The sequence below is a fragment of the Urocitellus parryii genome, chromosome 5, assembly GCF_045843805.1.
Source record: "Urocitellus parryii isolate mUroPar1 chromosome 5, mUroPar1.hap1, whole genome shotgun sequence".
NCBI classification, from domain to species: Eukaryota; Metazoa; Chordata; class Mammalia; order Rodentia; family Sciuridae; genus Urocitellus; species Urocitellus parryii.
The window spans coordinates 18,957,819-19,085,684 of record NC_135535.1 but is presented as its reverse complement, the minus strand read 5'-3'; the positions used below and the strand labels follow the sequence as shown (position 1 = coordinate 19,085,684).

Below are 127,866 nucleotides of genomic sequence, written 5' to 3'. Positions count from 1 at the left end.
GAAAGTGGAGAATGTCCTGGTAGATGCCAGAGGCAGCATCAAACACATTGATTTTGGCCTGAACACCAGGTTCATGGTTGGGCACAAGCTGAACAATTTCTGGGGCACACTCCCAATACCTTGCCCCTAAAGTCATCCAGAGGGAAAAATAAAAGGGCCCCTGGGTTTCATTCCATATTTGTTGGTGACAAGGAGATGCCCTTTATGGGGACTAATGATAAGCAGTTGAAGGAGTCAGTAGTACATGCCAGGTACAACATGCCCTTGCATGTTTCTGAGAAAGCATGGAGCCTCACCAATCAAATACTGAGGCCCACAGTGGAGCAAATCATGGGGCACCCATGGCTGGGCCAGGGTGAAGAATATTTCCTAGTCATTCTAGTGAGTCACTCCCCAAACACCAGGACCTCACAATTGTGACAGTCATGACATATAATACTGGAGTGCCCATGGCAAAATAAAATTATGATGAGAGGAGGGCTACACACCTGACACTCCAGCACCAGAGAATCTGGGGGTGGGTTGCATGTTCTTGGTGAAGTCTAAGTGTCAGGGACTTGGACCTTGCCCAGGCCTCAAGAATCCTTCCAATGTCCCCCTAAAGAGGAATGTCAGTGAGCCTGCCCTTCCCACCTTCCCCTTGCCCGGTGAGCAGCAGCTGCCTAAGGAGGCCAAGCAGCCAGGGCAGAAGGGCAGTGGAAGAGCAAGCAAGCCTGCCATTCATCTCCACTTCCTGCATGTGAGGACCCTTACGCCCCTCAAAGCCTCCCAGCATGACCTTGTGCCCCATGTGTCCAACCTCTTGAGTCTCCTCAGTAGGTGGGTCACTGGACACAACAGCAGTTCCTCCTGAGGTACCTCCACAGGACAAACCCATGACAATAGCAAGGGCTGGAAGGGGGTGACTAGGAGGATCACCACCTGTATTCAACAACTGTGTTCAATTCAGGCTGGCATTCAGAAAAAAAAAGGGGCTCCAATTAAAGGTGGACAGAACTGTCCTAGATTCAGAAACAAACAAAACCAATGGACAGCCAGAAGACTCTCAGCTCTGTGGATCCTGATGTCACGGCTTGGGCATTGGTCAGGTATGGACTCAGACACAGGAGTGAGCAAACTGGCTTAGGCTTTTCCACATGGATCCCAGACAGGAGTGCATCTGGATCCAACAGGAATCTCCTCTGCCTCCGAATTCAAGAGACATCAGAGACTTGTCCCAGGGACACATCTCCCTGTCCTACTCTTCTCTGTCCTTTCTCCCTTTATTCTGGAATAGTGGAGATGGCTCTTAATAAATTTCTGTTTCTCAAAAATTGTATAATAAAATTGATGTCCCAAAGGTTTTTAAAAATAAGCATATTTTAAAAAATAAGAAAAGAAGGAGGCTTCAGGGCAAGGGCAGGAGACCGGGGCTGTCCTCTCCAAGGGCTAGACCACTATGCCTCCCTTTTCTGTTCAGTGAGCCCATGTAGATGAGGACTCAGTTTCACTGAGCTAGTAGAGATGGAGATTCTCCCCTGGAGCCAGTGTAGATTTGATACACTTTGAGCTGGTTGCTTTGGCCAGAGGAATCCCTTTCCTATCTTCAGGCACCTCCTGAAGATAGCTGGGTTCCCGGTTGCTCCTGCTGGCTGCTTCTCCCACCACTCATCTCCAAGATCCTCTGCCATCTCCAAACCGGACTCAATGTGAACAGACCATCAGGGGAAGGCGGCCATTGGCAGGGAATCCTGCTGCAGGGGAGCTGGGGCCCTGTCCTTTTCATCTTCAATCCCTAGAACTTGTCACTGTTAATAATTTCATCCTTCCATATTTAAAATTTGAAGCATCCATGGTATGGCCATTTCCTCCCATCTTCCTAACTCACTCTTTTGACAGTTCTTTGAGCCTTCAGAAGTGTACCTTTTCAGTGTTCCTTGATTCCCTCAAGCTCTTACTTCCCTTCTTATCCAGTGAAGATCATGTGCTTCCTTATAATCTCTCCATAAACCTGGCTCTGCCTTCCTTCGTCATTCCTGGCAAAGCCTAGTTAATGTTCTGTTTTTTCTGTAATGGCTATCAGTAGTATACAACCCATGTTGCCTGGCCCTATCCAGACCTCCTTTCATTTTAAATCATGTTCTCTTAAGGTTAGATCTTGCACATGCTTCCACTTACGGGTCTTTTTCTTACCCACATCAGAGTCTTTACACCTTGTCTTCCTTCGACTACTATGCATACACTGTCTTACTCTTAGCTAAGCCCGGGGTCCTCTACCTATGCTCTAGATACCACTTCAGTGATTGTTTCCACTCCCCCCTGCATCAACATTTCCTTTTTGTTGAATAATTCCCAGCAAAATACAAACATATTATTTCCCCTATTTTCATCAGATAAATATCTTGACTATACTCCCTTCTTTCAGAATTCTTCAAAAGATTGTACACCCTCACTTTCTTCAATTTCTTTCTATTTGCTGAATTTCCCTAATAAGTCCCCCTACTGTATGCCATGACAGCATGGCCAAATCTAAGAAACCAGTAAGGGGCAAAGGGGGATTAAGAAAGACAAACAATCACTAATAGAGAGAAAGTGGGGACTAGCTGGGACACTGTCCTCTGATGAAGGAACAATGACCCAGCATTAGTACAGCACATCTATTATATAGATTTTATCATCAAAAGGTTATTTGTGGAAAAGTTTTTGCAAAGCAGGCAGTCTTAAAGGTCACAGCGCTTGTGAGACATTGTGATTATCTTTTCTTTGGCAGGGCAGGGGAGAAGAGTACTGGGGATTGAACTCAGAGGCACTTGACCACTGAGCCACATTCCCAGCCTTATTTTGTATTTTTATTTAGAGACAGGTTCTCACTGAGTTGCTTAGCAACTTGCTAAATTGCTGATGCTAGCTTTGAACTTGAGATCCTTCTGCCTTTGCCTTCTGAACCACTGGGGTTACAGGCATGTGCACCTGGCTATGGTTATCTTATTATGTTCAGAGCTCTCTATGCTCGCAGCTGGTGTCTGAGCTCAAGGTCAAGACTGATGTAGCTCCATGCCTTTGCACAGAGCTTGCTTAGGCAGGGCATCACCATAGCGATTGGGCAATCTTGTCCTGAATCACTGCACAGAAAGTTCCTAGAGCAACGCAGCCACAGCCATGAGGCAGTGAGAGACCATGACCCAAGTCACTGCTCTCCAAAACTGTATATACAAATTGGTGATTTCCAGGCCACCACTGACCTCCATGATGCTAAATCCATTGGTCAATTCTTACTTTTCCACCTTGACCTTTAAGTAACATTTAATAAAGTTGATTACATTCTCCTGTTTGGACTATCAAAATTCATCTTTCTGGAAAGCAAATCTTTCATGATTTAATTTTTCCTATGCTGGACACCACTTCTCAGTTTCTTTTTTTTTTTCTTTCTTTTTTTTTTTAAAGAGAGAGTGAGAGAGGAGAGAGAGAGAGAGAGAGAGAGAATTTTTAATATTTATTTTTTTTTAGTTCTCGGCAGACACAACATCTTTGTTGGTATGTGGTGCTGAGGATCGAACCCAGGCCGCACGCATGCCAGGCGAGTGCGCTACCGCTTGAGCCACGTCCCCAGCCCCCCACTTCTCAGTTTCATTTGCTGGTTCTCCCTCATTTTCCCAATATCTAGTTTCCCATATTTATGTATCTAGTACAGATATTTTATTTAGAAGCCAGATGCAGAAAGATCAAGGTGGAACTTTGATATTTAAAAGTTATGTGGGATCTTGTTCACACAGAACTTTGTATGCTGTTGTAAGGACTTTGGTTGTCACACTGTGTGAGATGGGATGCCATGGAAGATCTGGAGTGATACACAATGGGAGCCATTGAAGAATTTTAAGCACTTTGGAGCACTATGAAAATTCTCTCTCCTTACTAAAATCATCTCCTCCACTTTTACTTTCTCAGGAATCTTGAGGTTGGAAGATAGGCCTCAGTAATTTATTTTTGTGATTGAGGTCCCTGTGGACCCAGCTCTGTCCCACCAGTTAATACTATTGGCCAGGTCTCCTAGTGCCTGAGGCTTGCCTTTCCACCGTCTTGCACCCAGACCAGGCTCTTCTGCCTGGGTATGGCAATGCTCAGTCTCTCCTCACCTATGTCCCTCCAGACATAGACATTTTTATGGAATTTATTTCCCTGAAGTTATAAAACATCTGATGATTTCAACAGCTCCATGGAAAAGTAAAGTTTTGTTTCATCTGGTTATTTCTTGTTATTATCACTGATTTGAAAGGCTCACATCTTTCTAGACCCTAACCAATAGTATAAGTTTTATTGCCTTATTCTAGAGCTTTCCCTGACTCACCAAAAATAGTTTACTTGTTCTTCTAAGTATATGTATCCACAGCATGCTCTGCTTAACCTTATCTTGGCACACATTCCACTAGCCTGTTGACTAGAATGCCCACAGATTGTTAATTTAGGGCAGAGATTCTGTGTTCACTAAATCCTAGCCCAATGTCTGTTCTATAATAAACCCTCAGATAAATATCTGTTCAATAATGTTTGGGTCTAAGGACTCATGTACTTCCACACCTTATTTTATCTTCCATGAACCTTGATTTAGGCAGGACTTACAACTCTGGGTACTCAATCAGCCTTCTTGAGAAGACTCTTCAACTGGTCAGCCTAATCTTCCTCTCCAGACCCAAGAGAGGCTCCCAGCTACGGAAATGGAAATTGGGGAGGGAGTCCCTGGTTCTGAATAAGTAGCATATAAATATATTTAGTAGTATACATAAATTTCTCTATATATCATAGGACTATAGAAATATGAACTTCTCAGTTGGTCAAAAGACAAAAAATTTTTAAAAAGTGGTTTGGCATCTTAAAAAAAGAATTCTAATATAAGATGTGAAGAGTGGCAATTTCTCTCTGCCTCCTAGGAGCCTCAATGATTACTGTTCATCAATCATCCATAGCTCTTGACAACTGTGCCACATTTTAATAACTGAATTTCCAGATCTATTAAAAACTATAGGCTTTGGCCATCTGCCAGAATTCCTCTGAAATATGTACTCTTTCCTTTAGACTTTCTCTTGCTGGTAAAAACTAAAATGCATCACTGGATTGCCAGATTTCACTTACTGCTATGAATATTGGAGGCAAAACAAGTAGTAATGAATATTGATTTCAAAGGACAGAGATTATATAAGCCACATACATCTATTCATTCAATTAAAAAAAATCTCTTAATTTTTTTCCATTATCTTCAATTGTTACATTGTTTTCATGGCACATTACTAGAAAATTACTGTTATTTAATTTTATCATAGGTAAATTCTTACTTAGGGGAAAGGATGAGAAATGGGTCCCTAGTATTTCTTTTGTGTTTCTCCCTACTCTGCTTTCAGGATGGAACCCCCTTAGAGGGGCAGGGTGTTGGTTCATATTAATGGGGAAGTAAAATTAAACATTCCTCACTCCTATCCCCTTCCCCACTTCCCAAATCTTAGGAGTAATGTAAATTGTCTGTTGAGACTTGGTTAAGTGAAGGAATTCTAGCCAGTTTAGTTCAATGTATTAATAATTCACTATTTCAACTAAAAGGGGATCAGAAGAGTAAAGGGACCAGGGGGATCGAGGAGGAGAGGGAAAGGGGAAATATTGGGGAATGATATTGGGAAAATTATATTATTATACTGTATGCATGTATACATATGACAACAAATCTCACAATTTGGACAACAAATGATAACAAATCCCACAATTTTTTACTGGTGCATTATAGTTGCACTATGAATGCACCAGTAAAAAATGAAAAAAAAATTCAGTTTCAGGCAACTCCTTTTAAGTGTCCTGACTTTCCTAACTTCACTCACAAAGTTGGGTTGTAAGCTTATATTCTGTAGGCAGAAGACTACATTCTTCTCTGGAAAACCAAATGACTCAAAATAAGAAATCTAAAGACATTCACAGTCAGGAAGCCCCCAATAAAATGATAGAGAGCCCAATAATTATTCTTTGAGAAGGTTCAAAAAAGGTCTATCTCAGTTGTACTCACGGGACTCATCATGTACTCAGTTGTACTCATCATGCCATGCAGAGGCACAGGGAAGCACAGATTGTGGATGGAAGTCAGAAGACAGAGCAAGGGGATGTCTAGGCCTAGGAGTCTTTGTTGAAAAGGCAGGGCAGGCTAACAGTTTAGGATTGACTAGTTTGAATAATTCTGATAAGTTGCGGAATATAGGAGCTGTCTCTAGTTGTCTAGTACCTGGACCTACATTGATTTAGTGCAGGAGAAATATTGGCTTGGTGTATAAGATAAGGGGTGCTTTTGGGATCTGGGCTCAGGATTGATTGGTTTGCACACCAAAGACATGCTATGAAGTAAGCAGGTTACTATCTTTAGGAATTAGCAAGTTTTCGAACAGACAATCTGCCTTGGTTCTATAAGGCCACAAGTGCTAGGATACCAAGGATACAGAGAAAAGAATATAGTTTCTATAATTGGCCTAATAGATAAAACATGGTATTTAAGAAAACATGGAACTGTAATCTTTCTGTTGTATATAAGCTTAATTTAGGTCATTCTGTTGGTTTCAGCAAGGCATCTCACTCCTGAGTTCGGGATCTCATTGATTTGATTTCTCAAGAAGTGACCAGAAGGGTAGGAGTGGCTGCTGTCTGGCTTTGCAAGCCAGTGGGGAAGGCATTTGCAGAGTGGAGTCTAAGCATTCCTGACCCAGTCTCTGTTTCAGCAACCCTGAAACACTCCTCCCCTCTCTTCAGAGGAACTGGTGCTCCAAGTTCCTCAGTAAGGATATGCTATAGAAACCCAAGTGTCTGAACTTCCCTGCTTTAGAAGGTGAAAACCATGAAGCTACTTTGTTTTTTAATCATTATACCCACAATACCCATAATACCTGGCACATTCTACCTTCATCTTTTCATGACCATGGGGTGTTCCAACCTCTTTATAATCTCTTTGAGGTCAGTAGCATTGTTACCTATTATACATGAACACAATATACGATATAATTTGGACAATATAATTCCCTAGTATTTCCCCTTTCTCTCCCCTCCTCCCTCTCCAGTCCTTTTCTTCTACTCTCCTGATCTCCCTATGATTTTCATGAGATTCCCCCTACTGTTTTTCCCCTCTCTAGCTTCCACATGAAAGAAAACATCCATATCTTTTTGTTTTGAATCACAACCATGTAAAATAATTTTTGTTTATATTCTCTTACAACCATGACAGAGCCAGTTAATATCTGCTTATTTTTAAGTTAAGCAATTATTATAAAAGTGGTGTTAGGCTGAGGATGCAGCTCAGTGATGAGCACTTATCTAGCATGCATGAGGCCCTGAGTTCAATCCCCCATACTGGAAAAAAAAAAGTGATATATTTATCATGGAAAACTTAGAAGTAAACTAAATGCATTGGAGAGGGAAATGTCATCCACATCACTCATCTTAATACTAATTTTACCATTTTTAAAAAATAGGGCCTTGATTATCTTGAGTTCACTATTTCATTTTTTTTTCTTTTCCGCTAGTGGGATTAAAAATGAAGTGGCTTTTAGTCATGAGTCTTTCTTAGCTTTGCACACGTATAGCACTGGGTCCTCTTCAAAGAATAACCCTATTATTTAAAAAAAGGCAGCAAATGATGCCACTATCAGCTGCTTCTAATTAACCCCTCCTGGCTGTTTTAGTAAATGACTCAGCACCTGGCCTTCTTAAAGCAGTCAGGTTGTTTTGAATCACAACCATGTAAAATCATTAAAAGTACTCTACATGTTCAACATCAACATTTCTTCCTAAAGTCTTGTTTCTGGAGTCCAAATAGTTTGAGTCTTGGTATTACCTTTTGAAAAAGGACAACAGAAATTTTGAACCTCAGTCTAGGAAAGTGGTTCATAATATTTTGCAGAATCCTTTATTTATTTTGCAATCCTAGGGATTAAACCCAGGACACTGCATATGCTGTACCAGAGTTCCATCCTCAGTGTAAGAAGCCCCTTTAAAAAAATGTATATATTTTTTTATTTTGAGACAGTTTGGCTAGGTTGCTGAGGTTGACCTCAAACTTGCAATCCTCTTGCTTGACCCTCTAGTTATTGGGATTATGGGTGTGTACCACCACAAAGAAGCCCGTTTATATGTAAGAACACAGGGCAATTATGGCTGGACATCTAGTATTCATTGAGTAAACACATATACATTGTTGAGGGAGAGTTAACATAAGAGTTTTAAATGAAAATTGGTGAGCTATATTGGGAATTTGTCTTTAAAATCCCTATTTTCATTCAAATATGACTCTCCCTTTTATTTTCCAGCTAGATTCAATTAATTTCCCTAATACATCCTGCCTTAGAAAGTCTTACCTTATATATCATAGGTAGGATATATAAGGTTCAAGTATTCTGGCTTTCACCTGAATTCCATAGCCAAACCTGGAATAACATAATACAAGATGACAGACCTAACTCAATATATTGGGAACTTCTCAACTCCCTTGATTTCTGACTGAAATCTCAAAGCCACTATGGGAGTGAAGGGTCCATTGGCAGGCTCATTTCCCCTTCTACCTCTTAAGGTGTTAACGAAAGAAAGAGGCAGATGTCAGGATGGCTGAAGTCAATGTCTGTTGGAAATATGTAAGCAAGTTTGATCTTGGGGTGTCTTATCTTAGGACTATAGGAAATCATGTTTTCTAAGGAAAAGGATTTTGACAGTGGTAGTATGAATAATTTTGAGAAACCCGTGCAATAATTTCATATTCTCCCAGGTATTTGCCCTTAGTAGGTTGGGTTTTTGTAAAGATCATATATGTAATATGTGAACACAGTTAATGTGTCAATTGGATGGAATCATGACACAAGTAATATGTCAAAAATACAGAATTCCAGAATTACTCTTCAGGCCCTCTAGAGTTTAATGTGTTTGTGATGTGAATTCAGGATGGAGTGAGAGCTCTGAGATGGGGCGCTCTCTCTCTCTCTCTCTCTCTCTCTCTCTCTCTCTCTCTCTCTCTCTATATATATATATATATATATATATATATATGAATGACCAGGTCCTCTACTTGCTCAAAATTAAGTACTAGGGAAATGTTATTAAATAAGTCTAATATTTGAGATCTATAGATTGCAGGTGAGGGACATTCCTATGGATGTTCTCCTGAAACATGCAAGTTGGAGAGAAATGCATAATTAGTTCTTTACAACACAGCTTGAAGCACTAGTGTCCAACACCCAGGAGAATCAGTCCTAAGGAACTTTTGGCAAAGTATTTAAAATTCTGGTGTCTAAATCTTAAAAGAAAAAGATTTTTTTGAGGGGATAGTGATAGGCTAGCTAGACACTAAAATAGTCTATTACACAATAATTATAATAAAATATTATTCTAGCTTATTTAATACCTAGTTTTCATTGGAATTTGTGGAAGAAACATTAAGATGGCAGCAGTTCATTAAAAAACAACTTCTAATGGTCTGATTTAAATTTCATGTGAAAGAAGAAAATAATTTCTTATGATTACAGTCTAAGTAAAAATGAACTCATTTGGTTAGAGTTTCCATCCTCCTTATCACTACAATATAATTTATCATTAGTCGCTTCTGGCTTGCTTTAGAGGTTAGCAGTCTAGCACTTATTTCCTTTGTACACTGTCTCAAAAACAGAGATTTCCTAAAACAGTATTAGAAAGTTCTTACTTGAGATGGCTACAAAGATTAACCTTAATTTTGGCCAGAGTCTAATCTCATCTGGATTTGGCTCAATAATAGGACAACAGCTGTGTTTACAGAAAGATCAAAGTTTTGTACTTAACCACCATTAGAACAGAGACCAGCAGCATTATTGTCTTTTACTACAAAGAAATAGACACTCAACTCAATACAGCATTATAAATGGTAGAGAAGTAAGCATTTCACAATTCTTTAAAATCTATTGAGTTCCTCCAATTGTTTTCAAAAGCTGAGAAAACTCCTCTTTTACTATTATTCATATGGATTTTATAAGCTTATATAAACAAGAAAGTCCTAAGGTGGAGTTCCAGTTAAAAATTAGTTGAGAAGGCAAATAACTTTATAAAAAAGACATAAGTTAAACAGAAATAAACTGATCCAAAGAATTTCCAGACCAATGTCACTTGATCCTACATAAGGGTAACAATTGTTTTTACTAAAGTAGTTCAAAGAACAGCTGTAAAGGTAAAAAAAATAGATTAAATGCTTTTGCTTTCCTATGAAGTCTGTGTGTGTGTATGTAAAACAAACTGCTTATGTTGAATTTGAGTATGATACATCATAAAAAGGATGTATTTTTTCTTTTTGTGAAATGAGATCTTCAAAGTTGATATCCTAATTATTTTCTTTTTACTGTACTAGGTAACAAATGGTTATTATAAACGGAAATCATGTTAATAGCAAATTAAAACATCTACTTATTTTTAAAGGTATTATTTCTTTAAATGTATGATTAGAAATGCATGCTGTTTTGAATCAACAAGGTGTTAAGATGAGAGAACAGAGTGTTCTCTCCTGTCCTTATTACTGAGCACAGAGACAGCTTGATAAAGATATACTGGAACAGCGTGCTGTGTCTGAGGACTTGACCAAGCTCTTATGAGGAATGTGTGGAAATGAATCTCCAAAATGGTCCTGTGCACTCTGCAAATTTTCTGTAAACTTGTAAAGGCTACTGGTATGGTATAAAGGTGGGTTAAACTGAGTTAATGTTTTGAGCAATAGAGAACCATGAAGAGAGTCTGGAGCAACTCTTTCTTCAAAATTATTAAATTAGTCTGGGCCATAATACTATCTCATAACTCCCCAATCAGCATTTCTGGGATAATGTCAGATTTTGAACAACTGCAAAAAACCAGACACAAATGTGCAAACCAGATTTCAATTTCTTGTCCACTGACATGAGATTTAAAACAGCCACAGGAACATTTCTAGGTCAATGTCAATATGTAGTCACAAATTACCAAAGTAAGAAACAAATTAGAGTCCATGGGTGTGTGATTTTGTGTTCTGGCATGGGAGAGACACTGAAATATTCATAACATATAAGCCAAATCATAAAAAATAAAATGAGACTTATGATCCCATCATTTTGAAAGAGTAGGATTTAGCTTTGACATCTTGCAGATTTGTGATATCCTGACATTTGCTTCAACAGTCTTAAATAATACAAGTTTTAGAACATGACTTTTTTGTTTTTCTTTCAACAATGTTTGCAAGTGAAGCAATTCCGAAGAAAACTTAATCTCAACAGAAGAAAAACCCTTTTGGACATACCCATAAACAAATGTGGAAAACTAAAACTGGAAACAATATCAGAACTCGTTTGTTACTTATCAAGAAGTAGAAGTGATGACCAATAACTAATTCTCCATGAACATTTCCTCATGTCTTAGTCTAATGGAAACATATTTCAAAAAACAAAGTTTACTAAGGTAAAAGAATACCATTACACCACGTTTCTTAGTAAGAATGATGAAGATCCATAAAAGAGGGAAGGGTGTTCAAGGTATAAATCACAAGTCATTTTTTCTGGTGAATTTTATCCCTTACACCAGATATTTTAAGAGCGCCAAGTCCAGACCAAAGCTTCTGCACACAGGGCAGGGTAACATAATCAGTCACAGTTTGAAGAAATTGAAAACCTTTTTAAAAAATATTAAATTGACTAACAATCTTTAATAAATAATGAGGAAGTTTAACATCCCTAAACATATAGATTGCTAACAAAAATATGTACACACTTTCGGAGTACATGGAAATATCTTATTCTCCTTTTGTAAATGTTTGACCCTGAGAATTAGGAAAAGGGCATATACTTAATATAGAAGACAAAACACCCTTGGAACAGTACTTTGATAAATCAAAATTATTTTTCCCATCATCTCTTCTCTGGAGCTGAGCTGCTAAGTTAATTATATAGTCTTACACGATGATTTTAAAAAATATAGAGTAAGAAAATAATTTTTCAAATCATCAATATTTTATTTAACAAAAGCAATAACTGAGACATTTCTAGAATTTACAGAATATCTGATATAAAAATAAGGAGTTTCCAAAATATGTACTAAAAATACAAAGTTTAAGAATCTAAAGTACAGAGAAAATTTATTTTATATTTCAGTCACCCAAAACAACAGCTTGTGGTCTCCTCCAATTGCACACAGTGGGAGAGTTCTATGCCAGGAAAGGCCAGATCCAACGGCTACAGAACCAGTGAGGACAGGCTATAAAATATGAGAAGAATTAAAGAAGCAAAATAAATGCCCAAAGCTCATAAATGAAAACCAAAAATAATAAATGCACTGATAAATTATCTTCGTTAAGAGCAGAAATACTAAAAATATGCTTCATCAAAGGTGAAATGCAAATTATCTATTTGTAACCAGTTTGAATGAAGGCTACAATCCATTTATGAATAACTGATATTGCCCTGACTCAAGAATTTTTGCAGTTGGCATCAACCAAACAAGCCAAATTTGATTAATATGTTTAGATGGAAGAGAAAATACAGAAGCAACAGAAGAACTATGCTTCTTACATGGATTCTGGCAAAAAAAGAAAATCCGTTGTCACTGGTGATTTAAACATCGAAAATGCTTTCTCTTTCAATTTAAGCAGATAAAAGACATAAGTGTCTTTAGTTACAAGTTACAAATTTGTGAAAAAATCAAATCACAAATTTAAAAAAACAGATATTCCATGACATTACCTGAGTGTGTCCTAGATGATGAATCTGCAACTGGCTTGTCATTTTGCCCGGATAACCAGTGGTTGCAAACAAGTTTTCACTAATTGTGGACCATCTAAGAAATGAGAAAGCATAAGAATTAAGCACAACTTACTACGGATAACTATGAGGTTTTCTGAAATGAGTTCTCCCCCACCTCGCACAAAAGCAAAATTTTCTAATTCTAAATCTGGTAATGTGGTTTTACATTTAGACTGGAAATAATTATAGTTAGCTATTAATATGTTTTCATTTTGTGAATATTGTTTTCTTTTTTCCTTTTTTTGGTTGTTGTTATACATGGACAGAACACCTTTATTTTATTTGTTTGATTTTTGTGTGGTGCTAAGGATTGAGCCCAGTGCCTCACACATGCTAGATAAGCGCTCTGCCCTGAGCTACAGTCCCAGTGCCATATTTATTGTTATTATGTCATTGTATTAAGCTCCAAGGTTACACAAGGTTAGCATAGTCCTTTTCTTCTACCCAAGGGGCAAACAGTGTAGTCAGAAATACAAGGCACAAATAAGACAACAGACAGATATAAAAATCTCATAGTACAATACATTTAGTAAATAAATTTAATGTTATTAACATTTCTTATAAAATTAGCAATACATTTATATGTTTAAATCCTTTGGGATGATATAAATGTCTAGAATATTTAAATATTTAAGCTTCAAGGCATCTTGGACATTGCGGTTCACCACATCAGTGTTGCTGGAATTCTGACAACACGCCTAGCTAGCGTAATAAATGGTGTGTGTGGGGCGGCGGCTGGGATTGTGGCTCAGCGGTAGAGCGGTCGCCTAGCACAGGCGGGACCTGGGTTTGATTTAAAAACATGGCTAGTTTTGTACATTCTTAGTTGCCTACCAACAGTTATTCTGCCCCCTTTTTAGGCTAATTGAACCCCAACTTTTTCTGGCACAGTATGTCCAACCCCAGGAGATAAGACATAACTAGCTTAAGGCAGTCATGGCAATCCCCAATGAAAGGAGAGTGCTCTTGGTTCTCCTCTGACATTAGACAATCTGGCATGAGGCTAGATGCCTGCAACTCTGGTAGCCATCTTAGAGCTTTGAATCAACTAGCCTCAAGCCTGACCATTGAGGATGGCAAAGGAAAGAATGAAAAGTGTCTGAGCTCTTTATTAACACTGGAGAGCTGCTAAACCAACACCCACACAGTTTCTTAAGTACCACAGATCATTGGTTTAAAAATATTTGTTTGCTACCAGCTCTGAAGTCAGGATGCAGCTTATATTTATGGCATTCTTACATTACTTAAATATATTTTATTCTCATTAATGGTGTCCTAAGTCCTACAATTTTGGGGGGATATCTTAAGATTTGATGAAAAATAACATATTAAAAATGTTCTATTGATTGTAGTATCTGTTATTTGGTTTGCCTGTTGTTTAAAACTGAAAGCAGCTAACTGATTACACTTTACAATGGAATAGTATGAAAAATGAAATGAATGAAAAAGATCAAGGCGGGCTGGAGATGTGGCTCAGCGGTAGCGCGCTCGCCCGGCGTGCGTGCGGCCCGGGTTCGATCCTCAGCACCACATACCAACAAAGATGTTGTGTCCGCCGAGAACTAAAAAATAAATATTAAAAATTCTCTCTCTCTCTCTCCCCTCTCTCACTCTCTCTTTAAAAAAAAAAAAAAAAAAAAAGAAAAAGATCAAGGCATGTCAATTTAAGTAAAAATGAAAGCCATCATGTCAAAGATGAGGAAATATACTATTTGGCATGTTCTCATTTAAAACACAACAATGAGCTTTTTATAAAGTAAACATAGGTAAGTACATTTACATCTTTATCAGTGCAGAACAATAAGGAAGCATAATATATATTTCAAATGTTGAGTGATACTGACAGAGTGGCAACATGTATTTTTGTGAGTTATAAAATTTTTCAAAGAAAATATCTGGAAAAACCCCCACTAGTAGGTTAGACCAAAAGACAAAACCTCCAACAAAAATGGTTCATTACCTGAATAGGTAGGCTCGATCCATGTGCACAGGTCTTGTCTCTTGAGGATAACTAAAAAAGGATTTTGCATTGTGTGATTTTAATGTGTTAGACTCAAGTAGATGAAATGAAATTAAGGTTTTAATGATGTTTTCTCTTTAAAAGCCCAATATATTTAAGTTGTAACAAAATTCCAAGTAAGCACCTAGTTAAAATAGATAAACTATGACAAGACTTAGAATCATTCATTATAGGGCACATCTTTCAACAGGATCAGAGTTATTCTTCTTTTCTAACATAAGTAAACATAGCTCAGATCAAAGATTTCCTCCTCTGCGTTGTCCTTTCTGGGTTACTCCCAAAGTAAACCTGCAAAGCATGAATATGTTATGTGAAACCCAGAGCTCCAGCCCTTCTACAGGAGACACTTATTTTCATTCTACTTGGAGGTCCAGATTATAAGCATAGCCCAGTAGATCATTTAGTGATTGTTACTGGCTTTTTGGTAAGCAAGAGACAAACATGCTAAGGAAGTACCTGGACCGAGTGATATCCCAAATTATCCAATCATTTCCTGCAACAGCTCCAACTTTGAAGGTGTTTTTTAAGCACCAGTGTGCTGACATTAATGGTATCTGTTCTGATTCAAGAGACAAAATAGCCTGTTGGGCCAACAGATCATAAAATCGGATTGTTCCATTCTTCTCTGCAACCATCAGCTGCAAGTGAGAAAAAGAAAAGAACACTTAACCACTGATCTCACTAGCTACCCTTGAGAAACAAGCAGAGATTCAATGCTATACTACTAAAAGTAAACATATGCTTATGTTTAAAAAGAGATAAAACACAAAGGAAATAAGAAAGCTATGCAAAAATGTCTATAAAATATGGGGAAAAAAGAAACAAAAACTTCAGTTAAAGATTCAAGAAATTTTTTTTTAAAAATACTTTTTAGTGTTGATGGACCTATATTTTATTCATTTATTTACATGTGGTGCTGAGAATTGAACCCAGTGCCTCACATATGTGAGGCAAGCACTCTACCACTGAGCCACGACCCCAGCCCACCCTCCCCCAACAAAAAAACAATTTTAAATGATGATGCTAGGCAGAAGAGATCAACCTAAACATTCATTCTGAGAAAAGTTAACCTTTTATGTTAGCTTTATTGTCTGGCAAGGATAGCCAAGTATATATCCTGTATTATACATCCTTATGCAATTTGTTTCCAGAGTGGAAGGCAGCATTGGAACAGTTGAAGAGCTCAGGTAGTTCTGAGTAGCAAGGTTGCTTCCTCCAGTTAAAAACTGATCAACTCCAACATATGATCAACAGCTCTCTCATTTCTAAACTGGAAATTGGAGGATGAGGATAGCTAATGGGTTGTTGCAATGATTAAATGAGTAGCCTCACACTCAATATTCCCTTTTTTCTAAGATGCCACTGATTTAAGATATTCAATAATCAGTGTTTTTAATCTGTGACTTATCAAATGCACAAATTAAGAGAGTGCTGTGTCTATCTAAGTATATGAGCTGTTGATGCCCAAAGAAAGTGCTCTATAAAATTCTCTGTGAAGTTCTTTCTTTTTAAGAATGCTGTTTAAATTCTGATTATATTAAGATAAAAACATCACTGAAGGTGTGAACTAACAGTGGTAGACTGGAAAGAATGTGGAAACTGGCATGAAAACTCTGCCACAATCTGATGAAAGACCTGAAATTTACTTCTTTCTCACCCATAAAATGGGGGATAATTATATCAGACTCAAAAAATTACCATATGGCTAAAATGTGATTGGACTTGTATCACAAAATAGCATAAAATGTTGTTACTACTTCTAACAAGATAGGCCATCTCTAGCTCAGGGGTTTTGGCAGACATTCCATTACTCTTCTAACAGTCCTCCACTGATCATCTACTTTATTTATATATACAGTTGACTCTCATTACTTGTGGGAGTTAGGTGCTCTAAAGTGGCTGCAAACACTGAATTAGCAAATTTTGAACAACTGTTCCTAGGGTAAATATAGGGTTAGATTCTTGGAAGCTCCCAAGATCATTTTTCATAACTGGTCAATGCACACATACCTTTGTGTTTCTGTTTAAAGACACCTTATGTAACATATATTGATTCATTAACATAGACTTCATAAGCAAAACCACTATAACTTATTCCTGAAAACAGCTTATCTACACATATATTTTCTCTATAAGCTCTATAAGGCATAGCACTGCCTTGTACTTAGGAACACGATATAGCATTTCAGTACTGTGTTTTGGGGCCATTTTACACAGTAAAATTAACAACAAAAAGTACAAAGATGTAAAAAATGTGCCACTGGCAGACCATGGAAAATACATGTATTTATTTTACGAGGACTAAGACAAGAAGGCAGTGCTGCCTTGTCTGACCTTATGTGGGAATGTGCACATTAGATGTTTCAATGTTTTTGCTGCTCTGCACATGTCTGTGATTTCAAAAGTGCTAAGAATACTGATTTTGTGGTTACAAATACATTTTAATAAGTAGATTAATTTATAAATTCAAAATCTGTGAATAATGAGGATCAACTTTATACAAATATACATGTAAACACTGTTAATTTCAACAGAAGTCAAAGATAAAAGACATGAGCCTCAATCTCAAGAAAATTTCCATTTTACTATATGTATTTTGTGATTTCCAGATTATATGGCTCCTTTATGCAGTTTATATCCCATGTGATTTTTTTCTAAGAATTCTATGAGACAGGTAATCAGAGACCCAACCCTCTTCTCTTTTGTTTTTTCCATCAAGATCAAGCATAAGAGCATAAAAATTCTGTGTTTGATCTGACATGGTAGGCCACTGAAAAGCACTGGATTGTTGTAGTTGTAAAAAATACCTTCAACATCTGATTGCTTACTATGTACTTTCAAAAGGATTTTAGAAATGTTAACTCATTTAGTGATGCTATAAAAAAGTATCTATTTTATAAGTTGAGGAAATGAAGGCAGTAAATGAGAGAGTTTAAACAACTACTGAGTGGTAAACTTGAACTTAACTTCAGGCAGTTAACACAAGAGTCCACACTCTAAACCAATTCTCTGTGACACTTTTCTGTATTCTAAGCTTCTATGTTTAGGAGTGATATGTGAATCTGTTATTTTAAGAATATTAACCAAAAAGGAAGAAGGATTTTCAAAGAGTGGAGAGTCAGAGACCTCAGAAACAATCAATGCCTGATGGAAGCTAACTAAGAGAACAGGAAAAGGAAGATGCATCTTAAGGAAGAAAGGAACAAGAAGAGTTAGTGACATGAAGGAACAAGTAGAGTTAGGACACGAAGGCATGGAAATGCTTGTTGAGGGAAGGAAAGAATTAGATATGACTTTAGGTTTGTGAGTTAATGTGATTTGGAGCAGGGACTTCCAAACATTAGGAAATCATAGAAACATTAAATATAAAAGGAATTTTAATGATCTTTAGAAGAAAAATAAAGCATATGGAAGAAAGTGATCTGAAATATTAACAAATTCAGCATTAATTTACATGTTTGGAGATAGATGTTGTAATAAATTTTCTTACTTCTCATCTAGGTCATTTATTAAAAAAGTAGTTTATTGTAGTTAAACATAGCAGTATTAACATTTTGGTAGAATCTTTGTTTTAAGTAGATTCACGGCTCTAGGGGAGAAATCTAGGTATAAAACAAAATTTAGGACCTGGATTCAGAAATAACACTTAAGCTTCTAACATGAATAAATTAGAACATTTTGTTCATACAGAGCATAATTCTCATAAAAAGATCTAATAGGCCTGAAACAAATTTCCAAGGAATCCCAGGGTCAAAGAACACACCGACAGTCTGGGGCTTACCTCTTCTGTGAAAGCTGTGAGAAGATTTGATTATTTGTCCTTTATGTTAGTAGTCATACTAAGTAGATTTTTAAAAATTCTAATACTTATTATCTGTGATGCTGTATTTACATGTATTTCTTCCTTAAAAGTCAGAGTATAACTTAAAGAAGGAAACTTATTCCTTTTATTACGCCCTATTACAAGAGGGTATAGTATCAGTAGAAACTAATCCTTGGGACAACTCACAAATACATAGGGAAAAAAAAAAAGATAACGGTATAAAAAGAAAAAGATACATGCAAAGTTACTCAAGAGGACTAGGGTAGTGCAGCTAGGGCTTTCAAGACAGAGGTGCTCCATGGTGGAAAAAGCTGCCTTGGGATTAAGAATTAAGGAAAAGGACATTTTATGTGTTGAAAATATCAGTGGTAATTTCTAAAAGAAGTGGCACTGAATGAGACAGTGGTTGGACCAAGAGACGGGAAAACAGAACCCAAGTTAAAAGTTATGGGCAATAGATTCAAATGTTTAGAAATAAAAGGTGTAAAAGTTTAAAATTTAAAGGAAATATGGAAGACTGCAATCATCAACAGCAAAAACTATTGAGTTGAGTTGCTTAGGTTCAAATGCCAATTCTTTCACTTACCAGTGATATGACTCTGGGCAAGTTTATTTAACTTCTCTGAACCTTGGTTTCCTTATCTGTGAAATGGAGATCATCTGAGACTCATAAGAGTACCATGAAAAGTAAATGAAATGCTAGCTGAGGGCCCAGTGCGCTTGAGCATTATTTGTTTGCCATGGTCAGTCAAATTTATCATTTTGTGCAAACTTAAGGACATTACAGAATGAATAAAGTGTATAAAGACATTAGAGGGCTGTGAAAATAGGATGCCTAAGGGACAGGAATGAACCCCAGAGAACAGCTGAAAGATTACTTTTAAGAAAGCTGAAACTTCTTAGATTCTACTCAGATATAATAAATGTAGTGATGTTAAATAGAAAATATTGGCCAACAACATAACTTTTTTTTTTGGTGCTGGGGATTGAACCTAGGGGTGCTTAACCATTGAGCTATACCCTTAGCCCCTTTTTATATCTTATTTAGAGACAGGGTCTCACTGAGTTGCTTAGGGCCTCAGTGAGGCTGGCTTTCAAATCACTATCCTCCTGCCTCAGCCTCCTGAACTGCTGAAATGACAGGCATGAGCCATCAATAACAACTCTTACTGAATGGCTCCTGTTTTCCCAGTGAAATGAGAGTTAAGACCAATTGATAATCAGACCTCTTAGTGTACCTTTAGTATTTTTAGGAAGCTCTACTCCGAATAGAAATTGAACATCACTGTAACCAGGGAAAATCTGCCTTAAGTCACTGATGCTTCCTGTTTATATGTTATGGCTCACAAGCTTGGATGTGCCTTTTTTTATCTTTTTCTTTATTTTTGGTATTGGGGATTGAACTAGGGTTGCTTTACCACTGAGTTATATAACCAGCCCTTTTTATTGTTTATTTTGAGACAGGGCCTCTCTGAGTTGCTGTGGGCCTTACTAAATTACTGAGGCTGGCTCAAACTCACAATCCTGCCTCAGCCTTTGGAGATGCTGGGATTATGGGCAGGTGCCACTGTGCCTGTCCTTTTTCCTTTATTAACTTCACAATGCTACTAGATCATCTGGGTATAAGTTTTTAGACTAAATCTGCTAAATGTCAGGAAAAGTATACTCTGAATAAATGCCACTTGTGGATGATGGCTGTCAAATTAAAACTAACAATTTTAGATAAACTTTTAAAGTACAGATATCTAGACTAATCCAAATGTACTCATGCCAATTAGTGTTTCTGAGATGGGAAGCCATTGATTTTTCTCTTCTATGGGTATATGTATTGTATCTTATATGTCTTTTCAGCTGATTAAAGAAAGCTAAGTTATAAATAATAACCTTAAAATTTTCTTCAGGATGCCAGCACACACTCATTCCAGGGGAATGAAGAACAAAATGAGCTGTTTGTGCTCCTTCCAAGTTCCAAATCCTAATAAAAGAATAAGAGTATAATGTTAAATATTCTTGATAAATTACTAGTAAAATCAAATTTCTATAAATTTATTCAAAGCTCTTATTACAAATTATGATAAACACTTGTAATTACTTTAAAAGACAATTAACACTGCTATTAGAAAGTATGAAAAGTGGTATGAAGAATTTAGTTTTACTAAAATCATGAAACAAAGAGACACACATTTTTTAATTAATATAAGATAGCAACACAATAATTTGTTTTTCAATTATACTCTTTACCTTATGGCAAGATCTTGAAGCTTCTAGGTAAATTATCAGAGTACATTTTCACCTAGTAGTCACTTCAATTAACCAGGAATGCTTAACCCCCCACCCACTACCTAGCATTTTCATTTAAAAAATAACATATAAAGAAGCTAATATGAAGTGGTGATGTAAATTTAGAGGCATAATCATTTTCCACAGATGGAATTGCTTATGCCATGTACCTTTGGGTTTCCAACCCAGAGGATACTTCCTATGTTATACAGTTTCCAATCTGGCTCACTTCTTCAGTGTTTTCTCCCAAAGGTAGCTGGACTTGATAGCTACTAGATTAAAGTATGTTGAAGACGGGGCACTTGGTACCTCATACTCTTTTTGTCCTCATTAGTTACAAATCCATGGTAACAAGGACCAGGTTACTCAGACATGGATCTCCCATGCATTCCCACCTACAGTGGGGAATTAAGACTCCATACTCTCAGGTATGGTACTTTGTTCTGAGAACTGCTATTCCCCACCCAGACTTTTTATGTCAACTTAAGTCTTCTTACTCAGCTACTATTATATGGTACTGGAAGAGATTAGCATGCAAAGATAGAAATTAGTAGGTGGCTGGCAAAGTGCCCACAGAATTATGGTCTTTGAGAACTGAACACTTCAGGGACTGGGGCATAGACCAGTGGATTCTGTGCTTAGCATGCTTAAGACCCTGGGTTCGTGGGTTCATTTTCTTCTGGTTTTTATAGTTTATCTCTCTTTAGGATGAAAACAATTTCAAAAAATTTCAGGAATATATCCTATGCATAGAGTTAAATTTTATTTCAAAGAATGTAGATATATTTATTAGACAATGCTACTCTGTGTTAAATGACATTATTTCAAATATTTTTCTTCCTTGTAGAAATTACAGAGTATCATAGTTGCACATAAACTAACATGTTTTATGATTAACTTCTTGATTAAATATTTGAAGCATACACTTTTCTTTTGCTAAATCAACACTTTTCATCTGCATTTACTACACAGGGGAGACAATTACAATTTAATCGAAGAGGGGAATCTCATTTACCAATGGTTTATACAATTGAGTTTCACTTCCCACAGTGAATGAGATTATTAATTACGAAAATTGAATATTTCTTTCTTCTCTATTTTCATTTGCATAATATAGCATGGGGCTTGCATATATTTTGCCACTACTGAAACAGCATAAATTTTTCTTCCAAATTCAGTGAATCCCATGAGAAGATGGTTTAAAACATCCATTCTTTTGATCTTATTCTAATATATATGATTTTTTTGTTGGTTACTATATAAATTGAGGAAATACATACCAGATATTTTTATGATTTTTTTCAACATTTTCAAATGAAGGAGAGAAAAGGAATAGAAAATCTAGGTTGAGATATTATATAAAATTGTCAACTAATTAAGTATATTCCAATAAGCCAAAATTTAAAACAGTATTTTATCCTGAATAGAACCTAATTTTTTTGAAAAACTGACTTGAACACAAGGAAGGTTTAAAGAGAGTGATCCAGATTAATTTTGGGGGGACTAGGATAAAATGATTTATGGTTCATATTTATATGCTTATTCAATAATTCTCAGTGGTTGCAAACTTAAGTAACTAAGTATGCAAAATACAACAAATTGGGCTGAAATAAGTTATCCTAACCAAATTAGCTACAGATGGTATAATTTAGGTTGTTAAGGCCTATTTCCTTTTTTGATAAATTATAAAATTAAGCCCTTCTCAAATCCTTTTATGGAACTCAACTCATTTTTCTTTGTCTTTACTACATGGTTCATATAGTTCACATTAGTTTCATCAGATAAAGTCACATTGCTTTTTAAAAAAATATATCATGCGTAATAAAAGTATACAAATCTTAGGTATATAATTAAAACTGAATACACTCAATGAGAACAGAACCCAAATCCACAGAGTATTTCCAGAATTCCAAAAGTTGCCTTGTGTTCCCATCACATTTCCTTGCTTTTTCACAGAAGAGCTGACTACTAACTGCTATCCTAACTTCTACTAACACCATGCTTACTTCTGTCTGTATTTTACCATCATATGTTACATATTTTTTTGGTCATTAGGTTTTATGAGATTTGCAAACTTTGTTGCATGTTGTAATCTCTTCATTCTCATCTATCAAAAAGAGAAATAAGACTTAACAACTCAATTATACAGTATTCCATGATTTAAATATACCACAGCATATTTATTCATTGTACTGCTGACAGATATTTCGTTTGTTTCCAATTTTTGGTATTACCAAAAATGCCACTATAAACCTTTTGTACACGGTCCAATTTTATTGAGTATAGATATACATATACCACCCCCATTACATACACATACCTGCTAGGTACATACCTAGGCACGGAATTGCTGGACCATAGTTTACAAATATGTTCTTCAGATATCACTGAACAGTTTTCCAAATTAGCTGTACCTCATACTTTCTTTCATTGTTCGTTTTTAATTACCAATGGAAAAAAGCTAAAACTTTCTCTTATTTCTGATTAAATACTGTCAGAATGGCAAAAGGCACAGCTTTTCAGTTGGCCTTATTTTGTAATTCTTGCATTTTATATTGTTCTTTTTATATATCTATGTATGTATATATTTATGTAAGTTTTAAAATGTAGTGAATACAATATACAGAAGCTCTATAAATGGTTTCCTTGTGACAGATTCTTCCTTTCTCCCTCTGTAGAAATGAAGAGAAAGAGAAAGCAATTTCTTAATGTTCCCACTTATGTATTTCTTGTATGCTTACCAAGAGGGAATATGGGTTTTTTTCCCCCAGCAAACCATTGTTTATATATATGATATAAAGTCTTATTGTTGTAATTATATAATTGTTATTATATAAATGGATAAAACATGAAAATGACAGAGCTCTTTTGATGAAGTTATTGGCAACTAAGGCTATTTCTAAAAGGGAAAAAAGACCCTCTTAAATTAGGTATGTGAGACAGTTACAAAAACTTAAATAACAACAAAAAAATCTTCAAAATTCAGATGTATTCTGAATTAAGACTACTTTTGTAAGTGTTGTATCCATTGTAGACATTGTATTATGGTTGTTGCTCATGTAGAACAAGAATCCAATGCCAATCAATGACTCATAACCTAAGAAAAAAGCTGGGGCCCAATACAAAAAGATTGGCAAATTTTTTTCATATATATGTTGTATATCTGAATAAGATAGGTAGGCAAACTTTCAAAATGATTTCCTGAGTTTACTGACTTTTTGGTTTTCTAAGAACTACTGGTCTAGATCATTAAAGGAAAAAAAAAAAAAAAGGGCTTCTACCATAACAGGAAAACAAATTTAAAATTTGGAAATTCAGGTTTTAGTATTGTCAAATTTATTTAGCAAGAAATTTTTTATAATAATAAAATTACTAAAAAAATTAATTTTAAGGGCTCATTGTCTTCTTAATAAACAAATATATGAAACGACAATGGACTACTTATAGAAGTATGGCATAAATGTTACCAGGTTAAATTACCTGGGCCAGAAAGGTAGGAGCTATATAAAATACACATGTATACATATTTAACTGTTTGCAAAGGAAAAGCTTCTAAGGTAAAGGTCATCTGCTAATACATTAAGAAGTCAGACCCAGTGAATCAAAAGGCACTGGTACAGTATTACTCTCAAGTGAAATAAACTACAGTTTTGACCCAATTTGAACTGTAATTATAACAAACATCTTCCCTCTCACCATTACTGTAGTCCTAAATAGAACTGTTCTTGTTAATCATAAAAAGGATGGATGAAGAGTTAACTGAGTCTAAGATTATGAATTATACTTACTTTACTTTTAGTAGTTTATTGCTAAAATTATTTCCTCATTTCAGACCCAGTGCTTTTCAGCAGAACTTCTTTAGGTATCCCTATCATGTAGTACCCAAATACAATTATCCCATTTAATTAATAAAAAGGTACTATAAATTTGGTGTTGGCATATTGGGATATCTTAGATATTCTCAAAAGACTTTTAAATGGACAATTAGCAGAGGTTGATATTCTGTTTGAGAATTCAAAAGGAAATTTCCTGGGTAATAACTCTGTTCTTTTTGTTCTCCATTTTTAATTGGCAGCTCATTGTCTCCTAGGGAGTTCATTGTAGAAGGAAGTTTCTGCTACCAAATGTTTTTGACAGCACAGACAAAAGAAGGAATGGATGAGATTAAATGACACATCTGTATCCATTTGGCCCTCTGTAAAGGGTAAAGCAAAGAATACACCACAATCTTTCTAAAAGACATGACTAGATCATATGAATCAGTGAACTGAATAATTAAATTAGAAAACAAGAACAAAAGTAATACTACAGAGATGTAGTTATAAGGATGAAGAGGCACTTTACAATATCCCTGAGTGCAAGAATGGGACCTCCTGTGTATCCTAAACAAGAAACACATTTTTCACTGAGTTTGTGATAGCAAATTGAGGATTTTCTCTCTCATTTCCAAGTAATCAGATACTTGTGATGTAGATGATTGAAAAAAAAAAAGTTAAGCCATGGCATATTTCTTTAGTAAGTAAACACACAACTAGAAAGGTAAATAAAGCAAGTAATAAATAATTTATTGCTGAAATAACTGTTTAGGCACAAAAGAAGTTCAAAGGTAGGGAATCTTCTAACTAAAGGCCCCAATCCAGGGATTAGATTGACAAATCTTGATAGTGGGTTTGGTAGGTTAGAATGGTGAATAAACTTTGTTAGTAATGGCTCAGACTCTGAAGAACATTGAAAGATAAGTTTTAAAAGGGAGCAAAACCAAAATGGCATGATAGCTTGAAGTAGGAGTTTTATAAAAGATACTTTAGTAAAGTATCTTCAAATATATTTAGAAAATAAGACTAACTGACTCCTATTGTTTTTAAGTACTCAAGTCTACTGAGCTAGTAGTAGTGACAGTTTGCTAGCAGCATTAATAGATTATTTTACTAACTTCTGAATAAGAACTAAAAAGAGAAATTAATTAAATTAATTTAAGCAGAAATTACAAGTTTAATATCCCAGAAGTGAGAAACGGAAGATACCCCATAGCAGAATTAACATCTCATTTAAAAACTTAATAGGTAGATTTTTCAAGGAAGGGAATTGTGATAAATTTTGTCACATTCATCAGAATTAAACTCAACTGCAAAGAAATACCATATGGTAGTTTTCAAACAGATCATATATAATTTCATCTTTAAGGAGTTCAGAGTAGGACTTGTAAGTTCTTTAACTGACACAATCCTTAATACATATACCCTTTATACTATCTAGGAAATATGAGAATTTCATGATGTCCAACAAAAGTTTCGATAAAACTTTACAATTTAAAATTTGACTACATGCTAAATATGAAAACTATAGATAAGGCAAAGTAGTCCTCATTATGCACATTAAAGGATTTCAAAGTAAACCTGAAAAGTATTTGTACATGACTCCCATTTATATAATTCACTTAATGTAACCACATGAGGGCCACATAAGGCAAGCTGAAATTACTGTAATCACTGGTTTGGTAAAAGACTTTAATAAATACTGGTTTTGTATTTCATCTAGAAGGGCACATGAGAAAGAACAAAGTGTTGAATATCACAGAGTGGTGTTAGCAGTACATCATCATGCAACATTTTAGAAAATTCTTTAATCACTTTATTGATTTTTAGGATATAATAATCTTTCATTAACATTTGGTTTTATTCATTGAATAAAAAGGTCTGAAACTATGATCACAAGGTTTTATTATTTTCAGACAGTATTTTTTTTATACACAGAATCCTTAACTTCTATTTATTGAGAGTATTATCAAACAACACAAACTATCAATTTTACTCCATTCTCAAAGCTCTGCTAAACTTATACAACAATTACTCTTGATTAAACATATTCTAGAAATTAGAGGGAATTTTAGAAGATAAGCAGCGAACTTTATTTCCTCACTTAACCATAACCTTATAATGAGTAATAGGAATTTATCCTGATTTCACTTCATATCTGGAATTATTTAGGCATGGTTTATGTGCTCCTAAACACGGATTACCTCCTAAGAATAGTTCATTGGCCTATCTTCAGAAGGTTCTCAGTCCCCTTTTGTCTGCTTCCCACTAGGACTGTTTTTAAATATATCACATATTTTGTGATCCCAACTGGGGTGGGGGAGAAAGACTACTGCACTCTAATTAGAGATCTTACAAGACTCTCAAATGTATCAAGACAAAGGTGATATGGCAAGAACTCACCATGTGGTACACAAAAGACATTTGATAAACATTGTTTTCCCTCTTCTAACATTTTTCCTCTTGTAACCCTATACTACTGGCTTAGTGACTAGCTTAGGTAATTTAGTATTCCCTTATCCGATAGTGTGATTATATTCCTAAAAACAAAACAAAACAAAGTTATTCTTTATTTCTTATATCCTGTCCCTTCTCCCATTCTTTAAAAAAAAAAAAATGATCCTAGCTAGAACATGACATTTACAATTATTTCATGTTTTACAGACGAAGGGAATGGTACCTTATGTGTCTCTAATTCATTAGTCTTATAGTCAATTTTCCTTTGCCATAAATTTTTAATCTAATATCTTAAAAAATTATTGAAGGGTAAGGAGGAATAGAAAATGGATTTACTTCTGACATCCTTTGTAGATACAGTGAGTACTGGGTTGTATGTTTCTTTTGTATCCCCCAAAGTACTAAATGTTGATTCTACTGAATGTGTTTACTAAATACTTGTTGATCTGACTTGTTCTTACAGAATGGTACTGTTTCTGATATAAAAGAACATCTGCTATTTGGCATTAACTGGGAATGAGATGTTCTGTGAGTTTTTTAAATAATAAGCTTAACCCATTAAAATATTTAAATACCACTTTTACCTTCTTTTGGAGGCAGAAGACAATAAATCTATCTAAATGAATATGTACTTTTTTTACCTCTAAAACATTGTAATGATTTTTACTTCCTTTTGATGATACTGGGTCATAACTATGAATGTCAGTATTTATGTCTTCCTGTACAATTGCATAGAAGAGCACATATAATACACACAGATCAAACCAGTAATCATACGACCCAATGTATGTACACATACATATTTGTGTGTATATATGTTCATACAAGATACTGAATGGCTAGTAATCCCACAATTTATTGGGGAATTTCTTTTGTTAAACACATCTGTTAGATGCTTTTTTTTTTTTTGTAATAACACTTTTATAAAGATACTGTGACACATACATAGTTGTATTCATTCCTACCCAGATTCACTGATTTATGATTTTGTAGCATTATTTTAAATGCTCAAAATACTGCCATAAAAATAATATATCAGTGGTTCTCAACAAGTAAGTGGCATTTTTGGTTGTCCTAATGATTGGGGTGCCACAGGGCAGGCAGTGGCTAAGAGTCACCAATACTAATAATTATATAACTTTCAAATGACAGACTAAGCTTTAGAAACTCATAAAAGGTGGGAACATTTCAAGAAAGAAGATAAGTTTTCTGTAATGTTTTTCAATACTTTGTTCCTTGGCAAAACACTGAATTATTTGATACTATACATATACAAACTGGATGATTTGCAATATTTTCCTTCTGTTTTTCAACTTAACATCCTATAGATTGTTTTGCTATATTATTTCCTCTTTCTCTTAAGCCTATTTAACTTGTTCTATTATGATTAACACAAGCCTTTATTGTAATACTGTAGTTTGCTCAGGGCTATGATGCTGTAGAACTCCAGATGGCACTATTTACACTGTACTCTATGCCAATAATATACGTGGACCATGCACTTGGTAGTCTTGCCTTTGCCTTAAAATTTCCTGTTATTTTCTGATATGCAATCCAATTCATTATAAAGAGGAAAAAAGACTATTTCAGTATGCAGACATATGTAGTTTTAACACTATTATTCTATAAACATGTGTTTATTTATTCTATAAAAATATAATATAATTAAGGCACTTTAATTTTTTTGTAACTATATATTGTTCTCAATAGGCTAAACTGAGATCTCAGTTTTCATAAATATTGCACAGATCATAGATTAAAACTAGAAGGAATCTGATAAAAACTTAACCAATCTTCTACCATAATAATATTTCATATTATCAGTAGCACCTTAGTTCACAGTGTGAATCTTTATTCTGTGTGATTCAGAATGCCAATTTTCAAACAAAATACATGTATTTCATAAATCTACTGAGGAAATAGGCTGTTTTAGAATGGTGTTACTAAGGCCACCAATCTACTAACTAATTATAGTATTATCTCTCTCTTAGAAATGTCAAAATCAAACATTAGAAAATGTGCATAGATCAAAATAGTGAAGTAATTTCAAAAATTACTTTTTAAAAGAGACACTGGAGCAGCCTGCAGCAGGGCCCCGGAGATCCAGGCCAACTGATTCGCGTGGCCTGCCCTGCGGCTACAGAAGGCGTGGCGCCTCAGTGAAGCCATTAATTAGCAAGCAGGGAGGTTAGGGAAGGCCATTAGGTGGAATCCCACCAGCCAAGCCCACACGGACCCTTGGGCCGAGCACGGGATCTCAGAAGGGGAAGGAAGCGGTACAGTCCCATCCCCCACAGCGGACACTCCACCGAGGCAGTCAGCGGCCACCATCCGGGAAAGCTGAAGGATACACCGCCACTCTCCTTCAGAGTGCAACATCAAAACAGCGGACACTCCATCCAGGCAGTCAGCGGCCACCATCCGGGAAAGCTGAAGAATACACCACCACTCTCCAACAGCTTGCAACATCAAAACAGCCAGCAGCAGGACCCCGGAGATCCAGGCCAACTGATTCGCGGCCTGCCCCGCAGCTACAGAAGGCGTGGCGCCTCAGAGAAGCCATTAATTAGCAAGCAGGGAGGTTAGGGACTGCCATTAGGTGGAATCCCGCCAGCCAAGCCCACCGCCCACGCCCGGAACAGGCCCAGCGACCTGCCAGCATTGTAGTCACGACACCCCAATTGGAATAGGGACAGAGCAGAGCCGCCTTCCACTCCCGGAACAGGCCCAGAGAGCCGCCAGCGTTGTAGACACGTCACCCCAATTGGAATAGGGGCACAGCCGCCGCCCGCACCTGCAAGGGAGACTTTTCAAGTATACAAGAGCAACATAAATAAATAGGGGGTAAATTTCAAAACACAACAGTTGCACCAAGCAGAAAGACACGCGAGCAGTATGAAAAGACAAGGAAAGAAAGGACCACAAGCAATGCAGGTCAACTCAACTTTAGAAGAGGTAATAGCTGCAACAGATGGAATATCAGATAAAGAGTTCAGGATATATATGCTTCAGATGATCTGGAGTCTCAAGGAAGACATGAGACAGCAAAATCAGACAATGAAAGATCACATTGACAAACAAATCCAGGAAGTAAAAGATCAATTTCACAGGGAGATAGAGGTAATAAAAAACAAACAAATTGAAATTCTAGAAATGCAGGAAACAATAAACCAACTTAAAAACTCAATTGAGAATACTACCAGCAGAGTAGATCACTTAGAAGAGAGAACATCAGACAATGAGGACAAAGTATTTCAACTGGAAAAGAACATAGACAGCTCAGCAAGTCTGCTAAGAAACCATGAGCAGAACATCCAAGAATTATGGGACAATATCAAAAGACCAAATTTAAGAGTCATTGGGATACAGGAAGGCACAGAGCTCCATTCCAAAGGAATAAACAGTCTATTCAGTGAAATAATACGAGAAAACTTCCCAGAATTGAAGATTGAGACAGAATCCCAAATCCTAGAAGCCTACAGGACGCCGAATGTGCAAAATCATAAGAGATCCACACCTAGACACATTATAATGAAGATGTCCAACATACAGAACAAGGAGAGAATTTTAAAAGCTGCAAGAGAAAGAAAGCAGATTACATTTAGGGGTAAACCAATCAGGATAACAGCTGATCTCTCAACACAGACTCTGAAAGCTAGAAAATCCTGGAATAACATATTTCAAACACTGAAAGACAATGGGCTCCAACCAAGAATCGTGTATCCGGCGAAATTAAGCTTCAGGTTAGAAGATGAAATTAAAACCTTCCACAATAAACAAAAGTTAAAAGAATTCGCAGCTAGAAAACCATCTCTTCAAAAAATCCTTGGCAAAACATTACAGGAAGAGGAAATGGAAAATAACATTGAAAACCAACAATGGGAGGTAGGACAGTAAAGGGGGGAAAGTAGTCAAAAAGGATAACAAATCAGGTTTAGTAACATCAATAAACAAATATGGATAGAAGAACAAACCATATCTCAATAATAACCCTAAATGTTAATGGCTTAAACTCACCAATTAAGAGACACAGGCTAGTAGAATGGATCAAAAAACAAGACCCAACAATATGCTGTCTACAGGAGACGCATTTGATAGGAAAAGATATACATAGACTGAAGGTGAAAGGTTGGGAAAAATCATATCACTCATATGGACCGCGGAAACAAGCAGGAGTGTCCATACTCATATCTAATAAAATAGATTTCAAGCCAAAGCTAATCAAAAGGGATATAGAAGGACACTTCATACTGCTCAAGGGAACCATACACCAACAAGACATAACAATCATAAATATATATGCCCCAAATAATGGTGCTGCTGTGTTCATCAAGCAAACTCTTCTCAAGTTCAAGAGTCTAATAGACCAACATACAATAATCATGGGAGACTTCAACACACCTCTCTCACCACTGGATAGATCTTCCAAACAAAAGTTAAATAAGGAAACTATAGAACTCAATAACACAATTAACAACCTAGACTTAATTGACATATATAGACTTTACCACCCAACATCAAGTAGCTACACTTTTTTCTCAGCAGCACATGGAACCTTCTCAAAAATAGACCATATACTATGTCACAGGGCAACTCTTAGACAATACAAAGGGGTAGAGATAATACCATGCATCTTATCTGATCATAATGGAATGAAACTGAAAATCAATGATAAAAGAAGAAAGGAAAAAGCAAGCATCACCTGGAGAATGAACAATAGGTTGCTGAGTGATCAATGGGTTTTAGAAGACATCAAGGAGGAAATTAAAAAATTCCTAGAGTTAAATGAAAACACAGACACAACATATCGGAATCTATGGGACACATTGAAAGCAGTTCTAAGAGGAAAATTCATTGCTTGGAGTTCATTCCTCAAAAAAAGAAAAAACCAACAAATAAATGATCTCATACTTCATCTCAAAATCCTAGAAAAAGAAGAGCAAAACAACAGCAAAAGAAGTAGAAGGCAAGAAATAATTAAAATCAGAGCTGAAATTAATGAAATTGAAACAAAAGAAACAATTGAAAAAATTGACAAAACTAAAAGCTGGTTCTTTGAAAAAATAAATAAAATTGACAGACCCTTAGCCATGCTAACGAAGAGAAGAAGAGAGAGAACCCAAATTACTAGCATACGGGATGAAAAAGGCAATATCACAACAGACACTTCAGAAATACAGAAGATAATCAGAAATTACTTTGAATCCTTATACTCCAATAAAATAGAAGATAGTGAAGGCATAGATAAATTCCTTGAGTCCTATGATCTGCCCAGATTGAGCCAGGAGGATATAGACAACCTAAACAGACCAATAACAATAGAGGAAATAGAAGAAACCATCAAAAGACTACCAACTAAGAAAAGCCCAGGACCGGATGGGTATACAGCAGAGTTTTACAAAACCTTTAAAGAGGAACTAACACCAATACTTTTCAAGCTATTTCAGGAAATAGAAAAAGAGGGAGAACTTCCAAATTCATTCTACGAGGCCAAAATCACCCTGATTCCGAAACCAGACAAAGACACATCAAAGAAGGAAAACTACAGACCAATATCTCTAATGAACCTTGACGCAAAAATCCTCAATAAAATTCTGGCGAATCGGATTCAAATACATATCAAAAAAATTATACATCATGATCAAGTAGGATTCATCCCTGGGATGCAAGGCTGGTTTAATATACGGAAATCAATAAATGTTATTCACCACATCAATAGACTTAAAAATAAGAACCATATGATCATCTCAATAGATGCAGAAAAAGCATTCGACAAAGTACAGCATCCCTTTATGTTCAAAACGCTAGAAAAATTAGGGATAACAGGATCATACCTCAACATTGTAAAAGCAATCTATGATAAGCCACAGGCCAGCATCATTCTGAATGGAGAAAAATTGAAGGCATTCCCTCTAAGATCTGGTACAAGACAGGGATGCCCTCTCTCACCACTTCTGTTCAACATAGTCCTCGAAACACTGGCCAGAGCAATTAGACAGTCAAAAGAAATTAAAGGCATAAAAATAGGAAAAGAAGAACTTAAATTATCACTATTTGCAGATGATATGATTCTATACCTAGCAGACCCAAAAGGGTCTACAAAGAAGCTATTAGAGCTAATAAATGAATTCAGCAAAGTGGCAGGATATAAGATCAACACGCATAAATCAAAGGCATTCCTGTATATCAGCGACAAATCCTCTGAAACGGAAATGAGGACAACTACTCCATTCACAATATCCCCCCCAAAAATAAAATACTTGGGAATCAACCTAACAAAAGAGGTGAAAGATTTATACAATGAAAATTACAGAACCCTAAAGAAAGACATAGAAGAAGACCTTAGAAGATGGAAAAACATACCCTGCTCATGGATAGGCAGAACTAACATCATCAAAATGGCGATATTACCAAAAGTTCTCTATAAGTTCAATGCAATGCCAATCAAAATCCCAACAGCATATCTTGTAGAAATAGATAAAAGAATTATGAAATTCATATGGAATAATAAAAGACCCAGAATAGCAAAAACAATACTAAGCAGGAAGTGTGAATCAGGCGGTATAGCGATACCAGACTTCAAACTATACTACAGAGCAATAGTAACAAAAACAGCATGGTACTGGTACCAAAACAGGCGGGTGGACCAATGGTACAGAATAGAGGACACAGTAACCAATCCACAAAACTACAACTATCTTATATTTGATAAAGGGGCTAAAAGCATGCAATGGAGGAAGGATAGCATCTTCAACAAATGGTGCTGGGAAAACTGGAAATCCATTTGCACCAAAATGAATCTGAATCCCTATCTCTCTCCGTGCACAAAAGTTAACTCAAAATGGATCAAGGAGCTTGATATTAAATCAGAGACACGGCATCTGATAGAAGAAAAAGTTGGTTATGATCTACACGCTGTGGGATCGGGCTCCAAATTCCTCAATAGGACACCCATAGCGCTAGAGTTAACAAATAGAATCAACAAATGGGACTTACTCAAACTAAAAAGTTTTTTCTCAGCAAAAGAAACAATAAGAGAGATAAATAGGGAGCCTACATCCTGGGAACAAATCTTTACTCCACACACTTCAGATAGAGCCCTAATAACCAGAATATACAAAGAACTCAAAAAATTAGACAATAAGATAACAAATAACCCAATCAATAAATGGGCCAAGGACCTGAACAGACACTTCTCAGAGGAGGACATACAATCAATCAACAAGTACATGAAAAAATGCTCACCATCGCTAGCAGTCAGAGAAATGCAAATCAAAACTACCCTAAGATACCATCTCACTCCAGTAAGACTGGCAGCCATTAGGAAGTCAAACAACAATAAGTGCTGGAGAGGATGCAGGGAAAAGGGCACTCTTGTTCATTGCTGGTGGGACTGCAAATTGGTGCAGCCAATTTGGAAAGCAGTATGGAGATTTCTCGGAAAGCTGGGAATGGAACCACCATTTGACCCAGCTATTCCCCTTCTCGGTCTATTCCCTAAAGCCCTAACAAGAGCATGCTACAGGGACACTGCTACATCGATGTTCATAGCAGCTCAATTCACGATAGCAAGACTGTGGAACCAGCCTAGATGCCCTTCAATAGATGAATGGATAAAAAAAATGTGGCAGTTATACACTATGGAGTATTACTCTGCATTAAAAAATGACAAAATCTTAGAATTTGGAGGGAAATGGATGGCATTAGAGCAGATTATGCTAAGTGAAGCTAGTCAATCTTTAAAAAACAAATACCAAATGACTCCTTTGATATAAGGGGTGTAAACAAGGACAGGGTAGGGACGAAGAGCTTGAGAAGAATATTTACAGTAAACAGGGATGAGAGGAGGGAGGGAAAGGCAGTGAGAAGGGAAATTGCATGGAAATGGAAGGCGATCCTCAGGGTTATACAAAATGTCATATAAGAGGAAAGGAGGGGCAAGACAAGATAATACAAATGGAAGAAATGATTTACAGTAGAAGGGGTAGAGAGAGAAAAGGGGAGGGGAGGGGAGGGGAGGGGAGGGGGGATAGTAGACAATAGGACAGACAGCAGAATACATCAGACACTAGAAAGGCAATATGTCAATCAATGGAAGGGTAACTGATGTGATACAGCAATTTGTATACGGGGTAAAAGCGGGAGTTCATAATCCACTTGAATCAAACCGTGTAATATGATGTATTAAGAACTATGTAATGTTATGAACGACCAATAAAAAAAAAAAAAGAGAATAAATTTCTATAGTTTAAAAAAAAAAAAAAGAGACACTGGGTCAGAGACATTTTTTCTCTGCCCTTTATAGTACAGATGTTAAGACTATATCGTAAGACTGTGCTATGCTGTAGTCTCTTTTGTTGTATATGTGCAACAATAAAATATTCTTTCGATGAAGCTATAATATTTTACATATTAAAGCCTAGCATTAAAAAATGTGATGTACTACAAAATTCACATTTTTAAAATACATAACACAAGGGCACTTGGTACATTTACAGTGTTGTCTACTATGTAGTTCCACAACATATTCATTATCCCAATAGAATCACAGAAAATGTGGCCTTTTTGTCTCGATTATTTCAGTTAATATAATATTTCTAAGGTTCATTCAAGTTGTAGCATGTATCAATACTTCATTCCTTTCATGAAGAATATTCCGGTATATGGATATACCACATTTTGTTTATCCATTTATCCACTGATAAATCCACACATTTGAGCTATTTTCTTCTTTTGAGAATAGCATTGACAGAAATATTCCTTTACAAATTTTTATTTGAACACATTTCCGGAATTCTTTTGGGTATATACTTAGGGGTAGAATTGCTGGGACACATGATAATTCAACACTTAACTTTTTGAGAAACTGCAAAATTATCCTCTATAATGGTTGCACTGTACCATTTTATAATGATTCCAGTGAAGTATTAGGGTTCCAATTCCTTCACGTTTTCCTAAACACCTGTTATTGTCCCATTTTTAAATCATAGCTATTTTAGTGAATGTCTGTGGTTTTGATTTGCATTTCCCTAATAATAATGACATTTAGCACTTTTTCATGTACTGAATAACATTTGTATAACTTCTTTGTATAACTGTCTATTCAAGTAATTTCTCCACATTTAAACTGGGTTGTCTTTTCATTGTTGAATTATTATAAGAGTTTTCATGTATTTGAATACAACACTCTTACTAGATTTATGATTTACACATATTTTCTCCTACCCTGTAAGTTATCTCTTCACCCTTCTAACAGCCTCTTTTGATGCCCAAAGGTTTTAAATTTTGATTAAGTTGAATTTATGCATTTTTTCTTTTGTTTTATATGTTTTTTGGTGTTGTATTTAAGAAACCATTGTCAACTCCAAGGTCTTTAAGATTTGTCCTTATATTTTCTTCTAAGAAATTTTCCTCACTTTAGCTAGACATTGGTGAGGATTTTGCATGTATATTTATAATGGATACTGGTCTGTATTTTCTTTTCTTTCTTAAGGGTTATTGATATCTGAGTAATGCTGGCCTCACAGAATAAGTTAAAATGTTTTCCCTCCTGGTTTCCTGAAAGTCTCTGAGATAGATTGGTGTTAATTTTTTAAATGTTTGGTGGAAATTACAAGTGAGGCATTATGTCCTCTGTTGGGAGTTTTAGTTTTTTTTTACAGATTCAAACTCCTTTGTTTGTTATAGGTCTAATCAGATTTTCCTTCTTCTTGAGGCAGTTGTGGCAGTTTTGTATTTCTGGGAATGTGTCCATTTCATTTAGATTATCTAATTTGTTGGTAATAATTGTTCATATTTTTTAAGAACAAAAGCAATATCCTCATTTTTTTCTGATTATATTTATTGGGTATACTTTCTCTCTTTTCTTCTGTTTAGTCAACAGCTTGTTAATTCTGTTGAATTTTTTTGGAGAACCAACTTTTTGGTTCTCTATCCTCTGATCTTTATTTTCTTCCTTCTGTTAGCTGTGGTGCTAGTTTGTCCTTTTTTTTTAGTTCTAAGGTATAAAGTTAGGTTGCTGATTTGACACCTTCTTTTCTAATGTAGGTTCACACAACAAACTTCCTTCCCAGCACTGTTTTTGCTGCATCTCATAAGTTTTATACACTGTACTTTGTTGTTATTCATCTCAAAATATTTTGCATTGTATTTCCTTCTTTGACCCACTAGATGTTTGAGTGCCACATTTAATAAACATGAATTTGTAGATTCTTACAGTATTCCTTAATTTCTAGTTTTATTTCATTGCAGTCTAATATGATTTACATTTTTCTCAGTTTACTGATGATTGTCTTAAGGCCTAACATATGGTTTATTCTTGAAAAAACTCCATGTGCACTTGAGAAGAATGTGTATTATGCTAATGGTGGAAATGTTTCGAGTGTTTTAGTGTACGTCTGTTACATCTAGTTTTATGTTGTTGAAGTCCTTTGTTTCTTTATTGATCTTCTATATGGATTTAGCACAGGTTTTTTTTTTTTCATTTTTAATTTATTTTATGCCTGGTATCATCTGTTCCCAAGGTGATAAAGGCTTTGACTAAGATCAGACAAGGATTTCAATAATGTACCTTTACCACCAACATGAAGGCCCAGAGTGGCATTACTTTAGACAGTGTGAAAAGTCATACCCATGATGTAAATGGCTCTTCCCTCTGTCCAAATTACACACTTTCCATGTGCTAGTGTCCTTATTTGTACTTTGGCAAGTCTATCCTTTGAGTTAATGAAGATGGTGGTACTGAAATGTATTTCTATTACTGGGTATCCCTTTAGAATTTCTCTCCTTTACAACTGTGAGAGTATGAATGATACTATTCTTTTAACTTCTTGTTTTACATAGTTGCATCTTCTGGTGGTTGTATTTTTTTTTAATATAATTCTGTCCATACTGTTTAGTTTTATTAGCCAGTCAGAGTTGTTGTTTACTTCTGGTTAGTGAACTAAACTGACAAATTCTAAATTTAGCTACCCAGCTACTACTGTAATGATGATGTGTACCAACTTCAAAATATCAGAGGCTTACAAAAATAAGCACAATTTTTTCCTCATGGGTCTATGGGAAGCTGTTTCATAATGCCAGATGGTTCCATATCTGTTCTAGTCTTTCTCATTCTGGGGCCATTAGCTATCTAGGACATGCTCACCTTACCGCAGATGATAGAGCACAAGAGGTCAAGTCAAACCAGGTAAAACATTTAAAGCTTCTGCTGGTGTCACACTTGCTAACATCACACTGGCCTAAATGAGTCACAAAGTTAAGCCCAATGGGATAGGAAAATCTCCCTCCATTAGAGGGGGTAAGGAGTATGAATACCTGCTACACAGTAACACCATCAACCATAATCTAGCAAAATCAGACACTCAGGCACAATGTAAATAGTTTTTCAAAAAGATAAATTTATTTAAAGGACCTACTCTGTAGCTAAGCCCTTTATTTTATAAAGGAATTATGTCCTTTCTTTTATGAAATGATGATAATGAAAGGTGATAACACTTAAAATTCTTATTGTTTAATAAAAGAAAGCTTGAAATCACCAAGATTTTTGGAGAAATTTACTAGTCTATAAAAAACTTCAAACGTCTACTACAAGAAAAAAAAAATCATAGACCTCTGAGTATTCCTATATCTCCCTGGCTGTTATTCACCATTCACAGGTTATTCCTTGGCTTGCAAATACTCCCATTTCCTCCCTTTTCAAGTTTTATTATTCCAAATGCTTGTGATTTGAAATATGTTTTAGAGAACTGAAATGCCAATATTTATATCTAGTGATTTATTACCTTGAAAATGAGCCATTTTAAGGTCTCTATACAAACTTGGTTTTGTAAATACTTGGGGACCTAAAATTTTAATGTCATATAAATCTTTCATCTCCCTGACATAAAAATTTTAACAGGCAGTGCATACATAAAGAATAATGGCCTATAATTCTGAAACTTTAAAAAGGTGAGCTCTATAAAGATAAAAAATTATAAAAAAGTAGCCAGCAATTTTACTATTATATCACTATTAATTACATCACTATTAATGATATTTAATAGTTTTAAAATATGTATATAATAATTAATAAATATTAATGATTTTGACAAAGCTTTTTCAATTATTTAAAACTATGCAAAATAGCAGAGCAGTGTCTTTTGATCACAGTATTGATAAAGCCAATGAAGAAATTGGTACTCCTCTAATGACTGATTATCTCATTTCACTCCTGACTTCTCAGTTTATTTCCACCTCCTACTCTTGCTCTTCAGCTTGTTTTTGTGATATTCTCCAGCTTTAGGAACTATTAAAATGTTATAGTTACATCATCCATTCTAGACTAGGGGGTAGGATGGAAGAACATGATACTGAAATGTATTTGCAGAAAACCTTATATAAAGACTTTTGAATTTGTCAAAATACCAAATTTTCCATGAGTCTCATGAAACAAGTTGAGATTTGCAGTTCATCATTATACATTATACATTTATTTAAGCATGATCTGTGACATAACTTCATAATATGATAATGGTCTTTTATTGTTCTATTGATCTTGCCCAATATTGGATCTAATGTATATTTAAATTTTACAAAAGTGTACATCTAAAATAAGAGGCAGAAAGATATTCACAAAGTTAATGAAAGTTTCCATTAACTGGGATGAAAACTGACTTCACTGATTTTGAAAATCACATTGGTGCCAAATCTCTGATTTAAATAGAATGTTTCTTTTATAATAATTTGTGCAATTTATATAAATGTTGAACTTTATTAAAACTTCACATCTGCATGTACATTTTTTTAAGTTGTAGATGGATATAATAATTTTTAACTATTTATTTTTATGTGGGCTGAGGAGCGAACCCAATGCCTCACACTTGCTAGGTAAGCACTCCACCACAGAGCTACAACCCTAGTCCCTATCTAATTTTTAAAATATGTATTCTCATTAAAATAAAAGGAAAATTTATAAATGTGGTTATAACATAAGCCACATACCTGCAGGTATGATCATCACTCACACTTGCGATTTCTCGACCTTCTTTGGGATCAAATGCCAAACCATTAATGAAATCTGAATGACCCTCTAATACCTGACAAAATGGGAAATTTAATAAGAAAACAGGAAAATAATCTACAATATTCCTATCAAATATATTTACTTCTCTGCGCCAAGAGATTTCAATGCATGTTTCTTTTTTCTATAAATATTTCTTTGGCAAGCTGCTATTTTTAAAGCATGATTTATACACCCACTTTTTGGGAAGGTTTGTCTTGGAAAGAAGTTAGTCATTTAACACACTGCTTATTAGCTTAGTCTAACTTTTCTTGTATGCATTTCTTCCAAAAACATGCATACTTTTTTACTGTACCTGTCCTTGTCTCACCTCCTTTCTCATTTATCACATGCTCAAAAACCTTTTAGGGGTACTGGGATTGAGTCCCTCTAAGCTTTTTACCTTGTTATCTAGTGCTTTTCACACTTATTGCTTAATATACATAATATGAACTTCACCTTCAAATGTTTTCCTTCTCTTGCTCAATGTAACTGCCAGCACTGGAGACAGTATTATAAGCCCAAAGTCACAATCAACACAGTAATCCCCTTCTGACCATAGAAGGAACAAATGGGAAGTTGTAAGCTGGAGGACAATGTGAACAGGCAAGATTCCATTTGTCAAAATCTTTATAGTTGAAGTCCCAAATAAGCCTGCCAGATATTTGAATATCTCAATGGATTTTCTTCCTTCCTCTCTCCTTTCCTTCCAAAAACTTGAATTTGATCTGTTCACTATATAGAAATGCATGATAAAAAAGGGGGAAAAAAAAGCATTTCCGTGTAATATTAATAAACCCAACTCCTCCAAATAATTCTCCAATGATTCTCCTCTGTTCTGAGACAAATTAACATTAAATGTTTAATATTTATCATAATGAGCATATTAACTTTCAATAGGTAAAAATTTTATGTGCTATTTATACATTTAGTTATTCATGGTAGAGCCTTAGATTAATCAATATGTACAATACATTATCCCTATTGCACACAGCTTAAAGCATAATTTTCACTACTCTCTAAATGATTGGAAAGGTTTAACTTTGCTTTATAACATATTTTTAATTTGCTAGAAAGTCAAGAAGGCAATACCATTCTTATAAGAAAATGTGATAACAATTTCAACCCATCCTGAGGGCTATTACATTACCAGAAAATGTAATATATATAACCCTATATAAACGTATATAGGGTTATTATGTATTAAGTACCATTCTGTTTTACATGAATGAGTTCAAGCGATGCTCATAATTCTATGAGGGAGATGCTATGATTACCTTTTTCCCTAGAGATTAGGGTAAGAGTTTACAGAGATTAGATTACTTGACTAAGGTTACACCATTACTAAACTAAGGTTATACCATTACTAAACTGTAGAGCTGGGCTTCAAATGCAGGGGTGTTGGCTCCTGTGTCTGAGCTCTTAACCACTTTAGAAGCCTGTCTGGGCTATCCTGCCCTTACCATTTGTTCCCTTGAGTTCAACTCTTACTCCAAGTATGTTTGCATCCATTTTATTTTTACTATACCCGACTATGATTGACATTTTCTTATTTACTGTTTCTACCTCATATTTTACTACTAAATGATATCAGATTTAGAATCTTCAGTCATTACTAAGAACCTAGTTACTACCGTATATAACAGAATAAATGAGTCCCTAAATCACAAACTCTGAAGATGACCATAAAAACTCATTTCAAATTAGGATAAATAACTTAAAAGAAAAATAATAACATGTTTTCAAGTAAATTCTGAATATTTATGAATTATACTTGTCAACATACCTTATATTCATTTTTATCTTGAAGATCTGAAGTAAATAATCTAATTTTCATATCAATAGCTGAAGTACAAAATCTGGAAGCAAAAAAACCCAAACAAATCCATTTTTAGCCTCTGTAAGTAAAGTCTTCCCTTCCTATTGTCCCTCCCTCCAATTTTCACTGGAATGTTTTATAATTCATAATCATGCTTTTCCTGAGGATGGGAAGGAGAATGTTGTAGCTCTGTTGTAGGAAATATTATATGCCCATTAAAGCACATAGGAGGCAAATTAAATATTTTATTTTGAAAACACATAAAATGTTACAACATTCTGGATTTGTCTCTTCAATTATAAATCAGTACATGAATGCCTGGTGTTGCTCCACTTTTCTTTGAATCTCTTCTACTTCAGGAGCATTTAATCCATCTCTTAATTAAATCAGAAACCTCAGAGAAGTAAAGTAAGGTGAACAATTTATTTTCTAGCCACTATGAAAGGAAAGCAAGCAAATGGAACACGAAAAAGAAAACGTCTAAAGAGAAAGAAAATAAACTCAAGATAATAATATGCTAAAGAGAATCCATCAAGAAGAGCTGCTTTTTTTAAAAAATATTTTTAAGTTGCAGATGGGACACAATATCTTATTTACTTATTTTTTACTATGGTGCATTAGGATTGAACCCAGTGCCTCACATGTGCAAGGCAAATGCTCTACCGCTGAGCTATAATCCCTGTCCAAGAAGAACTTCTTTTTAAATGTAAGCTAAATGTTAATGATGGTTAAGAGCGATGCCAAGTCACACCTTACTTGCTATGTAGTTATGAATGTACTTATTTTGGAACACTATGAAAAAAATATAAAGTAAAGAAGGCTACTTTAAGTTTAATCACAATTGCCCACAATTATGTATAAAACAGTGAACTGGAAGTATAAATGGATTCTTTCTTTTCATATTACTGCATTTCCTAAATTTTTAATGTGTTATTTTTCACAAGAGAACTATGTAATTTATTTGGAAAGGACAAAGTTATGTCATTAGGTTGCTGTGAAGATATTCTTTAACTTTTTGGCAGTATGGGGACTGAAACCAGGGCATGCTGCACAAGTGTTCTAGCACTGGGCTATACCTCCAGTCCCAAAATATTAACTTTAAAATTAACGGCTGGTTAATATTTTCTGTATTACTTTCATTTGTATAGTTCCAAAAAGGATTTGAATAGCTTATCATAAATAAACAAAAAAACCCCAAAGTGATGAATTGCAGCAAATTCATTAAAAGGAGGCAAACATGCACTGAGCAACGAAGGGAATGATCACAAGATATAAGCCCTTGTATAGACGGCTTCAGCAGGCATTACTGTCTCAACTAAATTTAGTTTTTCAGAAAGTTGGATTTTCAGTAATTAAGGTGGCAAAATAAGAGAAGAATCTGTGAAGACTTCAAATTACTCATATGAATTTCAGGTAAAGATCTTTGTAGTTTGGACCAAACACATGGTCAAGTCATCATTGCCATGACTGCATATTTAAATCACAAATAAATATGATAATCCTAATTTAATAATAGCAATGTCAAAATATGGAATCATCTAGAGTCATGGAAAATGGGCACGGAGGAAACAGTCTCTACAATCAGACTTGTCATCATTTAACATAATCAGAGAACATTATTAAATACTGCATTTGAAACTTTAAACTTACTTGATTACTGTAGGCAATGAATCAAGTCTAGTCTCTGGGCTCCAAGCTATGCCATCAACCCTGATTCCATGGTGAAATGTTCGAAGAGTTTTATATTGAATTCCTTCAATGTCTGCTTCCTCCTCCTAAGCACATACAATAACACGTTTGGAGGACAAATAAAACAAATATTCTGAATTTCATTATAATAAAAAATTTATCAGGAGGCCATGTAAATATTTTGGAGACTGAAATTAAACTAATTTATAGATTAAGCCATAACAAAACCAAAGTTGTTTAGGCCTTACAAAATAAATTCCTAACACAACTAAAATCAAGCAGTAAATGTGTTATGGTTTATTCTAGGAAACATTTTACTTTTAATAGTAAACATATCTTATAACAAGTTCAAGAAAAAAGTTACATTTTTCAAAATCAGAACATTCTAAATAAATGAATGATTATACATGGACTATCAACTTGATGATATAAAAATGTACATAAAGTTTGGATTAGATATTTTGGGGCCTTAAAATGCTTCAAAGTCATTATAGTGAATGTCAGTGATTTTCATGTGGTATGTAAAATGTGCCATAATAGGGCTGGGGTTGTGGCTCAGTGGAAGGAAGAGCGCTTGCCTAGCATGTTCGAGGCACTGGGTTCGATCCTTAGCCACCACATAAAAATAAACAAAATTGTGTCCAATTAAAAAATAAATATTTTTTAAAAAAAGATGTACCATAATAGTTCATGAAAAGCAAATATGCAAATAATATTCAAATTAATTTACTTTTAAGATTCTTAAAAAAATTTTTTTTGGTATCAAGGATTAAACACTGGAGCACTTAACCACTGAGCCACATCTCCAACCCCTTTTCATGTTTTGAGACAGGGTCTCATTAAGTTGCTTAAGGTCTTGCTAAGTTCTTGAGGCTGGTCATGAACTTGGGAGCCTCAGTCACCCAACTTTCTGTGATTATAGGTGTGTGCCCCTTTGCCTGGTGCTCTTAGATATTTGATTCTGGGTATATATGCTCAGTAAAGTCAGCTTACTTACCTAGCTCTGTCTTACTAAAATGACTTCAGTTTATTATCTTGGGAAGGTAAGAAGAAACTGAATTTTAAAAGTCAAGCCACCTATCTCTAATAATGTGGACAATAACTTAAGAACCTCTTCCATTATAGAATTAATGAAAAAAGACAAATCCAGAGAAGCAACTGTGTAGCAAAGTGTGCAGAGTCAGAAGGTCTCATTTGCCCACATCAAATGACTTAAAGCTTCTGTTTGCAAGGAATAGGAGACAAAGCTCAGTACCACACAAGGAAGGACATCATATCAAAGATCTCTACATAGACTGAAGGCCCTTAAGGGGGAAGAAGAAAAATAAACAAAAAAAGAAATACCATGCAAAATACCCAACATGAGTTGAAGCCAGGAGAAAGAAAAAGCAACTTTAGAGCAAAATCAAGTTAATAATCTATGTTTAATCATGAGTCTGGGACTTGAATTCACACTAAATATGCAGTCCAAAAAAAATGACAACATATTTCAAAGTGGTCATATGTTGGTAGTGGCCTCAAGCACCTGACAGAAACAAAGGCAATTTTCTCTTGGATGAGCAACTCTACCCAGGCCTCAAAAAGTTCCTGAAGATATAGTCCAATCAAACACAATTTTGTATATACATGCACTTTACATATGCAAATAAAGTACTACAAACAAAAACAATAAAACAGCAGACTTGAACCTACAAAGACATCAGATTAAAAATAATTATTGCAGCAGAATGTGGTAGCATGTCTGTAATTCTAGTGATAGACAGAAGGATTGCAAGTTCTAGGCCTTTGCAATTAATTTGGTAAGGCTCTGTCTCAAAAAAATAAAAGGGCGGGAGATACAGCTCAGTGATAGAGTGCCCCTGGAATTATTCAATCCCCAGTACTTCAAATAAATAAAGAATAATCACAGTGGTACATGCCTATAATTACAACTACTTGGCTAGAAAGATGGCAAGTTCAAGGATAGTCTGGGCAACTTGGTGACACTGACTCAAAATAAACTAAATAGACCTATAATCAAATCAGCATGATATTAGCATAAAAACAAACACACTGACCAATGGAACAGGATTCAAAAATCCTGAAATAACAAATTAATCCATGCATTTACAGACAATTGACTTTTTTAAATAAAGGTCTGAAAAACATGCAATGGGTTAAGGACGAATAAAGACGAATATCCACAAGCAGAAGCATGAAATCAAATTGTTATTTCATACCTTATATATACATCAACTCAGATTAAAGAGTTAGATGTACAACTTGAAACTGTAAAACGGCCAGAAGAAAACATGAAGGAAAAGCCCCACAATACTAGTCTGGGCAATATTTTGAATATGAACCCAAAAAAGCTTTTACAAAGCAAAGGAAACAAGTGTGAAGAGAACCTATAAAACGGGCAAAAATATTTATAAACTATAAATCTGATGAGATCAATATCCTAAGTATATGAGAAACTCAAGAGCAAAAAAATAAAAAGCCCAATCAAAAAATGGGTAAAGGACCTAAATGACACACAATGGCCAAAAGGTATATAAAGAATGCCCAGTAGGCAAACTAAAATCACAATGAGATAGCACCTCACATCTGATAGAATGGCCATATCAAAAAGAAAACAGTGTTGAAAAGGATATAGAGAAAAAGTAGACCTTGTATTTTGTTGGTAGAAATGAAAATTATGCCAACTATTATAAAAAACAATATGGAGGTTCCTCAAAATATCAAAAATTAAAAATATATTAAAAATTGAACTACCCTATGATACAGCAATCAAATTTCTGGGAATATAGCCAAAGGAATTGAAAATAGTATATAGAATTGATATCTGCATATCTGTATTCACTGCAGCATTATCACCGATAGCCAAGGTATGGAATAAACCTAAGTGTCCACTAGTGGATAAATGGATAAAGAATGGAATGGATAAAGTATCTGTTCATACGGGAAACACTGAAAAAGAAAATCTAATAGAAATAGGAAGTAGAATATTGGTTTCCAGAAATCGAAGGAGGAGGGGTGACGTTGGACAGAGGATACAAAAATTCAGTTTGATAATTGTTTTTGAGATCTACTTTAGGGCATGGTGACCACAGCTCATAATAATGTAGTACATTTTTCAAAATGGTTAATAAAAAAAAATTACAAGTCTCATTACAAAAAATGAGGTGATGAACATAATGTTATCTTGATTCAACCATTCCACATTTTACATGTATACCAAAATATCATATTATACCCCATAAATATAAAACTGTTTCAATGAAAAATAATAAAAAACAGAACTTTGAGATGAAGATACACTTGAAATTTAAAAATTCAATGCTTAGATGCAGCTGTAAGATGGATTTATAAAAACTGCTCAGAATTCATCCAAGAGAAGACAAAAAGAGAGGTTTGGAGACAGAGAGCATTTTAATGGAAAGTTCCATCGTTTATCTAATCTGAGTTGTATGAGAAGAGAATAGGAAGGAGGCAGTATTTGAAGAGACAATGGTGAAGGATTCTCCATATTAGATGACACCCACCAGTAGCCACATTTGTTTCAGGCAGCTAAAAACAAATCCATAGCTAGAAATAATGTAGGGAAACTTCAGAAAACACACACCTACAGGAGGGGGTGAGGAGGGAGGGAGATAAAGAAAGAGGAAGAGAGAGGGAGCTAGAGATATTAATCTTAGCAACTGAAGCTAGAAAGAAAAGTCTTCTAAAATACATTTTCTAAAACAGAATATTAGACCAACAACCAACTTCTCAGCAGAAACAATAGCAGGAAGACAGTAGAATTAATGTCTTCAAAATGCTGAAAGAAATAAAATTTTAGACACAACAAACCTGATTTCAAGAATGTGGTTGTGTTAAATAAATTTTCAGAAAAACAAAACCCCAAAGTTTGCATCAATTAAAGGATCTGGGACTGGCAAACTATAATTCAAGGGCCAAATCTGGCCCATGGCCTGTTTTACAAGTTTCATGAGCTGAGAATCATTTTTACATTTTTAAGGTGTTGTGAAAAGAAAATCAAAAAACAAAGAGTAACATTGTTAACAGAGTCCTGAGAGCTTGGCAAAGCATAAAATATTTACTATCTGTCCCTTTAATGAAAACATTTGCCAACTCTTGAAGCAAAGAATATGCTTTGGGAGAAGAAGAGTGATCTCAGAAAGCTTGAAATGAAAGGAACAAGGAGTAAAAAACTGAAGGCTAACAGGTGGGTAAATACAAACAAATATTAGTTATGTAAAACAGCAATATCTAATTTGTGAGTTAAAACAAGAGGAAAAAGGAAGGAAAACTAAAATACTGAACAAAAATCTGGAGCAGTGAGGAGGACAGTTAAATGTGAAAGGATTTGTCTTCTTCAGAATGAAGGTAAAGATATTAATTTTGACTCAATTAAATATTGGTGTTCAAATGTCTTTGGTAATCATTATGAAATAGAGAAATACCATATAAAACTTCTAAACAACTAAAGTGGAAAAAATGAAAAGGAATGTGTATGTATGTGTGTGTAAAATGTAAACTGAAAACATGATAAGAACATGCATATTGACAATTGTTCTACACCAGAAAATGAAAAGTAACCCAACAGTATAGGAATAAATAAATTGTCATGTTATATCATACAATGCTGAAAATAAAGGAACTTCAACTTGGAGGAATCTAATAAATACACTGTTAAACAAGAACAACAAAGTTTAAAAGATTGAAATAAAATTTAAAACATGAAAACATAGTGATTTGGAATATACATACATAAAAATGCTATAAAGAAAAATAAGGAAGCAACAATACAAAATTTCAAACATGGTTACCCCTTAGTGTGAGACAGAATGGAAGTAGTGGGATATTCACAGGTCTTCAAAGGAATTGCTAATATCCCTTTCCTAGGCTAGGTAGTAGGGAGTATACAGGGATCCACTTTATTACTTTTCATTATAACTTATCTAGATAATAACTATTTTTAAATACATATTTTTATGAGCATAAAATACTAAAATTTAAAAATAAATCATTCTTCCATTTAAACCATTACCTGAACCAAATTTTCTAAAGATTAAGGCAAACAATTTTACAAATTTGCCAAACGAATGTTCAGTACTAAGTAATGCTAGTCATCTTTTATAGAACTATGGGATTATAAAATATCAGAGAAAAATCCAGAGCAGGTGATACTTGATATATAATGGAATATATGTCTGTATAAACAGGATTACCTGAAGGCCAGTTTTAAGAATTCCCTTCAACTTCAACTAAATGTAATATTTCATAAATGTACTCTACTTGCATCCAAGTAGATGTGTTGATTTTCCCCACGGCAGGCTTCGGGATCTTAGCCAAGACATACTACACATTATCTTTTATCTTCACAGACATACTACACATTATCTTTCTCTACATAATTCAGATATCCTTTGAAAATGACTTTAAATATCAGATGAATTTAGAGTTAATAGCAAAAGCTTTTCTGTAAATGAAAGGGGAAAACAGAAATACACCTATCAAGGAAAGAAACACTCTGCCAAATTTTAGTGCTTTACAACGTGTGTGTATAATAGCTATATAGCTAACAGTCAGATATGCCAAGATAGCAACCACTAAGCAATTTTAAAATAAGTTTAGGAGACTAATCACAGCTGACTTCATAGTTTGGATTACATTTACTTTTCCACACCTGACAAAACAATCTTCTCAAAATAGAGTTTTCAAATAAAAATGCACATTATTTTGTCCCTATAACAATAGTAGTGAAAAATCAGGTCCTTTATTTGTTGAAAATTATACATGGAATCATTAGGTGGTCATGGGCTCAATCTCAGGGATTGTATATAGCTTGAGTATTATGAATTACCAGTGAAACTTTTTTTTTTCCCCTGGCAGCACTGTCTGTCATTGAGCCAACAAAAAGGATAGAGTGCATGTGTGGTATAGGCAGAGATGAATGCTATTTTGGGATCAATCTGAGGTGCAGGCAGTATTGTATAGTCAGGAAATTAACAGACTCTGGAAAACTTGCTATAATAGAAATGATTATACAAGGCTCCAAAAATTTGAGGTTGAGACATCAGCCATGTTGATGAAAGGGCTCTTCTAAGGGTTTAAAATGCATTAGCACACACCTATTTAATGCCAAACACAGAATTTCAGTTAGACAAGACTGTGAAGTTTATCTAGTTTGTTTCTTTAATGCTTTAATCTCTAGCAGAACATCTGAAAAAGTTTGCACTCCCATGAGTTTAAACTTACACTGAAATTTGTCTTCAAATATATTATCTTCTCTGAATCATAATATATTGCTGAGAACTGAAGGTTATGGTTATAAATATTACTGTCAACTTACAGAGGAAGATAAGAGAACTGTGCTATCTGATATTGTAGCCACTAGCCACATGACCTAAAGCATTTGAAATGTGGCTAGTTCAATTTGAGATGTACACTTTATAAGGTGTAAAACATACTAGATGATTTAAAAGATTATGAAAATAATATATCATTAAAAACTTTCTACTTTTTTTCAAACAGATCTCCCTATATTGCCCAAGGTAACCTCAAACTCGTCATCCTCCTGCCCTAACTTCCCCAGTAGCTGTGATTACAGGTACATGCCACCATGTTCAGCCAGCCATTAATTTCTGCACTGATTACATGTGTAATATTCTAGATATAGTGGGTAAAAAATGTTAAAGTTTAATTTCACCTGTTTTTGAAGTTTTTAGATGACTACAATATTTAAATTGATATTTGTGCTCATATTATATTCCTATTGGACAGTACTGAATTAGCTCCCTTTGGCAGTACTGATTCATGGTGAACACACAGATGACTAAAAACTCTTAAGTCACAATTCTCTCTTTCAGATATAACAGTCTATCATTTTAAGACTTTATATTCAATTTTAGCTTGCTCAACTGAGCCCATAAATCCAATCTATTAAATAACATTTGGATCTAAACACAACCTGACATATAACAGGTGCTCAATAAATGAAGTCTATTATCCACAGCATTAAGGTATCCTTCTCAGCTTCATGTGCCACATAAAAACAATGTGCTTGCCTAAATCAATGTTCTCATTCAAGTCCAACTAGATATCTTAATTCTTTAATGAAGACTCTCTGAATAGACTTAGAAACTTTCATGCTTCTTTTGTCCTTTATACATAGGGCTTCTATTGCACTGCTTTAGATTTACATATCTCCTTGAGGGCAGGGTTTTTGCTTTTGTATTTTCCTGGCAACTACCATGCACTTAATGAATATTTGACAATTGCATGACATCAGTCAATAGTACTATATCATTCCACTCACATTTCTATCATACTCAAAATGACAGCTTTAGGTTCTGAAAACTGTTCCACTGAAATTCAAAATCAGTATTTTCCTAACAGTCTTATAATAAGAATTGCCTTTCTGATAGGAATGTCAAAATCTCTCAATGCAATATACTTTGCATAGTTTTCTCTTAAGAGTTCATATCCCATTTGAATCAAATGTATGATATGTCAGGATCATTGTACTGTCTTGAGCAACTTAAAAAAAAAAAAAAAAGTCAAGAGGCATGAAACTTGAGTGCTATTAAACCTGAAGGTTCTAGGATGAGAGACTAGGAATGTTTAGTAGGTTTAACTAGATTAAAAAAATAACTTCAAAGAGATTAACTTATTCTGAATCCTCAAGGCCAAACTAATGGAACTCAGCTCTTTCAGAACTGTTTTATCTACCTTCTTGAACAGAAGCACAGGAAAAGAAAAAAAAAGTATAAGCATAGGGTCTAGATCCTATTTTTTTCATTTCCTAATCATGCAAATCCCTGAACTTTTCTGAAGCAGAATATAAATTCTGAAAGAAAAGGAACTGTTTTGTTTAACTGCATTTGTAATGCCTGGCTTAGAATATGATGTGATCACTATATGCTAAAATAATACAAAATCTAATTTTTCCCTAGGTAATTTGGAGATAAGATCTACATAGCCAACTCCCAGGTCTGAGAATCATTCAAGACAATGCATGTCACTACAAACCATAATGGAATAATACAAATGCTTTCACTTGTTCTCTTTTCTCACTGAGTCATTTTCCCCACTTCTATCCATTATCTCTGTCTTTCCTTTTTCCTAATTTGTTCTCCCTTCTTGACTTTCTCCCAAAACATGTTTTAACTGATCATAAGCTAGAGATAAACATTTTTCAAAGTCTGTGTTTACATTTACCAATGTTAAAATAATGAAGCAGAAAGTTTGTTTCACCTGTAGGGGGCTGTTTTATTCTATTACTGGACTACATGAGAGAAATTATTTCTCCTTGGTCTTTCTCAAAAGTATGTTACATTATCTTAATTATATGACTTTTTATCATCCTAATCTAGCATTCCAGCTGAAATTAGGTCAAGGGGCAAATGTAGGCTAAAAGTTACAAACTCCTACCCCTACCTAATAAGACAATGTGGGGTAGCCTAAGAGTTCTCATGTTTTACTCAAATAACAACAAACTAAAACCTTAAATATATACTTCCCTTTAGGATAAATATGAATGCATCCTAATTTTGTATAACTTTACACATTTATTGTACTATAAAATGCTAAATTGCATTCTGATGACAAAACTGTTCAAGATATGAAACTTGTCTCTTAAGTGAAAGAGGAAATAATGTTTATAACATCACTTTAATAATAGTTATTTTAAACCTTTGAAAATTGGGGACTGCCAAACTACCTCATTGATTAATTCTAATTTGAGAAATATAGTTCTATGAATAATATCCCAATCAACAAAGGATTAGCCATAGATTCCAGATGGTTAAAGCTTTAATTATTTAGGCTCTTACATGTAGTAGCTTTCCTGTAAGAAAACACTGTGTGTGCTCACCACAAAGCAATCTTACTCTGGTGTTAAATATGGGGCTACAACTATCACAACTACCATTATCAATGATAATTAAAACATATACAGATTGCAATGTACCAGATGGCATCTAGAAATTTTATACACACTAACTCATCATATCCTCAAAAAGTCCTTTTGAGCATTATATTCTAATGATTATAGGAGAGGATAAGTACTTGCTCAAGACTGTGCAGTTGTTCAGAGGTACAGCCAAGCAGAAGTAAAATACCCAGGTATTCTGGCTCCAGAATTTATGCTCTTAAGGGCTATGCTGACCTGCCTGCTCACTTAAACACGATCCCATATCTCATATACTTTAGATATATATTTTAAATGTAAAAAGTGAGAACAAATTAATAAGAAAACTGAATATCATGAAAGTTGTAAATTCTCCTGGAAGACTTTTTAAGCTCTCAATATGACCTTATTTCCTATGTAAAAGCAGAATATAGAAAAACTGCAATTAACTGGATTTGAACTTTTTCTGTGCATACCAATATTCAGTTACTCGTAGCCTTTAATTACCACAATATTTCATTTCTACTCATAGGCAAAAAAGGAACTTCATACTCTACGTTTTCATTTATATAATGTTTGCACAAATCTCAAGCATATATTACTGGGAATATCCTTCTCTGTGGGTCTTCATATTTTTTTTGCACTAAAATTCAATATACTTTCAAAGTTTAACTTTGTATAAATTTCTTATCAGTGAAATATTTTCACTATCATTCACTGTAGTTTGTGCACTAACCTGAAATGTACATGTGCCAATAACCACATAATTATTGCCACCATATGCAATTAGATTTCCTGAATCCCCACTGTCAAAGGGATTAAATTCTACCACATGTACATAATCGTCACAATCCACAGTGTAGGCAGCATTTCTTGTGGGATCTTGCTTCATCTTGTATGTCAAAACCGGAGCAGTTGTAGAAATAGAATATCTCCACTGCACAATGTCGAGAAACTGTGGATGATAGCACAGACATATTTAGAAGTGGTCAGTGTTAGTCATTTAACAGATGATTCAAAATAAGGTTTGGTATTGCATTGTCAAAGGCAGATCCCCAAAAGCATTTAGAGTACTTATCAAGGGACAGAAGATACAGGGAAAAAACCCTTCACTTTAACTATTTATAATTAAGCACTGTTCTGCAGCTTTCCTCTTTACCACATTCATGATACCCTTGTATATAACATCATAAAATTGTGTCTAGATTAATTAAAAGATACACTGAGTACTTAAAGATGGAATCATCTTTTTTTTTAATATATATTGTGGAAATATTTTAATTAAAATTATAAGACAACATTTTTATTTCTATTGCAAAATGATAATGCTATGACTATGAATAAATAACATTTTAAGTTCTGTGGTAGGTGCTTTATGTACAATATCTCATTTAAACCCCATAGCAACCTTCAAACAAATGCTATTAGTTGAAAACACTGTTTTATCTTGAAAAAGTACTAAATGTTTATGAACATGATATTGTTGGCATTATTATTAAGGCCTAGAATATGAATAAATATAATTTAATGAAAAATTAATAAAAGAATAAGGATGGAATCATCTTATGGCTTGGGGATATAGCTCAGTTGGTAGAGTGCTTGCCTCATATGCACAAGGCCCTGGGTTGGATTAAAAAAAAAAAAAGGAATCATTTTAAAAGAAAGTATATTCATAAGAAATTAATAATAGTTAAAAATTTATGAAACAGTATTTGTAGGTACCTGTTTAGCATTTTACTGGCATACCCCTAATATTCGCACTAACCTAAAAACAGGTAATACCTGTTGATCCCATTTTAAAAACCAAGGCATCAAGGCTTTAGGTGGTTAATTTGTTAAGCTCATAAACAAAAGCCAGGACTTGAAAGATTTTATTGTGTTGGGCACTGGTGCTAGAGGAAACAAAACAAACAAAAGATGGCCTCTTTCCTTGAAGGAAATCACCAACAAGGATAGTTATGACTAGGTGTGAAAAGTGCCATAACATAAGCTGATATAAAATACAGATCCTGGAGGATCTAGAGGGCCAACATGTGTGACTGATTTACAAAACTGGGCACAAAACCTCAACTAACCTGTCAGGACTTAGAGTGCACTCTGAAAATAGCATTCCTGCATGAGAATTATGAATTTTAAAGAGCAAAAATATATACATTTTAAAAAACATCAGAAGAGCTGGAGTTGCAGCTCAGTGGCAGAGCACTTGCCTAGCACGTATGAGACACTGGGTTTGATCCTCAACACCACATAAAAATAAATAAAAATATTATGTCCATCTACAACACACACACACACACACACACACACACACACACACACACACGAACTGTTCTGAAAACAGCTGGACTCGGCAATGAAAACAAATATCTGGGGGCCAGGGTTGTGGCTCAGTGGTACAGTGCTTTAGCATCCGTGAGGCACTGGGTTCGATCCCCAGCACTACGCTAAAAAAAAATAATAAAATAATAATAATAAAGGCATTGTGTCCATCTACAACTAAAAAAAAAAAAATTAAAAAAAAACAAATGAAAAAACAAGTGTCTGAGTCTGTACTGAGAATGAGATAAGTCTTACCCCTCAGGGAGCTTATATACTAATAACCTTAATGAATGCGCATCCAGGACTGGACACGTGTTAAGGGTAACCAGCAGGTGAGAAGTCCTCCAATGCAGAGAGAGATGCAAGTGCCAGAGTTTGGAGATCGAGACTCGGTACCTCACCTATTGCTCTTGAAAGCCTGGTGCCAATACACTCACAGGGCTTCACTGTACCCGGAGAGCTGGGACTTGCCCACTCAAGTCACAGAGTGGAAAGGCAGATGAAGAGGGAAGGAACAAGATAACTCCCAAGCCTCTCCCAGAGCCAGGTGCGTCCCGTGACAACCCGCCTCCCTGAGACCGAGATCAAAGGGAAGAGCTCCTGGGGGACAGGGTTAGAGTGGACCCGCAGCGACCGGCGAAGGCCCCCTGGATCGCCCGCACGCTACGCACCGGAGAAGGCGGGGAAGCGACCTGGAGGGAGCTGGTCTCTGCTGCGGGCTGCAGCGGCGAGCGTGCCTCTGCTTCCGGGTCGAAGGGCAAGCGCAGCGATTGGTTCCCGAGCCCTCCCGCGATATTTGAAATGTAACCCGCAGCTACTTGAACAGCGGTCAATCTGTAGTCGTGAGGGGCCTTACCTCCCTGAGATTTGCACCTCCTGGGTCTTCTCTGAGCTAAGTGAGTCTCGCTTTCTCCTTGCCCGCCATTCCTACTTTGCGTGACGATTCAAAATGCGGCTTGTCTGAGCGTTTCGGTGACAGCACAGTGCTAAGTGACCATCTGGGGTTTTGTGTAGTGGCTTTCTCTAAAGACTATTGGGTCAGCAGGCATTGGACAGAGTTCACAGTATTTTGTGCTGGAGCTGAAAGATCCCGAGGGATCCTGCAGATTGGAAGATTGAGGTTCATGGAGGCTTGCTTAAAGTCCATTAGAAAGGCAGGAAATCAGGATTCTAGTTCTACGATGTAGGCGGACTCCAATTCCACAATTCCCCTCTTCCTTTGTTATGATTTGCACCCAAGGAATATTTAGGACCTGGCTTCTGATAATAACAGCATCAACTGCCATTTTTATTTAGTACCTACTAAATGCTCAGCATTAAGTGGGTTGTATAATTTTTTCATTAATGCCTCATCATTTTATTAGGTAGAAATTATCTTACCCTTTCTGCAGATGCTCATAAAAGATTTTAAATACCCCAAAGCGTAGAACTAACCAATAAGGGGTCTGAGTGTGAATTCGGCTGTATCTGAATCCAAAGTATATTTCTATCAACCATCTCACTTTGCCCCCCAGTGAGAATTTTCTGTTTCATATGTATATATATTTTTTGCTCCAGTGCACCTTGGAGTAGAGTTTTTAAAAATAAGTGTTTATTACTAAGGCCACATTTTAAGGCTCTTTTTGTACAGTGTAGCCTGCAAAGTGCTTGCACATAAAGTCTCTCATTGATTCCTCTCATTGACAACTGGCTGGAAGGTAAGTTGAAAAATTAGATTTTCAGTGTTCTGATACCTCTACTGGGCAGCCAGGTGTAAAGCTTATTAACTAGGTTCACACAGCCACTGGAAGAGCTACTAGAAGAACAGGAACTAGATTAGAGGTTGGCAAACCATTTGCACTTCCTGTTCTTGTACAGTTGGCTTCTGAACTAACAGTGGACTTTACATGTTTAAATAGTTGGGAGAAAAAAAATGAAGAATATTTTGTGACGTGCAAATTATATGAAAACACAAATTTCAGTGTCCATAAATAAAATTTTATTGGATCACAGCTATGCTCATTTGTTTATATTTTGTCCACGACTATTTTCATACTATAAGGTAAAGTAGTTATGACACAGATGATATGGCCTGCTTGTCTCAAATGTTTGCTATTTGTTCTCTCCAAAAAATTTGCTGACCCCTAGATGAGACTCTTGGTTGGTGTTTAGTCACCATTAGTGTTTCCCCCGCCTTCTTCTTATCCTTCTCTCTTTTGGTATTTTGGAACTGAGAATTTAGCCTAGTGATGCTTCCAGCTCTTATCCTTATTTTGCGACAGTCTTGCTAAATTTGCGGAGGCTGGCCTTGAACTTGCAATCCTTCTACCTTAGCCTCAGGAGTTTCTGGAATTGCAGGTGTATACCACTGTGCCCGATGTAATGTTGTTTCAATTTTAACTCAAAATAATCTACAGCCAGGCAGGGTGGCACATGCCTATCATCCCAGCAGTTCCAGAGGCTGAGGCAGGAAGATTGCAAGTTCAAGGACTGGAAATGGAGCTCAGTGGTAAAGTTCCCCTGGTTTCAATCCCCAGTACCAAAAACAAAAACAAGCAAAAATGACTTAGAATCTCATAATGTGTGATAATAGGTTATGTGCTTTTTTATGTGCCAAGCACTGTTCCAAAAGCTTTGTATGTATTTATGTCATTTTCTCATTACTCTCACAAAACCCTACACATAGGAACTATTTTTATTTTCAGTTCAAGGAAACTAAGGCAGGACAAGTGATATAAGTTGGCCAAGATCCCATAACTAGTAAGTAGTTGGAGCCAGGATTCAGAATGATCTAATTCTAGATGAGTTTTCACTTACAGGAATCTCAACTCATAGTATCTTTAAAAAAAATACCAGTAAGGAATCTGCTGAAATTTTATTTCAAGTAAACTGGTAATATCACTGGTGCTGATGCTTTACTTCTTCATGTTCTTCTTTTTAAGAGATGGAGGTGGTATTTTGAAGAGAAATATAACTTAGCTATGTATGGTCTGCTACCTGTGTTTTTAAATTGTATTACAGATTATGTCTGTAATTTAAATTATTATTTTGCAGATGGCATATACCCTTTTTCTTCATTGTACAAACCTTAGGTACCTAGTAAACATCTGGGATTCTGTTTATGCTTCATAAGAACAAAAGGATAACTGAGGAGTCAGTAAATAGGATGTGTATGGAAAATACCACATGTGAAGAATGTGTTGGAGACTTGGGTAGTTAAAAGAAAATGGGAAAAAATCTTAGCAGGCATATTTGTAAACTCAGAGAAAGGAATTGGCTGCCTTGTGTATATAAAACATTGGCACAACATCAGGTTATTTTGAAGGGCTTTTGTCAGCATGAGAAGAAGTTATGAAATATAGTGATTTAAGAGTCCAGCTTATGGACTTAGAAATCTATATTTATGCCTGTTTGGCCATTTACTAGCTGAGTGACATGTGCATTATTTTCTTCAGGTGTGAAATGAGGATAATAATAGGCTTTACCTTGATATGGTACTTTTAGGAGTTGAGTGGGGTAATCAATATTAAGCTTTTGAAAAGTATCTGACACCACATAATTCCTAAATGTTAGCTCTTTCATTGGTTGTCTATTGCTGTGGCAACAAACCACCTCAAAATTTGTGACTGTAAAATAACAACCTTTTTTTTAATGGTTCTGTAGGTCAGCAGTTTGGTACTGTACTCAGCTAGGTCATTGTCCTGCTGGTCTTGCCTGAGATCACTCATGTTGCTGACATTCATCTGGCAGGTTGACTGAGGCTAGGTAGTGTAAGGTCACCTCCCTCATTCACCTGTGAGTTGGTATAAGTTTCACATGGAGTGCTGTGGTTCTCTGTCATGTGTCCATTTCAGGAGGCTAGCATGAACTTTTTAATACAGCAGTCTCAGGGCCACAATATAGTGAGAGGTCCTCAAAACCCAGAATGGATGATTTGTTAGGAGGATTCAAAGTACTCCGCATATAGTCATAGTCATGGATATAATTTATTACAGCAAAAGGATACAAAACAACAGTGCAAAGGAAAAAGGAATATGGGGCAAAGTCCAAGGAGACCAGGTATAAGCTTCTAAAGGTCCTCTTCCTCAGGAATCAACCAGAAACAGGTGACAATACACATGAAATGTATCTATTGGGGAAGACTTAGTAGAGACTTAGTGCCAGGTTTTGTTTTGTTGTTGTTGTTGTTGTTGTTGTTTTGTTATTTTGTTTTTTTAACTGGGGGCTGAGCACATAGGTGTGCTCTGTCTGGCATTTACCAAAATTCCAGACTCAGAAGGAGACCAAATGTTCGTCATAAACTGTATTATTTGTACAAATAGTTTAGCACAGTGAATTACTTTTATTGGAAACCCTCCTGAAATCTAAGTTCCCAGAATCTAGCTGCCAATGTTAGCAGTCATTCTTGATGCATTAACTCTTCTGCACCTCCTAAGGCCTTGTCTTCAAATTCCCATATGACATTCTCATCACATGATATTGGTAAAATTAAGTCACAAGACTGGCCCAGATTCAAAGGGTTGAAAAATAGACCACCACTTTTGGAACAATATAGAGATGGGAGGAAATTGGCTTTTCCCACCCTTAAACTACCATCTATCTCAAAATAAATATTTTAAAAATACAGCTTTAATTAGTTATGTCTGCGTCTTTAATTATAAGTTTGCAGAATTCATGTTTTTTTGTGAATTTTCAGAATTGAAGGTTGAATTTTGTTATTTCAAAAGATTTGGCTTAAGAAAACTAAAGTAGAGGAAAATATGATTGAGCAAAAATTGTATTATTCTGTTTTCCTGAATTTAATTAACAACAATCTTGGTAAATATGAAATACTCTCTCATTTACTACTTCCCCCCCTCCTTCTAACTGTGCTTGCTTACACATGTTAAATGTTAATTTCCAATTAAAATAAGGCACTTTAACATTGTATTCTGTCCTACTTTAAGGGAATGGCTGTGCTTAACCAGAAGTCTGTCTTGGACATGATTAAAGCATTTAGAAGGAACTGGCATGTTCTTTGTGATTCTGAAAGAACTACTCTGTGTGGCGCAGACTCCATGCTCTTGGCATTGCAGCTTTCCATGGCAGAGAACAATAAACAGGTTAGTAAACTATATTTAGGTTTACTCTTCTATTTTTTCTAAATAAAAATAAGGCCTTTTATTTGCTGCCCATTTAAATATATATATATATATATATATATATATATATATATATATACACACACACACACACACACACACACACACACATATTTTAGTCATAGACACAATACCTCTATTTATTTACTTTTATGTGGTGCTGAGGATAGATAGAATCCAGTGTTTCACATGTGCTAGGCAAGTGCTCTACCACTGAGCTACAACCCCAGCCCAGTTGCTGCCTATCTGAATAAACTTAAGCTTATGTCCATCAATTTCTTTGCAACGTTTGCCCCTTCTATGATGGTATCATACATTAAAAAGGCTGCTGCATATCTGTGTCAAAATATTTCAATTGCTTTTGAAATAATTTTTTTCAAAATTGAGACCTTCATATGTACAATTTGACATAGGACATGCACATTTAATATTTCATGGGAGGTCTTCAGATAAACATGCAACTATTATGATTATTATGGTTAAATTTATTCCTGTTTAATAAGTGTTCCTTGGTTCCCTAAAAGAAGTTCTAGATGACACATATACTTTTTATTTAAACATAATTATAGTTTCAAACTCTGTGGTATGGATTATTATTCCAAAAACAGATTGTGAAGACTAATAATTTGTGAAGACTTTCAAACAATACTGACCTTTTGTGCTCTAATCCTATAAATTCAGATTATCCTAATCTGCATTGAAGCGCTGGAAAACTGCCTTTTAAAATCTCCCTTAAATGATTTTTTTTATAGACAGCTTGGGTCAAACTAAGGGGCTGGAGGTGTTCATAGGCTAGAAGGAATAATGTAGGCTAGAGCAGTTAAGGAAAAACTTCTTGATTTTAGGTAGATTTTGGAAAAAGGAAGGGAAGGTTTTAGAGGAAGGATGTATTTCATAGCATAATAATTTTTAATAATGAAATAAACTAGAAATAATCTAAATGTACATTGTTTGTAGGTTCTTTTTATGTAGGTTTATAAACCACTAATGGAATGCTATGCAATCATTAAAAAGCTTGGGTAGATATACATTTATTGGGTTGGAAAAAAATATATATATATTGCTAATAAAACAGGTAGCATGGAGTTATAGTTAAGAATAAGGGCTCTGGGAGTCAGTCTTGGTTCACAGTCCATTTTTAGCCTTTTGATAGGCCTTAAGCATATCTCAATTAAAAAAAAATTAAAAAAAAATTTTTTAGTTGTTGATAGACCTTTATTTTACTTATTTTTATGTGGTGCTGAGGATTGAACCCAGTGGCTCACACGTGCTAGGCAAGCGCTCTACCACTGTGCTACAACTCTAGCCCTTAAAAATTATATATATTTATCCTGAATAATATATTGTTTTAAAAGATATATACATTATAAAATGATTAAATACAGGCTTATCATTTTTGTGATAATATTTAAAATCTGTTATTTTATTAATTTTCAGGGATACAAAGTATTCTCAGTCAGCATGTTATACAGTTGATCTCTTAAGCTTGTTCTTCCTATCTAACTGACATTTTGTATCCTTTCACCAATATCTCTCTAATTCAGTTCCCATCTGACTCCTGCTAACTCTCGTTCTACTCTCTACTTCTATAAGTTCAAGTTTGTTACATTCCATAAATAAGTGAATCTTTGCAGAATTTGTCTTTCTGTGCTTAGTTTACTTCATTAGGATAGTATCCTCCAGATTCGACCTGTTGTCACAAATGACAGGAATTCCATCTTTTGAAAGATTGATGGTATTTTATTGTGAATATATACAAAATTTTCTTTTTCTATTCATCCATTGATGGACATTTAAGTTGATTTCATACTTTAGCTATTGTGGGTAATGTTTCAAGGGAACACAAGAGTGCAGTTATCTATTTTACAAACTGAATTCAGTTCCTTTGGTTACACACCCAGTGAAGGGATTGCTAGATCATATGGTAGTTCTAATTTTAATATTTTGAGGAACCTCCATACTATTTTCCATAATGACAGTACTAATTTACACTCCGAGCAACAGAGCCTTAGGGTTCCCCTTTGTCCACATCTTCTCAAACGCTTTTTATATGTCATCTTTTTAATAGTAGCCATTCTGATACTGTGAGGTGATACCTCATTGTGGGTTTAATTTGTAATTCTCTAATAATTTACTCATTCTGAGCATATTTTGATTTTTCTTGGACATTTATATATCTTCTTTTGAAAAGTGTCTATTCAGATTCTTTAATTATTTTTAATGGAATTATGTTTTATAAAATTGAATTGTTTGAGTTCCTTATGTAGATATTAACTCATTATTAATGTTTGTTTTGCAAACATTTTCTTCCATTCTGTTTTTTTTTTTTTAAACTCTGTTGTTACATTATCCCTGCAGAAGTTTTTTAGTTTGAAGTAGTCTCATTTGCCTATTTTTGCTTTTGTTGCTTGTATGTTTAGGTTCTTACAAAAAAAGTCATTGCCCACACCAGGTGATGGAGCTTTTCCTTGTGTTTTTTTTCTAGTTGTTTTACATTTCAGGTCTTACATGTAAATCTTCAACCCATTTTGAGTTGATTTTTTAAAATGATCTGAGATGAAGGTCTGTTTTCAGTCTTCTGCATGTGAATATTTAATTTTCCCAACACTGTTTATTTATTCTTTCCCTGTCATGTGTTCTTGGCATCATTGCTGAAAGGCAAATTGACTATAAATGTGTGGATTTATTTCTGGGTGCTTGCTCTGTTCTCTTGCATTATCATGTGTCTGTTTTTAAACCAATACCATATTGTTTTGATTACTATACCTTTGTAGTATATTTTGAAATTAGATAGCATGATGCCTCCAACTTTGTTCTTTTTGTTTAAAGATTGCTTTGGCATGGCATATAAGAGGAAAGGAGGGGTAAGACAAGATAATACAAATGGAAGAAATGATTTACAGTAGAAGGGGTAGAGAGAGAAAAGGGGAGGGGAGGGGAGGGGAGGGGAGGGGGGATAGTAGAGAATAGGACAGACAGCAGAATACATCAGACACTAGAAAGGCAATATGTCTATCAATGGAAGGGTAACTGATGTGATACAGCAATCTGTATACGGGGTAAAAGTGGGAGTTCATAACCCACTTGAATCAAACCGTGTAATATGATGTATTAAGAACTATGTAGTGTTTTGAACGACCAATAAAAAAAAAAAAGATTGCTTTGGCTATTCAGAGTCTTTTGTAGTTATATATATATATATATATATATATATATATATATATATATATATATTTTAATATTTTCTCTGTTTTTGTGAAAAATGCCATAGAATTTGATAGGGATTGCATTGAATGTGCAGGTTAATTTGAGTAGTATGCACATTTTTAATAATATTCTAATTCATGGACATGGGATTATTTTCCATTTATTTCTATCTTCAGTTTCTTTTATCAACATTTTATAGTTTCAATGAACAGATATTTAATAAATTAACTTCTAAGTATTTTTATTATTTTTGTAGCCATTTTCTTTATTTTCGGATAGTGCACTGTTAGTATACAGATTACATTACAGATTTTTGTACATTTTTTAAATTTTATATTCTTCTACCTTACTGAATTCATTTATTAATTCTGACAATTTTTTGTGGAGTCTTCAGGGTTTTCTGTATATTAGATTATGTCATCTCCAATCAGAGACAATTTAACATTTTCCTTTGTAATTTTTTTTTAAATTTTTATTGTTGGTTGTTCAAAGCATTACATAGTTCTTGATGTATCATATTTCACACTTTGATTCAAGTGGGTTATGAACTCCCATTTTTACCCCATATACAGATTGCAGAATCACATCGGTTATACATCCATTGATTTACATATTGCCATACTAGTGTCTGTTGTATTCTGCTGCCTATCCTATCCTGTACTATCCCCCCTTCCCTCCCCTCCCCTCCCCTCTTCTCTCTCTACCCTATCTACTGTAATTCATTTCTCCCCCTTGTTTTATTTTTCCCTTTCCCCTCACTTCCTCTTGTATGTAATTTTGTATAACCCTGAGGGTCTCCTTCCATTTCCATGCAATTTCCCTTCTCTCTCCCTTTCCCTCCCACCTCTCATCCCTGTTTAATGTTAATCTTCTTCTCATGCTCTTCCTCCCTACTCTGTTCTTAGTTACTCTCCTTATATCAAAGAAGACATTTGGCATTTGTTTTTTAGGGATTGGCTAGCTTCACTTAGCATAATCTGCTCTAATGCCATCAATTTCCCTGCAAATTCTATGATTTTGTCATTTTTTAATGCAGAGTAATACTCCATTGTGTATAAATGCCACATTTTTTTTATCCATTCGTCTATTGAAGGGCATCTAGGTTGGTTCCACAGTCTTGCTATTGTGAATTGTGCTGCTATGAACATGGATGTAGCAGTGTCCCTGTAGTATGCTCTTTTTAGGTCTTTAGGGAATATACCTAGAAGGGGAATTGCTGGGTCAAATGGTGGTTCCATTCCCAGCTTTCCAAGAAATCTCCATACTGCTTTCCAAATTGGCCGCACCAATTTGCAGTCCCACCAGCAATGTACAAGTGTACCCTTTTCCCCACATCCTCGCCAGCACTTGTTGTTGTTTGACTTCATAATGGCTGTCAATCTTACTGGAGTGATATGGTATCTTAGGGTAGTTTTGATTTGCGTTTCTCTGACTGCTAGCGATGGTGAGCATTTTTTCATGTACTTGTTGATTGATTATATGTCCTCCTCTGAGAAGTGTCTGTTCACGTCCTTGGCCCATTTGTTGATTGGGTTACTTGTTTTCTTATTGTTTAATTTTTTGAGTTCTCTGTATACTCTGGATATTAGGGCTCTATCTGAAGTGTGAGGAATAAAGATTTGTTCCCAGTATGTAGGCTCCCTATTTACCTCTCTTATTGTTTCTTTTGCTGAGAAAAAACTTTTTAGTTTGAGTAAGTCCAATTTGTTGATTCTAGTTATTAACTCTTGTGCTATGGGTGTCCTATTGAGGAATTTGGAGCCTGACCCCACAGTGTGTAGATCATAGCCAACTTTTTCTTCAATCAGACGCCGTGTCTCTGATTTGATATCAAGCTCCTTGATCCATTTTGAGTTAACTTTTGTGCATGGCGAGAGAAAGGGATTCAGTTTCATTTTGTTGCATATGGATTTCCAGTTTTCCCAGCACCATTTGTTGAAGATGCTATCCTTCCTCCATTGCATGCTTTTAGCCCCTTTATGATAGTTGTAATTTTGTGGATTGGTTTCTGTGTCCTCTATTCTGTACCATTGGTCCACCCGCCTGTTTTGGTACCAGTACCATGCTGTTTTTGTTACTATTGCTCTGTAGTATAGTTTGAAGTCTTTTATCGCTATACCGCCTGATTCACACTTCCTGCTTAGAGTTGTTTTTGCTATTCTGGGTCTTTTATTTTTCCATATGAATTTCATGATTGCTTTATCTATTTCTACAAGAAATGCCATTGGGATTTTGATTGGCATTGCATTAAACCTATAGAGAACTTTTGGTAATATCGCCATTTTGATGATGTTGGTTCTGCCTCTCCATGAACAGGGTGTATTTTTCCATCTTCTAAGATGTTCTTCTATTTCTCTCTTTAGGGTTCTGTAGTTTTCATTGTATAAGTCTTTCACCTCTTTTGTTAGGTTGATTCCCAAGTATTTTATTTTATTTTTTTGAGGATATTTTTAATGGAGTGGTTGTCCTCATTTCCATTTCAGAGGATTTGTCACTGATATACAGGAATGCCTTTGATTTATGTGGGTTGATTTTATATCCTGCCACTTTGCTCAATTCATTTATTAGTTCTAATATTTTCTTTGTAGACCCTTTTGGGTCTTCTAGGTATAGAATCATGTCAGCTGCAAATAGTGATAGTTTAAGTTCTTCTTTTCCTATTTTTATGCCTTTAATTTCTTTTGTCTGTCTAATTGCTCTGGCCAGTGTTTCGAGAACTATGTTGAACAGAAGTGGTGAGAGAGGGCATCCCTGTCTTGTTCCAGATTTTAGAGGGAATGCCTTCAATTTTTCTCCATTCAGAATGATGCTAGCCTGAGGCTTAGCATAGATAGCTTTTACAATATTGAGCTATGTTCCTGTTATCCCTAGTTTTTCTAGAGTTTTGAACATGAAGGGTTGCTGTACTTTGTCGAATGCTTTTTCTGCATCTATCGAGATGATCATATGGTTCTTATCTTTGAGTCTATTGATGTGGTGAATAACATTTATTGATTTCCGTATATTGAACCAGCCTTGCATCCCAGGGATGAATCCTACTTGATCATGGTGCACAATCTTTTTGATATGTTTTTGTATTCGATTCACCAGAATTTTATTGAGGATTTTTACATCTAGATTCATTAGAGATATTGGTCTGTAGTTTTCTTTCTTTGAAGTGTCTTTGTCTGGTTTAGGAATCAGGGTGATGTTGGCCTCGTAGAATGAATTTGGAAGTCTCCCTCTTTCTCTATTTTCTGGAATAGCTTGAAAAGTATTGGTATTAGTTCTTCTTTAAAGGTTTTGTAAAACTCTGCTGTATACCCATCCGGTCCTGGGCTTTTCTTAGTTGGTAGTCTTTTGATGGTTTCTTCTATTTCCTCAATTGATGTTGGTCTGTTTAGGTTGTCTATATCCTCCTTACTCAATCTGGGTAGATCATATGACTTAAGAAATTTATCGATGCCTTCACTATCTTCTATTTTATTGGAGTATAAGGATTCAAAATAATTTCTAATTATCTTCTGTATTTCTGAAGTGTCTGTTGTGATATTGCCTTTTTCATCCCATATGCTAGTAATTTGAGTTCTCTTTCTTCTTCTCTACGTTAGCATGTTTAAGGGTCTGTGGATCTTATTTATTTTTTCAAAGAACCAACTTTTAGTTTTGTCAATTTTTTCAATTGTTTCTTTTGTTTCGATTTCACTAATTTCAGCTCTGATTTTAATTATTTCTTGCCTTCTACTTCTTTTGATGTTGTTTTGCTCTTCTTTTTCCTAGGATTTTGAGATGAAATGTGAAATCATTTATTTGTTGTTTTTTTCTTTTTTTAAGGAATGAACTCCAGGCAATGAATTTTCCTCTTAGAACTGCTTTCATTGTGTCCCATAGATTCCGATATGTTGTGTCTGTGTTTTCATTTATCTCTAAGAATTTTTTATTTTTTATTATTTATTTATTTTTTTTTTAAAGAGAGAGTGAGAGAGGAGAGAGAGAGAGAGAGAGAGAGAGAGAGAGAGAGAGAGAGAGAATTTTTAATATTTATTTTTTAGTTCTCGGCGGACACAACATCTTTGTTGGTATGTGGTGCTGAGGATCGAACCCGGGCCGCATGCATGCCAGGCGAGCGCGCCACCGCTTGAGCCACATCCCCAGCCCTCTAAGAATTTTTTAATTTCCTCCTTGATGTCTTCTATAACCCATTGATCATTCAATAACCTATTGTTTCTTCTCCAAGTGATGCATGATTTTTCCTTCCTTCTTTTATCGTTGATTTCCAGTTTCATTCCATTATGATCAGATAAGATGCATGGTATTATCTCTGCTACTTTATAATGTCTGAAAGTTGCCCTGTGACATAATATATGATCTATTTTTGAGAAGGATTCATGTGCTGCTGAGAAAAAAGTGTAACTGCTTGATGTTGGGTGGTATATTCTATATATGTCAATTAAGTCTAGGTTATTAATTGTATTATTGAGTTCTATAGTTTCTTTATTCAACTTTTGTTTGGAAGATCTGTCCAGTGGTGAGAGAGGTGTGTTGAAGTTTCCCATAATTATTGTATGGTGGTCTATTAGACTCTTGAACTTGAGAAGAGTTTGTTTGATGAACATAGCTGCACCATTGTTTGGAGCATATATATTTATGATTGTTATGTCTTGTTGGTGTATGGTTCCCTTGAGCAGTATGTAGTGTCCCTCTTTATCCCTTTTGAGTAACTTTGGCATGAAATCTATTTTATTTGATATGAGTTTGGACACTCCTGCTTGTTTCCGAAGTCCAAATGAGTGATATGATTTTTCCCAACCTTTCACCTTCAGTCTATGTATGTCTTTTCCTATCAAATGCATCTCCTGTAGGCAGCATGTTGTTGGGTCTTTTTTTTTTTGATCCATTCTACTAGCCTGTGTCTCTTAATTGGTGAGTTTAGGCCATTAACATTTAGGGTGATTATTGAGATATGGATTGTTCTTCCAGCCATATTTGTTTATTTATGTTACTTAACATGGATTGTTTTTCCTCTTTGATTATTTTTTCCCTTTACTGTACTACCTCCCACTGTTGGTTTTCATTGTTATTTTCCATTTCCTCTTCCTGTAATGTTTTGCGGAGGATGTTTTGAAGAATTGGTTTTCTAGGTGCAAATTCTTTTAACTTTTGTTTATCATGAAAGGTTTTAATTTCATCTTCCATCCTGAAGGTTAATTTTGCTGGCTACACAAAATTGGACGGAACCCATTTTCTTTCAGCAATTGAAATATGTTGTTCCAGGTTCTTCTAGCTTTCAGAGTCTGTGTTGAAAGATCAGCTGTCATCCTGATTGGTTTACCCCTAAATGTAATCTGCTTCCTTTCTCTTGAAGCTTTTAAAATTCTCTCCTTATTCTGTATTTTGGGCATCTTCATTATAATGTGTCTAGGTGTGGATCTCTTATGATTTTGCACATTCGGTGTCCTGTAGAATTCTAGGGTTTGGGATTCTGTCTCATTCTTCAAGTCTGGGAAGTTTTCTCATATTATTTCGTTGAACAGATTGCTCATTCCAAGTTGAAATACTTTGTCTTCATTGTCTGGTGTTCTATCTTCTAAGTGTTCTACTCTGCTGGTAGTATTCTCATTTGAGTTTTTAAGTTGGTTTATGGCTTCCTGCATTTCTAGGATTTCTGTTTGTTTGTTTTTTATAACCTCTATCTCCCTATATAGTTGATCTTTTGCTTCTTGGATTTGTTTATGTAATTCATTGTCGAAGTTATCTTTCATTGTCTGATTTTGCTGTCTAATGTCTTCCTTCAGTCTCCAGATCATCCTAAGCATGTAAATCCTGAATTCTTTATCTGACATTCCATCTGCTGCAGCTATTACCTCTTCTAAAGTTGAGTTGACCTGCATTGCTTGTAGTCCTTTCTTTCCTTGTCTTTTCATACTTCTTGCGTTTCTTTCTGCTTGGTGAAAGTGTTGTGTTATTGAATTTTCCCCCTATATATTTATATTGCTCTTGTATAGTTGCAAAGTCTCCCTTGCAGGGGCGGGCGGTGGCTGTGCTCCTCCTCCAATTGGGGTGATCTGTCTATCACCCCGGCAGGCCGCTGGGCCCCTTCTCCAGGTTGCGTGGTCTGCCTACCTTGCGGGCAACAGCTGGGCCCCTCCCCCAATAGGGATGATCTGTCTACCACGATGGCGGGCCGCTGGGCCTGTTCTCCAGGTTGCAGGTCTGCCTCCCTTGCAGGTGCAGGTGGCGGCTGTGCCCCTCCTTCAATTGGGGTTATCTTTCAAGTAGGCCGGTGTGCCGCTGGGCCCTTTCTCCAGGATGCGCGGTCTTCCTACCTAGTGGGCGGCAGCTGGGTCTTTCCTCCGATTGGGGTGATGTGCCTACCATGCCGGCGGGCCGCTGGGCCTGTTCTGCTGTTCGGTCGCAGGTCTGCCTACCTTGCAGGCGTAGGCGGTGGCTCTGCCCCTCCTCCAATTGGGGTGATGTGTCTACCATGCTGGCTGGCCGCTGGGCCTGATCTGGTGGTTGGTGGCAGGCCTGCCTACCTTGCAGGCGCGGGCGGCGGCTCTGCTCCACCCCTCCTCCAATTGGGGCGATGTGTCTACCACACCAGAGGGCCGCTGGGCCTGCTCCGCTGGTGAGTCGCAGGTCTGCCTACCTTGCAGGCGCGAGCAGGGGCTCTGTTCTGCCCCTCTTCCAATTGGGCCGATGTGTCTACCACGCCGGCCGGCTTCTGGGCCTGCTCCGCCGGTCGGTCACAGGTCTTCCTTTGTAATTTGAATGCCTTTTATTTTTCTCTTGCTAAATGGCTCCAGCTGGGATTTATAGTTCCACAATGAATAGAAGTGGTGCAAATGAGCATCCTTATCTTATTCCTGATCTTAGAAGGAAAGATACTTTTTCATGATTGAGTATGATGTTAACTGTGGGTTTGTCATATATGATCTTAAATGTGTTCAGATATATTCTTCTAGACTTAATTTATTCAGAGTTTTTATCATGACAGGCTGTTTTGTTTTGTCAAATAATTTTTTTTTAATCTTGAGATGACCATATCATTTTTGTCCTTCATTCTGTTAATGAGGTGTATCATGTTTATAGATTTGCATGTGTTGAAACATCCTTACATCATTCAGATAAATCCCACTTGTCCATGGCGAATGATCCTTTTATTGTGCTGTTGAATTTGGTTTATTAGTATTTGGTTGAGGTTTTTTTGCATCTATTGTTCATCAGGAAGATATTTGCCTGCAGTTTTCTTTTCTCATTATATCTCCTTCTGGCTTTCATATCAGGACTCTTATTGTGCATTTGGAAGTATTCCTCTTATTTAATTTTTTGGAAAAGTTTTTAAGTACCCACGGAACATTATCCAGGATAGTTCATGTGTTAGGCTACAAATAGTCTTAATAAATCTAAGATTGAAACATCAAGTATGTTTTCTGAGCACAATGGTATAAAACTAGAAATCAATAATAGAATTTTGGAAAATTCACAAACCATTGGAATGAAAAAATAAACTGAACAACCACAGGGTCAAAGAAATTACAAGGGAAGTTTTAAAATATCTTCTAACAAACAAAAATGGAAACATAACAAAAAAATTCTGGGAAGGAGCCAAAGTAGTTCTAAGTGGGAAATTTATACCAATAAATATTTACATCAAAAACAAGATATCTCAAATAAGCAGCCTAATGTACCTCAAATAACTAGACAATGAAGAACAAACTAAGCCCAAAGTTAGCAAAAGGAAGGAAATAATAAAGAATAGAGCTGAAATACTTGAGATAAAGACTAGAAAAACAACAGAAAAGATCAATGAAACTTAAGTGTTTGGCTTTTTAAAAAGATAAAATCAACAAACATTTAGCTAGACTAAGAATAAAAGAAATCATAAATGAAAGAAGAGACCTTACAAGTGATAATACAGAAGTATAAATGATCATTCCAAGCCCTGACTAGACTAATATGAACAATATACAACTGTGTAACCTAGAAGAAATACTCAGATGCCTTGATATATGCTAAATCATGATGAAATAGAAAATCTGAACAGACCAAGTGACATTAAATTGAATCCTGTAATAAAAGTCTCCCATTAAAGAAAGGCCCCAAACCTGATGGCTTCACTGTGAATACTCCCAAACATTGAAAGAACTAATTTCAACCCTTCTCCATCTCTTCCAGAACACTGTAGAAGACATACTTCCAAACTTACTTTATGAGACTAGGACTTTTCTTAAATTCTGTGTTCATATCTTTGGCTTATGACACCATCAAGTTGGTTTTTCTTTGTATTGTCTGAAAGATTCTGTACATATTTTATATACTTTCCTTGTTTTACACTTTGTTCATGTTTTGTGGAGGCAAAATTTTACCTCTGCCCTTCTAGAGTTTTTCCACTGGACCTAAGAATTAAATTGGCAGAAGACAGATCAATAGGGTAAGTGCACACAGATTTATTTAATACAAGTCTTCATGTGACATGGGAGTCTTCATAAGGAAATGAAAACCCAGAAGAAAGTTCAAGTTGAACATTTATGTGTGGAATTTGACAGAGACTAATAAAATGAAAATGTGACATGGCAAAGAGATTGAGCCAGGTAGTTAATTGGATAGAGAAGAGTCTAGGAAGGTAAGGTTATTTAAAGAGACCTGTTCAGATTTCTCTTGGCCTCAACTTCCTGTGCTTGATGGTAAGAATGTTACTTTCCTTCTGGAATAGAGAGGACTTTTTAACATGGTAATTTAATCTGCTGTAAGAAACATTGGGAAGTTGAGAGTGGTCTTCTTGCATCTGCTTTTTATTAGTGCTTTTAACCCAAGTTTTCAATATTCCAGAGCAGCATCATTTATAGTGGCATATCTTTATTCCCTGAGTAGCTTCCAGTGGCCTTCATTTGATCTACTTGAATTGAATGCATTTCACCAGCATTTGTATTGGAAATCTGTTGGTTGTTAGTCTGGTATGATAAAGTGCTCCTTTGCTGCTCCATTACCATCTCCACATCAATTTCTTAAACTAGTGCACTTCATTTGTTTCCTTAAATTGTCTTCCCATTCATATTCTTATTCTCGATAGTAGATACCATTGTTCACTGGTCACTGAAAGAGACACCCAACACCGAAGGGTTATCCCAGAGTTCCTTTCCTTTGTTCCCCATTGCAACCCATATCCAAGCCTTGCCAATTTGACTCCCAATGTAAAATTAAAGTGTCTGTCTTTAATAATCTGAAGAAATGACACCAAGGTAAGTAAGAGATTCTGAAGATATAATACAAATAGAACAGTATAGCAGGGGTTAAACCTTGGTGGCCATTTACTAGAAAATAGAGACATTAACGTGATGAAGTATCAGTATTATATATGATTGAAGGCTGTTTTTCTGGAATCAGAACATATTCAAATCCTCTCATTTTAGAAGGATGAACATATTTTATCAACAAGCTAAGTAAAATATACTCTGAAGACATTTAGTTGTCATAATAAAAATATTGATAATATTGAAATATTCAACCAAAGACAGTTTTTATTCAGGGCGTGTGTATGTAAGCAGTAGTTCAGTGTCTTTTTCTGCTTGCTAATTTGCTGCTTGCCAATTTACTTAATTCACTGTGAAAGTTCAGATTCTAGGTGGGGAAGAGGAGAGATGAGTCTGACTTTTCACAGTTCACAATTGGGTGTGCATGTGTGCAGTGAGTGGTGTTGTTGTTTTGCAGTTCAGTTTTATTTAGCTCTATGGACACATCAGTGCAGGCACCATCAACTATGCTCAGACTTCCAAGCACTCAACAGTATAAAGCAACACACACGCCCCTACATAATAGCATATGGTAATAGTAGGGTGGAGTGGGTTATATATATATATATCCTTTACCTATATGTTTCATCCTTTGAATTATTTTTACTTAAGTTCTCTTAAGTTTGAAAGCATGAGTCCTACAGTGTGTCCTTACAACTGAATTTTATTACAACTAAACTCTTGAATACCTAGTAGAATTGGTGGTCTGTCATGTCATGTTTGTTTTATTAACTGCTTAAATGGAAGAAAAAGTATGTTACAATAATCTTTGGGTTTTATATTTTTCACATTCTTTTTGAGGGGGAATTTTTTTGGCTTGACTCATGACTCCAAAAGCTTTATATTGCTAAAAAGGTAAACTATAGATTCATTGAGGACTTGACTTTACTATATGGCAAATATACATAGCTTCATTAGTTGGCAAATAGTATTGTGGTCTTTTCTTTCTTTGGAAATGATTTCGTGTCTGGCAATCACGTTATACTGAATATTTTTCACCTTATATGCTCTTACTAAGAAGGTTTCAAATGTTTCATTTTGTGAAATAGACAAAGGTATCAGTTTTATTACTTCATGGAAAGCAATCTCAGCATCTGTGGTAGACTTGTCACATTTGAAAATGACCTAATAGTGACCCAAGAAATGAGAAGAAAGAGGTTTTAAATTTTTATTGTATTTATGTACCACCCTTCTCCCAGCAATTATTTTACTTAGAGTAGGAAAAGAGAAAGGAAATTGACATTTTTTATTCTACCATTTATCAGGTATTATTTCATTTGTACAATCTCATTTTTTAACCAAGGAAACTGGTCACACTATGGTTTAATGCTCTTTACTAGCAAGCAAGGTCAATAACCAAGCTCACACAATTAATTAGTGCTCTTTATTAGACCTGCTATCTTTCTTACTAACAACAAAAGTTTCATAATTCAAAAATGTAAATTTTATTTACAATTTTGAATTATTATAAAGTAACTGATATAATATATAATCAGAGTACAAGTGCTCTGAAAAATGTGTAACTCTTGCTTTGCTCATTTGATTCTTATGAAATACAATCCTTAGGTCCATCAGAGAATTAAAGAATTGAACATTTTGAACTTCCTTCATATATTAGCCAGCTGGCGTGTTCTCCTACCAAAACATTTTCTGATTTGACCACAGACTCTCTCAATCAGTTGTTACTGGTTTGAATAATAGAATATGCTGTCATGGTGGGCACCTGATCATGAAAACTGATATCTGGAGTGCATTTTTATTTGGATTTAAAATGTTTTTACTGTCCCAGTATAAACACTGTTAATCTAGTCAAAACCTTTTCTCACAAGATGAAGAGCTTGCATGGTTTTATTTTAACTGGTTGTATTCAACAGAGTGAGAATAAATTGTACATTTACATTAGGCAAAAATCTTAATTGATTTTAAACATGAAGAATGTCATACCAACAACAGTTTTAGAAATTTTTGAGATAAAATAAGTGAGTTTTGAAACTCTAAATATCTGGATTTATTTAATTTAATACCACTTGGAAATATTCTGGACTGTAAGCTTTCTGGAATTGGGAATTTAAGTATCCAATTTTTGATGCAGTGCTGGGAAGTTACAAATCTGTCTTATGTTTGGATTTGAGAATTACTGATTTGTTTTGGTTGTTCATTGAACTAGTTTCATAGACAATAGTGAATTTCCATATTCCTGGTATAATAGGTCCCTATCCTAAGAACAACAGGATGATTTTCTTAGTCGTCTCCAGATGGAAAAGTAGAGTTAATTATTTTAAGACAGCTTTGGACACCTTGTCATAAATTTGGATAGTAAGTAGCAAATGTGACTGATTATCATAAAAGATATGAAGATAAAGATTTCAATGCATCAAATATATAGAAAATGTGGGTTGGGTGTGTTGATTTCTTTTTATTATTCTTCATTGTATAAAGATGGTGTTAACAATTTAGTTTCAGTGAATTATGCAGTTCTTAATTATCCTCCCATCTTCAAATGGGTTTAGTGGAAAGGGCTTGGTATAGCAGAAACTACTAATATATTAAGGGAACATAACAATTGAAGATAGCACATATTACATTTTACAAAATCACATATGAATACTGAAACATATTTGTTATTCATGCTATGTTGGAAAGAAACAAATTTTTACTGAATGAAAGCTGGCATTTTTTAGTCGTCAGTGTTATTAGTATGTAGAGTATTAATGTAGGAAAAGAATACATGCAGTCCCTAAAAACCAAAACCTTCAGCATGTCCAGTGAGAGAATTTATCATGTAGATATTGATGAAGAGACTTTAAATAAATTTTTGTTGTTAGATAAAGTACTGACACACAAACATGTTGGTAACATTAGTGGGTCTCTAAGCAACTAAGTCACTGTAGCCAGATTACAATCTGTTTTATTTCATTCAGGAAAATTAGAAAGTCAAAATAGAGAAAGCAAAAGAATATTTTGCCTGATTAGAAACATCTGAGAACCTATAGAAAAAAACCTGACTTTTGCTTTTTAACGCTTATTTGTTACAGTTTAGTGTGTCTATAAACAGGGAAGAATCAAAATTATTTTCAAGCCCTAGATTTTAGCACTGATATTTTGTTTACCCTCCAACACTAGTGGAATGAAACATCATTTTGAAAAAAACTCCTAAGACCATATTTTCAAGACATTGAAACATTGTGTTGTGTAGGAATCATTATGACATTAGCAATTTTTAATAAAAGATTAAAGATATATTAGGTAAGGCTGCAGATCCATGTTGCTCAGTGGTAGAGGGTTTGCCTAACATGTGGTGTCCTGAGTTCAATTCCTAGGACTGTAAAACAAAACAAAACAGCAAAAACTCATTAATTAAAAGGAAGTAAATATTACAGAAACAAATGTTTCCCAGTCAGTAGTACTTTAAGGACTGATCACTGCCCACTCCTCTTTTGACCCTGAGTAGAAGAAATCCAGTGAAATTTAGGAAATAAGTCTATGACTCTGTTTACCAGTTTTGTCGTGTGCAAGTTTTGCCTCATCAAAATTTTATGTGCATTTCCCATCTCAATTATAAGTTAATGAATATATTGGCACCCAACTTTATCCTTTTTTTCTCTTGGCATCATCTCTTTCAGCACTATGAAGAATTTACAGTCTCTCTCAGTGATGTTTTAATGACATGGAAATTCTTACTACATGAGAAATTAAACTTACCCCTTGAAGATATGCAAGTGGTTGACCATTATGAAGACATTAAGAAGATTTACGATGATTTTTTGACAAATAGTAATATGGTAGATCTGATCGACATTTATAAAAAATGTAGGATTTTGACTTCTAATTGTGAAAATAATGACATGATATCCCCCGTAAGTATTTTTAAAAATAATCCTATTTTAATAGAACTAAATTTCAGCGAGGCTACTTTTATATATGTATATGTACATATGTATTTATTTATTGGTATTGGGGATTGAATCCCAAGGGTGTTACCACCAACCTACATCCCAAGCCCTTTTTATTTTTTTATTTTGACACAGTGTCCCACTGAGTTATTTAGGGTCTTGCTAAGTTGCCGAGGCTGGCTTTGAACTTGCAGTCCTCCTGCCTGGAGTAGCTCAGATTACAAACATGCACCATTAAATCATAGTTACACAGTTATAGTAATTTGAGGAAGATTCTGAAAGAAGGCAGAGAATATAGTCTTTGTTCTGGTTAGTAACATGTTCGGAGAAAAACAAAAGCTCTAGTAATTTGATAATGTTTTTGCTTTGGTGATCATGTTAAGAATGGAAAATTTAGGTACCTGAAAGCTAGTTATTATTTGAAAGAAATATTTTGGTGGTAAATTTTGTTAAACTTGTGTTATTATTTGGTTGCTATAACAGTTTTTTATTAGATCAAAAAATATTGTAACAAATCAGTACCAAATGCATGTTTTTTTTTTTAAATTATGTCAAGGATTGCTTTTCTAAAATGTATTTTTTCTTGGTTGAATGTGCATCTGTTATTCAGCATATGTTATATGAATGATTATTATGGTTTTTCTCTTATGGATTAATAATATTTTGTGATGGGAGTGTCATTTATCTTATGAGAATAGTATGGGGCAATATATGTGAGATATAGATTTCTTTTTTTTGTACAACCATAGTTATTTTTTAATAGAATATAAATTAAAAAATTAAATACAGTAGCATCCCTTGCAGTTTGGTTTTGTTTACATTAGAATTTATGATTCCTTTTTTAGAATATGTTCATCTGTATCTAATTTTTTAAAAGCATTGAAGGTGCTCTTTATTTTAAGATTTACTGAATGCTATAAAGCAGTGGTTAAATAGTAGTAATAGCTAAATAAGTGTAGCTAGAATTAGAAGAAGATGTTTACTATATTTTATAAGATAATTTGAATACTTTGTAAATATTTCCATATGGTAATATTGTTTTAGCTGTTTATAATGGAAACTTCTACTAAAAAAGTGAGTTAGAAAAAAATAGAAGCTTATTTCACTCCTAAAAGATGTTGAAATATATGCAACTAGGACTGATGTGATATTTCATGTTATCAGAGATCCAGGCTTTTCCTGTCATGCTGCTTTCCCCATCTCATGTTCCATCTTAATTCTTGTCCTCTGTCCTCAAGACCACCTACCTCATGGTTCGGGATGACCACTGAAGCTCCAGACATTGTATCAGCATTCTTTGCTACAGGAAGTAGTAAGAGGGAACAGCAATCTCCTTTTAGGGAGACATAGCTCTTTTGCTTCCATTTTGGTTAGTCACATGGGCACTCCAAGCTGAGGGAGGGTGGAGAAGATAGTCATTATTTTGGGTAGTAACATGCAAGGATAAAATAGTTCATGGAGTTGGAGAGTTGGCAGTTTGTTGTCTTTGCCTCACTGGGCTCCATGGAGGCCTTTGCTTATAACTTCCTCAAAATGTGTTGCCCACGTGCATGTTCATCCCACACATGCACATCCACAGTGTGGTAAGGGTACTTGCAAGTGGAGATAGTTCACTTAGTACATTCTCCCCTAGCTATACTTTTTTTGCTTGCTTGTTGAGGTGATTTTTTACTACTTTTTATTACTTTACTTTTTGAGAGGCTAATCATATATAAGCATTGAGTTGTAGAAACAAGAAAGAAGATCAACCAGCACTAGTATGATATAACTGAGGATTTTAGGCACATTGTTTTCATCCTGTGCCTTGTCCCTGTCTGAGTTCTCTAAAAAGCTTCCTCATTTGAGTGTATTAACCTGTAGTATGAGATTTATAAGGTGCACATTTGGATTGTCTATGAGGGAGGTGGTCTCCAAATAGTAACATATCTCCCTTGAAGGACACCAGGAATGAAAATTGAAACTGCTAAAATGTAGTGCATGAAGAAATTTTCTATATTTAAACTCTGAAACATTAATAGTTTGGTCTTTGATATTTATGCTTGCTCTAAGGAAATTTCTAGTAAGGAAAAAATGGACAGATGTATTTCTCAAAAATGTACTAAATATAACACTAATTTATGCTTAAGTGCCTTTAAACTTACATATTAGACTATTCCAAATGATTCTGAATTTTCATTACCATGATAAAATTTATTTGCTTCTTATTATAGCTTAAATAAGGCAGGAATTATGAGGAATTAGGATAAAGCTAAGACAGCAACCTGTAAACTTGAAGCATTCCCCTTTCACCTTCGTTTTCTGGTTTATAATTCCTCTCCTGAGGACTATGGTTGCAGCGCCATAGGCATCTGGAAGCAGACAAGGTTTGGTTCTAGCTGGAGTGGAAGTGGAGATTTGGTGAACAGCTTGCTTTCTCATGAACTAGTGGGTATCTGAAAGATAGCGTCAGATCTGGGGTGAGGAGCAGAAGAGCTTAACCACAGAGACTTTTGGATCCTCTGAGCAAGGTCAGCAAATATCTTCTGTGAGTATGCCCAGATTCCTTCTAGGCAAGAAGGAGCGGATGGGTGGGCTTGCTTCCTGTTGGTGAGGCTTGGGAGAACATTGGGAGAACATGGGACTTCGTTCGCTTCGACAGCCTCTTTTTTTCTCCCACTGCTGTGCCATAGAAGACATTTCACCTTCCATTACTTGCAGAGCTGTCATGTTAGAGCTAAGCCCCAAACTGCCAGTGAAGAAAACCAACAAACCATCTACAGGTTACCCGCAGCCAGAGAAGGATAGGTCAGCTGACAACATACCTGCCCAACAGAACAGAGCTTCTAGAGGGGAATGACAACTTGAATATACATAATTATTAGGTACTTAAGGAAACTCAAGGATAGCAGCCACACATAAGACTTCCTAGATTTTGCAAACAACAAACTCCAAACTAAAAACAAGCCACATCTGCAGGGCTTCAGTGTGGGTGGTGTGGCACCAGGAATATATCAGGGTGTTGGGCTGAAGGACTACACTGGCACTAGTGGGTGCGACCTGCAGTTGCCCAGGGCAGCCGGGGAAGTGGTATTGGTGCCCAAGGCCCAGCTTCTGGGGTGAACTCTGAGTAGGAAGGGACTTCTTGAGAAAGCTCAGAAAACACAGCACTCCTGAGGAAGCAGCCCCTAGTTGGAACCTGAGACCACCAGGCATTTCCTCTAACCTTTGTTAAGGGAGATCCAGAGCGTGGGTCCCCCGTGCCTGCAGGGGTCAGCTCTGCAGCCACCTCCAGAAAGAGGAGGCCTTGCATGATCTAGGCCTCCAACAGGTGCAGTGGGCAGTTAGGGCCACCAGACCTCCTTACTCCTAGGGAAGATCTTACCCTGTCGGCCTCTGCCCAGCATCTTGGGCAGAAGCAGAAGCTCAAGCCCTTCAGTTTAACCCAGAAAACTGCCAGCAAACCTCCAAAGTCCTCATGTCTTAGAGATACCTGTCTTTGTGAACACCTTGTGGTTACTAAATACAAAGCAAGATTTTGTTCTTATAAATGTTTGTCCCGTGTTGTGCCCCGGCCCCAAACTTTATCCACAAACATTTGTTTTTCTCTTCCCCCAAACAAACAAACAAACAAAAAGCTTTTTAACCCCAACCCTTCCTCTGCTGCTTTTGGGTCCCTCTTTCAGGTATGTGGACAGGTGGGCTGGCTCTCCTCAGGCATGCAGATAAAAGCCTATTACTAGAGAGGGATCGAAAGGACTACCTATAAATGTTATCACAGACTGGAATGATAAAATAGTATATAATAGATTGTAGGGACATGTAAGGTCTAGGGTGTTCTGTTTTAAGAGATGGATAAAAGCTTTATTCTCAAAGCTGCAGGTGTGGGGGGGAAGTATTCAGCCTCAAGAATTCCATTCTCCTTAGAAGTACCTGCATTTCTTTGGAGGCTTTCAACAGAGAGAATGAAATCTTTCACAAAGAGGAATTAGATGCAGGCTAGTATTTCATCAACTGATGTTCTGAGTATGATAAGAATTTATTCTTTGTGTAAGATGTCTCCACCTTTGTGATTTTTTATGAGCTAGTTCTTCCTCTATAAGCTATTACAGAGGTTCATTCCCCTCCCCACCTTTTTTTTTTTTTAGCAATTACCAGGTTATAAAATTATCATGCTTATATAAGTGATAAAAACTTGTTAATTTTTCAAATAAAGCATGAGAGTATGAAGCAGGAAAAGTTGTGTAACTACATACAGATAAATACTTCAGAGTAACTCCTATTCTTTTTGAAAAATAAGCCATTTTTATGAGAATTTAAAAAAAGAAGATAAAAACAAATTCAAAATCAAGTTAGTATCCTGAAAATCAAGGACAATAAATTTTTTATTTGTCTGATTTTAATTTGTGCATTATAATTACATGTGATAGTAAATTTATTTATACATGCACACAATAAAACAATATAATTTGGTCAGTACCTCCCATTTTCTTCTCCCTCCTCCAGATTTCCTTCCTCTATCCATCTCTGTTCTATTTGCATGAGGTTCACCCCTTAAGTGCCATCCATTCTCCTGCAAAAGACATCATTTTATTCTTTATGGCTAGATAAAACTCCATGATATATATACTACATTTTCTTTATTCAAGCACAATAAAAATTTAAAGTACAGAATAAATACAACATTATGAAATAAAGGAAAGGAAACTTGGAGGTTAAATCTAGAGGAATTAACATGAAAATGATAGTACTCCAAGGTAGGAAAACAGATGCATATGAGGGCATAATTAAATATGTATATTTGTTATAATAAACAGTTTCCTTAGCTGGGAGACCCAACTCTGCTAATGATGAGTATTTAACAGTTCCAGGCTATATTGATGAGAAAATATGTGCCTCTTCACATTCTGGTAAAATTCTTGAACTCTTAAGGATAATGATGAATCTTACTAGTTTCTTTATTTAACTATAATTTATCCTTTAATTATAATTTAAATATAATTTTGTTATTTAACAAAAATTTTAATTCCATGCCCTGAAGGAAGAGGACCTGCAAATCTTATCCTTGATCAAGATTATCATTTATCAGTCAAGTTGAAGGATTTATGAAATATGAAAAAGAATATCATGCTAATATCTCATATGAAGAATTCCATGTATAGTCAATAACTGCCAACAAGTATCAAGTAATATTCTGCACTGGAATATCAGTGACATTATGTGTGAATTTTTTTTATTAGTAATACCCTATATTTTCTGCAGATTCAACTACTGGATTTTCTCTGTGGCAAAGAGCATGCAGGAGATGATGAAAATGATCTTTATATGCCAATGTCACCAGTAAAACACAACCAGGATCATGAAAAGGTATTGATAGATTAGTAAATTAAAGCAGAATATGAGCCCCTTCAAATCACTATGTATTTGATGGTTCATTTGAGCTATTAATGTTTTGTTCTTTTAAAATTTTTATAAGTTTTTAGTTTGTTGAAATAAACTATTTGCAAAAATTTTAATACACTGGAGTCTAGAGAAAGAGCCTGATACTAATCAGGTTATTCATGGTTTGGGGCCAAGGCAAATTCCACTAAGCAAAAATAAGTATCGTTCAAAGAACCAGAAAAATAGGTGAACTTTCAGTTATCAGTTTCTGCACCTCACATATACTATTTTAGACGTGTGATTCTTGGGAGAATATGTTTTATTGAAAAATATGGCCTGTATCCTTTGAAGTAATACAAATGATGTACTACCTACGATTAAGAGTTCTGACCACAGGTTTTGCTGTGGAAACGAATTACAGAACATTAGAGCCACATACAGGTTTTGTCTAATACAACTTGCTTTCAGCTGCATGTTATGCTAGGTATCTAATTACATGTAGTGACCCCCACTGACCATGGGAATTATATTTATAGAAGTTTCTATGATTAATTAAATCACCATTGACAAGAGTTAGAGAGTATTGGGAAAAATAGTAAAATTATATTTAACATACTTTAAAAAATATGGTGTATAAAAGATCTAGAGTGCACCTACTTGTATAACCAACTGCTGCATTAAGTCAACACATTGGTGAATTACCTTCTTAATTTTTCAGAAAACTTTTCTGAGATTGATTCTTCCAGAAGACCTATATTTTACAGATTGTACTTTTAAAAACATATTTTATTACTGCCTTCAAGTAAATACCTGCATTCTGGATTTAATTTAGTTTAGTTTTTTTTTAATGTGTATCTGATTTTATTTCTATCCTTTGCACCTTATCTCTAAAATTCTTCACCATATACTTCCTGCAAATTAGGGATGACCACAGTATCACTTATCATATAAAGAAAACTTAAATACCCATTAATATAATTTACTACCTTTCTACTCCAATTTCAGCATTTGTCCCCAAAATGGTTTTATATCTCTTTAGACTCTTAATTTATAAGAATTCCCCTCATCTTTTTGTTTCTTCCTTTTTAATTATCTGATGAATACTCTGGTAATATTTAACTTGTTCTTTTATTTGCTTTCTGTCTGTCTGTCTCTCTCTCTCTCTCTCTCTCTCTCTCTCTCTTTTAATTTTTTGGTACTGGGTATTGAACCCAGGGGTACTTTATCCCTGATCTACATCCCAGTCCTTTTTATTGGTTTTGTTGTTTTTGAGATAGGGGTTGCTAAGTTGCTGAGGCTGGCTTTGGACTTCTGATCCTCCTCCCTCAGCCTCCTGAGTCACTGAGATTATAGGCACATGCCATTATGCTCAGCTACTTGCTGTAATTCTAATAAACTGGAAGTTAGAAGTTTAAATTTGGGCTTAATATTTTTTAAGAAATAGTTTATAACAGATGTGGAGAATTTCATTTTGTATCACTTCAGGAGGCACAAACAGGCTGCCCCAAATTGCAAGGTCTCTACAAAATGAAAATGTAGTTTTCGGGTTGGCTGGGGTTGTGGCTCAGTGGTAGAGCGCCGCCTAGCACATGTGCGGCGCTGGGTTCGATCCTCAGCACCACATAAAAATAAATAAATAAAATAAAGATATTGTGTCCAACTACAACTAAAAACAATTTTAAAAATAACATGTTAGTTTTCTCTTTGCTGTCAGCATATGTCTGTGGGGTGATACTTTAGCACTGTGTAAATAACCTTATTTCCCAACAATGTTTCCCTAATGGTTTTATGTATGCATTGGTGATCCTTGCCTGAGTCAAATATTTAGCATTTATAGAAAGGTGAGTTTCTTTTTTTGTCATGTGTACATTAATTACCTGCCATTTCTCAGTAAAGAAAAGCTTTATCTTGTTAAATGGGATGAGGTGTGGTTCTGTTAAAACGTCAAGGTTAATGCTTAATTCTCTATCATGGGAATTGGTATACATAAGAGGAAAATAAGATTTTTTTTTCTATTTTCTCCTTTTTTGTTTGTAGATTGCTGTGGAGTCATGGATTTTTATTTATGTAGTTTTTATTTATGCCGTGTTAGATTTTTTGAGCATTTTCTTTTCTCTCAAGCCCACCTTGAATGTTTCTTGCCCAGACCACCATGTTCCTTTTAGTGATTTTTAACTATTTTCTTAAAATTAAGTTTTCACTTACATTCTCACTTTTTTCCTCTTCTGCTCCAAAGCTTGACAAACTGCTTACCAAATTGGCTGGTCTTTTCTCAGTGGCACTTAAGAACTACATTCATGTATGAGGAGGGGAGATCTCTTACAGCCTCCTTTTCTTTGATCTGTCTTGCTCCTGGTACTCTATAGGGGAGAATCTAAGAGTAATTGTTATTATCCTTTTTTTTTTTTTTTTTTTTTGGTAACAGGGATTGAGCTCAGGGGCATTGGATCTCTAAGCCACATCCCTGCACTATTTCGTATTTTATTTAGAGACAGGGTCTCAATGAGTTGCTTAGTACTTTGCTTTTGCTGAGGCTGGCTTTAATTCTCAATTCTCCTGCCTCCTGAGCCATTGGGATCACAGTTGCAGGCAATCTTACCTGGCTTTTTATATACTTTTTAAAAAGAGAGAAATGAGCTGATTTGTATATGTAAAAAGATCTAATCTCTTAGAATTTTGGCTTACAGTTATAAAACATTATCCTAAAGTAATTTCCATGATGGAGAAACTGATGGGTCTTCATTGTACCTATATTTAAAAAACATGATAGGTATTGGGGGTGTAGCCTGAATAAGTGAATAAGCACAAGGCCCTGTGTTTGAGGCCTTGGCCCACCACCAAAACAAAGCAAAAACAACCAAAGAAAACTCTCCAAAAACTCATAATTTGTTTCTTTGTGTTAAACCTATGCTTTTTATCTTTTGCTTCCTGGGACTGTCTTTTCTAGGAGAATTTTATCTTACTAGTTAGCTGGTGGATTTGATTTTCTGAGGGCCATTAAAGTTAGAGCCACATTGACAGCTCTGAAGTTTCTAATTTTTCTTTTCAGAAGGTATTTTTGGAAGTCAATATATTTCTATTGAAAGGCTAAAGTTACTTTTTTGGGCTATGGTCTTGCCAAGATATACTTTGATCACCAAATTTGCTTACACCAAAATCTTCAAATAGAAGAATGGAATGAATTTAAGAAACAATATTTTTGTTTCTTTATTTTATTTTTCCTAAAGTGTTAAACTACTGTTTTAGAATTCTGAGTAATGAAGGGAAAAAGATTAAAGAGCCCCCCAAATCATTATTTAAATAAAAAATTCTATCAGTATATCTGTTCTAATTCAACTTATTGTTATTATTATTATTTTTTTTGGCAAATGTAAACATGTATGTGTTAACCAAGGAGGCAAAAAGATACCTGTACAAATTGCAAATTTTTTTATTTTAGAAAAACTTTGTTCAAACTGAGATTGAATATCAGCATTTCAGTAAGAATTAAGGGATAGGAAAAGCAACTTGGAACTGTCAGAAAGCTTAAATAAAATTGTCCAATTTCTAAACAAATCTCACAAATATTTTGTGGTATGGATAGAATCAGTTTATTAAACAAATAAATAGAGCAGTATCCTTATTTTTGGTATCTTGGAAAAGCTTCAGTTTTGTGGATTTTGTTAATTTAAGCCCTTGCTTCTGGACATCATAACTGTACTCATGTGGACTGCTTTTACAGAGAGCCTCTTTAAAACCCACTTGCACATACAAGAGCAGGGAAACCATAACTGCCATGTTATTTGACCATAATGATGGGGATAGATGTCCAATTCAGCCATGAGTTAAAAAAAACACTCCATCTGTGAGGACTCCAAGATGTTTTTCCCTGATGTTTGCCCAGGATCACAGATCAGAAATTTAGAATATTTTTAGCCTTAAAGAGTAAGTTGTAAATGTGGAGATATATACACACATACACAAGACTTGATGGCTCTGTCAAGTTCTCCCTAATCTTATTTTTTGCTTCAATAGTCTGTAACTCTGCATGACACCAGTAAATATCAGCATCAACTGAATGCTATTATTTAACATTTAGTTAAATCTGTTCATTTTCAATATCTACTAGTTCTCAAAACTTAAACATTTAACTTTAGTCCTTAAATCTGGCGTTTAAGGAGTGTAGCTATGGGAACAAATAGAGCCAGTTGGCTCGTGGTCTAAGCTTCTGAAATTTTATTATTGGCTATTATTTAGTGGCTGATGTGTGCAAGAGAATTAGAAATGCAGATTTGAACTGTATCTTTTGTATCATTTTTTAACAGTCATTTTCCAATAATTATAATAGTTACTATGTACTCATGGTTTCTTATTGTCAGTGAGTTTATTTATAAGAAAGAATATGTTGACTATGCAACCTAAGGTTTCAGTTTATATACAATTCTCATTTCCTAAAGAACTGTGAAGTATTGTGATTCTTTTTATTTGTTCTTTTAAACTATACGTGACACTAGAGTATATTTCGACATGTTATGCATACATGTATTATTCTTGTGGTTGTACATGATGTGGAGATTCACTGTGGTGTATTTATATATGTACTACTATACATTGAAAATATTTAGAATAACTGCAATAAAGAAAATAACTGAATATTTTATTGTACAGGTACAGCTACTAGCAAAGAAAGTTATCTTTTCATATTTAAGCCTGCTAGTAAATTCAAAGAATGACCTGGCTCTGGCTCATATTCTCAATATTCCTGATAGAGGACTTGGAAGAGAAGCCTTCACTGATTTGAAACATGCTGCTCAAGAGAAACAGATGTCTATCTATTTGGTATGGAAATGTTATATTGTCATGATTGTGTTAAGACTCTTTGAGCAGTGGGTTCATAAACCCTGATATAGAGTTCTTTTTTTCCTCTTTGCACATTTTTTATTGTTGCATTATAGTTGTACATAATGATGGAGTTTGTTGCTGCATACTCATACATACACACAATATGACCATGTATTTTGGCCAGTATCACTCCCCAGCACTTTCCACTTCCTTTCTCTCCTCCCTACCCCTGGATTTTTTTGTGAGATCTTCACACATCCTCCTTTCTTTTCCTTTTCTCTCTCTACCTTTCATATATGAGAGAAAACATAAAGCCCTTGACCTTCTGGGTTTGGTGCTTAACATAATATTCTCAAGTTCCATCCATTTTCCTGCAGTTGACATAATTTTGTTTTTCTTTATGGCTAAATAAAACTCCATTGTGTGTGTGTGTGTGTGTGTGTGTGTGTGTGTGTATCACAATTTCTTTAGCCATTCATCCATTGATAGACACGTAGGCTGGTTCCATAGTTTGGCTATTGTGCTGCTATAAACATGGGTATGTAAGATGACTTTAATTCTTTAGGATAAATACTGAGGAGTGGTATATTGGGGTCGAATGGTGGTTCCATGCCTAGTCTTTTGAGGAACTTCCATTCTAATTTCCAAAGTGGTTGTACTAATTTACAATTCCACCAACAGTGTAAAAGTATTCCTTTTTCCCCATATCCTCCCCAGCATTTATTATTATTTGTATTCTTGATGATTGCCATTCTGACTGGAGTGAGGTGAAATCTCATTTTAGTTTTGATTTCCCTAATTGCTAATGATCTTGAACATTTCTTCATATATTTGTTGATCATTTTTATTTCTTCTTTTGAGAAGTATCTGTTTAGTTCATTTCCCCATTTATTGATTGGTTTTTTTTTTTTAAGTTTTTTAATCCTTTGGCAGAAAACTAGCTAGCAAAGTTTTTCTCCCATTCTGCAGGTTATCACTTTACATTCCTAATTATTTCCTTTGCTGTGCAGAAGCATTTTAATTTGATGCCATCCTAATTATTAATTCTTGGCATTGTTCCTGAACTTTAGGGATCTGATGTAGAGTTCTTATGATTATGATGAAACAACTTTTAATCAGTCAATTCATGGTCTATCTCTGTATTTGAAAACCAATGGTATTTTCATTTTTTACTATTTTCTTCATGTTTGGCAAGGGAGAAATTCTCTAAAGCACTGTTTAACTACATGTGTTCTGTAGAGTCCTAGCCTTGGTAAATTCTTCTCGTATAAATGTTTCCAAGGCCATAAATTTCAGAAATAGTATATTCCCCGTTGGTAATTCATAATGCATGTTTATGTATGAAGAACTCTGAGAAGTTCCTTCATAAAGAAGTCTGCTTCTTAAGAAGTTAACCTGGGACTGGGGTTGTGGCTTAGTGGTGCAGTGCTTGCCTAGCATGTGTGAAGCACTGGGTTTGATCCTCAGCACCGCATAAAAAATAAACAAAGATATTGTGTCCATTTATAACTAAAAAGATTTTTTTTAAAAGAAGTTAACCTTATTATTTAATCTGTTATTTTCTAAGTTATTTCACCATGGAGCTTTCTCCCAAATTATTGGTATTTCATAGAGTTTGTCTTTCTTGGGGTAATACTTTGGAAAATGCATCTACTAAACATTTTTTCTTTGATGGAGACATTCTTATGTTCAACCATCACATACATATTTTATCTTTGTTAAGAAAAAGCATTTTACACATGGTCAAATAGTCTAGGATGCAAGACGTAGTTGGAACTTAGTGGCTATCTAGTCTAAATATTTATTTTATAAGAAAGGTAAAGTAAAAGTTTGGAAATGCTGAATTTCCAGACAATTCATAGTAGATTAGTTGACAATGAAAACAAGTTTGTTCTTCATAATGGTTCCAGGAGTCTGACATCAGTTTAGGAATGTTAACAAATTCTTTATAGTCAATGACCTGTTCTTATGAATGTGAAGATGATCTTTAGTCCTTAATTTACTCTCTGACTTAGCCCATCAGCCTCCACCTGAGCTGGGCATTATTGCTCCAACCTTGGTGCATGAATTCTGCCTGGCACTTGTTTCTTTGGTTAATGAAGAGTGGTATGAGCCGTAAATTGTGCTTCATTTTAACTGTATTCCTAAATCTACATAGATCTAGCTTCAAAAGATAAACTGTAGCTTTTTGCTTAATCATTAAACATGAGTAAACTCTTTGTTTCCACTCACAGATGGCTACATCCTTTATTAGAACATTAGAGCTTGGAGGGAAAGGCTATGCACCATCACCATCTGATCCTTTAAGGAAACATGTAAAGGGACTGTCTAATTTTATTCACTTAATTGACAAATTAAATGAGATTCTCGGAGAAATACCAAGTCCAAGGTAATAATTTTTCATAAATTACAAATTTGTCTTATTAGCCTATCTTTAAAACTTCACAAAATCACAGGTAGGAATGATAGATATCAAAATGATCAAGCGTTAGGCCAAACAATGGAGAGGAAAAGCAAAATAGATGAATAAATTATTGTATGCCTTGCTCTCATTCTTAAATTTTTACCAAAATTAAAAGTACATCCAAACTAACTTAGATTAATAAAAAAGTATTAATATTTTTATCTAGAAGAAACAGATTTTTGAAGACTAGAAATAGCCAAATAGACATAATTCCTTTAAACTTTTAATTTAGTGTTGAAGGAAACCGGTACTAAGAATGAATAAGAAAATTAAAAAAAATGATGAATTCTCTATTCTGTTTTATACTGGTTATCTTTTATTTTCTAATGTGTAAATCTTTGGTTCACCTGTCATTTGTTTATATGTGATATTAGAAATAAGAGGGTTTTTTAATCTCAGACTTGCATTTGTAATATAGATATATTGGATGATAAATTTTAAAGAAAAATTTTGGAAGTTAAAATTTAAAAGTTAAATTTTGGAAGTTACAATTATGGTGGACTCCTGTGGTTTTGATTGTTATTCCATAGCATGATTCTAATAAAAATAGCTGCTGGGCTGGGAATGTGGCTCAAGCGGTAGCGCGCTCGCTTGTCATGCGTGCGGCCCTGGTTCGATCGTCAGCACCACATACAAACAAAGATGTTGTGTCTGCTGAAAACTAAAAAATAAATATTAAAATTCTCTCTCTCTCCTCTCTCTCTCTCTCTCTCTCTCTCTCTCTCTCTCTCTCTTAAAAAAATTAAAAATTAATAAAAATAGCTGATATTTATTGAATGCTAATTGTGTAAGACATTGTGCTAACTCTTTATGTAAACTTGAAGATGTTGCCCAGGGGTGTGGACAACCTATTGGGCTTCATTGGTAATTTATTTTGTTTTATTCTCTCTACTTGGACTTTAGCCACAATCTAAAGATAATAAGAAAAAGCAAGACACCATCTCTTCTGTTTCTTCCAGTTCCTTCTTCCTTTTACAGCTCAAATTCTTGAAGAAAATGCTATTTTTTAATACTTTGCTATTTCTAGTTATTTAATGTGCATTTCTCAGGAGACAGTAAGCTCTTTGAGGGTTTATTGGTTTTCTTTACTAATATTTCTGGCACAGAGCAGACATTCAGTATTCATTTCCTTGCTTATACTTGACCAACTCATACCTGTTCATGTTTCCCAAAGCTCTTCTGCCTATGAGCTTTTGTGATCATTTGGTTGTTATTGTCTTTGGACTCTTTTGAGTCCTTATATATGATTACTGTCTTGAACTCTTTTTTTTCCCTCATAACATCTAAGATACTATTCTCTTATTTTCTAGCCCCCTTTCATTACATTATGCAAATTCTTCCAAATCTATATTTCAGTGAAATCCAGACTTCTTTCCTGATTTTTAGAGATATATCTTCAACTGTCTTTGAGGTAGTACCTCAAAGGCAACTTAAACCTAACATGTCTCAAACTACATCTTAATCTTTCCCTGGAAAGGTGCTTCTTCTAAAGTGGTGAAGCCTTTCTCCTTTCTCTATCTCCTGGTTCACCTAGATCTACCAACTCCTCTTCTGTGACACTTTTTGTATTCTTCCTCCTCATCTCTATTCCTGTAGCTGCCATCTTATTTCCAGTCTTTATGCTGTATGTTTTAGACTTTAATTCTTTCTGGACTTTTTTGCCAGCCTCTGAGTTGTCCATTCTGCTTTCAGTCTTGCTTTGCTCCATCCTGTTAATCTTATTGCTACCAGAATGATCTTCCTGAAGCAGCGAATGTTAAGCCCATGACTAAGACCTTCAATGATTGCATAGTAGGTATAGGGTAAAGCCCCAGGAATCTCAGTGAGGTATGCAAAATTGTATATAGTCAGATTCCTGCCTGTCTTCACTCTTGGTCTCTATCCTTTTTGTCTCTCAACCTTAAAACTTGGAAATAAAAATATATTTAACTCTTGTATCTGAGGATAAGTTTGTATACTGACCTTGTAATAGGGGAGTTATAGTCACCTTTCAGCTCATGGAAGAATGGGAATAGACATGGGAGAAAGGGGGGGGGGAGAATTGATTCTCACATTCATCACTCTTGCCAGCTTTTCATGAGGCCATCTTAGCTGTAGTTGGCTGCATTTCTACACTTTGCCAGTAGGTGCCACCGCAAAATGCATACCATACCTTCACCTGAAAAAAATGTCCTGAGTTAAAGGATTTTAGGTTATATAAATTAGTTGTTGTTGTTTAGAAGTTTTAAATGCTGTCTTTCAAGATTATTACCCAATTTTAGTGCAAACCAGCATTACATATTTAGTATGTGCTTATAGAATGTTAAAATTTTTCTTGTCTAAAAATTTCTGAAGCATTTTTGATACATTTTATGTGGTGCCTTTCATCAAATTTACTTTTTAAAGGTAAAATTCATTTCAGCAAACAGTTATCAAATTTTTGAATATGATACAGAAAAGACGCCATTATCAAATTTTTGAATATGATACAGAAAAGACGATCACTTTATTTAGTAGAATGAAGAATAATCAATAATTACTTTCAAGTATTGGCAGTCACTTCTCTGTTATTGCTCAGTGTTTTCTTCAAGTTACTTTATTTGGAACTTAAGAATCGAATTATGTTTTTCATTATTAGCCTCATTTTTCTCTTTCTGCCCCAGCACTCTGGTTTGATGCAGTCACGAATCAGGAGCTACAGTTAAGAAAAAGGTTTTCTTCACTTTGTAACCCCTGTGCATAGCACAGATATCATGGGGTAATTTGAGTTAAACCTTCTGGCTGGGTACTGTGACACACAGCTATAATCCCAGCTACATCGGAAACTGACACAGGAGGATCACAAGTTAGAGGTCAGCCTCAGCAATTTAGTGGGACCCTTTCTCAAAATAAAATAATAAAAAGGTCTGGGAATGTAGCTCAGTGGTAGAACACTCCTGGGTTTAGTCTCCAACACTAGGAAACAAACAAATAAAACTTGTGGAGTTTCTAGGCTCTAGAGGCAAAGTTTGAATTAAGCCACTATGTTGAATGGCAAATATTGAAAAAGTTAATGGATGGCTTTAGTAGTGAATATATTGTAATAAACTAGTGATAGCATGAGTGTTTGGGGTATGTAGCCAGGGCTCAAATTGTTAACCTAGGCAAATATAAGTCTGAAATGTAAGTTATGAATTTTGTTCCTAAACGGTTCTCAGTAAATTACATAATCTTTAAAATTTACCATTTTTATTCTTGTTGAGAACATGGAAAAAGAAGGTCAAGGGTGACTTTTTTCTTTAATCATTTGAAACATTTTTTTTTTTATAAATTCTTGTGATTGGCACTAAGACATGCTTTTGTATTTTATTAGCCATTTGAATATTTTTCAAAATCCTTTTTCATAAGATTAATTCTCAGAAAAAAGTATATTATGCTAATTATATTTTCATTTTAACTATATTTTATCTAGTTCATTTCTGTGCTTTTAAATGGAAATTAAGGGGAAAAAAAAAACACATGAAAAAGAAAGTTCTTGTGTGTGTACTTGAAACTATCCTAGAATTTACTCAGACTTTTGACTATAGAAATATGACAGGCTAGGTCCCCTGATCAACCCTTTGATTAACAGTAATTAATAAAGCCTTGATGAACAGGAAAATGTAATGAAAATGCAGGTCGTAGAATATGCAAAAGAAGAAATCCAAAGAGGCAAGTTAAAAAGAAACCAGCCTTTATTTTGAGAACATTTGCTGAATTTGGTGAACTGGAGTTCTATTCTTTTAGTTGTTTGAATCTGAGGGGACAAAATCCAGAGTCTGCCCAACATGAGTGGCTCTAATAGAGGCAGATTACCACTCTCTTGGGCTGATTCCTCAGTGTATACGAGTGAGGGCATTAGCCTAATAAAAGGGTTTCTATAAAAACCTAGTTGATCTAGTTAATTATAAAATATTTTAGTATTTAGTTTAAGATTAAAAGTTACTGCTGTCTTCATTTCTTTTCAACACAGTATTGGATGTCTAATTCAGATTTGTAAGGCAAAAAAAAAAGGAGATAAAGCAATTAAAATGAAGAAATAAAGCTATTTGATAATGATTATATATGTAGACAACTCCAAGAATCTAAAAACAATTATTAAAACTTTAAAATTAGCATTAGAGTTTAACAGTGTTGCTGGATGCAAGGTCAATAAAAGAAGTAAATGTATTAAAGAATTAAAGAAGTAAATTAAGAATTAAAGAAGTAAATGTATTTCTATATCTGATCATAAGGTCAATAAATAAAAAAATACTTGTATTTCTATACCTTCACTAGATAGAGAAAGTTTCAGAAAAATAGCTTTAAATATATAAGGTACATAGAATTAACCTAATAAAAGCCACACCAGCTCCTTCCCCCTTGGAAAGTTCAGACTGACAGTGAAAGTCACTGGTTGCCCTATCCCACTTGTTGCTAGCCCAGGGCTTTGTGTTCTGATCACAGTGCTTCTATAGATATTTGCCTTTGGAAGACCTCATTCTTCCTGCTTTATTATACTCACAACTTTCCACTTACCACTTACCACTCCAGCTCTTGTTCATTCCTTTCTGAAGGAGAGTTTGGGTATTTGGAGATTTTCCTCTATTCTCACCATGCTCAGTGAGACTTTTCCCCAGAGTGTTTACACTTATTGTAGAGTAAGTGCAAACACTTTAAGCACTATTGTATTATAACTAATAATATAAATAAATAGTAAATTATATATTGAGTTTTACTATTAAAAACTGCAGATTGAATAATGTTCATTTCCTTTACAAACATCATATCTTCTGTGTGTCAAGTGTACATTGGTATGTGAAGATTACTTATGATTTCCTTTCTCAAAGACCTAATTTTTGCCTGAAATGTTTTCCACTTTGCCTTATAAAAACCACCAGTGTTGCTTTTTAAATAATGCTACTATCCAGTGTCCTTGGAGATGCTGATTCAGTAGGATCAGATCCAGAGTTGATGTTTAAACAAAACTGATCTGATTCTGATGATTGGGAAAATTTGTGAGACACTGATCTAATGTATTGTCATCATAAATTAAGTTTCTCTGTGATTTTCTTTTAACTTTTCTATCTGGACCAGTTATTTTAATGTGAACTATCATATTTCCCGTGCTTGTTAGCGAGTCTGGCTGTTCTCTAAGACGTAATACCTGGCAATAAAGCTGTGAGGATGCAAACTTCAGTTCATAAAATTTCCTTATGCTACTACAAAGAGAAGTTTAGCAGCATACTCTCAGCAGCAAATGGCAGAAGTGCCATTCGTCTCAGGCAGCCTGACTCCATGGTCAGCCCAGACTTCTCTCCCATTCTGCACTGTGCAACTTTCCAGGCGTGCTTCAGGGAATGAGGATCTTGTGACTTCAAGTGAGATTCCTCTTCTATTGTTGGATATCTCTAATTCCTGCCTTGGGATGGACCAAGATCCTTTGTCCTATATATCTCTCACATTGGTCCTTGGCAGGTTCTCTACAGCAGGAGCTGCAATCCATATTCCTTCAGGTTTAGTCTTGGAATAAAGGAACATCTCAGGTTTCTAAAAACACTTGTATATTGGTCATAGTTGGTCCAGTCTCTGATTTGCTTTGTATTAGTACTAACTTGTTTAATTTCCTTGTTCATATATAGTAACCTTCACATATTAGAATGGTATATTGTATGTTTCAGGTCAGTCTCCTCCTATCCCAAACACAATTTTCTCAGTCAAGTCATTTAATCTTCATGAGACTCAATTCTCTCATCTATGATTTAGAGGTAACATTAACAACTTTTCGGACTGGTTTTAAAATTACAGTAATGTAACATTCTAGACGTTCATTGAGAGGTAGCTATTTTTTGTTATTTTAGTAATATCTAAAAGTACATACTTTAAGTATATTGTGTGTATATAAGTGGGTCTGATCTGTAATCACATTTCATGTATAACAAAAGTATTTCCCTTCAGCTTTCAAATCAAGGAAAATGTCACTTGTTGAAATTACTTGTTTCTAGAAAAACTTTAAACATTTTGTTTCTAATGGTTCTCATCATTTTCTTAAATGCTTTACTGTTTGATTTATAAGATCAAAGCAAAATTCTTTGAAAGGTGTTGATTAGTGCTGAAAATTATATTTTCAAGCTTATAAGCACATTGCTGTTTGCAATACTATTTTAAAGATGATCTTATTTCTATTTTCAGCATTGCAGGGAGTCGGATTCTGTCAGTGATAAAGGTGCAGCTGACTAAAGGCCAGAACAGCAGGGATCCTTTTTATAAAGCAGTTGAGGAAGCTGCTCAGGCTTTGGACTTGAGGATTAAAAACATTATCAATTCTCAACAAGAGGCTGTAGCTGTCAGCACCCCTGACATCAGTCCTGCCCGGGTAATGAGCTTTTTATTCTTCATTGTGTGTCTAAACAAAACATCATCTCTTATATTTATTAGAAATGGTTTACTACTGATACTTAAGTCTAAAGAGTGCATTTCCTGTGTTCTAAGATGATATTGAAAATTTAATTTTCTCAACAGGATTATGTTCAACTTGCATAAATCATAACATCTTTGGGAAGAATTGTATTGTTAAAGTAAGTCATTGGATAATCTCCAGTACCCTTTGTGACACTAAAAGCTTCTGATTCTTGATGGATACTACAAATACTTTGTAGTATTTCTCAGTAACTATTCTTATAAAATAATTATTTTTCCATTTACTCAGATATAAGTTAAGAGCCTGGCTTCTGACTCCAAGACTGAGTCCTCTGCAGGACAGCAGCAGTTCTATTAGAAATGGTTTTTCCTCAGCAATTAACTTTTTTTATATAGATCTCTGTAATCAGTTATTTCTACCTCTTTTCTACCAGTTTTCCCCATACATGGCAATTTTTAAATTGTATATTCCCAGAACATTTACTTCTTTCTTGATTTTTCTTATGTAGGTAATCAAATATAATAGTTTCTAACCTATGATATTATAGGAAAAATTGATTACCATGTTTTTAGCTCTAGAACAGAATTTTGGAGTATGCCTTTTAATTCATTTATTGCAGTTTATCCAGTTAACAAAAGCCCGTTTACATTAGGTGTTATTATGACAACCAGTATATAGACATAAACTTGCTTAATTTTATCATTTACTGATTCATTCACAGACCTTGATGGCCATTTGTAGCTATTTTTCTATAATAATACATCTTTTTAAATTTACTTTGAAGGAATGGCATGGGGGAGACTCTGGGATCCACCTCATTTATTTCATATATCTTAACATTTCCAGCAACTAGTTTGCCTCAGATGACAACCAGATTATCCTTGTAAGTGATAGAAACTGTCACAATCTCAGGTAATTAAGAGCACCAGTCTCTTCCATATGGCAAAAGAAATAAGATATAAACAGCCTGGTTTTTAATTTTATGTTTTCTACCAAATCACAAATATTTTAAAAATTTCAATCAAATAATACTCAAGGAAGTTAATATTAAACTAATGGAAACTATATGTTAAGCACCAGATTGTGATAAGCCATTTGTTTTAATTCCCATGGAGCTGCACATTAGAGTTCACCTGGTAGCCTGAGTCTGCCGAGTTGGTAAAAGCTGGGGAAACTGGCATAGCTGCAGTAGATGGCCCAGAAAATGCAGCTTTGTTATCTTGGCACAGTGTTCATCGGCCCTGTGTGTCTGGCACTATCATGGCCCCTGTTTTGCCAGTGAGTCTAAGAACAGAGGAGTACATACAATGAATAATCTGGTATTGAACCCAGGTTTAAGAACAGAGGAGTAAAGAAATTTCTCAAGAGTTGTATAGCATATACAGTTAATAATCTGGTATCAAAATCTACAGTTTGTGTTTACATATATCTATCTGCAAAATTATTTTATCATATATTCTCTTTTTTTCCTCTATCTAGTCACTAAGTTTTTCTAGCCCACCCTCCTTTTTTGGAGATGGGGTCTTATTGTATTGCCTGTTCTGTCTTGAACTCTTGGACTCAAGTGACACTCCTGCCTCAACCTCCTGAGTAGCTGGAACTACACTGCACCTGGCTTGTCTCTCCCTTTTTAATCTATTTTATCTCTAGTGCTACCTTCAGACCTGTCATACCTAAAATGGCCTTTTAATTTGTGACCCTGTCTCCAGATTTGATAATATTCTTATCCTGAAATATATTTTACACATTGCCAGCATCAATTAAAAAAAATTTTTATTAGCCACACATGACATTATAGATCTTGGCAATTCATACATTTGAATCAATTGGAATTTTTTCAAAATCTAAGTAATGTTATTGTACTTGCTTGCTTGATAAAGCAAGAGATTTTACCCGTGTAACCGACTGATTTATAACTTCTTTGCATAGTGTACAGAGCTTTTCCAGACTCATCCTGTGTTACTTCCTCCCTGTATTTTGTTCCCCAGCCTTGTCATTCTACCTAGTCTTTTGTTCCCCATCTTGTCATTCTTCTTAGTCTCCAAGAGTGCTATCTATGCTCATTCCTACCGCTGTATGTCTCTTCCTCTGACACCATCCTTGACTCCACAGTACACTGACCACTTTGTTTTGTATGCTTCTGCACCATTGTATATATACTTGTTAGAAATATCAATTAGCATTCTGTAATATGATGTGTTGATTACTTATTTATCTTATCAATATGCCCAAGGCTGTGGGTTCTTTGAAGGTAGTGATTTTCACCTTTGTAGCTTTAGCTTAAGGCATAGTACTTGGAATGTACTATATACTAATAATGATGATTGAATGAACTAGTTTTCACTTTTGCATTTGATTAGATCTTAACAACCATCTCTGCGGGTTAGTATTCAAATCTCCAAAACTTTCTCACTCTTTGATATAAGAGAGAAGATGCACCTCCTAGGGCTGAGATTATATAGATAGAGATTGGCTAAGTTTTTCTGATTCAAATGTTATTTTGATCCGAGCCTAATATTTTCCTTTGGTGATATTTTTTGTGCATCTAAAAATGGAGAATATTGATAATAATACGGCTTCGAGGGGAAACATTAATATGTCTTATAGCCACTTCTCATAGCTTATGTTTTGTTACTTCAACAACAGAGGAAGAAGAGTGGCAGATGAAATGGAAAAGTGTGGCTGACTCAACCTAGTAGCAGCGATTTTTACATTTATTTAAAATTGCTTTTTGTTCTAGCCCAAATCTCATGCCATCAACCATGACACATCATACTGTGGCAGAGATACCGTGAAAACTTTACTAGTTCTCTTGGATGAAGAAGCAGCCCGTGCTCCTACCAGAAACAAAGCAGAGCTTTTATATGGTGACGAAAGCACCATTCATTGTAATGCAACTTCTATTCTTACACTTTTTACGTAAGTACCATGGAAGTCATATGTGTATAAATATTAATTCTGGAAATTTTGAAAAAACACTTGTTGATTATAAAAGAAATATATGCTTATAGTAGGAAGGTTGGAAACTATCAATAAGTATGAAGAAAGAAAACAAAAGTTAAAGGGAGATTGAACATTTAAATGCAAAGAGGTTATATATTATTTTGTGAGAGTATTGCAGGTGTTTTCGGTTTCAATGTTGCTTTTTATTCTCGTTTTTTGATTTAAGAACACATTTGCTTTACCGTGTGTTAGGAACTTGACTAAATTCTTTTGCTTAAATTATCTCAGCCCTCACAACTCCTTTTAGTAGTATCTCCACTTAGTGAAGAATTAGACACTTGAGGGAGGGAGAGAGAGAGAGAGAGAGCCCAAAAAAGCAAAGTTAACAAGTAGCAAAGATTTCTTTCTCCAAAGCCCAAGGCCTGAGCTCTAAGGACTGCTGTTCACCCTGCAAATAAGAAAAGGCATATATACATTGGAATTGACATTTTCTGGTCTTTCTCACCTTATAAAGAAAAATATGCTAAATAAGACCTTGATGGTGTCTCAGTCCTCTTTGACTTAGACAGCCATAGACTGGGTGGCTTAAATATCAGAAACTTGCTTTCTGTTTGGGCTGGAAGTGTGAGATGGGACGCCAGAGCTCTTGGTTCTGGTGAAGGCTTTTCTCTCGGGGTACAGATGATTGCCTTCTTGCTGTGTGCTCACATTGCCTTTCCTTAGCGCCTGTACAGACATTGCCCTCTTCCTCTTCTTGTAAGGCCACAGATTAGGAATTTGCCTATCATACCTTACCTGTATGATCGAATTTAACTATAATTATTTCCTAAAAGCCCTATTTTCAAATCAGTTATATCTGGGATTAAGGTTTCAACGTATCTTTTTTGGAGGGATACATTTCCATCTATAGCAGATACTCTCTAGTTTAAACAGCAATTAAGTTGGTTACTCAATAAGTGGGTAAATTCTTAATTAAGTAAACATAGGCTTCTAGGAATTTTAATGATTTTTAGAACAACCATTTCAAATTTTAAATTTAGTACATTGTAGAAAAATTTCATAGAATCATCCTACTGTTTGATCATTTCTGTTTTCTATAGGAGGTACTTTTTAGAGATCTGTTTTTAGGTCTGAAATTGCTTATCTCCATTCACGATTGCTTCAGGGGCTGTCTCCCATGCCTCAGTATCTTTTTTCTTCTCTTTAAAGAGTGACTTCTTCATGGGTTTTCATTCAGTGTGTTATCTCATTCGTTACATCTCATCTTCCTTACTAGCTTTCCTTGACAGTTCTTCTGTCTTGGCACAGTATAATTCTTCCACAGTCTACTTAAAAATGCCCACATGTTATCCTAACAATGGAAATTTCTCTAAAGAATATTTTACTGACACTGTGCTGGAATCTCAGAAAGCAGAATAAAGACAATGATCCTTTCTTTTTTTTCCATTTAACAAAATATGCTTTTAGGTAGAAATATAGATAATTTTAATTTTCTGTTGGATTAAATTACATCATTTTGGGGGGAAATTTTTCTATTTGTAGAATTTGTTTAAACCAAATTCCTGGGTCCATTTTAAAAAGAGATTTTCCTGTACTTTAATCATGTGGCCAAACACGTTTCAATTATGAGGGAATTCCACATTAGCACTTTAGTTGTCATTGTGCAGACAGTCCATAGTAGGGAAAAATTTTCATTATCTGCACCAAAATGATAAAATTAAGCACAATGTAGTATATGAATTTAGGTCAATGTAAAGTTATTACTATTTTTTCTTAGGGTAAACTACCCTTTACTCTTATATAAATAATGATCTTTGAGTCAAAGAGGTTCAAGTTTTGGCTCTATTAAGCTAAAAAGGAATTAATTTATTGAGGAATATGGGTTGACACAGCAGGCTGCAGGATCTCCTCCATTTTGCCTTCTCTAACCTTCCAATTCTATGTTTTCCTTTCCCTACTCTTTTGACTTTTACGTATGTAGATATCTTATTTCCCTTAGTTAGACCTTAGTTAGACCTTAGACCTGGATATAGAGTCAATGAAAGAATCAACATTTACCCTGAAAAGGTTGCATTATTCCCTTTAAGGGCATAATATAGTGCCTTGGAAATAAATTTAGAAGATCAAGAAATATTTAGTTATTGAATTAATTAAGCAAATTATTATTAGGATTCTCAAATAGGGTTGTGGATACTTATACGAAGTATTATAAACATATAGCTTGAGCTGTTCTTTATCCTTTAGCCACTTTTAGGTAGAGCAGTGAGGGAAAACTAGCTTGTAAATTACTTTGGTTTATGAGAGTCTTCATTCATATAACAAGATAGCTTACATTGAATCATTTGTAAATAATATTTATTTCTCATCATTCTGAAGGCTTGAAATCTAAGTTCAAATTGCCAGCACATTCATTGGTATTCACAGGTGAGGGCCTATTCCTTGCAGATGACACCTTCTTACTGCATGTTCATGTAGCAAAAAAGGTGGAGGGGCCCAAGGGGCCAAACAGGATCTTTTATGCCTTTTGATAAGGTCATTAAATTCCTTTGTGAAGGCAGAGCCCTCATGACCTAATCACCTTCTATAGGTCCCACCACTCAACTTTTGTAGGTCTCACCTCTCTTGTTTTGGGGATTAAGTGTCAACATAAATTTTGGAGGGACATAAACATTGAAACCACAGCAATAAGTTTTTGTCTTTTTTTTTCCATAGCTCTCCCACACAAGTGAATAACTCATCAGTGAAACCCCTAAGAGAACGCATCTATAAGTCAATGCAAGAGAAAAAAAATAAGGTACAATTTAGTGTACTGTCATGAAAATGATATTGTTTTGTTTTTAGAATAAATAAATATTTAAAGTTGAGGGGCATATTGTAAATATACATTGCCTATGACCCAGTAAGAATGAATTGGAAAATGAGTAATGAGGATTGACATACAGAAATTTTCCTTTTATACAATCTTAACTAATCTGTTTTGGCTATTTAGTTCCCTAGACCTACAAGAAGAAAAGAAATAAGCAGTTGTTATTGCAAATATTGACTAAGTATCTGTTGAATGAATGGGAAAATAAATAAGACATGGGCTTCTCATTTGCATTTCTAATACCTTAAATGGAATCTTGAGAGACTATGTGTGCTAGCTTTCTATCACTATTACAAATACATTAGATAATCAATACGTAAAGAAAAAAGGCTTACCTATCTCAAAATTTCAGAGATTCCAGTCCATAATTGATTGGCCCTGTTGCTTATAGGCCTGTAGTGGGGGTACTGGGTGGCAATGGCAGGGAGCCTGTGGCAGAACAAAACCATTCACTCCATGGCCAGGGAGGAAAAAGAGAGGAGGGGAGAAGAAGGGGCTAGGGTCCTACTATCTCCTTCAAGGGCATGTCCCCAATGACCTGAAGACTGCTCACTAGGCCCCATTTATGTCACTACTCCCAGTATTGCCAAGCTGAGGACCAAGACTTTTACACATGGGCCTTTGGAAAATGTTCCAGATCCAACTATACTACCATGTAACTTAAAATTGTACTTGAATAAAGATATAATGGCAGAATGTAAATAATTGTAGATCAGCATGGGAAGGATATTTTATATTGTTCTTGACTAGAGCAGCTCTTTATATTTTTATTTAGTCTGAACTGTCTCATACAAAACATTTGTCTATAAGTAGTTAATAATGTATTTCTTTAAGCATTTAAAATTTTCTTGGTCTTTGTTTCTTTTTAAAGAAACTTGGTTTTAATTCATTCGATTATATAATATACTTTTATTGAGTATCTACTATGCATTAGACACTGTTGTAAGCTGAGAATTATTAATTTTTTAAACACATTTTTATATAAAATATATAATTATCCTTAAATCATCAAATAATTATTCATCTTGACACAACTAAAAAGAAAACTATAGTTTGTATGCCCTTTCTGCTCCTTGGGCCAATTGGCAAAGCTTTTTTTTTTTTTTTGGTACTGACAATTGAACCCAGGAATGCTTTAGCTTTAAGCCACTTTCCCAGCCCTCTTTTATTTTTTTTATTTTGAGATAGGGTCTCGCTAAATTGACAAGGCTGGCCTCAAACTTTTAATCCTCCTGCTTCAACCTCCTGAATCTCTGGGATTAAATGCTCAGCCAAAGCTTTTGATTATAATATATTTCATCTATGTACCTCAAATTCATTAATTTATTACTAACTATTGTCTTTCTGTTGGTTATTAGTAGTTGTTAGTACTTAATGCCTATGGAACACATCATTGAATTTTGTTGTTTTCTATCATTATTTTGTCAATTCTTTATTATATTGTTATAAGTATTTGTAGTATAATCACATAAACACATTTTTAAGGACATAGCAGGGCTATGTTAGCAAAGAAGTGTAAATAAACTAAACATCTGGAGAGGATAAAGTCTTTGGGAGATGAGCAGATTGATGTTGGCTATTTTCTCCCCTGGTATTATTTGCTAGTGTTGGATATGAGCTGATGATTGACTTTGGCCCACATAAAGGAACACTACTGAAGTAAAAATGGAACCAACCTACCAACAAAGCTTTTTGGGTGTCTTGAAAGGCTTTTTACCCAGGACACACATGCTTGATTTTGTAGCTATGGGAGGTATGGGCTAAAATCACGTGTGGTCTTATTTGGAAAAGGAGACTGGGGCTGGGGCTGGGGCTGGGGCTCAGCAGTATCACATGTTCCTGGCATGTGTGAGACACTGGGTTCATTTCTTAACACTGCATATAAATAAGAAAAGGAGACTCAGCTTGAGGAGTGGGACCTGCCTCAGGCACATGGCTGCCCTCCTTTTTTTTAGGACATTTGAAAATGAACTAGGGGAGGAGGTCAGAGAGCAGGGTGTGAGAACCTCTGAAAAACAGACCCAAACCCCCAGACTTCCAGGCCAGAGGCTGTAGACATCCCCACAAGCCTGGAGGAGGGACAGGTCCAGAGGATGAATGTGAGTTACGGTGTGTGTGGTGTGGCTGCCTCTGTCTCTGTTGAAGAGAGCAGAGTCTATTCTGTATATGCCTTTCTAACTCTGAGCTTTTGCTTACTCATGTTTTCTATTCCCTCATGGCTTCTCGCATACCCTTGTTATGATCTTAGTTTTACTTCTTCATTCATGAATTCATTCAGCCAACCCTCAGCACCTCCTGTATAGCAGACTTGATGCTGGACACTGGAGATGACATAACTGTGAACAGGGCAGACAAAACACCCTGCTATGGTGGACAAAGCTTCTTCACATATTTGTGCAGCTGAGGTAAAAGAACTAAAGAGAAGGCCTTAGCCTAGGCCTACTGCTACACCCTCTTCACACCTAGCTTTGTTTCATACTTGAGGGGACATAGCATCAGAAGACTTGTTGTGGGTACCCTACTCCCCATCACCCTTGCCATAGCAGTCAGCTCTTGAACCTGGAGGAAGAGGCCAATGTCGTCCAGTGCCCAGGGATTCCAGGAGCCTGGTGCAGGACTTAAGAGGGGTGTCTGGTCTCCTGGTGGGCATGTCTGAGGCCTTGTGGTGGGATACACCACAAGGTGGTGAGAGGAGGACCAGAGGGGCCAAGAGTTGCCAAACTTTAAAAGTTTTACTCTTTATGGAGTTTATATTTTAGCTGAGGAAAGCAGATAATAATCAAAACAAACAAGTAGATTTTATGGTATGTTAGAAGGCTATCAGTGCGATGGGGAGAGGGCTAAGGAGAAAATGCTCTTTGCATGTGTTCTGATTTTATGTAGGATGATAAATAGAGGTCTCCTTGACAAGATGATATTGAGCAAAGACTCTAAGGGAATGAGAAGCATCATTTATTAGAATGAAGAAGGAATGTTTGTATTAGACTAAAACTGAATTTGTTTTGGTAAATGAATGAAGTTGGATTTTATTGAGTATCTACTAAGTGTCTTGGACATCTTGTATTGATGATCCTTGCTCAACTCTAGAAGGCATTGTTTTCCCATGTAGCTAGTAAGTAAGAGAGCAGGGATTTGTATTCAGGTGTCAAGATTTTAGGTTTATGCTATCTCCAAAGAGTAAATAGAGGCAGCATAATTATAATGAAGGGTCACAAAAATATAATGTTACTATTTAGGTCAGGATGGTTTTTTTTGGCTATTTAGCAAAGTAAATGAAATTTGACAGATAAAGAATGAATGTTTTGAAGTATGTACAAATTCACATGCCATCAAAGTTGCCAAATCTCTGCTTTTGAAAATGTGATCATGTAAGAATCAAAAGATAAATTTGAATATTTATTTCAGTTAATAGGTATGTTGAGAATAATGTCCATTTTCAAACTTGAGAATCTACGTGTTGGTATGGTAGAGGTTAGAACTTCTATTTTCTTAATACTGCAGCTAATTCAGAATGGCTGTGACTTTTCTGTGTTTTGACTCATTCATCTTAATTTAACTGGAGTCAGGCTTTCCTATGTGAAGTACTATTTTCCTCAAACTGGGAACCTACTAATAATTTCAATTTAAAAAGAGCTTGTGGCAAAAAGACTTCAATTCTTGGCAAGTTTGAAGTTCATTGCAATTTTACTGTGGATAGAAATCTTTCCAAAGGGGGGAAATCACTCTACAAAGGAAAACTTTCAATCCGTTTTTCTCATGTGACTTGAACATAAAATGATTTTAACAGCCATGTATGAATCTGGACATTATTCTTAGTTGTTTAGTACTTCAAAAGCACTTTCAAGAGGGAATTGTTTTGCTTATTTGTGATTCCAAATCAAATACACAGAGAGATTTGGAAGATTTGCCACAGGAAGTAATCTTAATTCTATGTAGCCACTAATCTTATGCAGAAAAATCCAACTTTTATGAACAAAGAAAAAGCAATCTCTTTTAAGTTATAAATACAAGCCGATGTAGCTTGCATTGTTTTAAAAATTAAAATGAAAAAACTGATTATAAGTTCTTTTTTTAGCTGCATTCTTAGGTTCATTTTAGAATTAGCCTGGATCTGGGAGATGTAATTCAAAAAATCTTATTTTGTAGGAATGCCTACTTCATATATGTTACTACAATAATAACTATACAGTATCTTCATTATAACTCTAATATAGTCTATCCATGTTTTTTACTTCATATAATTCTGGAAATACTGTGAGGTGTTATTTTATTTGTGTGGAAAAGTGAGAGGTATAATGGCTTATCCAAGATTTCTATCTAATAAGTAATAGGGCCAGTGTTAGAAGCTGGGCCTTTCGACTACAAATCAGGTGCTCCCCCCACCACTATCATTTTTGTCTTTCTGTGGTGCTTTGTTAGCTGGACATCACATTGTTGACTTCAGTCAAGTTCATGATCACTTAAAATCTGTAGGTCTTTTTCCTACATAGTTTTCAAGTCAAGTTCTCCTCATCCTGTACATATGTAATTGATATTTTTGGACTAAATGTAGGACTTTGTTTATCCCCACCCATTTTCATCTTATTATTTTCTACTTATGGTTTCTAGACTTCTGAATCTTTTCAATCTTGAGTATGTTATCCAGTTTTTTATTCCTTCCAGCCGTATGTCAACAGCAAATTTTATAAATAGAATGTCTTTGTAATTATAGAAGACATCCTAGTTACCTCCTTTGTATACTGTGTGCCTGTTGCAAAGCTGGAACTTAATAAGAGCCATTCTCATTTCTCTTTTGTATACTGTGTTCTTACCACATAAGGAACTTAATAAACAGTAACTGATTTAAAAAATTTTGTACAAGACAGAGAAAAGTAAATCTCTCTATGTATAACTTTTTATAAGAAAGAAGAAAGACCCTTAGTATAACTACTCTCAATTATTTCTTTTGGATGCAATTTTCCAACACCTCCATAGAGCTATTATTGTTTTCCTTCTCATATCTTGATATATTTATAATTGCTGTTTTTCATAATAAATTTTATAATTGCTGTTTTTTCATAAAGTGATTTTTTTCCCCTCATTTGAACCTGTTCTGTACTTTAAGAATCTATTGCCTCATAACTGTGGTTTTCTAGAACTGTCCTATGGTCACTAAGGGCTCCAGCATTACTCTACAGGGGAACTGAAGAGAGGAAATCCAGGTAGTTGTAGCACCAATTTCGACTGTATGTACACAGAAAACAAAGATTTTTTACTTAGATTGTATATTAATAAATAAATTAATAAAAGTAACAAAGCTTGCTGAAGAAATTTCTGTTTATGCTAAACATGAGATTGAGAAAATATCAGTTGTCTGTAGTAAATAATATAATTATTGTATTTTTATTTAGAGTGTTTTATTGGTGTTGCTGATGAAGATTTTGTAGTGGGAAGAAGGTACCTATAGGTGCCTTTGCTCAGCAGGTACTGAGAGAGTGATCCAAGACAGTCACTTAGCACCTCTTTGCCTGTAAGGTCTTATCATACTTTTTGTAACTCTTTGTAAGGAATAGTTTATAATTCTCTATAAAGCAATAACTGGTGAAATGAAAAAAGTATGTGAAAAGATAATGTCCATGATTAGTTCTGGTCTTGCAGATGGAAATAAAAGTTCACAGATAATGTTACATAGCAATGATATGATATAATATAATATAGAGTGTGTTTTTTCATAAAACTTATTTTAATAGCTTTATAATTTGTTTTAATTCTATATTTATAGGGTTATATCCAAAAAGAGCTACCTAAAACTTTCTATTGTATTATAGGAAATCTTGTGGTTGGAATAACAGGAGTTGTATTCATAGACCCATTCATTATCAGCAGCCAACTCTAGTTTGCTTTCTTAAAAAACATAACTTTTTGATCTTCTACATTTTTTTGTGCAATTTTTGTGGGTAAGTGGAAGACGACAACAGTTGTCTAATGCCTCATTAAAGCACATAAAACATAATTTTTAGTGATCTGGGAAAAAGAGGTTCTCCCAAACCTACTGGACAGAAAAATAGAAAATTTATTATCCTAACAAAATTTGCCTTTATGAAACGGCCGAACAGAAGACTGTTCTAATTTCTTAAACCATAGTCAGTGGTTTTACTGCCATTATCTTTGCAACATCTGAGTAGAATGATACACTGATCTCTTTGAATATATAACATACTATAACATACTATAAATTATTGAATATAATATGCTGTATATATAAATCTAATTTATAGTCATTTATTATCAATAAATAATATTGAGAATACTGTATTTATTATAGTTTGAAGTGTTTTTAGGATTTGAAATGATTTCTAATTATTTGGAGAAATCTTCCCATTATAACTGAGTGGTTACAGAAAAACTTAAATTTTGAAATTTGTATTACATATATAGGCTACTTTGTTCTGAAATTAATTCCTATCTTTAAAACAGCCCAGTGGTTTTATGTTTGCAGAATACATTTCTGAAACTACTTTTTTTGCTATGTCCTTTTGAATTCTTAAATTTTATTTTAATTCTTAAAGTTTCTTCATTTTCAAAGCTAATTCTTAATTGACTCTTTCTAATTTTTCTCCAAATTAGGAAGAAAGTTAAGAGTTCCTATTTTATGTCTGATAGATGCAAGAACATATTTTGAATTTTTTTTAAATTTATTTTTTAGGTGTAGATGGACACAACACAATGCCTTTATTTTTATGTGGTGCTGAGGATCGAATCTGGGTCCCGCCCATGCTAGGCGAACGCTCTACTGCTGAGCCACAATCCCAGCCCCAATATTTTGAATTTTTAACTATTAAAATATTGGTTGAATCTTTTTAGAATGATACATTTAGATCATCTTTCTTGTTTTCCTACACATACAAATTTTAAACAAGAAAATGCCTTTCCCCATTTCTTTTTTCATGCTCTTTTATTTTCTGTTCTTCTTTTGACCTCTCTTATTTCTCTTTTTTGTTTTATCATTTCTCCCTTCCTCAATTTCTTTACTTTGAATTCCATATGGTGTCTTTCCAAAAGAATTGTGCTCTATTTCTTAGAATGTAGAACTTGTATTTTCTATGATTATGCATATGAGTATTCTTTTCACTTATAATAAAATTCATTCTCCAAAGCAGCAGCCCAGACACAGGAATGTGTAACAAAAACCTCTGAAGAGTCTAAAGTTGATTTTTTAACAAGTATTTAAAAAAAAATCAGAAATATACATAAAGCTAATATTGCTGAAAGAAAAAAATGCCAACCATGGCAAAGAGTGAGTTTGCAAATTATAAAACAAAAAAGGTCAAAAGTTTCCAATGAATAACAGAATTTAAAAAAAAACATGTATAGTTGTAGTTGGACACAATACCTTTATTTTATTTATTTTTATATGGTGCTGAGAATTGAACCCAGTGCCTCACTCATGTGCTAGGTGAGTGCTCTATTGCTGAGCCACAACCCCAGACCCAAATAACAGAATTTTTAAGGGAAATTTTTTTATACCTCAACCATTATAGAATGTGTGTTTATCTAGATAAAAACATAAAATAAAGTATAAATTGTGTATTTTTTTCTTTTTTTCTGTTACCAGATGACTCAAACATTAATTAGATCGCAGTTTGCTTGTACTTATAAAGATGACTACATGATAAGCAAGGATAAATGGAATAACATGAATTCTGCATCAGAACCTTTATGTGTTCTTCATATGGAAAACAACCTTGCTGGTGATTGACTTTATTTGAACAAATAAATAACAATTTGATTCTAGTATGCCAATTGGTTTTAATTTATATAAACCCAGATTATTTTTTTGCACAGAGCTATGAAATGTAAAGGCTTATGTTTTTAAAGCCTGAGTTTACTTAAGAGAGTAAATCTAAGTACAAATTTATGGAAAGGAATACGACAGTTTGATTTAACTAAATGTATTAAAAAATAATTCATATAATTTACTTAAATATTAAATGTCATATATTGAAACAAATATTTATTGATAGGGATGAGAAGTGGTATGGCAGAATGAAAATTAATGTTATAATGTAGTTATATTTGTTAATTATTTAATTGGTTAGAATTATTTTATTGTAAATCATAAATTTTTTAATATTATTTAGCCATTTTTAAAATTTATTTTAAAATTGTCACAAGTTATAATATGAATTATTATATGATTTCTTTCCCCTTTTCATCTTGCATAACAGAGGGTATAAAATCATCTGTTGGAAAATCAACAATTGCAACAAGTTCTGGAAATGTTCATCTGGACAGAAGTGAAAATGACAAAGTATCAAGAAAATCAAGTGGCCAGACAGGAAATAAAAGCTCAAAAAGGAAACAGGTGGATTTGGATGGCGAAAATATTCTCTGTGATAACAGAAATGAACCACCTCAACATAAAAATGTTAAGAAACCTAAAACATCAAAGGATTCACAGAATAAATTGGATAACGAAGTAACCAAAGTAGCAAAAGGCAAAAAGTATACTTCTAAGGCCAAATTCATCACTGGCCAGACAAAGTTAACTCAATTTTTTAGACTATGATTGTGTCTTTTATGTGTTTTAGATTTATGCATATGGAAAGCTGTACACCAAAGTCACATGTTTAATTTATAAAAGCTCAAGGTGTCAGTTGTGATGCTTTTAAATTTTTCTTTGAAGTGAACGTAAGGTTCATGTGATAAGCATTGTTTAAAAACAACACTGAGTCATAATTATGCAGAATTTTCACAAAGTTTAATATACAGAAAAAGCACATCATTTAGATTATTGGTATGTCTTAACACTACTTTCTTTTAAAGCAGACATTTAAAATAATATACAAGTTATAGAACATTAAAGGTTTTCTTCCCACTGGCAATGAAATGGTTTTGTTTTCTTCCCCAAAGATGACGTGAACCAACAGGTATCAGACTTGCCAACAAGGCCGGTAGACTCTCCCCAGCATGCACCTGAGCACTGAAGGAAGAATAAAATAGTTTAAATTACTCAAAGTACTACAATCATCACACAGAACTAAGAAATAATAATAATAATAATAACAACAACAAGAATGGATCTACTATAACTAATTCTGAGTAAACCAAAATTATCATACCTAAATGCTTCTTATTCCCACATTTTTGACAGTCACTTAATGTCAACTGGAATTGAACATCAGTCTTATTTGATTTTGTTATAATGAGATCCAAATTCAGTTAAATTCAGAGGTCTTTTTATGGTATTAAGATGTAAGAACTGAATTTTAAAAGACTACTCACTGTCGAAATCTCTCCTTCCTATTGGAAACTTAGCTGAGTTTTCTTCATCCCCAATTTCTCTCTTTTCTTGTGTTGATTCAATATTCTGAACTCCATTCTCAACTGGAAAAGCTACAGATCCCTTTAATGCAAGATAAGGCTTTATAGCCAGATTCAGTGGCAGACCATGACTCACAAAATTATGTTTGGAGCCTGTGTTCTGTGAAGAGAAAATTTGTGTTTTAGCTGTCTTCTTTGGAATGGAGCAATGATACTATTGTTTAATGCCCTTATTGATCAACTTAAAGATGTTCTGCACTAGTTTTGACTCCTTAAAAATAGCTTAGATACAAGTTTAGTCGGGGGGAAAAAAACTTTTGTATAAAAGATATTCTCTGGGATGAGAGAGCCACCTGTTTTACATGAATTGTCATCAGTTATCCTACTAATGCATATTGTCACTATTTGCATATATTTCTATTTATTAAATAAACATGTCAATTTTTCTTTTCAGAAGATTTAAAAAAGTAATTTACATTTCTGTTACAATAAAAGACAAGTCACATAGCTACTCACCTTTGAATTTTTGTTTTCCTCATCATTCATGAAACTGTTCTCATCATTTTTATACTGTTCCAGAGAAGGGGCAACAACTGATCTTTCTGCAGTATCTTCCTTCTGAAAGGCTTTTCCCATCCGAAATGTATTAAACACCATGTCATCTTCTAAATTTCTTATGGACTTGGAAGCTGAAAGTAAAATACCTTGAGAAAACAGAGAAAAAGTTAATATTAATATATAGGAAGAGAGACTCATTTTTGCCATTCTTAGTTTGATGTTTGCATAAAGACAAACAAGGATGTTTCCCTGTCAACCTGCTTGCTAAATCCTACCTTTATATATTTTCCAGGTTGAATAGAAAGCACTTCAAAGACTTACACTTTCATCATTTTAGACATGACTCATCAGATAGAGGCTTTTGTATAGCTGCTAATACCTACATTGTTTTGGATCTAGTGGCATATTGTTTATTTTAAGTGTGACTTTTCTGAGAATCTGATTAAGATCCTTGGTAAAAGGCTTTCCGTGGAGTAGATTATAGTCTCTTGAAAATGGGTAGTTATTAAGGAAGACCACAGGACATCAGGCTCTTTCAAATATTATTGTTTCCTTCAGTGTATTTTCTGATTAAGATATTAAAACTCAAGTTACTTCACTCAAGGATAAGGATAAAAGTTTTTATTTTCTTTTAATTCGGATTAAATTGAAATAATCTTCAGAAGGGATTTTCTTTGATAAACACTTGATATTGTCTTTGGTGTTTAAATGACATAAACTTGTCAGTGTGAACAAAAAGGCATTCATGCTTCATCTAAAACTGACCTGTCAGATGTGTTTTGTCTCTATGTTTACAAAAGGATAACGCTGATATTTATTAGTGGATTTAGCAGTAAATGATTAAGATGTCCTGGAAAAGAATATTTATGTGCTCCATAAATGTTAATTTTGGATGTTATAAGATTTTTAATCATACATTTCAGAATTAATGTCTACTTTTGATTCCAGTGAGTAAGAGAATATATTCTCATATGTTTTCTGGTATATACGTCTAAGATATTTTTAGGGTATATTCCAAAGTATGGGATTTTTGGACCCTGGAGTATGCATATATTCAGTTTTACTAATGCCAAAATATTTTCTAGAAGAGTAGTAATCGGTTTATGCTCCCAGCAGCAGGATCTGAGGAGTCCCATTCTTCTATGTCCTAGCCAATGCTTAGGTATTCCCTTTTAATTTTTATTTCTCTAACTACCAAAGAGGTTGAGTGCCTTTTCATATGTCTGTGAGCCATTTATCTTTCCATTTAATGTAAAATACCTTTTCTCTCTCTGTCCATTTTCTATTGGGTTGTCTTTTTCTAATTGATTTATGGGAATTCTTTATATAATATTTTGGTTGTTAATGATTTGTTAGCCCTCTGTGGTACAAATATTTTCTCTAAGGTTTTTGTCTTGTCTTCTCAGCCTTCTTGTAGTATTTTTGGGTGAACCAAACTGATTAATTTTTAATGTTTAATATTTTTTCTTTATGATTAGTACTTTTTTAATGTGTTATTTTTTAGAAATCTTTCCCAATTTTGAGATTATTAGCATATTCCCATATATTTTCTTTTAAAAGTTAAAATATTTTTATTTTTACACTTAAATTTTTAATTTATCTGGAATTTTGTGTATGATCTTAGAAGTAGAATTTTACTTTTCCAATATTCTTACATATTTCTCAATTGAATCAGCCTTTCCCTGCTGATCTGCTATGGCACCTGTGCAGTACAACAGGTTTGTGTGTGTGTGTGTGTGTGTGTGTGTGTGTGTGTGCCTTTCTGAACTCTTTATTCCACTATCATTTTACAGTTTTAATTAATATAACTTTATATTTTTAATATCTGAAGGTAATTTTTCTCAGCCCTCTCCTTACCCACCAGTTTTACTTCAACAGCAGTTCCTTGGCTACTCTTGAACATTTCTTTTCCTTATATATCTTAAAATCAGCTTTTCAACTTCTGGGAGAAAATTTGATGGGATTTCAAGGTAATTTCATTGATTTTATAGATTCATTTTGGAGAGAAGTCGAATTATTTAACTAAATGTATCTTTTTTAAAACTACTTTTTCCAGCATTATTTCTGGTATGCACAAATGCAGTTGGCTTTTGTATTAGTGATCTAATATAGAAAAAAAACTTTCTAAATTCTTTAATAGTTTATAAAATTTAGATACTTTGGCATTTTCTATGAAGACAATTAATATTGATAATAAAACAGAGGCATTGTATTTCTTCCTTGTAAGTGTGTTTATATTGTGTGTGTGGTGCACGCCTATGTTCATACAGACTTGGCCAAAACTTGCAGTATGTGTTGGGAATGGAGATAACGCTGTTGTGTTCATGAACTGACAGAATGATTTCAGTGTCTCACCATTGAGCATGATGTTTGCAAAGGCTTATTACAGACACTTTTTATAAGGTGAAGGGTATTCTATTTCTGGATTACAAATAGATTTTTTTTATTATGCATTGTTTTTCAATCTTATTAAATGCTTTTTCTGCATATATTGTTGAGATGATCATTTTCTCCTTCAGTCTTTAATATGCTAAGTTGGTAGATTTCTCCAGTGTTAATTTAACCATGTGTTTTGAAACAAACCTTTTAATTATATTCAATATGGCAATATTTGATTTAGGACATTTTACATTTATTATATGTGAGACTCATCTATAATTTCCTCTTGTAAATTAATATTCTACTAACTTCATAATTGAACTGAGTGGGAAGATTTATTCTTTATATTTTTTCCTACTATTAAACTATTTGGGCTTTATGTTTACTTAGTGGGAGTTTGTCTTTTAATGATTAATTTACTTTTTTTAGTGACTATAGAAACATTCAATTCTCTGTATCTTTTAGTTTGTTTTAGGAATATACATTATTCTGTAGTTTGTCCATTTCACTTCAGTGTATTTTATCAGAGGTAGATAGCTGCTGATTCACCTGGAGGCTACCTAAATCTTTTAGGCAGATGGTCTCTTAGCATATTTATAAAGAGACTGTCATCCCCTGAAATCTTTGCTCTTAGAGTTCCATTATCTTTATAATGTTTCTGTTTGTTCTTTGGTTTGTTTCCCAGAGCTGAAACCCACTCTAAAGGTGCCTGTTTAATCTACAGAAATGCTTGTTAATGGTAACTGTTTTTTCTTAGCTGCTGTTTTGGAAGTATATAAATATTAACAATTATGTATTTTGATTTAGGTTTCCATTGGTCAAATTGGTTTGGCTGATCTTCATCCAAAATTGAGACCAAATCCAAACCATTTTGACGGTTTAGAAAAGTTAGTTAATGTTTTCCTTTATTTTGCTTAAACTGTCATAGCCTCTTGAACATTATGAGGTTCTCCCATAACCATTTAATTATGGATATAGTTTCCAAATTTTTTAATGATAAATTTTTTAACATTGGTTACTGTGATGTGCAGTGGAGCATAGTAGATTTCTTTTTCATTGATGCTGAAAATGAAATGTCTCCAAGTGGTAGAAGGGGATTTTGAAAGAAAACTATTGCCAGATGGGAAGGGGTGGTTCAGAAAACCTTGGGAAAGCACAAGCTATTTATATCAGATATGATCTTTATTTTCTGAAAAACTACTACTAATACCATGTATTTATTTATTTGTTTATAATTTTTAGTTGTAGATGGACATGATACCTTTATGTAATTTATTTATGTGGTGCTGAGGATCAAACCTAGTGCCCCACGCATGCATGGCAAGTGCTTTACCACTGAGCCACAACCCCAGCCCAACACCATGTATTTATAAATCACTTTATTGAACTTTTCTTTCTTCCAGTTAGCATATCTTTTCTATGTGTTGCTAGTCAATTTACAATAAATCAAATGTCAGTTATTCATTGGTTTAATGGCTGATTTTATGAGTGTAAAAGCCAAGATTGTTCACTTATGTTATCAAAAGGTATAAGCAGAGTTGAAATTCCTTTTCAAATTTCTTTAGTGAGCTCATACATTCCATCTAGTTACTGCCATTAACATTTTGTTTGCATTCTTCTATTTTTTTCTCTTACTATTTATCATCTTGTTCTTTTAATACATTTCAAAGCACATTTCACATATCAATACATATTCCATTAAATACTACAGCATATATATTATTGCCTAGAATCTAATATTTATAGAGTTTTTCTTTTTAGGTAAAATTTATAGAAAATTAAATGCATAAATCATATATGTATGTTTGAAAAATATATATTCTGTGTAACCTAAATTTCTTTTAAGATACAGTATATTACCTTCACCCTGGTAATGTCTTGCCTCTTCATGGTGTTTCTATATCACCTCCTTCCCACTGTCCCTCAATCCAGTCTTCTGCTGTTCAAATTTTTTTTTTTATCATGTAGTGCTTTGATCTTTGTGGAGTCACACAGTGAGTAATCTTTAATGCAAGTCCCCTCCCAGCATATTTGACATATATCTGTGATGTTGTGTGAATCACTAGTTCTTCCTTTTTATTACTATTATAAAAATCCCACATTTGGCTTATCCATTTTCTTCTTGATGGACTCTTGAGTTACTCCCAGATTTGAACAATTATGAGTAAAGCTGCTATGTGCATTCTCGTACAGTTTTTTTTTTTTGTGTGTGTGTGTGTGTGTATAGGAGGGACATATGTTTTTATTTTTCTCAGGTAAATACCTAGGAATAGAATTGCTGGGTCTTAAGTTAGATGTATATTTGATTTTATAAGAAATTGTCAGATTATTTACCAAAGTGATTGTACCATTTTACACTTGAATTAATTATGTTAGAGCAACATTTGATGTTGACAGTCTTAATTCTATCCATTTTGATAGATGAATAATGATATCTCCTTGTGGTTTTGCTTGTATTTGCCTGATAACCAAAAAAGTCAGTTGCCAAGGAAGAAGGATTGGAGAGATGCTAGTCAAAGGATTCAACATTTTAGTTAGGAATAATAAAAAGAGATCTCTTGGGGCTGGGGTTGTGGCTCAGCAGTAGAGCGCTCACCTAGCACATGCGAGGTGCTGGGTTTAATCCTCAGCACCACATAAAAACAAATAAAATAAAGGTATTAAAAAAAAGAGATCTCTTATATAATATGGTGACTATAGTGCGTGACAACTTGAAAACTGCTAGTAGAGTTAAGTGCTCTGTGGTAGTTTTGTAATGTTATCAACTTGCCTATGCTGAATTACCTTTTCCAGAATTTCACATTCTTTTTTTGAAAAAAATATTTAGTTGTAGATAGATACAATAACTTTATTTTATTTGATTATTTATTTATTTCTTATGTGGTGCTGAGGATTGAACCCAGAGTCTCACACACACGAGGCTAGTGCTCTACCACTGAGCTACAACTCCAGCCCTGAATTTCACGTTCTTTACCTGTATGTTTCCTGTTGGAGTGGGCCACAAAAGACTTTTTTTTTTAAAATTTGAAGAGTGGGAGTGAAGCAGAGGCCACTTATAATTCATACAGATGTCGCTTGTCTGCTGGCTCATCCTTTTGGCTGGGGTAGTAGTCAGACTGGCAACTGCTCCACTTTCCTCTGGAACCACTTTCAGTTTCTCTGACCACTGACCTATGTTTGGTTGTTGCTGTGTAACAGAGGGGGCTAGCTTTCCTCAGGACATTCAGACCATTCATGCCAGAGGCAGCATGATCTGACATGAGTTTCAGTCTGTCCTCATGGGTGTCAATTCATGCTGGTAGATTCCAGTTAATTTATATCCATCTGTCTTCCCCAATTTCCTGCCCTGTGAACTTCAGAATGAGATGGAACAATCTTACAAGTGCTACTTAATAACTTGTATGGTTGCATGAGATCAAATCCTATAACAAATCATGTATGTTTCTGTTTATGTGCATATATATGTATAGTTCTATTTCTCTGTGTTTTAGTTAGCTTTTCCCCTGCTGTGACTAAAGGACCTGACCAGAACAACTGTAGAGGAGGAAAGGTTTATTTGGGGGTTCATGGTTTCAGAGGTCTTAGTCCATAGAAGGCTGGCTCCATTCCTCAGGGTTCGAGGTGAGGCTGAACATCATGGCAAGAGAATATGGCGGAGGGAAGCAGATCACATCATGGTGATCAGAAAGCAGAGAGAGAAAGAGAGACTCCACTTTCCAGATACAAAATATGTACCCCATAGCCACACCCCTAGTGAACCATTTCCTCCAGCACACCCCACCCCCTCCAGTTACCACTCAGTTAATCCCATCAGAGATCAACCCATTGATCAGGTTAAAGCATTGTCTTACCTGTGAGCTTTTGGGGGATACCACACCTAAACAAAAACACTCTGATTGAACCATGACTTATTATCTTCCCAGCTCTTTTTATGAGTCCAGTATAAACTTGGTAAAAGGGAAATAGAGGATGCCATGAAGCCTACCAACTAAGAAAAGCCCAGGACCAGATGGATGCACAGCTGAGTTCTACAAGACCTTAAAAGAAGAACTAACACCAATACTCCTCAAAGAGGGAACACTTCCAAACACATTCTATGAGGCCAATATCACCCTGATTTCAAAACCAGACAAAGACACATCAAAGAAAGAAAACTTCAGACCAATATCTCCAATGAATATAGATGCAAAAATTCTCAATAAAATTCTGGCAAATCGAATACAAAAACATATCAAAAAGATAGTGCACCATGATCAAGGGATGAACCCTACTTGATCATGGTGCACTACAGAAATCAGTAAATGTAATTTATTACATCAGTAGACTCAAAGATAAAAATTATACGAACACTTCAATAGATGTAGAGAAAGCATTTGGCAAAATACAGCACCCCTTCATGTTCAAAACACTAGAAAAACTAGAGATAACAGCAACATACCTCAACATTGTAAATGCTATCTATGCTAAGCTCCAGGCCAACATCATTCTAAGTGGAGAAAAATTAAAAGCATTCCATCTAAAAACTGGAACAAGATAGGGATACACTCTTTCACCACTTCTGTTTAACATAGTTCTTGAAACTCTAGCCAGAGCAATTATACAGACGAAGGAAATTAAAGGGATATGGATAGGAAAAGAAGAGCTCAAATTATCACTATTTGCTGACGATATGAATCTAACTTTAGAAGACCCAAAAAATTCCACCAGAAATCTTCTAGAAATAATAAATGAATTCAGCCAAGTAGCAGGATACAAAATCCATAAATGAAAGGCATTTCTGTACGTCAGGGACAAATCCTCAGAAAAAGAAACTAGGAAAACCACCCCATTTAAAAAAAAAAAAAAAACTTGGGAATCAACTTTAATGAAAGAAGTGAAAGACCTCTACAATGAAAACTACAGAATGCTAAAGAAAAAAAGACCTTAGAAGATGGAAAGATCTACCTTGTTCTTGGATAGGCAGAATTAATATTATCAAAATGACCATACTACCAAAAGCACTATACAGATTCAAATGCAATCCCAATCAAATATCAATGACATTTCTCATAGAAATAGAAAAAGCAATCATGAAATTCATCTGGAAGAATAAGAGACCCAGAATAGCCAAATCAATCCTTAGCAAGAAGAGTGAAGCTATTGGCATTACTATTCCAAATCTTAAACTATACTACAGAGCAATATAACAAAAACAGCATAGTATTGACTCCAAAATAGAGCTGTAGACCAATGGTACAGAATAGAGGACACAGAGACAAACCCACATAATTACAATTATCTTATTATATTAGACAAAGGTGCCAAAAACTGATATTGGAGAAAAGATAGCCTGTTCAACAAATGGTGCTGGGAAAACTGGAAATCCACATGTAACAAAATGAAATTAAACCTTATCTCTCATCATGCACAAAGCTCAACTCAAGGTGGATCAAGTACCTAAGAATTAAACAGGAGACTTTGTGCCTAATGGAAGAAAAAGTAGTCCTAAATCTTCATCATGTCAGTTTAGGCCCCAACTTCCTTAATAAGACTCCTATAGCACAAGAATTAAAACCAAGAATCAATAAATGGGATGGATTCAAACTAAAAAGTTATTCTCAGCAAAAGAAATGATCAGTGAGTTGAATAGAGAGCCTACAGAATGGGAGCAAATCTTTACCACAAGCACATCAGACAGCACCAATTTTAGGATAATATATAAAGCACTCAAAAACCTTAACACCAAAAAAACAACCCACTCAATAAATGGGCCAAGGAACTGAAAAGACACTTCTCAGAAAAGGATATACAATCAATCAACAAATATATGAAAAAATGTTCCATATCTTTAGCAATTAGAGAAATGCAAATCAAAACTAGTCTAAGATTTCATCTCACTCCAGTCAGAATGGCAGCTATTATGAATAAAAACAACAATAAGTGTTGTCGAGGATGTGGGGGAAAAGGCACACTCATACATTGCTGGTGGGAGTGTAAATTGGTGCAGCCAATATGGAAAGCAGTATGGAGATTCCTTGGAAAACTTGGAATGGAACCACCATTTGACCCAGCTTCCCACTCCTCAGTTTATACCCAAAAGACTTAAAAAACAGCATACTACAGGAACACACCCATATCAATGTTTATAGCAGCACAATTCACAATAGCTAAAATGTGGAACCAACCCAGATGCCCTTCAGTAGATGAATGGATAAGGAAACTTTGGTATATATACACAATGTAATATTACTCAGCAATAAAAGAGAATAAAATCATGGCATTTGCAGGTAATTGGATGGAGTTGGAGAATATAATGCTAAGCGAAGTAAGCCAATCCCCAAAAAACAAAGACTGAATGTTTTCTTTGATGTGAGGATGCTGACTCATAATGGTGATGGAGGGGGAACATGGGAGGAACAGAGGAACTTCAGATAAGGCAAAGAGGAGGGAGGGAAAAGGAGAGAGCAAGGGGGTAGGAAAGATGGTGGAATGAATTAGATATCATTACCCTAAGTACATGTATGAAGACAAGAATGGTGTGAAAATACTTTGTGTACAACCAGTGACTTGAAAAGTTGTACTCTCTATATGTAATATGAAATGAATTACATTCTGCCTTCATGTATAACAAATTAGAATAAATAAAGAAATGAAATATGAATTAATATAAACAAGAAAAAAACCCTGGAAAAAATATTATAATAAGGGAAAATTACAGGCCAGTCTTTCCAGTGAACATGAGATATAAAAATTCTAAGCAAGCTGTTAGCAGTGGCCCGCACCTGTAATTCCAGTGGCTCAGGAGGCTGAGGCAGGAGGATTGCCAATTCAAAGCCAGCTCGGCAAAAGTGAGGCATTAAACAACTCAGTGAGACCCTGTCTCTAAATAAAATACAAAATAGGGCTGGGGATGTGGCTCAGTGATTGAGTACCCCTGAGTTCAATTTCTAATACTCTGCCCACCCCAAAAAAATCCTAAGCAAAATATTATGAAACAGAATCCAGTTATATGGATTTATTTCTAGAATCTAAAATAGTTTCACTTTTTAAAGAATCAGGGGCTGGGGCTCAGTGGCAGAGCACTTGCTTTGCCCATGTGAGGCACTGGGTTCAATCCTCAGCACCACATAAAAATAAATAAAATAAAAGTATTGTGTCCATCTAATATATATATATATATATATATATATATACATATACATATACATATATATCTATTTATATTTATATATTATATATGTATTATATATATGAATCATTGAAATTTGCCATTTAAGTGAATAAAGGAAAAAAATCAAAATTATCTCAATAAATGTAGACAAGCACAATGATCATCTATATCAAGTGCTACTGGAATTGTAAGGTGAGAACTAAGAATTCATCTTTAACTTTGCTGTGTGGTACTCACTGATGACCTTAATGATGAGGTTTCAATGACACTGGTAGGGGTTAACACCTAATAGGAGAAGGTTTTAAAAAGAATGAGAGAATAAGTAGAGATAATGGATATATGCAACATGTCAACAATTTATAGAGGAATGAAGAAGAGTTGTGTTGGGGACAGAAAGGTGACACCAAGGGAATTATCCTTTTTTTTAACATGGAAGATATTATAGCTTGATGATCAGAGAGCATTATGACTTTTATTTTGATGGTAAGCAAATTCAGCATTGCTGAATTCATGGGACCCAGCTAACAGGAGGTGTTTCATGCTATTGACAGTATGTAATGAAAAGGACATTCTCCTTCCCAACTCTTAAACAGGTGGTGGTGAGAAGGACAATTAAGTTGGGAAGACTCTAAGTGTGTGTGTTACCCAAGAGGCATGGTACAAAGATCAGAGAGGAAAAGAGAAAACACAGATCTATCTAGAGATGAAAGTGTGGGTAAGATAGATGTCTCAACAGGCTCACATGTGGCTACGGGGAAAGGGCATCGGGGCACATGGTCTGGTGATTTGGGCTCACAAGAGACTTAGTGCCAGCACTCCCTTAGGAGAGGGTGGTATGTGTGTTGTGTTAGGTGGTTGCCAGGGAAAGCTAGCTCCTTCTGGGCATTTAGATCGGCAGTGGGCTTGGGAAGGTAAGTGTTAAGTCTGGTTGATAAGTTGACCCTTTTCAAGTAAGAATCAACTTCAGTCTGTCTTTCCTTTGAAGGTTCAGAGACACTGAAGGTTTCCATCACACCACTTGGGCTTGTGGGAGTGCTAAGAGGCTGTAGACTTGGGAAAGCCCTCCCATTTTTCTCCATCAGTATCTTCTTGTGACGCTCAGTGCAGTGGACTTGCAGATGGCAGAGTGGAGAGAGTTTGGTGATGATCTACTGTTAGTCCAGTGCATATGAACAAGTTGGGCAGGAACACTGATGTCCTTAAGCTTTGTTCCACTGTTACAGCTGTTAAATGTGGATTTATTTATGTTGCAACAATATGTCATTGAATGATGAGTCTGCCTTGCATATGGTTTCCTCTTTTAATTAGTTTTACAAGGATTTAAAATTCATCTCTAAGAATCATAGTGGCCTGGCTGTTTCTCTGGGTCTTATAACTGGAAAGTATGTTGCTCTAACTGTCATGTAAACAGAATTAATAAAAGAGTTTAAGAAGCCAAATGAAGACACAGTTCTAGTGAATTGGATGTCCTTAATTTTTAGAGCTTTAGGCTTGTAGATGGACAAGTTGTAGATGGACATAGTATCTTTTATTTATTTATTTTTATGTGGTGCTGAAGATTGAACTCAGTGCCCATCAAGTGTGAGGAAAGTGCTCTATCCCTGAGCTATGTCTCAGCCTTGGCTAATAATCTTGAGAATTGCTTTAACAACTATTGGCACAAATCAACTATAAGTGACATTAAGAGTCATATGAACATTCTTGAGATTATTTTCATGGCTATCATACCCGTTGCCTTGCAAAGATGATTGTTGGATTTTGTTTTGATTCCTAACAATTTTGGAGTCAGGAGCATGCTTCCAGAATAACAACCTGATACTAGCTTTCAACACTGAGTTAACCAACAAGAATTGTTATATGTATACATTGATTCACAATTTCGGGTTTCTTCACCATTATTTACGGTAAATATTTCATTGAGTTTTCATTGTTGCACAAGTTAGGAATCTCTAATTTGTACTTTCATTGCTGTCATTAGCCTCAGACATTCCTACTTATTATGTTGAGAACTCTATACTCTAAAAACAGTTTGAAATGTAAATGAAAATGTGATTCATTTATTGAACTCCATGTTCTTCTGTTTGTGATAGATGTTGGATCAGATAAAAACATCTTGATATTGGCATACATGCCGGTGTTTTCATTCCACGTATGTACATGCTTCTCACTGTCATTGTAACTTTTCTCATGAAATTCCCTGCTCTTTAAAATTCCCTCATCTTGTCTGTCCCCCCATCTAAATCTAAAATCTCCTCCATGATTCTTCTCCTTCTAGCTTTCTCTGAATGCTATAGCATGGTTCCCTGTATCCATGCCATGTAACTCTAGTGCCTGCCCACTCTGAATCTCACCCCAATTGGATTAAACTAGTGAGAAATTATCAGATACCACACAAGGAAAAGTTGACATGGTCTTTCACTTTGGGGATTCCCCTCTGAGCCTCTGTCATCACCATGACAACATTTTTCTGCTAGCCTGCTGGAGAGAGCTACATGAAAGAGAGCCATGTGATGCCGGCAGCCATAGTTGAGGCCATCCTCAGCCAGTGGCCATCCTGTTAATCATCAGATATTAGAGCAAGTCCAGTCAAGGTCAGCAGAGCTGTATAGCTGGCTCCCAGCTGACCTCGAAAGCATAAGTCATAAACATTTTTGTTGTGTGCCTTCTGAAATTTTGAGTATGTTTGTTACAAGAAGGAAAAATTATAGAGTAATACTCATGAAGTATTATTGTAGCAATGGATCATTGATAGAAATGTCCTACATGGCCTGGCCCAGGCCTTCCTTACTAACTATATTTCTTACTACTCTCCCTCTTTCTTGCCTCTCTAGCTGTCTTGACCTTTCTCTGCAGGTGACATGCCAGGATCATTTTGGGCTGAATACCTCTTCTCTGCTGTGCCTTCTGTCAGGAGCATCTTTCTCTCATTATTCATCTGAGCATTTGCTGCTCATCATCATGAGACTCAGCTTTTGAGCACCTGAGAGAGCTTCCTTTGTTCCAGGAGCTAAAGAAGCCCCCTTCCCGGTCATTCCCTATTCCTCTCATTCTTTATTTTCTTCACTATGCTTCCAAGTTTATCTAATTTGTTTACATGTGTATTGTCCATCTCTCCAAATGTCCCTGGGGGCAGGAACTTTGTTTACTCTTCTCTCCCCTATACCAAGAACAGCTGGACACATGCTAAACTTTCAATAAATTTGTGATAAATGTATGAACAAGTTTTTTTTAACCAAGAGAACAGAGGTCACAAGGTTCTAGAGTAGGATGAAGTGTTTATTAATTTCTTGGGTCTGCTATAACAAATTACCTCAAACTTGGTAGCTTATAGCAAAGAAATTTTATCGTTCTGGAAGCCAGAAAACTAAAACCGATGTGCGGACAGGGTTGTTCTCCCAGTTGAGGCTTTAGGGGAGTCTTTCTTCGTTTCTTCCAGCTTCTGGTGACCTTTGGCATTTATTGGTTTATGGCTACATCGTCTTCTGCTCTCTTTTTAATGGTCTTCTCCATTTCTGCCCCTAATATCCCTCTGTTTTCTCTCTTTTAAAGTCATGTGGTGCCACTGAGGGCCCACTAGGATAATCCAGAACTGTTTCCTTATCTCTATCCTTAATTTTTGCGAAGTTCCATTTTCCAAATAAGGTAATACTCTAACAGGTTTCAGGGATTCAAACTGAATTCTTCTGGGGAGGGGCATATTGGAGGCCTTCCACATGTATAAATGGATATGATCAACTCTAGCATGTGAGAGGCAGAAAACAGCATCATTTAAGAGCAAGAGCTAGGGAGCCAGTGCATCTGGGTTTAAAACTCAGATTTGCCACTTACACATGTACATGAACATGCTACTTCACCCCTCTGTGCTTATTTCCTCTCCTGCAAAACACAGATACCAATAACACCTACTTCAGAAGATTGTCAGGATTGATGTGTAAGCACTCAGGATAGCTCCTGGGATCTAAGGGGTCAATAATGTTATCACATGTTTAAAGCAACACCTAGTGAGCATTTCCTACATGCCAGGCTTCCCCTAAGCACACCACATGCCTTAGCCAACTTTTTAGCATGGACCTATGAGGTAGAGACTAAATCATTTGTTCAAGGTCATACATCTAGCACGGGATAGAGGTGAGGTTCAATTTGACATTCTTTTCCTAGGATCCTGTGCTCTTATTCAACTCAAATGTGGCCTCTCTTAAGTTGTTCTGCTGTTTTGAAATAATTGCTGAGAGATTTCTCTTGGCCCTTAACATTTCCAGGAAAACCAGAGGTTTGTGGGTGACATGTAAATCACAGAAGAGAAATCTTGAATCTTTATAGCCTGTGTTAAGTTGACCTCCTTTTGGTAACGGAGTAGTTTATTAGTCTCAATACCTTTTTGTGAAACCTGAATTACTAGGACAGATTTTGGGGATATCCCCTCCTTTTTAAGAGATTTTTAAGTAGAAATAGCACCCCCTTTTCTCTTTCTCATTTTGCTTGAGGCAGGTTATACTTGATATAAGTGCAGCAATTGTTTCTGGTTGTTGCAGATGTCAATGAGATTGACTTTTCAGAAGTCATAATGTTGTATAATTAAATACCTGAATTAAGAAAAGTCCTTTGTAAGATTGAATAGTATCAGCTCTGGTTATGGGATGTCAAATTAGAAAGCAAGCTAATTGAGGGCAGGAGAACTTTTTCTGTTTTTTTTCCTTTTCTTCTCCCTACTGCCACTCACCTTTAACAGTCTCTTTTTAAATTTAGCAACCAGAGTGGGCCTTTGAAAATGTGAGTCGTATCTTCTCACTTCCCATTAAAAACTATCCAAAAGGTTCCCATTATTCTTAGGATTACATTAAGGTCCTTGCAGTAGTCTCCAAGCCTCTTCTCAATCTGGTGGCTGCTCTGACCTCTTTTCTACTTGTCTACTTCCTTCTCAGCAGCAGGTACATTGGCCTGTTTGCTGTTCCTTGGACACACCGGCTCCTTGATTTTGCTGTTTCCTTGTCTGAAACTCAAGTCTGGCTCTCCTCTTTACCTCTAAGTCTTGTCTCAGATATCATCATTTTAGTGAGGCCTTCCCTGGCCAGTCCTTTCCTTCACTGTGCATCCTTATCCACTCCCCTGATTTATTCTTCTCCATAGGACTTATTATTACCTGACATTCTGTGTATTTTACTTATATCTTTGTTTTTTTTTTTTTTTTTTTTTTTTTTGCTGTTGTTGTTGATGTTGTTTCTATCTACCGAAGTAAAGGCTCCAAGAAGACAAGAATTTTCTCTCTTTCCATTACTGTGTTTCTAATGCTATAAATATGTTTGGCATATAGTAAACACTCAATAAATGTACATGGAGTAATTGAATGAATATCCTGCAGTGTAACGTTCCTGTTAACAGTATAGCACTACTTGGGATAAAAAGTGGTGTCCTTATTAACACTATTATGAAGATATTATTTTTATTCTAAATGTTAGATTTTATAATTATAACTTAATATTGCATACTTCAATGTGACTAGCTTTTTATATAGCTTAAGATGGTAAAGTCTATTCTACTCTTTCTTTAAATATGACTTAGAAAAGTGAAATTTCCTTGCAAATAACATAGTGATCGTCTTTCCAGGGTTTCTTTTGGTTGTATACATTTTGGGGGTACTGTATTGGCCAAACAAATATTAGGACTCCCATTCTCTACTTCAAACTCCAAGAAATTTCTAAGTGAATGTTAAAAATTAAAACTAATCTAAGCAGTGTAGAGTAAGATGGCAATGAAGTAGTGTGGTGTAGTTGCACTTGTCACGTTTCAAACACTCAGTTGCCACATGTGGCTGGAGTCTACCATTTGGGGCAGTGTAGATACAGAATATTTTCTTCATTGCAGGAAGTTCTGTTGAATAGCACGGCTCAGCAGGGGAAACTATGAAGATTAATCTAGATAATAAAGTATAATTGTTTTGTTTTGTCTCCCCAGTGGGGAAATGAAAGGAATTGTGTCTTAAAAATCTTTACATCTTTATTCATGCAACAAATGTTTATTGTGCATCTAATAATATATATGAGGTACTGGGAATTCAGAGGTGGACAAGATATTCTCAGGCATTTCTGTATAGAACATATATCGTAAAGAAAGATAGTATTAAATAGATGATCATACAAATAACTACAATCTCTAGAGCTGGGTATATAGTAACTGTATAAATTAATGTTGATTAATTAACTAATTAATGAACACAGTCCAACCCACTTCTTAGATACTGACAAATCATAGGCACAGAAAGCTAGAGAGTAATTTATAGTTGAGGTCTACAGACACCATCAAAATTTTAAGGCAGTCAATAAATTTAGTAATGTTCAGGCTGTTTTCTGTATTTTTCTTATTTCTGACATAGAGCAAAGATTATGTCAGTTGCCCTGTGGTTTAAAGCCACAGTTATTCTGGGAGTACACAGTTGCCATCAGTGAGCAGTAACTGATCCAAAAGAATTCCAGCCAAGGTCTTGCCAATGATGGAAAGAAATGATGTGTCCTGTAGTTGCCAAAAACTATGTTTTTCTTCTTGATGGCAGCCTCTGTCTTGAAGCTATGTGGTGACAAGTACATGTATGAATGTTCCCTAGGAGGCAGGATCATGCTACCAGATTAATTCAAACAGTTCTTCCATCTGTATAATTTGAAGTTTTACAGATGCCTAATAAATATTCCTGGTGCTGTTGCTGCTGATGTTGTCAATGACATTCCATGGAAAATTGTTGAAGATAAACCACAAAGATTGGCCCTTCACCATTGTTCATTTTAATATTTCTCTCTTCACATCATCAAGAGCTGGTAAGTCCTAGCAATCCTCTTTACTATGAAAGGTTCTAAGAAGCATAATTTCCATGTCTGAGAATTTTTATTTTTTCACATATGCAACTTCATGCACACTTTTATCAAATGTTTTATCAGTGGTATACTTTTTTTGTTGGACACTGATAATCAGAGCGGTTATTATATCAGTTAATAGCTAAGTAACTGAAATTCAAAATAAAAGCACTTAAAAAGTTGGGATTTAGTTTTCCTTTGCAAAGAGGAGTCTGGAAATAATCAGTACAGGACCACTGTGGTGGCTTCAGAGTGTTACCAGGCACTAGGCTCCCTCTTTCCTTTTTTCTGGCCATACCTGTATACCTGCGTACTTTTGTCAAGGTCACGTGGTCTTTGCTGCAACTCCAGCCCAGGTTCCTGGTTGGA

General features: G+C 35.0%; 3 protein-coding genes across 30 annotated transcripts; 1 reads left to right on the top strand and 2 right to left on the bottom strand.

The window, feature by feature from the left end:
- Window positions 1-12,048: 12,048 nt before the first annotated feature.
- Window positions 12,049-55,652, bottom strand: Nup37 (nucleoporin 37). Of its 2 annotated transcripts, none has more exons than XM_026397838.2 (10): window positions 55,596-55,652; window positions 53,342-53,560; window positions 43,671-43,795; window positions 41,988-42,060; window positions 40,144-40,238; window positions 20,495-20,585; window positions 15,244-15,425; window positions 14,728-14,778; window positions 12,708-12,801; window positions 12,049-12,222 (listed from the first exon to the last, which is right to left on the bottom strand). In XM_026397838.2, exons 2-10 carry the CDS (start codon window positions 53,495-53,497, stop codon window positions 12,109-12,111), a joined length of 981 nt encoding a protein of 326 aa, XP_026253623.1. In that variant the 5' UTR covers window positions 53,498-53,560; window positions 55,596-55,652; the 3' UTR covers window positions 12,049-12,108. The 2 variants fall into 2 exon arrangements, with proteins under 2 accessions (XP_026253623.1, XP_026253631.1); XM_026397846.2 differs by lacking the exon at window positions 55,596-55,652 and adding an exon at window positions 55,326-55,501.
- Window positions 55,653-59,852: 4,200 nt separating this feature from the next.
- Parpbp (PARP1 binding protein) lies at window positions 59,853-109,813 on the top strand. Of its 27 annotated transcripts, none has more exons than XM_077798642.1 (11): window positions 59,853-60,005; window positions 76,147-76,380; window positions 81,655-81,759; window positions 86,422-86,592; window positions 88,830-88,984; window positions 95,228-95,411; window positions 98,197-98,375; window positions 101,112-101,193; window positions 106,726-106,728; window positions 108,860-108,995; window positions 109,473-109,813. In XM_077798642.1, exons 1-11 carry the CDS (start codon window positions 59,853-59,855, stop codon window positions 109,811-109,813), a joined length of 1,743 nt encoding a protein of 580 aa, XP_077654768.1. The 27 variants fall into 27 exon arrangements, with proteins under 27 accessions (XP_077654768.1, XP_026253849.1, XP_077654767.1 ...); XM_026398064.1 differs by lacking the exon at window positions 106,726-106,728 and adding an exon at window positions 98,578-98,586; XM_077798641.1 differs by lacking the exon at window positions 106,726-106,728 and having other exon boundaries at window positions 86,428-86,592.
- Window positions 109,814-110,177: 364 nt separating this feature from the next.
- Window positions 110,178-111,333, bottom strand: Pmch (pro-melanin concentrating hormone). The gene is made up of 3 exons (XM_026398074.2): window positions 111,085-111,333; window positions 110,530-110,728; window positions 110,178-110,227 (listed from the first exon to the last, which is right to left on the bottom strand). Exons 1-3 carry the CDS (start codon window positions 111,331-111,333, stop codon window positions 110,178-110,180), a joined length of 498 nt encoding a protein of 165 aa, XP_026253859.2.
- Window positions 111,334-127,866: the final 16,533 nt, after the last annotated feature.

Bases quoted from the DNA above. Each gene is read 5' to 3' on its own strand.
- Parpbp (XM_026398064.1), top strand. From the start codon at position 59,853: ATGGCTGTGCTTAACCAGAAGTCTGTCTTGGACATGATTAAAGCATTT. The intron at 60,006-76,146 runs GTTAGTAAACTA...CATCTCTTTCAG, and splicing joins TGGCAGAGAACAATAAACAG to CACTATGAAGAATTTACAGT. The intron at 101,194-108,859 runs GTACAATTTAGT...TTCTGTTACCAG, and splicing joins TGCAAGAGAAAAAAAATAAG to ATGACTCAAACATTAATTAG.
- Pmch (XM_026398074.2), bottom strand. From the start codon at position 111,333: ATGGCAAAAATGAGTCTCTCTTCCTATATATTAATATTAACTTTTTCT. The intron at 110,729-111,084 runs GTGAGTAGCTAT...TTCTCTTCACAG, and splicing joins AGGAAAACAAAAATTCAAAG to AACACAGGCTCCAAACATAA. The intron at 110,228-110,529 runs GTGAGTAGTCTT...TTCTTCCTTCAG, and splicing joins AGGAAGGAGAGATTTCGACA to TGCTCAGGTGCATGCTGGGG.
- Nup37 (XM_026397838.2), bottom strand. From the start codon at position 53,497: ATGAAGCAAGATCCCACAAGAAATGCTGCCTACACTGTGGATTGTGAC. The intron at 43,796-53,341 runs GTTAGTGCACAA...GTATGTGCTTAG, and splicing joins TTGGCACATGTACATTTCAG to GAGGAGGAAGCAGACATTGA. The intron at 12,223-12,707 runs GTAATGTCATGG...CATATTTTATAG, and splicing joins ATCATCTAGGACACACTCAG to CCTGTCCTCACTGGTTCTGT.